The 144,179-nt window shown below is 44.1% G+C and overlaps 1 protein-coding gene across 1 annotated transcript; it reads left to right on the plus strand.

Annotated features, from left to right (window-relative positions):
* Positions 1-30,338: 30,338 nt before the first annotated feature.
* FAM174A (family with sequence similarity 174 member A) lies at positions 30,339-101,822 on the plus strand. The gene is made up of 3 exons (XM_069226009.1): positions 30,339-30,804; positions 87,255-87,389; positions 101,133-101,822. The coding sequence occupies exons 1-3, from the start codon at positions 30,506-30,508 to the stop codon at positions 101,134-101,136; spliced, it is 438 nt and encodes a 145-aa protein (XP_069082110.1). The 5' UTR covers positions 30,339-30,505; the 3' UTR covers positions 101,137-101,822.
* Positions 101,823-144,179: the final 42,357 nt, after the last annotated feature.

Raw genomic sequence — 144,179 nt, forward strand, 5'->3', positions numbered from 1 at the left:
TTTGCAGTGGCTTGGATAGCTTACAGTCCCCATTTCTGAACCATTTCTTTTCATGGTCCGTTGGTTGGTACCAACCGAACAGATGCCCAACTGTCGTAGATAATCGCAGCTTGCTGATCCATACTGAGAAGAGGTATAACAAAATGCTATAGTTCTTGTTATGTGTTTGTCTTTTGTTTCTAGGTACCAACTGCTATTTTGAATGAGCCATAATTAGATGTTTTCCAAATTTATGTTGACTAAAATGTTTTGAATGAAGCCCAAACATGCTATCCTATTTAGAAGGTTAGTAACCGAAACCCTGACATGTTAGCAGGTTTCTATTATTAAATAAGTGATGTCCCCCAGTTGCTGAACCTAGATATATGCTATTTCTATTTCACAGTTGTTCTTACTATTGATTTGTACGGTAACTCTTGAATGGGTAGTAATGTATGCACTAGTTAAATTGAGATTCTTTAGAAGGTTTGGTCAACCAGTGTTGTTTGTGTATGTGTACCATTTGGTTTTGTGTGTTTGAGACTAATTTACGTGACATTAGCATTGTTAAGATAGGGAAATAAGGGCCATATGTATGAAAACTGGGGTCTGCGAATCGCAAATAGCGATTTTTAAGAAATCGCTATTTCCGAGTCGCAATTGGCCATGTAACAAAATTGCGATTCGGAATTAGCGATTTCTTAAAAATCGCTATTTGTGGTTTGCGAGGCCCACTTACCGAATCGCAATTTGCATTCTCGCAATTTGCGTTTTTTTTGCGATTCGGTAAAAAATAGCAAAATGCGACAAAGTTCGAGAATGCACACCTGGAGGAGCCTGATGACATCACCAGCAGGAAATGAGTCATCCCAGGCAGTTTCAGGTGCCACACCCAAACCAGCATCCTGAGAGAGAGCAGCCTAGCCACATAGAGCAGCACTCAGCAGGAGCAGAAACACCTGAGCCAGAATGGAGACCCCAGGAACATCACAGGAGAAGCAGGAGATGAAGCGCAAGCTCAAGTTTAGTGAACAGGAGCTGGAGGTACTGACTGAAGAGGTAGTGAGGAGCCATGACCGCCTGTTTGGGAAATCTTCACTCCAGGTTCCTGAGAGCGAGAAAAGAAGGCTATGGCTGGACATCCAGGGAAAAATCTGCGCCATTGGAGTGGCACAGCGCTCCATAGAGGAGATTAAGAAAAGGTGGTACGACCTGCGCTCCCGGGCAAAGGAGAGGGTGGCAAGGAGACTTGCAGAGGCCAGGGGCACAGGTGGCGGACCACCAACCGAACCACCTTCCACACCACTGGAGGACCTGGTGGAATCCACACTCCTCCCTGAAGCTGTGACAGGGGTCACAGATATCGACACCTCCGGTCAACTGAGTACCAGCCAAGGTAAGTGCAATGTTGTGTATGAACCCAATATGTGTATGCACAAAAGCCCCTTAGGAATTAGCATGTAATGTGAAGTAGTGTGTGAAGTAGTCCAGTCCACATCTTAGAAGCAGCACAACAATGCACTATGGGAGTTGCGGTCCACAAACTAGTACAGACAGTAGCATTACAATGTAATGAAGCATAGTGACACCCAAGGTAACACAACACACACAACACCATGTAGAGCAGTACCTGTACCTTTATTGCCATTTTCAGACAGATAATGTAACATACAGAACTGACATGCTGCATATTGTTGTTGCAGGTGGGCCAGGCCCAGCAGCCACACACAGTCCATGTGTAGGGGAGACGGACACCCAGCAGCCCTCTGACACCAACACCTGTGGGTCCCTCCACATCTCCACTGTGCGCCGCAGGCCCAGGGCACTACCACTGCCAGACTTCAGTGGCGACTCGGATGTGCAGCAGGAGGGGCCAAGCACACCGTCTGCACCAGACAGGCGCAGCCAGATACTGGAGGACAGGGGTCAGGCAGCACAATGCAGGAGTGCCACAGTGTCCCAGCAGCAACCCCATGAGGCAGGTGAGGGTCCATCCTTGTTCGGGGGCCTTGAGGCTGCTACGTTGCAGCAACAGCGCCTGCAAAACAAGCGCATACTTAGTTTGGACTGGAACCTGAGAGTCCACAATAGACACATGATGGGCCTGCATCGGCAACTGGACACACTGAACAGCAACATCACACAGCTGCGTGAGGGACAGGTGCAGGCTTCTGAGGACACTAGTGATCTTACTAGTGCAGTGCATGACCTCTGTCAGGAGCTGCACCATGAAAGGGTTAGCCGGCGCAGACATGAACACCGATTCAGGACAATGTTTGCAAGCTACTGCAGGTCCTCCAACAGGATGGCGAACTCCACAGCACTCATCGCCCGTCGCGCTGTGGCGGCACAAGTGGAGGCTGCACACACCAGTAGGGACGTGATCCAGGGCCTTGTGCACATCACTAATGTGATTGAACTTGTCATGGGACAGAGATCTGCCACTCCCAGTGAGGTAGCCTTGGGGGACACTGAGGACAGTTCTAGCCTCAGTAGTGTGGCCGTACCTGCAGCAGACACCAGATGGCGCAGTGCCAGGCGCAGCACTGCCACTGAAGGTGACATTCAGGGTGCCAGTGAGTTAACTGGGCACCCGAGTGGTGTGCGTGTGAGGAGAAAGTGACTCTTGCCACATTAACACTGGTGTTGCCACTATGAAGTAACAGTGCGTGACTCAGTTCTTTTGTTAATTTTAGTTTTTTCCATCACCTGTTTACTTCATTTATCAGCATTCATTACCTGACGTAAGGTAATACATTTCTATCACTACAGTTGTCAATCGATTTTTGTCATTCATACTCACGTCTGAAATGGTTGTGTGTGATGTCGGCACGCCTTTGCCTTCCCTCTGCTGCACTGGTCCTGTCTGCTGGCTGTAGAGGTGGTATGGGATCGTCATCCTCATCTGATTCAGTGTCACTGATTTCTATAGGTATGCCCCTGGTTGTAGCTATATTGTGCAGGATTGCACAAGTAGCCACTATTCTACATGTGGTTTCTGGACTGTACTGTAGTGCCCCTCCACTTTTGTGGAGGCAACGGAAGTGACTCTTCAGAAGGCCAAATGTGCTCTCCACAACGTTGCGGGTTGCCCTGTGTGCTGCATTGTATCTCCGTTCTGCTGGTGTTGCGGGATTGAGGTAGGGCGTCATCATGTAGGTGAGCACTGCGTAGGCACTGTCTCCTGGAAGGGACAGAAGGTGTGATGAGTAACTCTGCCATCTGACATGGGTTTGTCATCTATGCGCCAGTGTACAGAGTGACATTACCTAGTAGATATCCTTCACCAAACTCCCCAGCTAGCAGTCTTGTGTGAATGCCGCTGTGACGAAAGTTGTATGAATCATGTGTGCTCCCTGGGTACCTGGCCACGAGACCAGTTATGATATCGGAGGCATTGCATATCACCTGTATATTCATGGAATGTTGGTGTTTACGGTTTCGGTACACATACTCTGTGACTGATGGTGGACATATTGCCACATGTGTGCCATCTATGGCACCTAGGACGTGGGGGAACTGTGCTATCTGATAAAACTCTATTTTTGTCTGCTGTATTTCCTGTGGGGTGTGGGGGAATCTGATGTACTGTTGGAGTTTGCTTAGCATGGCGTTGATAAATGCATTGAAAAATCTGGAGAGGGTGCTCTGTGACACCCCCCCAGCCGCTGCTATGACCCCTTGATAGCTCCCTGAGGCGAGTAGGTGTAAGGAGCATAATACCTGCACATGGGTGGGGATACTATGAGTCCTTAGTGTTCTGCGCTGCAGTATGGGTTGTAGCTCAGCTATCAGATCAAGTATCATAGCTGAGCTTAACCTATACCTCTCAAATATTTCCTCCTCTGTCAGGTCAAATAGTGTAATGCGCACTCTGAAAATGCACTCCTGTCTCCTCCTCCCTCTCCTCAAACCTGCCAGGATCCTCATCCTCCTCGCCATGACGTAGAGTGCAGCCATTGTGGAAAAGAGTCTGAGGCATTCTGGGCCTCTTTATATAGGTTGCACCTGGTTACCACCTGCTTTCACTTAGTGGTATTTTGCATGTGCAAAATGCCATTCTGTGAAAAATCGCTAATTGCGATTTTTTAATGCATCTATTTGCGATTTGGATTTTGCGAATTGCATTTTGCACCTCGCAATTTCCTACTGGAAATACCGAATCGCAAAATGCGACTCTCAAAACCAGGTCGCACCGCAAAAAATAGCAAATTTAGCAATTTCTTATTTTTGGTCTGCGAATGCCTTTCATGCATCGCAGACGACGTTTTTGCACTCGCAAACGGCTGATTTTTGCGATTCGCACCGTTTGCTAGTGCAAAAACTTTTCATACATCTGGCCCTAAATGCTCTAACTCTTACATAAAGGTGTGGTTATTCTTGGCCAAAGGGCTCATGGTGCATGAGATTACTGACTCCAAAGGTTATTAATAATGTTGATGAAGCATTGCATCCGTGATTTATGGTGGAAATTACTCTAAGCGCAGTCAAAAGGTCCATCGAATCTCTAACACATCCCCTTATACATTGAAGATAAGAAACCAAAACGGTCAGATGTGCTAACAACGGCAAACCTACTACTCTCTGTAATTTCTACTGTGATATTCTGACGCCACTTTGATGGCTAAGAATCATGGGCCCATCATGGCCACAGTGCAAATGGGGGAAGAAACTAGAAGGTAAATCATTTAATAAGTCACATTTGCCATGGTGCCCTTTGTCAACAAATATTATTTCTGTGGGTTGAAAATTAAATATGTACTACTCCACTGCTGAACTGTAGTCATGGCTGGCGCTAGACACGAGCAGTGTGGGCAGATGCCCAGGGCCCCTTACTCAGCCTGCTGACTTGGGGCCCTGCACTAGTGCGATACAGCCAGGCCACAGTATGAAAGGTGTCTCCTTGCAATTTGGAGTAGGCCTCCTTCCCTGGCAACTATGGTATAGGGAAACGATCCCCTAGGGAGCGGGGCCATCTAAATTGCAAAGAGACACATTCTGCAGGGACACATCCTGCAGGTTTGTCCTGAGATTAGGCATCCGCAACACACTCACATCCCTAACTCCCAACCAGTGGCACTGGGGGATGACTATTAACCTCCCTGGCAGTATTACATACTTGCCTATAGGCCTGATTCAGGCAGGAGACTCCAGGTTTTTTAAGCAAAAAATTGCTTTATTGTGGCTGTCTCCAGCCTGAAATTGACTCCACTTAAAAAGAACTCAGGTGGGGAAATACATTCTCCAGATTATTTCTTTTACTTAATCTCGCACTCTGCTCTTCTAAAATGCTGGCATGTATGGTATTAACCCTCTCTTGTGACTAGAAACCCTCGCACCTGTTGGTGCAGATATGCTATTTAGAAATTATTAATGAATGTGTATATTTTCTTGATTAATGAAAAGTTCATAGAGAAATTCATTGTAGAGAAAATAATGTGTACATTTGAAAATGTGTCCACGGGGTGTGGCAGCCACTTATGCAAAAGTTATAATAAAAGAACTAAAATCTGTATGAAATAATTAAAATATATAAAAAATAATGTAGTAATATGTCATATTGAGACGTATAACCTATGTTTGCATTAATTTGTAGAATTAACTTAGCTGAGGTTGTGACCTGGTCTTTCCAGGCCTCACAAAAGAAGCTGAATTTCTAACGCAATGCAGAGAAGGCAGTGCATGACCCGACCCTGAACCACCGATCTTAAAGTTGCCTAGCTAGAATTTTCTGCAATGTACCGACGGACAGGAGATGAAGTCAATTTGATACAGTTATGTGTAGAGTAGGCTAAATGTACTTTCCCAGGACTTGAACAATGAGAGCACTGACTGAAGAGGAACATGCAACATTTTCAATACCTGAAGAGCCGGATGATGAAGGCGTCGTACAGTGGACCAATCTGTGAAATGAGAAAGAAGAAATATTATAACTCATAGATTTGAAAAATGTATATTATAGGTTAGAGTCATATCTGCTGATTGACTGATCAATTGGGAATTAGGGGGATGGACTGAAAAGTTCTAATAAAAAGTTGTGACTAAAAACTAGAGATGTGAGGGGAGAATTGATGACGTCAGGAGACGTGGTTCGAGATTCTGTCATTGGGCTCATACCCTTGAGTGCCTGATGTGTTGCTGATCTATTGATGACCTGAAGACGAAGACTGACTTTGTTGCTGATCCATTCTGTGGTTAGGTAGCTATGATAATGTGACTGATTAACTTTGTGCCTTTTCTTCTAGGTACCAACTGCCCTGTTTTTATAGTTTTTCTTCTAGCTAGATGTTTTTCCAAATTCATATTTTCCTAAATTGTTTTGCATGAAGTCCCACATGCTGATGCTAATCTGAGTTAGGAAGGTTTCTTTACTGGGTAATGTTGACAGTGACAAATGATTGACAGACTGCTTGCTGAACTCTGCTATTAATGCCATTGTGTTAATCTTTATTGGCTTATGTTGTAGCATTCAAGCATAGGTTTTCTCAAGTTCTGATTAAATTATGTTATTGATGGTCATTAATGAACTAATTCTGTGTGGATTGAATAGAGTTTGACCTAACTTGATGACTTAGCATTGTAACCAATAGGGAAATAAAATTGATAAAACGCATAATTGAGTTGTGATTATTCATAAAATGTTGATAGATTGTCTCATGCTTAATGATTCTCTTAGTGGTTGATGATTGATTACATTGACAATTGATGTTCAATGATTACTACATAGCTAAGATACTCCATGCGATCCAAAAGGTTCATCGGCCTATACGCGTCCCCTTGTAAGTTTACTTACTAAGGACCAGGCGCGCTAGCAGTCTTTGGTAGCAGCTTGATGGTTAGTTTCCTTGGAGAAGTAATTATGTGGTGATTATTGGTTATGGTGGTAGTTTAAGTTAGGGTTAGTTGTTCATTTTTATGAGGCTTGAATTTTGTTTCTCTGAAATGGCAATTATAGCAGAGATGATGGCCCCTTAAACCCATAAATGACTTTCCCAGATCCTGTATCCCGCTAGGAGAGTTGGGTATGTTCTTGGCATTCTTGTGATAGTATGAAAGTGGTACGTTGCGCTTGCAAAGGCTTATGCAAAGCACAGGTGAATTGTGAAGTATGAGAGGTAAAGTAGGGAGTTTGCGTACTCCAGTTAAGGTTTAGTAGGAGTGTGCGTGCTCTGCAGTATGAGAGTAGGGAAGTCGTCGAACTTCATATGTGTGTGGCGCTTTGTGCTAAAAAAATGGCCCACGTGGTTGTTGGTGATGTACGGACCCTGCGTGGTCTAAGACTCCGTACTGTATTGACAAGTGTGGGAAACACCTGGTTTTATGTTGTAATCTGTCTGGTTTAGTAGGTTGATCGGGCGTGGTCAACAAGTTGGTATGTGAGTTAAGCGGGTAAGAGAATATTTTTCTACTGAGATTTGGCGAGTCCTATGTGCACCAGGACAGACCCATTAATCAGTTGAGAGTGAAATTTGCAGGTCGAATTTTGCTTCCAAATGTGGGAGACTGAGAAAGAGGAATAGCTGCATGAGCGATAGTGCCATCAGTGAAAATCCGTAAGGTCTCTGAAGCGACTTTGTACCTTCCTGTAGTAAACCAGCAGGTTTGTGTTGGTTATTGGTTTTTGGTTAAGTGCTCGCAATATTTGTGCATTAGGTTTGTGTGAAACGAAGTTTAGGAGGACAAGTCGCAAGACTTTGTCAGCCGCAGTATGTGAGTGTGATGTCAGAGTGTGCCGCGCTGGGATAGGTTGGTTAGTGAGAAGAGTCGCGAGCGGATTGGCAGCTGTCCTTAAGACGCAATTGGTTGAGCAAGCGGGTGAAGGGAATCTTGGGAGTAAAAATAATTTTCTTATTGAATCAAATACACAAAAGATAGCGAAAATGAAGTTATTCAAAGCGTTCAGAAGTGCCATGAAGGGTGATTCTTATATCAAGGCAACAGTGGAGGACCCGACCCCACCGGAAAGTTCTCCGGCATATATTGAAATGGAGGAGCGAGGTGTCGCGCCATGTCTTTGGTTGAAGCAGTGGTGCAAGTTGACAGAGAAACAGGGAGCTTTAAATTTAAGAATTTTGGATCAGTTGCGAATGACATTATATGAGATGAAGCCATTACCGAGACCAGCACAGTTCGAGGCTTTAGCGGTTTGGGAGCTTGTAGCCAGACAACAGCAAGAGATGAAGTTTCAGAGGAGAATAAGAAAGGTAGAAAAGTCTTTGGCAGAAGCAAGGTGGGATTGGGAACAGAAAAAGTGGAGAACTGAGATATTACAGGGTGTTACGTTGCTTTCTTCTATCACAGAGGAAGATGAGTCAGCAAAAAAAGATGCTGATAAGAGTGACAAGAGTGCAGGGACTAAGAAGAAGAAAAAGACCTATGTAGAAGAAGAAGATTCAGATGCTTAGGATCTTTTAACACAATTGTTGAGGGACCGACCTCCACCATATGGGGCACATGTAGGGGGTCCAAGTACTAGCTCTACCTCAACTGCTCCAGCTCAAGTGACAGGAACAGTGGGACCAGTGCAGACAAATAATGGACAAGTACAAGGGGTGGCAAAGTGTACTCCTAACGCAGTGACTACTTTGGTGGTCCAAGCGCAGATGCACCCACTGTTGATACAGAGAATGTATCCAGATGTACCAGTTCTTGAGACAACTTCGAACTTAGTGATGCCATCGGAGCAAGTGCTTCCGAGGCCAATGCTAGTTCAGACTGAGCCCACTCCAATGTTGTTGCCTCAGGCACAGTCACAGGGTTTGCCGAAGTGTACCCAAATGACAGGGACACAGTCAGATGTGACACCAGTGATGAATCCGAACATGGGAGTAATCCTTCCACAAAATGCAGATGTCAGAGCAGCACCAGATGCAATATTGCTACCGATTACTGTTGGTCCAGTGGTACCATTATTTGCACAAAAGAAACCAAATGCAGAAGAACAGGGTGAAATGTCACAGAGCCTCATGAGGAGGGGAGGGAGTGATCGTGTGCAGGTGGTATCGTCTATAGGTCAGACCTTTGATGGATCTAGACCTTTAATGGATCTTAGTCCACTTGTTGCACTTCTAGATGCAGTAAATGGCCTGAGTGTAAGTCAGAGTTTGAAGCTCTTGACACTGAAAACTCCAGGTGCTGTGGTACAACAGGTGCCAATGACGAATGCGAGTAACATCTCATTGCAGGGATTGACAGCACAGCAATTGAGTGAAATGGTTGGATAGTTTGAAAACTCCTCGAAATACATCTAAGGGTGAAGAGCAGATAAATCATGTAAGATTAGCTACAGAAATAATGGAGCTAGTTGAGGGAATGATGGGAGTGATCAGGTTAGAATCCTACACCGAAGAAGAGCTGAGGTATTTGTGCCCAAGAATTACAAGGGAAGTGAGTAAGATACATCAGAAATTAGCAGATTTGGTAGAAAAACATGACAGAAATTGAGAGAACAAAACATTTGAAACAAAGTTACAGGTTAGATTTTGAGGCAAAGGATTTTGAGCACATGAGGCCAGCAGGGATGAAAGCGCATCTAAAAGAGTTATTGCAGAGTACGCAGATTTGGGGAGCATTATAGAAGTGGGAAGGCAGATGGGCAAAGAAGAAGGATAAATGGAAACAAGAGTCACAAGAAGGGTCTGAGGGTGTTCAGAAAGAAAAGGATCCAGTAAAGATTTTACAGTTGAGGGAAATTACAGGAGAACAGTTTGTTCATGTTCCATGGCATAGGAGTGATATACTGTCATTCACAAATGATTACCCAAAACTGAGAGAGAAACCGGTTGAGTGGTACCAGCAGACAGATAGATTTGTGAAGCTTTCTAAATGTCTGTGGGAAGACTTGAATACCTTGTTGGAAATAGTGGTTCCAGCTGATTTGTGGGTTGAGTGCAAGAAAGCAGTGGATTTGCCGACGAGTGATCCGGAAAGGGATAGAGTTACAGGTGCACCATCACCTGAAGTGATGAAACATTATTATAAGATGATTGAGATCCTGAAGACGAGAATTTCTCCTAAAAATATCTATTGGCAGAGAATTGACAGGACAGTGCAAGAAACGAAAGAGTCGATACATACCTATTATGAGAGATTGCAGAAAGCATTCAAAGAGTACAGTGGCAATGAAGCAATTGAGCCGAAAGACATGTTGCACTTTGTGTTCAGGTTCGTCGAAGGACTGAGACCTGAAATAGGGCAGATGATTAAGAGTCATTTGATTTGCTGGCAAGCGAAGCCGATTGATGAGGTGTTGCAGTATGCAAAATACTGTAGTGACGAGATCGAGTTGAAGCAGAAGAAATTGAAGGAGAGAGCGATGGTGATGCAAATTAAGGCAGCTCAAACAGGAGTGCAAGGAGCATTAGTGCAACAAATGCCACAGCAGGGGGAAACTGTCATGTTTCAGCCTCAGATGAGAGGTAGGGGTCGTGGAGTCAATATGACTCGTGGTCTGGATGTGAGTACTGTAGTGCTCCAGAATGATATGCAGGGGATGAAAAAGATGTTACCGTGTCATTTGTGTGGAAACGTGGGACACTGGAAACTGCAGTGTCCGTTGATGGTGCAGGATGGTGTCGTTCAGCAAGGTGGTGATGTCAGCACGTTTCAAACTGTGAAGGTCCCTAGAATGAGAGGAATTAATCTGAATGTTCAGAATCAAGTGCAAAATTTCCAACCCATGCATCAGGTGCAAGTGCCGCGTGCACAACTGACACAGTTGCAACCATTGCAGCAGCAGGTTCCTTTGGTACCTAGACAGCAAATGCAGATACCTCAAGCCCCGATGGAACAGCAACAGATGATGCTTACTCAGCAGGTCACAGGTCAGAGGCAAGACAGAAGTAATGACACAGTGCCCCAATTCTCATTACATAGTGAGAATGAAATAAACGATGAATGGATGAGTATGAGTTCGGATGAAGAGCCATGTATGCTTGTAGCATCATTAGAGGTAGATCAAAGAGGTCCATTTGGGAAGGGAAAGGTGATGGGTCACAGGGTTTCATTCTTAGTGGACACAGGAGCTTCGCGCTCTACAGTAAGAAGTGCAGAAGTTCCAAACTTACCTCTTTTAGGCAGAACAGTTCAGGTTGTGGGGGTAGATAAACAGACAGTTGACAAATCCAATGAGATTGGCAGCTACCAGGTACTGCATAAGTTTGTAGTCTGTGACTCAAGTCCAGTATCCCTACTGGAAAGGGACTTACTGTGTAACACAAAATGTTCCATATTTGTTTGAATGCTGGAATAGAGGTTCAAACTAATAGTGATGATGAGGAAGAACAGACATCTGAGACAACAAATGACAATGTTAATGAGGAATACCCGTTGATTGAGTTGTTCCCGATGCTTACTGTGAAAGAATTGCATGCAGACTTGCAGGGAACAGTACAGAAAAATGTGTGGGACCTGACAGGTAAAGAAGTGGGTTTGATCAAGGGAGTGGAACCGATGAAGATCACTTTGAAGCCAAATGTAGTGTTTCCGCAGCTTCCACAGTATAACATGGCACAAGATGTTCTTATGAAAGTGGCGCAGATAATTGGAGATTTTCTAAAACAAGAAGTCTTGAAAGAAGTGTTGAGCAGCCCATGTAATTCACTAATAATGGGCTTAAAGAAGCTGTGTGGAAAAGTGCGCATTGTGCAGGATTTGCGAAAAGTGAACGACTTGGTGGTCAAGTGTTGCCCTGTGGTGCCAAATCCAGCAGTGATACTGTTTAGGATCCCATGAGATGCGGAGTGGTTCACAGTGGTTGATTTGTCACAAGCTTTCTTTTCTGTGCCTCTTCATGAGGATAGTCAGTTTCTTTTTAGTTTCAAATTCCTAGACAGAGTCTACAGCTGGTTCAGACTTCCACAAGGGTATATGGAGTCACCGTCTCTGTTCAATCAGATCCTGAAAAAGAGTCTGGAGTCATTGGAGTTACCGTACCAATCGACTCTGGTATAGTACACTGATGATTTGCTGATTGCATCCAGGACAAGAGATGAGTGTAAGTATGACTTGATTGCCCTGTTAAATCACTTGTGAAAGTTTGGACATAAGGTGTCACCTTTGAAATTGCTGTACTGTCAGAAGTCAGTGAAATACTTGGGACACCAGATTGAGAAAGGGTCAAGGAGAATCTCAAGGGAGAGGATTACTATGATACTGCAGAGAAGTCCTCCGACTTCACAGAGGGGTGTCAGAATGTTTCTAGGAATGGTAGGTTATTGTCGACAGTGGATTCCAAATTTTGCTGTGATTGCTAAACCGTTGCAGCAAATGACACATAAGGAGGTTACTGACTCCATTACATTAGATGAGGATCACATGAAAGCGTTCACTGAGTTGAGAGAGAGTTTGTGCCGAGCTCCAGCGTTGGGAATGCCTGATTATACAAAGCCATTTACATTGTTTTGTCATGAACATGATGCTTGTTCCTTGTCTGTTTTGACACAGGTCCATGGAGGTGCTTATTACCCAGTAGCCTATTTTTCAGCTACTTTGGACCCAGTTGCAGCAGCTTTGCCGGGTTGTCTGTGTGCTGTTGCCACAGCTGGTCAAAGCCTTTCACAATGTGAGGGAGTAGTGATGAGATACCCTCTGACGGTAATGGTACCACACTCTGTTGAGATTTTACTAACAAGGACGAAAACACAGTATTTGACTGGTGCAAGACTGACAAGGTATGAGACGAGCATATTGGGTGCTCCAAATGTAACATTGAAAAGATGTACAGTGCTGAACCCAGCAACATTACTTCCAAGTGATACTGTTGAAATTGAAAAAGAGGAAGACATTGAGCATGATTGTCTTGAGGTAACTGAACTGTGTACAAAACCAAGGCCTGATATGAGAGATGCACGATTAGAAGAAAACAATAAAATTGTTTTTGTTGATGGCTCATGTCTCAGAGATGGTACAGGGACATTGAGAGCAGGATATGCAGTGTGCACAATCACAGGTACATTAGAAGCTTCTTGGCTTCGAGGTGTGTATTCTGCACAAGTAGCAGAATTGGTAGCTCTAACCAGGGCATGCCATGTTTCTGCGAGACTGCGAGTCACAATGTATACTGACAGCCAATATGGATTTGGAATTGTTCATGCTTTTGGATGATTGTGGTCGCAAAGGGGTTTCCTGACCTCTACTGGTACACCAGTGAGAAATGGCGACAAGATAAAATAATTGTTGTACGCAATACAGTTACTTGAAGAAACTGCTGTGGTAAAATGCAGTGCACATCAAAAGGCACAGGATTACATCTTATTAGGAAATGGGTATGCAGATCAAGTTGCAAAGTTTTGTGCATTGAACTGTATATCATTTAAAGACAAATGGGAATTGATGACAGAAGATGACAACACATGTACAAGTTTTGCATTGAAAGTGATTGATACTCTGGAAGAGCTGAAAACATTGCAGAGTAATGTTGACAAGGAAGAGAAACAACTCTGGGTAAAATACAAATGTGTCCAAAGACCTGACGAAATTTGTGTTTCTGAGGAGGGTCAGATCGTTCTGCCCAATAGTTTATTGTCCCAGATGGCTAGGTACTACCACGAACAAGCACATATTGGAAGGGATGCCATGGTTAGATTGTTCAAAATTGACTGGTTTAACCCCAAATTCGGGCAGGCAGCAGAGGCAGTGTGTCAACGCTGTATAGTTTGTCAGCAACTAAACATGGGAAAGGGGACAGTGGTAAATCTGAGCCACACTGGAAGAGCAGGAGGTCCATTCAGCAGAATGCAACTAGATTTAATTGAAATGCCTGCGTGTGGAGGTCTGAAGTACGTGTTGGTGATTGTGTGTGTCTTTAGTCACTGGATTGAGGCATACCCTACAAGAAGAAATGACAGTCTCACAGTAGCAAAGCTGTTGCTTATGGAGTTAATACCACGTTTCGGGTTTCCGATCTCATTAGAATCAGATAGGGAAACTCACTTCAATAATGAGGTGATTAAACTCTTATGTGCAGCACTAAACATTGAGCAAAAGTTGCATTGTAGTTACCGCCCTTAAGCATCAGGACTGGTGGAACAAATGAATGGTACCCTGAAATCATGAATTGCAAAGATGTGTGCAGCTACAAATGTGAAATGGCCAGATGCATTGCCTTTGTTGTTGATGTCAATGAGAAACACACCTGACAGGAAGACAGGGCTGCCGCCCCATGAAATCCTCATAGGCAGAGCAATGAGATTACCAGCAGTTCCCGCCAATGCACTTGTCAATATTACGGATTATATGGTTTTGGACTTCTGCAAGGGTCTGGCTGATCTGGTTTGCTCTTTCTCTCAGCAGGTGCAGCTACTACCCTGCCACCCATCCACGATCCAGGCCACAATCTGTGAGACTGAGTTGTTGTCAAAAAGCACGTTCGCAAGACCTGTTTGGAACCGCATTGGAGGGGTCCTTACCAGGTGGTGATAACAACTACGACAGCTGTGAAGTGTGCAGGACTTCCAAACTGGATACACGCAAGTCATACAAAGAGAGGGGTAAGTCCACCAGATCATGAAGAGGCGTTGTTGAGAGCACGAACAACAGGGAAACAGGTTGCTGCACCTTAGTCAGAAAAAGAGCCAACAGAGCCTGAAATTGAACCGGAGCTTGTGGAAGATGGTTCTATCACCCCTGTGAGAGACAATAGTGAGGAATTACAGGAGTGTGTGCAGGAACCTATCTCGACGGATGCAGCAGGGGAGCCTAGCTTAGCAGAGATCCTCCCAGAAGCACATGGTGCTGAAAAGCAGACACAGCAAGTTCCAGACCAAGAGGGTGAAAGAGTTGAGAAGGATCAAAGTCAAGGTGATTCGACTCCTCCTGAGCCCGTTGCAGGTCCATCAAGAGAAAACACTAAAGAGAAAGAGAAGAGTCCAATCTTGAGAAGAATATTGACAGAAGGAATGAGAAAGGGAGATATTTGGCCTGAATCGCAGATTGGGAAAAAGAAGGATCTGGTCATAAATGAAACAATAGAAGAAGAAGTGGATACTACGAGACAGGAAGAATTAAGTAAAGGAGAATTAAGTGGTGACCGAAGGTTGAAAAGAAAGAGAATAGCAAGTCGACGTTACACAGGTCCTGAATGGGCGTATGCAACTACTAATGAATGGCAACATGAGTTTATGTCCTTTTGTTTTGATAGAGAAGTTCCGAGTCAGTATTTTGATGTAACCTGACAGTGACCAAGAAGCTAAATTGTTGAGCTAATCTGAGAAACTTAAGAAGGAGACTGTTTGAAAATAAAACCGAGAGAGACATTGATAACCTGAAATGACAAATTGAAAAACCGGACGTGACAAGCTGCTAATCGATTTTGACAAGGAAAAAGGGATTCCTGGATGTGAAATTGAACTGTGAGAAGAGAATTTTTCTTTATTTTTGATTTTTACTGCACTTTATTTAAGAGTTACTTTTGCTTTCTGATTCTTTACAAATCATGGCTGAGCTAAATATTCAAGATAGAAATATGAGGCGCAGTAGATATATGAGTATTGGATTGGCAATTGTGTGTGGGATAATGTTTATAATAACGATTGTGGGAATGTCTGTTCATGATATGAAAAGAGCTACTATTACTTCTGCTCCTGAAACTACTACACTAACAGCTCTAGAGAGGTTTAAGTTAGATGAGAAATACTTGGATGACTATACTAATGCTCAAGGTGAGCTTTCTTCTAACGTTTTCCATCGATTGTTGAGTGAGTATGTTGAAACAATGGATGTGAGAGATTGTCTTGTGTGTACGCAAATTCGTTCATCTGTAGAGGAAGGAGATACGTACCATAGTCTTCCATTAACATATGGAATAAGCTGTAGTTTGCTACTAACAAGATTTTATAACCAAGAGTACATACAGTATTTTTATTCTAACTACGATGTAGTGTTTTCATTTGTTCCTATTATTAGATATCTGAGTAGGATAGCTAAAGAACATGATATAGTACTAGTTAGAGGGTTCTTTGAGCCAACACTAACATTTGGGACTGCCTATGCTCATCGCAATAATCTTACATGCTTGCTTACACCTTAAGAGAAAAGCTTTATAGGGCATACTGATGATAGGAGACAGGCATTGAAGGAGAAATTAGAAAAAAGGTTAGAGAAAAGAACTTCCAAAAAAGACGGTGTTTACACTGCTATTAAAATTCAAGGGAAATTAGCATTAGATGCATTTCGCATAGGGAAGCTTTTTATATACAGGCCAAAATCACGCACTGACACTTTATTTGTGGGAACGAGTGAATGTAGGCATGTGTTTTTGTTTCAGAGTAAATGGACTTTTATGCTAAATGGTCAGGACCCTGCGATTCCTGGAATCTACTATATTTGTGGACTTAATGCTGATTACCGTCTTTCTAGAGGATGGTATGGAACATGTTATTTGGGGATAGTTTTCCCTAAAATTTGCCAGATAGATGACTTAAAGAATTTCCGAAATTGACTCAATTACATCATGAGTGACAGAGGAGGGAAATCTCTTCTGCAATTGCGGGAGATATCTTTGGTGCAGTGATTCCTTCAGTGGGAGTCATTTTAAGTTTGATCAAGATACCAAAGTTGTCTACTATTGTGGATAAGATGCTGAAAAATTTTACAGGAGCAATACTCCTGTTAGATACTGAGTTAGCCGCGGATAGAGCTATGATGTTTCAAAATAGGCTTGCTTCAGACATTCTTTTAGTGAAAGACGGAGGAGTCTGTAAGATGATTAATGCTAGGCATTGTTGGTCCTATATCCCAGATAATGATAAGGAGATAAGAGACTTAGGGCCAGATGTATCAAGCCTTTTTGTATTCGCAAACTGTGCGAATACCCGTTTGCGAATGCAAAAAGGCCGTTCAGAATGTATGAAAGGCATTCTGAGCGCAATTTAAAGGAATCGCTAAAATAGTGATTCCTTAAAATTGCGAGCCCGTTTAGAGAATCGCAATTTGCGATTCTCCAATAAGAAATCGCAAATAAGGAATCCTTATTTGCGATTTCTTAAGCACATATATGAAGCAATTCCTTAATGCGAATTGGGCATTAACAAATCGCTATTACCACCAAGTTGAACTTGGTGGTAACCATGTGCAAATTTAAAAAATGCATTAAAAATGCATTTTTAAAATTGACATTTAACGCACACATGCCCTTTTGGCATGTGTGCACCTTACATGTCTTCCAAAATTGTTTTGGGGTGCAGCAGAGGGGGCCTTGGGCCCCCAGCACCCTGGAGTTTGCATTTCCCAAATTGCGAATTCCAGTTAGGAATTCGCAATTTGGGAAATGCAAAAAATTTGCAAATATGGGCAACAGGCCCACAGGTGCGAAAGGGGGGTGTATCGCAATTTGCAATTCGGTAATAGCATTTGCGATTTTTAAATCGCTATTACCGAATCCCAAATATGATACATAGCATTTTGTGACTCAGAAATAGCGATTTCTTAAAAATCGCTATTTCCGAATCGCAAAAGGCTTTTTTGATACATCTGGCCCTTACTTACTAACTTGACTAATTCTAGTAAGGATTTGAAGGAATTGAAAGAACCAGGTGGTTGGGAAAAAGGTGGAAAGGGATTTGCTTCAGTGGGTAATTGGCTTAGTCAAATATGGAATGGGGTATTATTAAAAAATCATACAAGGAATATTTATTGTGATTGCTTGCATATTAGCATTATGGGGTACATGTAAATTATGTCAAAAGATAAAATTGAAAAGATCTAAAAATAATCAGAGGAGGGAAGAACGAAACAGGGAAAGAATTTATAGGGAAGATTTGAGAAGGAGGCAAAATACATCTGAGACAGAATTGTGAAATGTGGATAAAGAAAGGTGTGATGATATATTTAGTCATCAGAGGAGGAACTGTTGGGGCAGATATGCTAATTATAAATTATTAATGAATGTTTATATGTTTTAATTACTGAAACGTTCATAGAAAAATTAATCGTAGAGAAAATAATGTGCACATTTGAAAATGTGCCCACGGGGTGTGGCAGCCACTTATGCAAAAGTTATAATAAAAGAACTAAAAACTGTGTGAAATGATGAAAATATATTTAAAAAAATGTAGTAATATGTCATATTGAGATGTATAACCTATGTTTGCATAATTTGTAGAATTAACTTAGCTGAGGTTGTGGCCTAGTCTTTCCAGGCCTCACACAAGAAGCTGAATTTCTAGCACACTGGAGAGAAGGCAGTGTATGACCCAACCCTGACCCACCCGATGTTAAAGTCACCTAGCTAGAATTTTCTGCAATGTACTGACGGACAGAAGATGAAGTCAATTTGATACAATTATGTGTAGAGTAGGCTGAATGTACTTTCCCAGGACTTGAACAATGAGAGCACTGACTGAAGAGCAACATGCAACATTTTTGATACCTGAAGAGCCGGATGATGAAGACATCGTACAGTGGACCAATCCGTGAAATGAGAAAGAAGAAATATTAGAACTCATAGATTTGAAAAATGAATATTATAGGTTAGAGTCATATCTGCTGATTGGCTGACCAATTGGGAATTAGGGGGATGGACTGAAAAACTCTAATAAAAAGTCGTGACAATGGGCTAAAAACTAGAGATGTGATGGGAGAATTGATGACTTCAGGAGGCGCGGTTCGAGATTCTGTCATTGGGCTCATACTCTTGAGATCCTGATGCGTTGCTGATCCATTGATGACCTGAAGACGAAGACTGACTTTGTTGCTGAGCCATTCTGTGGATAGGTAGCTATGATAATGTCACTGATTAACTTCGTGCCTTTTCTTCTAGGTACCAACTGCCCTGTTTTTATAGTTTTTCTTCTAGCTAGATGTTTTTCCAAATTCATATTTTCCTAAATTCTATGTCAGGACCGGAGGCGAGTATTATGCATAACTTTCTGCACTTTTATTCAAACAGCAGATTCAAAGAAAACGTAATAAAAAGTCAAAAACATATAAAGACTACAAGTCCCATGAGTCCATAGTGTAGAGTGTGCAATAGTCCAATCACAGTACAGCACAATGTATAAATATGTATGACGTCCCTTCCTGTTCCTCTTTCTTTACTGCTCGTCAGTTAAGTAATACTTCATTAACGCTTTCCCTTAACTGTCGATATTAGTTTATTTATTCATTTCCCTTTATTGCATATTTCAGGTGCGTGGTAGGCTTCTGGCCCGAGTGCTCATTGTTTTTTCATTTTCGCAGCTCGACAGAGGCGTGCGCGCGCTCACTGCTGAGCTGTCAGGCACGTCAGCTGTTTTCCTGAGGCGGCTCTCATGGAGTGCCTCAGCTGACGATGACGCGTGTTTCAGGGCAGATGCTGACAGGAAATTCCTTAAATTCTTCACACGGCTGGTCAACAGTCTTTAAGCAATTAGCCCCATCTAGTGACAAGTTATATATATTTATTATATATATATTTATAAATTACATTTTGAGCACCAGCGAGGGGGCTGCCCTTTTTATTCTTTGGGTGAATATATATATACATTTTGAAAACAAATATTTTTTTCTCCTAACTTACAAAAAAAAAAAAAAAGAGGAGATAATTGTATTTTTTTCTTTAATACTCTTATTGAGTTTGGTGCTCTCACCCTTATAATGGACCAATCTACTGGTCACGAAAGCGCTCCCTTTCAGGATGCACAACAGGAATGGCCTTCCCAGCGTCTTCCCCCAGAGGTGAGTCAAGCGCTTTCTTTTGCTATTTCCAATGCGCTTGCACCTCTTAGGGAACAGGTTGATAAGCTTGCAAAGAGCATTCCAGGGTTTTTTTCTGACACAGTTTAACCTAACACGGGCCCTAGTGGGGTTAGATCAGGGGTAAAAAGGCCTCAAAGCGTGACGCGGGGCACCTGGAAGGTTTTGATAAACTTACCGAAACCTTCCATAAGAGTGCGCGCATGCTTAAAAATGTACCCTTCCGGGAGGAAGATAATTCCGGGGAAACCAGCGACTCCGTCGCGAAAAATCTAAACCCTTTTTTTGGTTTTCCCCTTGGAGGGGAGGGTGATTCCGATGCTGATTTATCCTCAGATGAGGATAAAGAACTGGGTAGACCTTGGCGTCCTAACCCTGTTTCCCCAGATTCCCCCGAAGAGGATTCAGATATGTTTAACCCTTCAGAAATTTACCATCCCAGGACTTCTGAATGGGTCCCTGACACTAAGGTTGCCGATTATGTGGCAGATAAAATGCGCCAACCACTAGAAAAAGAGGTTAGAGCTAAACTTAGGGCAGAATGTCCTAGACCGTCTTTACCCGGCAAGGTAGCTGTCACACCCAATATCGACCCTAAGCTGTGCACTTTTTTTAGTAAGTATATGAAAGATCCTAAGAAGGGTACAGACAGATTTTTGGAGAAACTGCCAAGACAAACTCCTAGATGTAGTGGGTCCGCTTACGCAGATTATCCAATTGGCGGAGCAAGCTAAACATTCCGGTACCCCACTCTCTGTAGAGATTATTGCCGGTTGGGCTCAGAGAGCGATTTGTATCCTAGGTAACGCCAACTGTGCTCTTGCGGCAGAACACAGGAGATCCCTGCTTATTAAAATTGATCCCAAACTTGGCGAGTTACCCACTTCGGAGGCAGGAGCTATTGCCCAGGGAAACCTCTTTGGGGAACCTTTTGTCAAGGAACTAGGCAAATTTGTAGCAACCTTTTCGGCTCTAGACAAAGCCCAAAGTTCTATCAATAAGATTTTCCCTACTAAGGTTTTTGCTGGGGCCGGACTAGGAAGGGGTTGCTCCTCTGGCTGCCTTTACCACCAAGGCCCTTCTAGAGGATACCCAAAGAGGAACAAAGGCTGGAATGATGGTCGTCAGGGAACATTCTACCCCTCTCGAGGTTCTGGCAAAGCCAAAGGCACTCGCATTAGAGGAGAAGCTAACACACCGGGAGGAGTTTCTGGTAAGCATTAGCCGTTCTTTCCCTCTAGAATTGGGGGGACGTCTTCTCAGATTTGCTCAAAATTGGAACACAATTACCAGGGATCCTTGGATCCTTCAAACGGTTCGGGGTTTTCAAGTAGAGTTCTACGGTACTCCAATTCAGCACTCGCGGCCCAGACCTTTAGTTTTCCCATCTCACGAGATGAACCTCATAGATCTGGAGGTACAAGATCTCCTACACAAAAAAGCTATTTGCAGATCAATCCTTCATCCAAAAGGGTTTTAAAGCAACATTTTTCTAGTGGAAAAGAAAGACAAGGATTTTCGTCCTGTAATAAACTTGAGAGATTTCAACGAATGACTAGTTTATCGGCACTTCAAAATGGAAGGCATTCAGCTATTGAGGGACATTCTACTTCCAAATGATTGGATGATCAGACTGAATCTCAAGGATGCTTACCTTTCAGTCCCCATTTTTTCCCCTCATTGGAGATTTCTTCAATTCTCATGGAAAGATCAGATATACGAATTCCAAACTCTCCCTTTTGGCCTATCCTCAGCCCCATGGTGTTTTACCAAACTTATGAGACCTGTTGTAGAATATCTTCGTACCAGGAAAATAAGGATGATAATTTACCTGGACGATATTCTTAAAATGGATCAATCCCTAACCCAGCTCAAATCCAATCTGAGCATGTCTATTGCTCTCCTCCACAATCTAGGATTTGTGATCAACGAATCCAAATCGGAGTCAATTCCAACCCAGAAAATAGTATTTCTAGGTTTCCTTATAGATTCTGTTGCAGCGTCTCTCAGCCTTCCATTATCCAAACTTTCCAAGATTTGGAAAGAACTCAACAAGGCCCTCAGAAGGGACAGAATTTCACTTCGTCAATTGGCCAGAATTGTGGGACTTCTATCGTCTTCAATCCAAGCCATCTTTTCAGGTCCTCTTCACTATCGTGCATTGCAGAGATTAAAAGCATCTCATCTCAGAAAAGGTCTCACTTATTCAGAAATGATTTCCTTATCTCCAGAGGCCAGAACGGAACTTCAATGGTGAATAGACCACATGGAAGCCTGGAATGGCACGGCGATTTTCGGCACAGCACCGACATGATTATAGAATCAGACGCCAGTCATCTGGGATGGGGAGCCAGATGTGGGACAGTCTCCATGGGAGGCAGATGGTCACAGCAGGAACTCTCTCTCCATATCAATTGTCTCGAACTCCTGCCAGGATCTTTTGCAATCCAGTCCCTCACAAAGGAGAAAGTGTGCTGTTCCATTCTTCTGAGGATGGACAACATATCCGCTGTCCAATATATAAATCGCCTGGGGGGCACTCGTTCGAAGGCCCTCTCCGAAATAGCGAAGGATTTCTGGCATTATTGCCTTCAAAAACAGATCTCAGCAGTGGCAGAGTATCTTCCAGGGACCAAGAACATAGTGGCAGATTGGAACTCCAGGAACTTCACGGACAACACCGATTGGAAATTAGATCCGCAGGTTTTTCTATCCCCCGATGGAAAGATGGGGTCCTTGCAATCTAGACCTTTTCGCATCCCGTCTCAATCACCAACTAAGGAGATATGTCAGCTGGAGACCGGATCCGGGAGCAATAGCAATAGATGCTTTTCTCCAAGATTGGTCAAAGAGCCTTCCTAATGCCTTTCCCCCCTTCATAATGATTCCCAGAGTGGCAGCTCAGGTAAGACGTCAAATGGCGTCCTTGGTTCTAGTGACTCCGATTTGGAAATCTCAGGCTTGGTTTCCGACTCTCATGGAACTGTCTTAGGATCTTCCAATCCGCTTACCATCATTCCCTTCAATCCTTCTCGATCTCCTCACCCATTGGTTCTCCAAGGCCATCTTTTTCTCATGGCATGGAGGATTTCCGGGGACGCTGGAAGAACAGACTCCTTTCTAAAGAAGCTAATAACTTCATCCAACAAGCCTGGTCCACTAGTACCAGCAAACAGACTGGCATGGAACAGATGGAATCGTTGGTGTGTGGCGAAACATATTGATCCCTTGGGGGCACAACTTACGTATATCCTAAATTTCTTGGCAGAACTCACCTACTCTGGCCTCGCATATCGTACCATTAACACCTTTAGGTCAGCCATATCAGCAGGACATGTTGCCATTAACAACAAACCAGTAGGTGAACATCCATGGGTTTGTAAACTTATGAAGGGCATTCGTCTTTCTAAACCGCCTGAACCCAGATATTCGGGTTTATGGGACGTGAACGTAATTTTAAATTTCATCTCCCATTGGCATGACAATCATCTTTTATCGCGTAAACAAATTTCGGTTTAGTTAGCGATCCTTCTCTGTCTTATTTCTTGTAAAAGGGTATCGGATTTTGGAGCCCTAGATCTCTCAGCTAGAACCTTTACCCCAGAGGGTGTAACTTTCACTATATCTAGAAGAACCAAAACCAAATCAGAGTGGTTTCTTATCCCGCCTTTCCCGATCATCAAAAATGATGTGTAGTAAATTGTATCAAAGCATATGAGGACATGACATTAGACGTCAGACCCGCAGGTGAGAATCAACTTTTTATTGCCTTACAAAAACCCTTTAAAGCAGTTTCCTCTCCTACCATTGCTAGATGGGTTAGATGGATCATGGCGGAGGCGGGTATTGACATACATAGATTCAGAGCTCATTCCACCAGAGGAGCAATGACTTCCAAAGCCATTCAGGTAGGTGGTAGACTTGAAGATATCATTAATGCAGCGGATTGGTCTTCCGAATCCACCTTCAAAATGTTTTACTTTAAACCTATTCTAGAACCCGCATCTCTGGTTGTCAGTAAGCTTTAAACATGCATAATCTTCGCCTACGGTCCTGACATAGAATGAAAAATGTCCTAGCTAACGAGAAGGAAAGTTTCAATTTTATTAAGGACACGGAGGCGAGGATTATCCCACCCAGGCATTTCATCTTCGTAGCCTTTCCCTCCCGGTTACTGTCGCTTTGTCTTACTACAAGTAAGTAACTGTTATTGCAATGCTATTCATGCTTTAAATTCTTAAATGGTTGCTCACAATTAAATCTGTACATGTCTTTCTCTTATGAATGCTTTATCTTGCCTACAGCATTGTGTTTTTTCTCTGATGACTCTTATCAATGTGACAAGGAATCGAATAACGTGTTTGTAATTATTTTTACTTACACAGGCAATACTCAAGGAATGGACTAATCTACTTTCATCTTTAACTTTCTCCAGTGAAGAAGAGGAACAGGAAGGGACGTCATACATATTTATATGTTGTGCTGTACTGTGATTGGACTATTGCACACTCTACACTATGGACTCATGGGACTTATAGTCTTGATGTGTTTTTGACTTTTTATTACGTTTTCTTTGAATCTACTGTTTGAATAAAAGTGAGGAAAGTTATGCATATTCCTCGCCTCCGTGGCCTTAATAGAATTGAAACTTTCCTTCTCGTTAGCTAGGACATTTTTCATTGTTTTGCATGAAGTCCCACATGCTGATGCTAATCTGAGTTAGGAAGGTTTCTTTACTGGGTGACGTTGACAGTGACAAATAATTGACGGACTGCTGGCTGAACTCTGCTATTAATGCCGTTGTGTTCATCTTTATTGACTTATGTTGTAGCATTCAAGCATAGGTTGGCACGCGGCGAGATTACACTGCGTGCCGAACCTATTTTGCGTGCTGCCGGCTGTTGCGTTCTCCCGTGCTCTCGAGCGCGAGGGAGAACGGTTGGAGGCTGCGGAGGCCGGAGGACGTGACAGCGGCGGTCTTTGCTCCGTATTTAATTAAACTCATTTAAAACTTCAAGACGCCTCTTACCGTTTATTACAACATCGAAGTTTGGCGACGAGGGAGCCATTTGACCGCCGCTAATGACCCACGCATTGTAGTCAAGAGAGGTCCCCGCCTTCTTCCTGCTGGAAGCCGAAGGTATCTTGGAGCCCTGCTGGGGGACGATCGAGTGACTGATTTGGCAGCAGACAACTGGAATGGGACTCTGCAGGTGCTGTGGTTGGCAATTTTAAGCGCCATCTTTGATGTAGTTGCTGTCAATACTACACTGGGCCACAGTAATAAGGATAACCGCGAAAATACGTTTACATTGGACATAATTGTCGTCAACGCTACACTGTGTCATTGTAGCAGGGACTACCTGGAAAAATACTGCTGTATTGCTTAAAAGTGCTACAGTTTTTTTTAATTGAAACAATATTCATCTGAACAGGTCCTGGTCAGTTCTGTGTTTTTTTGCTGCCCCTTGATTTGTGCTATGCAGTCTGTTAATCCTCCACCACCCTTTTTGGAAACTCCAGGGGCCCCTCCCATCCCTTGGAGACAATGGTTTGACGGTTTCGAGACGTACCTAGGAGCTATTGGAGCCTCTCGTTTTCGCCCTGAAAGGAAGAAGTGTCTTCTTTTACATTCTTTGGGATATGAAGATAGAGCGATTTTCAAACACTTACCGGACCTGCCGCAAACTGATGAGGAGCTTGATGAACATAATATGACCACCAAGAAGTTGTCCACAAGGTTTGATGTACTCCCGAGTTTGGTGGTTTTGCGGCACAAATTCTTCAAGCGTCAGCAGTCTCAAAGTGAGGATGTTGACACATACGTCAGTGCACTGAGACAATTGTCCTCGAAGTGTGAATTTAGAGATTTCCAAGACCAGTTAATAAGGGACCAGTTTATTGGTCACTGCTCAAATAAGAACATTCAACAGAAGCTACTTACTATGGGCAATCCAACCTTGGAAGATGTCATTAAAACAGCCAAAAGCGTTGAACTGGCGCAGATATCTCTAAAGGAACTCTCAATAAGTACTGGGGTGAAGGACTCTGATCAAATGCATGTGAATGTCGTTACTAAAATGGGTGCGGTAAAGAAAGGCGACTTGAAGAAACATGACAATCCATTCTTTGGGTCATCTAACATATGTTTTAGATGTGGGAACATGCCTCACTTTAAGGATGGCAAAAGTTGTCCAGCAAAGAATGCTGTATGTAGGAAGTGTAGTAAAGTAGGTCACTTTGCTAAAGTCTGTCAATCCATGTTTAATAAGCAAGCTAAGGTATCCACGGTGGTAGAGGAAGAAGGGGAGAATGAAGAGGATTCTTTTGTTAAGGCCTATCAGGATATGATTGTGGTGGTAACTGAAAAGGTATGTGGAGTCAAAGATCAAAACCAATGCGTAGATCCTCTTGTAGTTATTCGGGTTGGTGATAAGTGGCTTCGGTTATTAGTGGATTCTGGGGCACGTATTACTATGATCACATCGGATCTCTTCCACAACGTTTGGGGTGATAGGAAGTTATTGCCTCCCGACAGATCACCTGTGTCTTATGAGGGAAGGAAAATTGACCTGGAAGGCTACATAGAAAATAGTCTTGAGTTCAAGGATCGAAAGATCTTTGGTAAAATGTATGTGGCATATAAAGGTTTGAACATTTTAGGATGGTACCACCAAGGGCTGTTTGGTATGGTGTTGAAACCTGGTGCTAAAGAACAAGTCCTTGTTGTAGGGAACTCAGAGTCAAAGGCACCATTTGAAGAGGAGTTTTCTAGCATTTTTGCACAGGGTTTGGGAAAGATTGCTGGTTTCAAGCACAAATTTAAGGTAAAGGATAGGGCTATCCCAGTGAGACATAAGGTCAGGTCGGTGCCATTTAGTCTAAGAGATGATCTTAAAGCTGAATTGCACAAACTTCAAAATAATGGTGTAATTGAGCCTATTGAGTCCAGTCTGTGGCTTTCTCCATTGGTGGTTGCCCGAAAACGAAATGGGGACCTACGTTTATGTGTGGACCTGAGGAGTCTCAATAAGGAGATATGGGTAGACCCATATCCTTTACCTAAGATTAGCGACCTGCTCGAAGAGCTCAGAGGTTCTGTGTGGTTTTCCAAAATAGATCTTGCATCAGCATATCACCAGGTGGTGTTGGATGAGGATTTGCGTCATTACACAGCTTTCAATTCCCCGTTTGGCACTTTCCAGTTTTGCTGCCATTTGGGTTGGTCTCCGCTGCGTCAGCGTTTCAACGCATCATGCACAAAATGTTGGGGGAAGTACAGGGCATTCTGGTTTTCCAAGATGATGTCTTGATTCATACTAGGGATTTGGAAGGTCATCACAAGAAAATCAGATCTGTCTTTAAAAAATTTCAGTCCTATGGCGTCTGCGTAAGGAAAGAAAAATTTGAGTTTTACAAGAAAATTGTAAGGCATTTGTAGGCATGTGTGAATACTATTCTAGGTTCATTTCCAATTATGCTAGCAAAATGAAAATTTTGTCAAACTTGCTCAAGAACAAAGTACCATTCATATGGGACAGTGAGTGTCAAGCTACATTTGAAAGGGTTAAGCAGGAGTTGGTCGATGCTAGGCCATTGAGTCCGTATAACCCCAGCCAATTGTGCACCATCACTGTTGATGCTAGTAGGTATGGGTTGGGCGCGGTGCTGTCTCAAGGTATGGGGAAGGATGAGAAGGTTATTAGTTATGCCTCTAGAGTATTACGTGAGTCAGAACTCAATTACTCTGTGATTGAGAAAGAGCTGCTAGCATGCTATTGGGCTAGTGAGAAATTTAGAAGCTATATATGGGGGAGAAACTATGTTGTTCAAACTTATCATAAACCATTGGTGTACATTTTGAATGGAGACAAGATTAATTACACAACCCCTCGCATAGCGCGCCTCACCACGAAACTGTTACAGTATGATTTTCATGTCAGATACATTCCAGGAAAAGATAATTTCACAGCTGACTTTTTATCTCGTTTACCTATTGGTGATGAAAGTACTGTTGATGTGGAGGATGATGTGGAGGATTGTTTTATAGCGGCTGTGGATGCTGATGAATCTAAGGTGTGCACGGAAACGGTATGGAAGATGGCTGAAAGCAATGACGAGGTGCTATCCAGGGTTAAGCAGTATATAGTCAACGGCTGGCCTAAGGAAAGGAATCTGAATTCAGAGGTCCAACCGTATGCCAAGGTGGGTGATCAGTTATCAATTGAGGATGGCATTGTGTTAAGGAATGATAAGTGTGTACCCCTGTGCGAGGTTAGACCAAAATTGGTGGACCATGCGCATGATGGGCACCTTGGTGCCACCATGACGAAAAGACGGATCAGGGCACTCTATTGGTGGCCTTCTATGGATAAAGATGTGGAAAAGGCTGTTCATGGATGTGTTGTGTGCAATGGTGCCGAAAAAGGGTTGAAGATTGTGAAGCCACCATTACAACCTATACCTTTACCAGATAAGGCTTGGGTTAAAGTGGGAGTTGATATGGTTGGGCCCTTCAATTTTCTCCCTAGTCACATGCACTATGCCTTTGTACTGATGGATTACTTCAGTAAGTGGCCAGAAGTGTGGTTTTTCGCTAAGCCTTCGGCTAGTTCTGCCATACAGTTCCTCAAAGAAATCTTTTGGAGGGAAGGTTTTCCGGAGTACTTAATCTCGGATAATGGTGTACAGTTTGTGAGCAATGAGATGGAAACCTTTCTAAGAGAGTCTGGTGTGAAACATTTGAAGAGTTCTCTGTACCATCCTCAAACTAATGGTTTAGTCGAGAGAATGAACAGCGTGGTTGTGGAATGCATAAAGTGGGCTAAAGCGAGTAGATTGGATGTGGAAGAAGCTGTGAATTCGATGTTGTGGTTTTATCGTACCACACCACATTCAGTGAGGAAAATCTTTCCATTTGACTTTTGAAAGGTATGCGTAGTACGTCTAAACTTTTCCCGGCTTGGTTAGCCAAGATTGTGTCGAGTAAATTTCCTGATGCTGTGGACAAGGATAAGGTTAGGGGTGAAGTAAAGAAAAATCAGGACAGGGTGAAAGCTAGGTATGACCAGAAAAATTCTACAAAAGAGCACTCTTTTCAACCAGGTGATGCCGTGCGCATCAAGTTACAGACCTTCGTGAGGAAAGGGGAAGCCTGTTGGGGGAGTCCAGTTACAGTGAGGAGAGTGTGTGCTAATGGTTGAGGGTGGTCAATGGTGGAATGTGGGTAAAGCTGTGAAGGTGAGTGACAACAGAGACTGTGGAATGAGAAGGTGTAGTAGAGCGGTGTCAGAGGGCATGGTTCAGGAACGGTTGGCGTTAAACACTAAGTTGGGAGTGCCCCAAACACTTAGAAGATCTGTTCGAGTGAAACGGGTGCCGCTCAAATTTAGGGAATCTCATGGCTGTTAGCAGGAAATCTACTTGATGTTATCTTTATATTCGCCAGGATTGTTTAGTGGTTTAATGTTTTGTTATTTTTAAATGTTAGGTTATGTTTCTCTGGTGTGGAGGTTTTGTAAAAAAAAAAAAAAGGGGAGATATTATGTTGTGTTCTTTAAGGTTTGGCACGCGGCAAGATTACACTCCATGACGAACCTATTTCGGGTGCTGCCGGCTGTCGCATTCTCCCGTGCTCTCGAGCGCGAGGGAGAACGGTTGGAGGCTGCGGAGGCCGGAGGACGTAACAGCGTCGGTCTTTGCTCCGTATTTAATTAAACTTGTTTAAAACTTCAAGACGCCTCTTACCTTTTATTACAACACATTTTTCATTGTTTTGAATGAAGTCCCACATGCCGATGCTAATCTGAGTTAGGAAGGTTTCTTTACTGGGTGATGTTGACAGTGACAAATGATTGACGACTGCTTGCTGAACTCTGCTATTAATGCTGCTGTGTTAATCTTAATTGACTTATGTTGTAGCATTCAAGCATAGGTTTTCTCAAGTTCTGATTAAATTATGTTATTGATGGTCATTAATGAACTAATTCTGTGTGGATTGAATAGAGTTTGACCTAACTTGATGACTTAGCATTGTAACCAATAGGGAAATAAAATTGATAAAACGCATAATTGAGTTGTGAATATTCATAAAATGTTGATATATTGTCTCATGCTTAATGATTCTCTTAGTGGTTGATGATTGATTACATTGATAATTGATGTTCACTGATTACTACATGGCTAGGATACTCCATGCGATCCAAAAGGTTAATCGGCCTATACACGTCCCCTTGTAAGTTTACTTACTAAGGACCAGGCGCGCTAGCCCTTTATGGGCTGTTTGTTAACAGGTGCTGAGAGGGAAAGGCTACAGCCCAAGAGGGGTCTGCGTAAAGCAGCTTGAGGAGGTGAGGCATCTATTGAGATGCAAACAGCCCTGAATGTGTGTACAAATGTAATAGTCGCTTCGCACATTCCCTTTCTGCCCCGGGCCCCAAAAATCCTAGCACTAGCTCTATCTGTAGTGCAACGTGTGGAAAAAGTAAATGCATGTCTGCGTCAGCTACTGCACGATGTACGTTAATGTATCGGCTCTCTGGTGAAGTATTATAGCCTGAGACAGCGCAAACAACTCCCTTCAAATATGGCCGCCACAAAAATGTGTACCACTAATGCGACCATCTAGTCATGAGTCACAGTTTACAGAGGCGTCTCGTGGGCCGGCGCTAACTGTTACGTCACGGATCATGCTCGGCCGGGTGTAGCAACAACTGGAGGCGTCCATGGCAGCCACGGTGGTGCTGCGCGAAGTTCTGGAGTCCAGCGTGACCCTTTCTGCTCATTCTGAGCACACAAGACTCTGATTGCGTCCTTCCTGCCAGCTTCCCTGCCCGTTGTGCCCGAGCGCAGGAGGATGCGTCCCGGCCTCCCGTTCGAGGCCGTTCTGATCGTCTCACTGGCAGGGTTGCTGTGGGCCGCCCCTCCACAGGAGAACAACCCGCAGCTGGCCGCTTCTCCCGCGAGTAGCAGCGGGGACCGCGTGGCCAGCACCCCTTCCGCTGCCACTAAAAACAGCAGCGATCCCCGCACTGGCCTGAGCGCAGCCACAGAGAAGCTGCACCCAGAGCACCGGCCTATGACCCAGAGAGCGCTGTCAGTGCTGGTGGTAGTCAGTGCTGCTGTCATCATCTTTTTCGTGATCCGGACCATCCGGTATGTCTGTAATGTAATAATAATTTCAGAAAGTGGTACACCATTTACTCTCCATATGAACAGTTCACATAGGTGAGAGCCATTGCTTGTCAAATGTTATTGGACACAAGGAAAATTGGTAATTGACATAATGGCTTACCCCGAATTGTTTTCCTTAATTCATTATAAATATGGCATTCCAGCGACTAACGCCTCTAAGCAATGATGTGCGTTTTTTGATCAACTACAATTGCTTTCCTAGATTTTGCTAAAGCGTTGACTTCTATGCGGTAACACGGTTACTTTCCTGTTATAATGAGATAGTGGCCATCTCGCTCTTAACCATCTTGGTTGGTTGTTGTCTTTTTGGGGGGGCTTTTAGTGATAACCTCATTCATTGAAGATGCTGCCATTAGACTATTCAGGCTAACATACCATATAACATGACTTGTAGATATAAAGCCCAGAACTCAAAGCAGTATCTACGATACTTTGACCCACTAGATGCCAACTCTTAAATTATTTGATAAGCTGAGTTAAAGGCTTTTTGTCAAATTATAATGTATCTAAATGTCGTTTATTTTCAAGACATTCCCTATCCTTCGTACAGAAAGGGGGTAAGGGTGAATACTGTTGTCCCTCCTTTTGTCGTGAACTTGAGTGATCACCATTAGTGCCACCATTAAGTGGGAACTCGTGGAATCCCGTTCTGGCAGCTGCCATGGTCACATTATTTATTGGAAAATATATCTTCCGATTATTTTGTTGGTACTTTATTAATAGGTATTCATTACCCAAGATGTGTCTCAGGGTCGTCAAAGTGCCTAGAGTTGTAGTTCAGTGTTTGGCCGCTGCTATTGAGAGACAACGTTAGAGGATTAAATGAGCTGCTGCCATTGTCCTCCTGGTGTGGTGTAGCTTTAAGAGAATTCTGGGTGTCTGATAGTGTTAAATGTAGCTTGGCTTGGACTTGAGTGAAATACAACTTAAGTTGTTATTTCTGTGTGGATGTACAGGTTAACAGGTACTTATGCCATCACATTTCTAAGAGCGAAATATTGCTTTCAAACCAGCAAGGCTTTAACGTATGCCTGGTGCAGTGCTGAGGACAAGTAATAAGAACCTGAGGTGCTCCTGCTCAGCTGGAGTAGCATGCAGTTACTTGGCAGAACCGTGAAAGACTGTTGCACTCCCTGGTTGCTCCGTCTGTCAAGGACCAATTTAACTGAATCGCGAGCGGTCTGTGAATGAATACCAAATACGCAGATACTGCATCAGGGTTGCACACTGTCTGATCCTGTATGTCTGGAAATCATGGGAGCTATGGTACCCAAATGATTTGGTTGGGCCCAGGTCATCTCAGCTGCTCCTTCGAGAGTAAATCTAAAGCATGTTTCATGGGATGCTGTGACTTACGGTCCGGTCCATTGAAAAGTCTTAGAAATGAACTAGCCCTCGCATTCATTACCAAAGCACGAATAAAGCAGTCAGATTTTTAATGTGTACAGGGTCAACCACCACTACCCTTTTGAATTTGTTCTCCCATGAACCCTGAAAGCAGACAAGTCCAAAAAAAGTTGAAGAAATAGTTAACATACACAGTATGCAACAATATCACTCTGCTAGGCCAGACTGATTCCTGGTGTTTTGGAATACAGTGTTTGTAATGAAACAAATACTTTGTCAAGTTAATTTGTTTGGCAAATGTCTTTCTACACCTAGCCGTGATATTCAAACAGGTTGATCTGCAAGTAATTTTCTTAGTCTTTACTATCGGGGTTTAATCCTTCAGTGAATTTACTTTACCACCATATGACATCCGATGTCATTTGTCCCTGCTCTTTGGGTGCCTCATATGTTTTCTTTCTAACGTCTACAATTGCTTGTTTAACCCCTCCAACCCCCAAAATAAATTTTCAAATAGATTAAACAGAATTAAATAAATTGCATTGCAGAGGATGACAGTCAGTACATTCACCCCTGCAGTGAATTATTATAAATTCTTCTCCAAAAAATCACCACATCAGGCATACAGTAAATGTACTAGTCAAGCAAAACCTCAGATCTATCATTACCATGTTTACAAGTGAAAGTATAGATGAAATCCTTGCTGTCACAAAACAGGCCTTCCAAACATCATTCACATCAAAAACACACCTTATCATGATGATATCATACCATCAGCAGTACCTAAAGAAATCTTTGAAGCGTTTTCTCATCTGTGCTGCCACCACTTGTCATGAATCACTAACAACTACTCAGTCGCTCCTCTGCTGCAAACAAACAACTTCAAGCCGACCCACACATTCTTTCAAACTTTAGACCTATATCCAAACTTACATGGCTGAGTGAAGCTTCTGGAGAAATGCATCTCTGTTCAGCTTAATAAGAACATTCTTTTCTCCTGTCACCTTGCCCCCTATCAAAATATATTTGAAAGGGCTGCAGGACACAGAGAGCCACCCTTAAAATCTTGGGTGACATACAGTGCAAGATGGAAGATCGTCCAGCCTGATTTCTTGTCCTGTTGAGCCGCTCATTGGCTTTCAACTTTATTGAGCATCAGAGAATGCTGCAAAACGAAGCACCTGTGGGTTTCAGAGACACTTTTCAAGTCTTAAGTTACTAATTGAAAACAATGATCAGGTTGAATAGTCTGTCATCTAAGTTGGCAGATGTTCCCTGTGGAGTGCCACAAGGTTTGATTCTCCCTCTGTCGCTTTTCAACCTGTACCTGGAGTCCTTGAGAATCCTAATGGAGAATTCTGATGTGTAAATACATCAATCTGCGGATGGCACCCAGATTTACGTGAAGATCACCTCTACTGAAGATGTATGAACCATAAATTTGTATCTTTAAAGGATTTATCACTGGATGTCTGCCAAGTTCCTCAAATGAAACCCTAATAAAAGTGAGTACATCTTCATTCAACGTTCTAGAGATGCAACACTCACGAAACTCGCACCATCAATGGAGTTTACCCAACTCTTTCCATAAAAACGAAATCTTCATGTATTTGGTTAAGTCCTCACCGTTCCATCTAAATCTATGCTGAACAAGTTGCTGCCAGAGCCCCCCTCTTTGCCAGTATTCATTAGTATAAGGACAAACGTAATTTTTCATGTGATGTTTCAACCCAGTGATGGACAGTGCAGCTGTATCTTTGCAATGCCTCTTCCTCTGCTAACGGAGGTTTATGTCATTTCAAATTTGCCTTTGTTTTCCACCAGTGTAGTACAATACATGATTATTCACTTGTTTAAGGGCAAAAGTAGTTTTTCATGTGATGTTTCAACGCAGTGACTTTAGACTACTTGTTTAATCATTAGTCCTCTCCAAATTAGAATATGGAAATGCACTTATATATAGAGTCCCTGCTTCCATCCGAAATCCCATTCCACTGTGTGGCCAGACTCCTCTTGAAAGAGACCTTCACTTGCTTTCCATTGAAGCAAGAATCCAGTTCAAAATCACATGCATCACATAAAACTACGCTTCAGCTAAAAAAACTGACAGCTGTCTTCCATTAAAAGACCCAGTAGCCACAAAATCTTGAGAAGCTTTTATAACCTAATTTGTGAATCCAAATGCTATAACACATATACTTTATGCAAAGCAGCTTCTGCCATATCAAACTATTTACCTCTTAACATCACACTCTCCAAATCCCCTTTAATCTTCTGAAACAAAACTAACAGGCATTTGCAATGCAATAGGTCTCGCATTTAATTGAGTTGGAGCCATTGGCATTGTAAATGCATAACTGGACTTCTTTGCCACATTAATTGGTTAATCCTGCCGCATAGTTTGGTCCTTTTTGCCACATAATTCCAGTGGCCCTGCAAATAACTAAAGGGCTAGTAGGCTTACTGGAATATTTTTTTTAAACAAGGCCCTTAAAACAGAAATATTCTGAGATAATGTTAAGGAAGCTAACCATTTGTTTATTTGCACTAAACAATGTGAGTAACTTCAAAAACCCAGATAAAGTAAAAGAGAACCCAGAAATCCAACGTTCTGTGCAATAAGTGGAAGCATCCATAGTTTTCAAGATATTTTTTGTTGATGTAAAGATGACTTTAAGAATGAAAGCGCATTTCCGTTAGTGGGTTACGAGATTCTCGAGTAGATGGCACAGGGAGGTTAGAGGTTTAATCTCAAAAGTCTCAGATTGCTCATAGAAACCATGAATGATTCTCAGAAAAATATCAGGCTCCAGTGGGTTTAAAATGTTTCATTAAGTCAACCTAACGCTGAGGAAAAAAGTACGACTGCTTTATATATTATGTTGAACGTGTGTACTTATGGAAACGTCTGCACAGAACAGAGGCATACAGAGCACTCTTGTAAAAGTGGTTACAACACTAATAAACGTCACGTTGTTAACTCTCGCTGGCCGGGGTACGGTTGTAATTAAAATGCAGAAACCTACCAAAAATTAAATATTGTTTTAGTGATTGCAAGATCCACGCACATAACTGTAATGCATGCAGAAGAGATGGGGAAGAACCAGTGAGGTGAAAGAAATCTATTCCCCGGAGTAATTCCATGGGCGTCACACATTGCCAGCTGGGGTCCAAAAGCTCCCAGAGCTGGTCAGTCACAGTATCCGTAGCAGTAGGAATGGATTTGTCCTGTCAGCAGTGAGATGCCCGGGTTGCAGACTGGCATGCTTCCGGGCAAGCAACACTTGATTCTCTACAGTTGCAGGCGCTCAACTTTCCCAATAGGAGCTCAAAGTACAGTGGGACTGCACTCCTACTGTTGTGCAACATCCCTGGCTTGAGTCCAACCTGTAGCCGGTCAGCACGCTTTTGATCACCTCAAAGATCAGGAAGGAACTAATTCCGTATGATGCGGCTGCAAAGAGCTTCAGAAATAAGGTCACCGTTTTGTCCGCCATCCCCAAACCCTCATCCCTGTATGCTGAGGATTTTCCAGCGTCTCACCTTTAACAAGCTCATGCTGATATCTGCGAACTTCCGCCATGGCCTGAGGAATGTAATGAGAGTTGTGCATGCACAGAGCTTGCCCTGAGAGAGGAGAGGGAGGGTGCCATGCAGCTCAAGCTTGGCAGGCTGCAGCCGTTCAACTCCCAATTCTGTGTATCTGCCATATCTGAAAGGACAGCAGGATACTTAATAGTCGAATACACTAGGATGCAATACAATGTACACAGCTAAAGTTACATTTACCAATTTATTTATAAGGTTTCAGCTGTTTTCATGATTTCGAAAATGTGTTCAGTGTTTTTCTGAATTAGGAAATGTTAACAATATTACACAGTATATCGTGGCTGTATACAGAATATTACATTGTTACAAGAAATGGATGATTGTAGTGTTTTTAACGTGAGTTACTTTTAAAACGGTATTTTTTCTTGTAATTTTTAAATATCTCTTGTAGTCTACGGGATCGCTTGCTTTTTCGAAAGGCAGGTACGACTGGTTTCATATGCGGAGGGTAGATAAACAAGTATTCAGAATGCAATAGTCTCGTGTTTGCTCGAGTTAGAGCTCTTAGCATTGTAAAATACTGACTGGACTTTTCTTGCCACACAGACCAAAAATAACAAGAGGAAGAGAGCGAGCGCAAGCTGGCCCTGGAAAAGCCCCCCACTGCTCTTGGTTTATGTTTACAGAGGGAGCTGGTGGGGAGGAGGGGCTGATTATACACCCACAGTGAAACACAAACAGGCCAATACTGAAAGAAAAAGTCCCCTTCAGAAGAGATAAACAGGACATATCGTACTTACACAGTACTTTGTGCTGCTCCCAAAGTGAAAAAAGGCAGGACAAAGAGGCAGAACTGACCACTAGCAAGCAAGGATTTTTGAAGGACACTGCCACTAACAAATCAAAACGCTGGAACTCACTCTATTGTATACTTCAGTATACAGCAAGCCGAACGCTAATGCTCGACCTAAAAACATTCTTTAATATTTTTACAACTGAACTAAATCTGTTTGATGAACCACTTATGAGTTGGACAATTTCCTTTTACTCTCTTTTCCTCAGAGTATCTTTCTTGCTCTCTCTCTATGTCTCTTTCATCTTCCCCCTCCTCAAACTACCATAACTCTTCCTACCATAAATCTCTCTTCTTCAAACTTCTCTCTCCTAATTAACTACGCTGTCCCAATGACCTCCAGCTCATTTCTTGCTTCTTCTCTCCGGTGCTATTATACCTTTTGTCTTGCACACTCTACTTTCAAACTTCTTTTACTCCTCTACCTCTTGTTTTAATTTCTCAGTTGCACTCTGTGGTGTGGAATTTAATAAAATTACTACCTGTCCGTGGGACAGGTTGCTTCGTAAATCTACTTGTCCTGTAAAAAATCTTCTTGTCCCTTTGGTGCCATGTAGTGCAGCAGCGAATTATGGCCGCAATCTCATTATGTAAGAACTCTGATAACAGCTTCTTTGATTATGCCAGGCTAATACTATAGTAGGTTTTGAATACTTGCAATTTCAATCCCTATTATAGCAATTTCCTTATTTTGCCACCTTTCCACAGATCTACATACTGGGGCTGGAGGAAGCAGTAAGCAATAGTTCCAGGGCTGGAATGCCTTTGAGTCTGAAAACCTATTACCTTGCATGTTTTAAGGATTTTCATCACCTCTTCTCTAATCTTTTCCGATAGTGAGAAAGGTTGAAAATTTACTCCTGACAGTGGCCGAAGTAGAAGTTCCTTCAGGGTTGGGAAAAGTGGTTGGAGGGAAAGTGAACCTGTAAACGCTCAATAGATTTTCACATGAGGAAATCTACACATGCATATTTGCTCGTGCTAAAATACAGTTCACAAATATTTTCAAGGAATATTATCTCTTGTTCTACTTCTATAAGTTCCTGTGAATTAATTGAAGCCACTAATTCAAAGACCTCTACCATGGGTGTGCTTTGGTGACTTTCTTTAAGAACTGGGTCCCTAATTAGGTCTGGCGTTAACAAAGACATTTGGTTTTCAATAAACTTCTATTTCTCTCTCTCTGTCTATCAGTTGGCTTTACTGTAAGTGATCGTATTCTGCTCTTCCCAAAGGAGCATATTGGCCCACAAAAACTGTGAGTGATCGTATTCTGCTCTTCCACAAGGAGCATATTGGCACACAAAGTAGTTTTGTTTAGTGCCAGAAACTACTGTGGCAATCAGTGGCATAACAATAGTGTTGGGGGGAGGGGTGTTGGCCTGCAAAGAACATGGAGGGCATTCTCCAGACTCGCTAAGGGCAAGTGATGTACTGAGGGGGCCACTTGGAGTGGAGCTGCAGGGTATTTGTTACGCCACTCTTAGCAATGTGTGCTTTTTGAGACCCCAATTTTTGTCCCCTTTTTTCCAGTGTTTATTACAATGGTGAGGGCCTGGTAGCTCCTACAACAATACAGTGTTACAAAAGCTATGTCAAAACAAGACACATATTGACGAAATCAAAAGACTTACAAAAACTGTATGATCGGTTAGCTGTGCCAGTGCTTGCTTATTTTTATGCTTCCCATAATCTTGTTGAAAATGGTTACACTGATTTTCCATTAGGAATATTTTTTGAAAATACTAGCATGCATTAGCACATTTTACTAAATGACGATTTAAAGCAATAGCACCTAAAATTTCACAGTAGCAAAACATTTTATTTCATACTTGCATTTTTTCTGAATATGTTAAATTGAAAGCAAAGAATCATCACTCTTGCTTACATGCTCCTGCAAACATTTCCATCTAAACAGAGATCATTCTGGGAGCATTATTCTTGGCCTCATATTAAACCTTTCAAACGTGTGTACCCTTTTTTTCTTTTTTTTTTTTACTGTAGTCATTATTGTAGTGTGACCTTAAAATGTTTATGTACAGTGCTCACGCTAATAATGAAGACTTTTTTATTAATGAACCATCAATACAAGTTCGAACAGCATTGACATAAGGACACATATATTACCTCAACTGCAGGCAGTTCCGTAAACTGGTAGCCAAAGAGTTTGTGTTGCAGGGGGTTGGACCTACTTGTTCCAAGGACAAAATAAACATGAAAACTTGTTGACCTTGATGCCAAGCAATATGTCCTGGTGGGATAGGATTTCCACATCCCTGCACCCTGTTTCTTGTTTATAGCCATTTTGAAGCATTGTTCTGTTTCATAATGGGAGGCTTTCTTCACTTAGTTGAATGTACACCGTGTTGACAAACACTGGTTGAGTGTGCTTTGTTTGAATCTTAAAATAAATGTAATTAAAGTTAGTAGCATAATATAAATTTTATTAACATAGCATCTAAGCCTGCATTTCTGCATTTTCACCACAATGAGTAATGCTATTTTCCTAAGTCTTATTTCTTATTAGCTTGAGATATATTAAGAATTATACTTGCAGCTTCCATTTAACCCATAAAAGAACTGTTTTCAGTGGGATGTACATCTTGAGGTATCAAGTTAAAATATGATTCTGATATTCAGTACAACGGAGATTCTGGTCTTCTCACCAAACCAATTACACATGTCCGAAATTGTGTATGTAAATGCTGAAACAGGGAATTGAACATAGCCCACTTTTTAAGTGACACAGTGTTATGCTTGGCCTGTGGCCCATAGGCAACTGAGATATATTTGCAAAGGCTGCAATAATAAAAACATGGTCTTTTTATGTATACTAGCAGTCAAGTCTTGTTTTATTCCTCTACCCTGTTACCAGTGTAATATACATGAGAGTGAATAGCCTCACCTTTGCAACACAGGACACAAAGGGTATAGAGTTTTTTTTATATGTTGACAGAAGTATAGTGTTTTTACCTCACATTTGGCATACAGTTTATCTGCTACACATTATGCCTTCCACTCGTTGATGGGATCTAGGCTTCTGCCTGTATCTGCAGCTGGAAATCCTTTTCTACAGGACCAGAGATAAGTGGTTTGGTATAGACAAGAGCCACCTGTAAAGAGAGTTACCTTCTGTGACTCAAAGCCATGCTTTGTGATTTTTATTTTATTTTATTTATTTCAGCCTTTCTGTACATATAACATTTATGTGGCAGTCTCACCAGATTATTTATACATATTGTCTTTACAAAGTTACATGTTTTTAGTAGATTAGAGTACAGATGTCAAAGCAAGTAGGTTCTAAAATTAACTCATCCAAATATGGTATATCTACGGTGGTCATTATGAGTTTGGCGGTCCTGCCCCGCCACGCCGGCGGTGGCGGTCAGACCGCCAACAGCTTGGCGGGGCAGGACCACCAAATTATGATTGTAGTGGTGAACTGGCTGCTTCACAGCCAGTTCACAGCGTGTACCGCCTGGGCAGTGGGACTGCCTAGCCGAAGGTTGACCACCTTCGACCCGGCAGTCACCGCCCGCGGTATTATGAGTGTCCTTTCCGCCAGGGATTCCATGGTGGCAGCCCCGCCACAAAATCCCTGCCTGAAAGGATACTGGCGACAGGAATTACAATTCCTGTCACCACAACAGGACTCCCCAACCCCCCGATCCATGCACACACCATACTTGCATCCATCCACGTTCACTCATTCATACACACATGGCCACGACACACTCCCCGCATACTCATTCACACAAGCACACAGACACTTGCAGACACACAAACGTACACAACACCCCCTTCCCCTCTCCATTCACGCACACAACACTAAACATCTCCCCCCACCCCTACACACACACACACACACACACAACACCTCCCTTCCCTGTCAGGCGATCACCTTACCTGGTGGTTGCGGTGGTCGTCCAGGAGGGAACAGGGCCCATGGTGCTTGCTGCAGCGCCCTGCCAACACAACACCGCCACGCCGTTTACAGTGATGCAATATGGCAGGCGGTGTTGTGGTGACATGATGGGGCGGTGGAGCAACCTCCACTAGACCACTGACCTCCAGTATGGCTGCTGGCGGCTTTCTGCCCAAAGTGTGGCAAAGAGCAGTCAGCAGTCATAATATGGCGGTCTTCAGACTGCCAACACTGGCAGTCATATGTCGAGTGTGACTTAGGCGGTCTACGGAATGGACTGCCAAAATCAAAATGAGGGCCTATATGTGTGGGCCTAGATAATTAGTTGAAGGCTTAGCAGGCTTACTAGAGGTATTTAGTAATTGGATAGGAGAACTATAATTCTTCTCTTAAATGAGTAGTATGAAGGGGCCGTTTCTCGATCCTAGAGAAATTGTATTCCAGCTCATTGTTTCTGCCTCATTATATAGGTGTTTCTTTCAGAATTTTGGAATTTCAACCATCTGTCCTTGTTTGTTTCTGTTTTCCCCTAGAATATATTGTTCCGTGCTGAGTTTTAGAAAGACAATGATTAAGGCTGATTCATTGCCCAATCTGAGATAACTAATGATGAGACTGTTGGTCGCAGATTTCGTGCAGAGATCAGATATTTAAGGTTGCAAATGGTGCATGATTTTAAACAATTTTTTTGCCATGTTGCTAACATGATTAGTTATTTAGACTTTGCTGCAAGAATGAAAGCCATGTACTTGACTATGTTTAATTGGGGTATCAGGAGAACATTCCAATCTTACTTGCCAGGTAACACCATATCTAATTAAGGGAGTTACCATAAATTACCATTTAATTTTTTTAGAGTATATCGGGAAGAGCCTTAGGATTGACCATTGCAGAGGTTGCTGTAAGGTGAGGGAAAATTATAATGCAGGACTGTCCTTTGCTTCAAATCTTTACAGGATTGACAATAACTAGGTCACCATTTCCATGATACACCCTACTCCGATGCTTGATTGGTTGAGCATAGTAGCCATGGTTTCTTAATTTTTGTGTTTTAGATGTTTAGTGACCATGCTGTCCAATGTCTAGCCAAGGAACATTTGGTGAATTACAGGTTAGAACCTGTTGAGCTCTTTGGTGTCTGCTGATGGCATTCTTTGGTCAGGTTTTGAATTGTCCCGTTCTAAGCAGTTGAGAAACATTCCCTCTTCCAGGGAGCACTTTGGTACAGTAGGGATCAATGTGAGTTGACATGTTCTTGGTTATGGAGCTAATATGCTAGTATAAGTTCTTTGCTGTGAGACGATGGCTGTAGTTTAAAAAAATATATGTATTTTAATTAAGAAGTGTTTAAGGAGTCCCATTTGGTTCTATTTTTCCTACATCACTTTGAGTTAGAGGCATCATATTGCACCACTGGGATAATTTGTTTGAATCTTTTGCGTTTTACAAAGAGGAATTTGTGCAAATTGATCACGTTTAGATTCATACATATTAAGTTTGGTAAACTGAGTGGCTTACAGATTCTTTTAAATATGTTAAAGTTTGTATCTATATTTCTCTTAAACTAAACCTTTCTGGAAAAAGGAAGCCTTAGCATTTTTATATATTTTTTTTCTGGTTTTAGAAAGTTTAAATTGGGTATAGATTTGCTTTGTCTACAAACACTTTACATTTTTCTCACAGATTTCTACATTAAAGGCTTCAGTGGGACACTAGCTATGTTTTTGCCCAAGGCTTCATAATCGATGGAACGTAGGTTTCTGCAGTTCACAAGGCAATGTTTTGGTTGTCCTTTTGTTGTAGAGTGGAAGAAAGATATTGCCAAGAAGATATTAAGATGATCTGACAATTCGGCTAAGACGTGGTCCTTGATAATAATCAGTCCTTTCTCAGTGATGATCAAATCTAGTGTGTGGGGCCTTTGTTGTTGGTGTGTGCGTGGCATAATAAATTATGTGAGATATCTTTCCTTGCTTAAGGGACTTTGTAAGTGATTTTAAAATGAACAAAGTGTGTTTATTTAACACGAATAGATCAAAAATAATGTGATCTAGGTTTTAAATTGTAGAGGCCCAGCCATACCTCAAATTAACTTTCAGTTGTTGTGCAGTGTACATTTTATGATTTCACGTTTCTCTGTGCAGCTCAAATGAAAATGTTTCTTTCAGTGTTTTGCAAAATCCTCTTAATTGAAGCAGCTTTAAGGTCATGTCCCTCTTGCATCTCAAAACATATTCTTCATTGTGCTTCTTATATTCTTGGAGGAAGAAGCAGAGCGCAGATACATCTTTATAATGCCTCTTCCTCTGCTGACGGAGGTTTATGTCATTTTTAATTTGCTTTTGTTTTCCACCAGTGTAGTACAATACATCAGTGGTTCCCAAACTGTGGTCTGGGGACCCCTGGGGGTCAGAAAAGCCTCCTCGGGGGGTCCGCGACTCTTTGAAAATTAAATCATATCAACAGATTAGGTCCACAGCTTTCAGTAATGACTCATTGGGGGTTTCCGTATACCAATAATGATTCAGTGGGGTCCCCGGGATCCAGTAATGATAAAGTGGGGGGCCACAGAAGTCAAAAGGTTAGGAAACATTGCAATACATGATTATTCATTGGTATACGAGCAAAAGTAATTTTTCATGTGATGTTTTCTATTTTGCCATTGGATATTGTCAAATGTTTCACACTATGGTGACCGTGTGATTCCTCTGTTTGAAAACTTGGGAAAGTTTCTTTTAAGCTTTGCCTTGTATGTAAAAAGTAGAATCCACATTAGTCTGTTTAATAACTCAATACGAAAAATTTCAGGATTTCTCTTTCTGTGACAGTTTGCTCTTTAACTCATTATTTTCTTGTGCTAGACCGTATTTGGTTCTGATTGTTAATTACAATGAAGTATCTGTTACCATATGCTAATTTTCATTTTTTTTCATTTTTAATTTGAACTGACTATTTTCACCTTCTGTAATGATTTAACATTTTTAATAAACCTTCAAAGATTTGAATTTGAATCTTGTCTGGTGTAGGTGATTTAACTTGGTTTCTCTGTTCTGAGGTCATCATACTTTGAGTCCACACAAGGACTCCACACAAGCACCTCGATCGCAAAAATGAGAGCTTAAGAATAATAAGTTAGTGTCAACGCTTGGGAGACAAGAGTACCCAAAAACGCAAGAGGTTTTGAGGATGTTTGTGTCCCCACAGTAGATATTATAATATCCCAAAAGGATGTTTGATGTTGAAGAATAGACTATGTACTCAATGGATTCTTCCAGAAATTAAATATTTTGTACAGTGTGAAGTAGATACCACTGCAGAAGAAAGGAGTTTTGTTATTTTGTCTGATTTCATCTTCAAGACACTGATGCCCTCATTACAAGTGTGGTGGTCTGAAGACTACCACACTCGCGATAGCGGTCGAACCTCCACAGACAGGGCGGTCTGACCACCCTACTATGACCGTGGCATTTGGGTCACGGTCCGACCACCAGTTTGCTGCCTGTCGACGTCTTGGCGGTCGCAATCCGCCAGGGCAGCACTGCAAGCAGCGCTGCCCTGGGGATTACGAGTCCCCTTTCCGCCAGCCTTTGCAATGTCCTGCAAATGCTAGCAGAAAGGGGACATCAGAGGTCCCCGTGGACTGCCCTGTCACGCATTTTACTGTCCGAATTACAAGCAGTGAAATGTGAGACAGGTGCTCTAGCACCCGACGCACCACAACATTGCCACCAGCTTGATTACTAGCCGGCGTCAATGTTGTGGTGAGTTTTCTCCTGAGCCAGCGGGCGGAAACACTGTTTTTGCCCCCTGACACAGGGGAAAACTCCCGCTAGGGCAGCCAGCATACCGCCAGAACTGGCGGTATGCTGGCTGCAGTGGCTTCAGCGTCTTCAATAAACACCACCAGAGCCGTAATGAGGGCTTGAATGTTTTGGAAAGTGAGATTGCACACTACCTTGCATTTCAGTTATTCTCTAATGGTGCTTTCCCTTCCCTGTTTTGTTTTTCTGTCCATGCACATACTAGACTAACCCTGGGAAAGCTTGTGGTGAGCAGATATCATGGTGGAGTGTTTTTGGTTGTGACAGAAAGGTGCCTCAATACCGGGGGCAGCTGCAGGAAACCTGGCCTAGGAGCCCAACATGGAAAGCAAAGGACCTTGTAACTGCTTTCAGGGTGATGTTGGGCAGAAGGGGGCAGACAGACCGTACAGTTTCTGTGGAGGAATTCATTAATAAACTTGAAGATAGTTATGAAAATGGAGATAAGAAAAGGCAAGATCCGATGAAACATGAACATTGTCTGGCATCACCTGCTTCCAAGTTTTTATCTGCCCTTCTAGAAGAAATTTCACAAAGGTAGATTATGCTGCCCTCTACCATTTCTTAATAATATTACCTTGCAGGGGTAACCCTAATGCTCCACTTGCTTTTAAGGGCACTGAAATGTGCATCGGAGGAAGCTGGTACTCTCCTATGATTCTGGCATATTTAAGCGCACGCACTTGTGGGAAGCTTATATATGGAGTGTTTAGGCGGCTTTGAAATTTTGAGAAAGGCTGGTAGCTGAACTCCAACTTCGACCAGCATCTCCTGTAAATAGAAGCAGCTCGCAAAGTACCTGTCTACACTTCCCCGATTCAACCAGTCGCAAAAGCGCAGCCTGGTAGTGTCTCTTCTGCTATGAGGAAATGACATTGTGCTTGGTGAGCTTCTGAAATGTTGGATGATTTTGTTCTAATAACAGGCCTCTAAAAATCTACTCGACCACTAGCTATGTCGAGTAATATTTTATCAGGTCGAACTATTTTTAGGACCTACTCACCCCTTCTGGTGCTTTGACAAAGAACAGTTTTTTTTTTTTTTTTGTAAGGTGACCTGTCTGACCTGCTGTAAAAACTTTGAAATGAAAGGCAGTGTGGGTTTTTCAAAACACACATTTAAATAACTACTTCATCTGTGCAAACATTTAAAAAAAACATGTCAGTAGCTGTGAAAGACTGATCTGAGCTGATCGAGCTGCAGATGAAGATTGATGATGCAGAAAATAGGTCACGGCGCTCTAATGTAAGATTCGTGGGCGTACCCGAATACCCAATCGTTAGTCTCCCTAGTAAAGGATCTTATTCTTAAACAATATATTCTGAGGCTGAAGCACAAACGTGAGACTTAACAATCATACATGCTCATTGCGTGCCTGCTGTGAAGCCCCCCAATGCGAAATACCCTCGGACAATTGTTGCAAATTTCAGAGATTTCCGAATCAAGGAGCGTATCGGAGATAAAGTACATCCGACTCCTAAGAACTATTCTCTGATATGCCAATATTTGCTGCACGGCGTCAAAGAATTTTAATAAATGGCACACTTTTTCCAAAACCTCAGCATCCCAGCTGGCATCACCCATCAGTTGAAGCTGAAAGTGCTATATAAGGGGCAAACACATATTTTGCAGGCTGTGGACCAGCCCTGAGACTTTTTACAGTTTTTACAGCGAGAGGGGGAGGGCAGGGAGGAGTCAGTGAAATAAGAGTATGAAATGATTTAATCTCAGCTTGCTCGGCTGGCCTTGCTTAGTTTTGTAGTACAAGAACTGTCATCAGCAGTCCCAACAGTCTTTGGGCACCATGTCAAAGCGCCAGGATTTTGGGAAGGGAGAACGGAGGGGGATCAGTGAGAAGCGAGGGGTGCATGGAAGAAAGGAAGGGGGGGGGGAACTCTCCCAGGAACCCTACGTGGGGAGGGCTTCAGGGTTGGGAAGAGTTCAGGGGGGTGTAACAAGGGTGGGTGGAGGAGTAATTGAAATGATGATAATCAGAAAAATAAATACTATAGAAATTCAATCCACATTGCTATACCAAAAAAGATGCTGGGAGTCAAGGTGCACCTTTGGGGTGGAGTTGGTACAAGCAGGGATTTTGATGGGGAATGGGTGGAGGGAAGAAGCCAGCAGTATTACGTTCAGAGCATAAAAAAGCATAAAATGGCAGGTATTTGAGTAGCTTCATGTAATGCTAATGGCATCAATAGTGAGAGCAAATTTAGATCTATTCTATCTTGACTTAAATCATTGGATTCCTAGATAATTTTGCTACAAGAGACTCATTTGAAATCTGGAAGCTAAGCTGCCTAAGTAGTAATCACAGGCATATTTTGGGTCGGCAAACGCGGCGGTCAGGGTAGTCCCCGTTCTACTGACACAAAAGTTTGTCGATTAGGTGACGCATGTGATGCAGGATCCCAATGCTGGACGGATGTTGGTTAGTTTAAAGGCCCAGAATTTAGTAGCAGACATAGTAGGCTTTTTTGGTCCTTTTGAGGATGAGACAACTCCACTAGTGGAGGTTTATAATATCTTGGTCCCACATATGGGACTGGTTTTGAAAGGGAGGGGGGACTTTAATCTCATTCAGCAGATAAGTGATGACCGTTCCCCTCTGAATAAATGTCAGAAGAAGCCTAAATTAGCACTGACTAACCTGGTACAAGACTTTGCCCTGCTAGATCCTTGGAGAGTTGACCATCCCACAGCACGGGGTTTACATGCTTTTCTGAGTGATTTTAAGTCTGGTTTGCATATTGATTATTTCTTAATATCATATAATTGGAAGAGAGCAGGCTCATGTATACTCTTGAACCTGTTCTCCAATTATTCTGTTCCATTTGCAGACCTGCAAGTGACCAACTCCCCGAAGCAAAGGCTTCATTGGTCCCTAGACAGATCGCTTTTGACACAAGAGGCCTGGGTTGTTGCCATGCTTGCCACATTAACTGAGTCCTTTCAGAGGAAGGTAGGAACAACTGTGATTCAGTCAGTTTGGGGGAGGGCATGTAAATCCTTTATACGTGGTGAAGTTATCTCCTTAACAGCTCGAATACATAAAGCCAGGCGCAAGGAAATCTTTACCCTGCGACAAGAAATAGAACATGCCAGAATGGCCTATCTCAGTCTACATAGCTAATCTGTCGGCAGCGAATCGGCACCTGAACGATTTCTTTATCTCCAGGGAAGTAATAAATCAGGGATCCTGCTTTCAAAACATCTATGTAGAGAGTGAGCATGTAGGACGCTTTTTCGCCCAGCCAACAAAGAAGAAATTCAATAAGGGAGCTATTACAAGAGATTCTAGATGTGGAGTCGTACAGCATCATGTGAGACCCAGATCAGATAAGTACGGTGTTTTAGATCATTATTCAGAATTACATACCCTTAGTTGTAAACCTCCTCCTAGTGTGATTAAATCCTTCTTAATATCTATCAAACTCCCCTTTTTGGAGGTTGAACTGTGTAAAAGGATTGTAATGACAGAAATTAGGGAAGCAGTTAAACGTCTCAGAAATGCTAAAGCATGTGGGAGCAATGGCTTGCCATCGATCGGAATTTTATAAGAGATTTTCTACACAGTTAGTAGATTATTTTTTTTTTTTTTTTTTTAGCAGTAGTACTATTCAGTGAGTTTACTGAGTCAGTGATTTGTCAGTTTTCTAAAAAAAAAGACGAGCCTTCAGGACTGCCAGGCTTGGACCAACCTATAAGCCTCTTAAATCAGACTATAAACTCTTTACCAAAATTATAACTCTAAGGCTGGCTCTTACTGTATCATCAGTGGTGCATGGCGATCAAAATGGCTTTCTATCGGGAAGATCCATGTCAGACAATACAAACTACCCTGTGCAGGCAATGGACTACTACTCGACCAACAACATAGCAGCAGTAATAATTATGCTAGACGTCGAGAAGGTTTTTGACCGTGTTCAGGGGGAAGTCTTACTTGCGATCCTTTGGGTTTCCCTCATAATTTAAAGCAATGCTTTGTAACTTATACGCTAAGGCGGAGGCAAAGATCATGCTAAATTATAAGACCACTGCCATCATCTCTATTCTTAGAGGCACATGCAAGGGTTGTCCAATGGCATCTTTATTGTTTACTCTTTGTTAAGCCCTTGGCGGCAGCCCTGAGGCAAGATCAGGCGATTTGGCCACCACTGAACTTAAATTGTTAGCTGACAATGTTTACTTTAGTGCTTTTTGTAAAAATACAATAGTTTCCTGATATAGGAGGTTATAAAATTCAGTTGGGTCAAATCCAAGGTGCTCCTGTATTACTGCCTGCCTTCGATACTCCTGTGAAACATGCAACAGAACTTTCCTGTAACCCGCCCCATAAGGTATCTGGGGCTTTCGTCACACATGAGTTTTCTAGCTCTATTCTATGCTATTCTTAACAAAGCACATGCAGTGTTAACTGGGTGGCATGATCATTATCTATCATCGGGCGGGGGGATAGCAGTAATTAAAATTTCAATCCTTCAAACATTCATGTTCGTCTTTTCAAATGATCCTGGTGCGGTAATCGTTCTTCAATGAGGTTGATCAGATGTTGCGTCATTTCATGTGGCATGGGCAGAAGCCCCATTCTAAACTTGTCACAGTTCAACTGTCAGTTGAGGATGGCGGGTTTGCGCTTCCCATTATGCAGCACTAGGCAATTTCTGGCTTGAGGATGGTCTAACATATTCATTACAGCAGCGACTGAAACATCAATGTTGTTTTGACTTTCCTGTGGATCATTCAAAGTGTCACTTTTTCTATCAAAGAAAGGACTGATACGGACACTTCTTTTCCATCTCGAGCAGATGTATACAAATTTGTGGTTAATTATTGTCTACACCCATGTGTCTAAACAAATGCATGTACTTGCCTTCTCTGATCCTTTGAAAAACATTTATTAGTATCCAAAAATCCAGAACATTTAGGTTCTGATTCACAAAGGTAAACTCAGACTTTTGTGTAAATTTACAAAGGTATTTTACAAGTAGTATCTTCATGACAGCGGAGTCTCTGCAACTTAAAAGATAAGCAGTTGTTAAGATACTACTCATAAAATTGCTTTGTGAAAAGCAAACAATTGTAAACTTACAGAAAAGTGTAAGTTTACCTTTGTGAATTAGGCCCCTAGTTAATATTTTTTGTATACAGTACACCTTTCTTGACGTCACAGATTTAGTTGTTTAGTACAAAAAAAACCTTTGTATTATTGAGACCGATTTACCCAAGACTCCTTCTGCCTGTATATGATTGAAAGGTATTTGTTGCATATGTTGTTTTAAAAGTAAATGATTCTTTCAGGAACATATTTGATTTTATGTGGGTAGCTCTGACTAGTATCACTGCACAGTCCTACAGGGATACTAACCTTTCATAAAACAGGAGCACAGTTGGTTTTGTCAGCAACACCTGAAGCCCAGAGAGAGCTTTTTGTACGTAATGCAACTGCATCTCATATTTAATCTTTCATTGTATGTGGCAGTAATGTTGGCAAGCCTCTCTGTGGCATGATACATCCGTCAGTGCCTAGCCTTGATATAAAGTGTCAGGGATCCTCGCTGAAAGAAATGCATATCTGGCTAGGCCCGCTGTCCCAGTAAATTAATAATGTTATTGTAAGACTTTATTTGATTATCCAATGTGTCCCTTCCATTTTAGAGAGCATCTAAACATTATATGGCATTGGAAAAAATATTAAACCGTTTACCTCCACACAAGGAAAACAATCTGTACCTTTCCCATCTTCTTTTATCTGTTACAGTGCAAGGGAGTCGTTTCAATCTTCTTTTACAGTTACTTTCAGGCTATAGTACTGAGAGAAATACCATGCTGTAAACCAGTATATGGTAGATGAATCTGTATTATGTAATCTAGTACAGACTAAAGTAATAGGAGTAGCCCTACTTAATTTAATACAGGGCGAATATTCACTTTCTATGACCTAAACCAAAATAATCAATTATCAGGCTAATGTCTTGTAACTCTACCAAGGCTATAGTGACCAGAATAACTTTATCTAAAGCAGAGTGAAGTAATCATAGCAGTGTACATCTGTACTCTAAAGCAAGGTAAAGGAAACTTCATCTGTATTCTTAAGAAGGTTAAGTAATTAGGGTATTTTGTTTCTGATGCCTAATGAAAGTTAAAGCAGTTTAGTGTCCGTTTCTCTAATTGTTGCACAGCAAGCCTGTAATGCTCAGTAATTCAGAAAAGGGTAAATATAGTAGCGTCATTTAATGGAGGATGAGGTAATGAGCGTCATTATTTAATCTAATGCAGAGTGTAGTAATCTCAGTAAACTCTCCAAAAATGTCATGTAGAGTAAAGAGGTCCAGGAATTCTCCTGTAATCAACTTATTTCCTTCAGCTGAGAGTTTGTGTTGCTCACCGAGATGCAAAGTATGTAATCTTTGAAGCTAGGAAAAGTTCTTTGTTTATTTACTATTATTTGGGGCTGTTTACAAGTCTCTCACTTTTTATTTGCTGTTCTTCTCAGGCTATGTAGTAGGAGGATCCAGTTTGGCTCTTCTTTTCATGTTCTATATGTCTTAGGGCCACCTTATGAGTCTGGTGGTCTCAAGACAGCCATACTTGCGGTTGGGGTCGGACTGCCACGGCTGTGGCTGTCCAACAGCCATGTTACAAATCTGGCAGTCAGACCGCCAAAAGACTACTGTCTCTGCCAGTATCTTGAACCCAACGGGCTGATGGCGGTCTTGGTTGTGATCAGCCAGGGAGGCGCTGAAGTCAGCTCTGCCCTGCTGATTACAACCATGTTCTCCGACAGCCTTTTCATGGCGTTTCAACTGCCATGAAAAGGCTGGTGGGGAACAAGTGCAGTGGACCGTCAGAATGTGCACTCTGCTCAGCAGACCGTGCACATTCCAAGTGCACTAGGGAGGCCCCCTGTGCCATGGCATTGCCATCACATGTTTTCCACTAGGCTGACAGGCGGAAATGTTGGGCAGGTGGGAAGACCGCTAGCTCAGCGCCAGTCTTCTCACCAAGGGTGTGGCTGTAGGCTTTTAATCTTTCAATTTAGTGTGAATTGGCTGGGATTTTAGTTTCTTATTAATTACCTGTACTTTTGTGTTTACTGTGATTAGGTACTGTGTTTGTAGGGTGTAGTTACTGTGAAGCAGTCCGTAGCATTTATTTTAGCTTTGTGTCTATGCTGTTCTCTGAGATGTACTATGTTGTATATCAAATATATATTTTTTTTTTAATTGCTCTCGATTTTGTGGGAAGGGTATGTCTCGAACTCTGGGGTGTTGATCTTTAGTTATTTGGTGGTTTGGTTGTTTTGTAGTATACATAGTGTTTTTAATTAAAATAAAACTTGTTACTTTTTTGTAAGTCTGTCTGAACTTTTTGTAGTCTGGCATTAGTTGATGTACTTAAATATAAAAGCAAATTCCAGTATTCAGAGGATGGTCAGTCCAATCATATTCAGCGTGAAGTAATGAGCTACCTCTTATATTCTCCTGTAATCTAGTGAGGAGTGAAGTAATCAGAGGAGTGAAGGAACCAAGTACAATTAAATGTTGGTTTAAACCAATAGGATAGCAAGACCAGTGCTCCCCAGCTAGGCATGGTGATTAATGTTCTCGACCATTAGATGACTGCGTGTGGACATAACCCTGCAACTAAATCCAAAAGATCATATAGAAAGTGGTTGCAAAACCACTGGTAAGGCTAATTAATGTTTATAATCAGTCTGAGACAATGTATCTCACTTTCTAGATCATCAAAAAAACAAACCCCTATTAGTATGTATGCTTGAAAGTGAAAGATTCATGATCCAACAACCAAAATGTTTGCTTTCATATGGTTCAGAAATGTGTACTTTTCACAGTCCTGTTTACATTGTGATTTAACAACACAAAAGTACAGCAGCCTAAAAATATGATTAAAAAAATACTAATATTTAAACTACTGGTATTGATTTCAATTGCACTGTAACTTTAAGTACTTTTCTCACTTCTAAATTTGTGTCAAATTAATTAAAGAAAAGTAAAAAGGTATCACATATTTTTGTAAAGTCATTTGATTACACAACTTCATGGAGTTCTTGAATGTAAGTGAACTAGATTTCTTGAGATTTTACAGCGTTATCCTGAATTGGAAGTAATTATTTTCTGTGGATGGTAAGTTGAGTGGTATGGGTGGCAATAGTCCTATTACTGGAACACTGTATCTGTTCCTCCTACTGCAAACCCTCACCTACTGGTGTTCAGTGACAAATTGCACACAAACTAAGCCTTCCCAAAGACTGTCTGATACTTTCTGGTAAGTGTTGTACTGTCTTGGGTACTGACAGGACTGATTTTTAACTGCACCTGTATGCTGTGTGTCTGTTCCACTCCAGGTAACGTGAGATACTTGACACACAATAGTTGAATGGTCTTTGCTTTAAACAAGCCTAGCTATGGATATGGGACATCCTCACTGTAGGTTTATGCAGAATAAAACAGTCCTATGGAGTACTGTGAGAGTATTTCAGTGCTTGCTATGTTATTCAGAGAGTGCAAGTCACCTGCCACATTGGTGCTTATTCCTTACCTTCCAGGGCTGGCAGTTAATAGCTGCCAGCTACTTGTTACTGGAGCCAGTGATACATGATTGATTTGTATCTATGTAAACACTGTAGTAGTATAACACCCTCTGCCTCCTTGTTTCTAATGCTGCTAATATCTAGCCCCTGTGGGACAAAGGTCTGATATACCCTTGTTTTCTAAAGTCACTTCCACCATGTAAAAGAGGATATTGGCCCCAAAAACAAGGCGCATGAGAGACATCAGTGTTATACTTTGAAAAGTTATCTTTAAGCAAGACATACACCCACTAGCAAAACTCATGGATTTGACATTTGCCTACTTCTGATGTTCTCACTAAAGTCCTATAATGGTTCTGAAGGAGCAAGCGAGGAAATTCATGCTACCTCACAAGATGAACTTGATTGGAAGGCACTAAAGAATCAAGATGAATGAACTCCATCTATATTGATGGTGGGTTTGAGAAGAGGAGAGAAGATGGAAAGCTATAGTTAAAACTGTGGGGCAATGTCTGTTTTTTTCTTTGCGCTGTCATATGAAGATGTTGTGGGCTTGGTAGAACCACAAGCAAATATTCAAATGCATCACGAAAAGCTAAGGAAGCTGGCAGCTTCCAGAAATGTGTCCTAAGTGACTTGAATCTGCAGCAGCCCTCTGGACCTACACTTTTTTTGTGTCCTGTCGCACACGAAACTAAAGCCACATGCTGAAATACTAGAAAGGCAGCTACATTTTTTAGCTCTAAGCACAGCTATTGCAACTCGGCAAAGGAGCATATCCTCAAAACCTGTCTTCCCCACATTTTCATTGTTTTTGTAAGGTTATCCTTTTCTTGTTCTACTCTTCTTTGACAGCCCTCTTCTGGTGGCATTGTTAGGTCTTGGCTAGACAGCACATGTGGTGTCTCCTCAAGAATTGTTGTTTTCAATTATTGGGCTGACAGCCCACCCATAAGCTTACCATTGGTAAGCTTCAGCGTCCCTCTCATTTGTTTTATTGCCATTCATCATGGCACGCAGGTGTGAAGCCCTCCGCTTGTGTTTGAGGTAGAGCACAGTCCAAGTACTTGTCTCCTTTTACTGCTCCCACTTTTGGAGCAGCTTTTCTCTTTTGTCTTAAGCGCTCAATATGAGCACTTGTATTTTCAGACTGCCTCCCCTACCTGTGTTGCTTCTTTTCCCTTTTGCCCCTCTGCCCTTCGTCTGTTCCTTCTCTACTCCCAACCCCCCCACCCTCCTTTGTGTGGGCTTTTCATGATGCATCTGTTTTTTTGGTTTTCCACTTAGCGATGCATTCTCAGCTCCGATCCTGGACGCAGCTGCTCACTCTTCCATTCTAAGCTTGACAAAGGGTCTAGTGCAGATGTTTCAACAAAAGGAAACACCAAAGAGAAAATGTGTTTGCTTCAGACAAGTGTTCAGCATTAACCGTCCCACTCCAGGAATAAGTTGTCTACTCTTTTATGACTTTCAGACTTACATTTGACATATCAACAGTTGTGAATATTTCACATGTCTGCAGTGTACTGAACAGAGAAACATTGTCTTCCTCCTTCCTCAGCAGCTGATTTGCACACTCGTCCTTCATTGGAACATGTGGCATAATCACTTCCGTAAGACAGGCGCAATGTGCAAACCACACTTAAGGAGTCAAATAAGCATTGCACAATCGCCAAACCTAGAAACCCTAGAGGGGAAAGTCTGAAAAACAACTCCACAGCCTTTGCGCGTTTATTAACTATCCCAGTGGATTTTTTTAAGGTGAAAAAAGTGCAAGTTGAATCTTGCTTTTTACTTAGCTCAAAACTGTTATCTAAGGTATTTTGAGTTTTTTTCAAACCTAACATGCATGTCCGTGTTAAACAGAGACACTTCTATGGGAAACGGTGCCCTTTCTTCACCTCTAAAAATATAGGCCCTCATTACAACCTTGGCGGGCGGCCGCCGGCTACGGCTGCACTCCTGCGGGGTCTATTATGAGATCCCCACTGGGCCGGCGGGCGGAAACCTGGTGGGGATCTCGGCTGCAACACGGGAGCCGGCGGTGTTGTGGCTGTGTGACGGGTGCAGTTGCATAGCAGACAGTGAAAAGCTCCATGGGGCCGTGGCAGGGGGCCCCTTGACTCCCCTTTCTGCCAGCCTTTTCATGGCGGTTCTTACCACCATGAAAAGGCTGGCGGGAGGGGGACTCGTAATCCCCTGGGCAGCGCTGCCCTGGGGATTTAAACCGCAGGGACCAATGTGGCGGGAAGGCGCTGGTCCCGGCGGTGCGACCGCAGCACTTCCGCCACTGTCGTTATTCCCCTGGCTGGCGGTGCTTCCTGACCCCCATAGTTTCTTGGTATTGCTTTTAGCCATGTTGTCTCTCTTAGCAGACTCCTTTTTGGTAGCCCACCAGGCTTAAACCTTTGAAATGAAAAGAACAGCTGTTACGTGAAGGTGGAACAACTTGCTCTAGAATAATCCTTTTGTGAGGAAGGATTCTGATGCTTGGTTGGTTATGAGTATGTTATTTGGGGGGTAGAGTTGCAAGTAAGCTTTTTTTCTCCATTTTTCCCCTCCTTCTTGCATTGCTACAGAGTGAGCTACGCACTGCCACATATTACTTTCTCCTTTTTAGTTGCTGCACTCTTATTTTCTATAAACAGAGGCATCTCCAGGTTTTTTTCTCCCCAGTGGGTGCACAGATAAAACTGATGAGGCCACCTACAACCAAACATTGTGAACAATTTACACACACACACACACGCTCTCTCTCTCTTTCTCTTTCTCTTTCTCTCTCTCTCTCTCTCTCTCTCTCTCTCTCTCTCTCTCTCTCTCTCTCTCTCTCTCTCTCAATAGCCTGTGACATCAGTTCCTCGTGGGGTTGCTAAACAACCATTTGGCAACAGTAGCGAAAACAGTGAAAGGATGACCATAGCCATAGAACAAGCATGTGTTTTTAACGTTTAATTCATCAGCAGAAAAGTAGTGTGGACAATCAGGAAATCTAGAAATGTGTGTTTAATGCAAGATGGGCAATGGACCATACAAAACATTCTTCATCAGTGTGTGTATAGAGTAAATAATGAATAAACAACAGAATTGCGAAAAGCAATCAGAAAAAGTCCAGTTGGGCGTAGCGTTGATGGCATTTCAACTGATAGTGGTCATCATCAGGACAAAGATATATTGAGCATAAGTGGGCGCCTGTAAACATGATGAGAAAAGGGATTTGTTTGTTCAGATGTAAATTTACTTAAATGATATCGAATATATAATTCAGGATATGGTCATGTCTAATAAGACAATTACTAATGCAAATTGTCAAAGATCCAAAGAGTCTGAAAAAATATGATACTGACAAATAATGAATCCGTTCGGCGAACAAAAGGAATATGGGAATTGCTTCCAGAAATTAAAGCAAAACCCAGTGCATGCTGCAGACAGCTCTGAAGTTCGCTACAGAATAGTTTCTGAAAGATTCAAAACAATCCTCAAAAGATTATACTAACTTTACATGGTCCCTAGTTTGATCTGATTTGTGTGTGTGTATGTGTGTGTATATATATATATATATATATATATATATATATATAATATGGGTGTGGAATTTTATAAAATATCTACTTGCCCATGGGACAGCTTGATACGTAAATCTACTTGTTCTGTGAAAAATTCCACTTGTCCCTTTAGTGACATGTAGTGCGGTGATAAATTATGGCAGCAGTCTCATTATAGAAGAGCTCTGATAATAGCCTCTCTGACTATGCCAGGGCTCATACTGCAGTAGGGTTTCAAGTCTAGTAATTCCTGCGTTTTGCTGCCGTTCCACAGATCTAGATACTGGGTCAGAAGTTAGCGGTAAGCAATAATTCCAGGGTTGGAATGTGCTTTGGAGTCTTAGCAAACCTACTAACTTGCATATGTTTGGGGTTTTAACCAACTCTTTTCTAATCTTTTCCCATACTGAGAAATGTTGGACATTTACTCCTCACAAGGGCAGAAATAAAAATTCTTCCACGCATGGAGTTGGGGGGGGGGGGGGTGTAGTGTTTGAAAGGAAAGTGAACTTGTAACGTCTCAACAGATTTTCTCATGTATGAAAATCTACACATGCATATTTGCTTGTGCTAAAAAGCATTTCGTAGATATTTTCTAGGAGTATGATTTCCTGGCATGCTTCTATAAATTATTATGAATTCATTAAAGCTATAAATCTGCAGTAATGCAAGAGCAGATACTAGGATGCACATTGTGACTTTATTTAGAAATTGTGCCCCTAACTAGGTCTTCAGTTAACCAACCTTTTGTTTTTATTATTATCATCTCTCTTTGTCTCTCTATCATGTAAAAAAAAAAAAAAAATAATAATATATATACACACACGCACACACATATATATATTGGCTGTTTTGTTCAGTAATGCTATAATTTCTATAGAAATTAGGCCCTAACTATAACTACCTATTGATGAAAATTTGGGTAGGTCATCATATTACTTTTTTGCCTACCTGTGGAATTGAATTTATATTCACTTGAGCTCTGAAAAAGCACATATGCTATATGTTGACTGAAACATGTTGGCGAGGACTTTTACATTTAAGAAAGATAAACATGCTTATCGTACATGGTTTCTTGTCATGTATTTTCAATTAATCATAAAGATATCTGCAATTACTGAAGCATTTATTTTGCAAAGTTTCTGTTAGTTCCTGGGTGGGCCATCTCCAGTAACAAGCAGAGCACTCTCAGCCACTGGTGGACATTGAGGTGAGCAGCCTAGCCTCACGCCCCTCTAACAGTTCTATTTCTATGTATGCCAGTAAAAAAAGTGTTTTCTCTCTCTCTCTCCCCCCCTCTCCTGACTCTGCATCTCTCTCCTTCTGTCCCTCTCCCCCTCTCGCTTCCTCTCCTTCTCGTACACTCGGCCAATTTCCAACACTGAAATATCCTCTACCCACTCACCTGCCTTTGGATGTTCCCCTGCACAATAGCTAGGACTGCCACCTTTATTGGTGCAGATTCTTTATTTAAGTAAGGGTTATGAACTAGAAGGGTAACCATTAATGCTTGGGTACACTGTGAATCAGAGACTTACATTCACTCACACCTACACTATCCATTGAATGTCCTAGTTCTCTCACATAAATTAATGCAATGGTTTGGCTTGTAAATTAGGGGAGGTACAGTATGGTCTTGAAAAAATATTCAGCGATTACATAAAAAGAATCATACATCCATGTTTTCTCCCAAGCCAAACTGCATGTAGATTAACAGTTAATTTACATACTTCATGTAGGTTTTTTCATGTTTGTGTGAGAAAATGTGATCATCTGCTTCCCACCTATACTACAAATGAGCAAGGTTGTGCTGCACTCTAGCTGTATATCCAGTCAGTCATGGATGTACGTACGGCTAAAGGCATGTGGGAAGGAGGTAGCAGAGGATGCCTGAGTGAGGGCAGCATGGACTGTTTGCACATCAAGAGAAAAAGTGGCACAATTCTAGAGGTGGATTTGAAACCCTGGGTATCTGCAGAATCCATCTGTGGGCTACTCCATGTAGTGCATCAACCACGGCTTCTCTTTAGACTGGGGAGATGGGTGACTACAACAGCCTCCGCAGGCTTACTCCAGCAGCCTTAATCTTGCAGAGTGTGAGAACGGTATATTATCTAATGTGATGTTGTTTATTTATTTGCTTTTCTTCCAAAATCCATCCATTAAAACATGGGAATTTTGGACAGAGCCCGTTGCTTTCTGGAATGTTTTCTGCAGTAAATTGGTTCACTGTTTTACTGAGGCAGTCAGGACCTATTTTCCTTCTATCTGCAAATAAGACACTGTAGGTTTACAGTTGCAGTACAATTACTATGAAACTGAGGAATGATGACAGAAAAGGCCGAATTGAAGTGTCTTCCTTAGCAGTTTGCTCTCCGTTGGAGATGCCATGACGAATTCCCTTGAAGCGAAATCTGACCAGTATCATTGTATTAAGATGCCTCTGATTGCATGATTGGCTCTCTTTTTTTGGTTATGGTTATAAGCATTCATCTGTCTAGTATGTATGGAAATAAGACTCATAATAGGTTGGTTTGAGAATATCTTAGAAGACTGGTAAGAGCCCAGACTTTCTTTATATTCTTGTGACTGCTTGAAATTTTACTCCTAGTTTAACACAAGGACTGCCTCAAGCTTCCCCTCCCTTTTATTCACAAGGCTACATACACCTCAGTGACTAACTAGAGTGGGTTTAGGAGACTGCTTAGTCTGCTGTGGGATTTAAACTGTGTTTGGAAAGTGTATGCACCACTTGTTTCTGCCTGGAAAAAGCCATATATTTGAGTGGACGACAAGCAGTATTTCAGTGCTTACTGATCTGTCCCTTACCTGGAGAGTAGACGCTGCTCGTTTGGAAGTGTGGATTCTGTCTGTCTGTCTTAATACAAGGAGATTCTGAATAGTGGAGCACTTCCCTCCTCCCTTCCACAGGTGCTTGGGCTTAAGTTAACTTCGCCCTTATATAAGTATCTATTGGCTGTTACACATGTTGTTGTGATTGGTTGCTGGGGTTAGTATTTCTATTGGTTTAAGGGACATGTTTTGTGTTCAGATCGGTTCCAGGGCCAGGGTTCTTATTGGTCTAAAGTTTCTAGGGTTCCTGGTGTGATTGGCTGTCAGGTCTAGGGTTGTGATTGGTTAATAAGGCCAGGTTTCCCATTGGCTTTAGGGTTTATGGTTAGGAATCTGATTGGTTAGGGTTCGGGCTAGGGTCCCATTGGCTAATAGGGCTATCTAAGCTTAGGGTTCTGGGCGTCGAGGCTAAGGACAGGGAGGACAAGGGAAGTTGCCTGTTTGGGACTGGTCAGGTCTAGGGCCAGAGATGCTGCCCAATATTCAATTTTTCAACAACTTCCTCCAACGTCCAAACACAATATCAGCAAAGGCATCCAACTCGTGCACCACAAACAACCTCATACAGATTTCAATATCTCAACAATAACCACAAAACCCCACATACCACACCTATACACATATCCACCACATCTACAACACTGACACCTTAACTCTCAGACCAAACACAGTTCTGTCCATTACCACTAACACATCCACACAACACAGTCACATTCTACATAACGTTCACCCATCCATCCACCCATCCAGACACAAACTCCCTGTTCATACAAAACACAACTACTATCCTCTAGTTGCTCCTACCAGCCCCTTTTTATATCATGACAACACCTATACTCGGCCTTCCTTCACAACATCCACCAACACCCTCCTCATCTTTTTACCAACTTCACAAAATAATACAATCCTTACACTCCACTCCACCACACATATTAGCTCTTCCAGCTGTCAAATCTAACACAAACACTCTTAACTCTTGTACATACCCTCCTACACACCTTAGACACTCTTCTCAAAAACACATCACCACCCCCTGTACTGTTCAAACACCACTCACCAGCAGTAGCTCACATGCAAATCCTTCACAGTAATCTACAACATCAATATCTCTTCTCACTACTCCACAAAAACTAAAGAAACCACATACATCACAACATCAAAATAACACAAACTTTCATAATACTTTCCGTCACATCCACTCCCAACCTCATGACTACACAAATAATACAAATCCTGACCAAGATTTACTCTAGAATTCTCACTCTTCACAAACCTTTACCACATACAACCCAACACAGCAACATTCATTCACCAGCCTCCCATCCACTGCACAACTTAGATACCTTGGATTATGATCCACATGCTTCTCCACCACCCCTAACCCATATTCCTTCCACCCTAAACAGACGCAAAAAAAATAAACATGCCACTCTTAACTTTGCATCCCCCTGTCTATTACACAATAAGGCTACTCTACAAAAAGAACTAAACTCATCATGTCACTCTCAGCCACCAAGCCCACCACCAGCATACACAGACCCAATAAAATGCCTCCTCAGCCTGCTGGACGAGGAACACAATATAGAAGAACAACACAGTATAGAAAAACAACACTTTTGTGACCCTCATACAGTTATCACAACTAATAACACACCTGCTGCAAGCTCAGAATATACTGCTCACCCTTCTCCAAAACAAAATGACACACCACCAAAACACATTTTCTAAACTGCCTGCTCATAAATGCTCAATCACTCTAAAAAAAACAAGCACCACATCTACGACCTGCTCGCTGACACAACCTAACTTACTATTCATAACAGAATCATACCTCCGCCTAACAATTCAACATTCCCAGACACATTTCTAGACACAGTTTCAAACCTTATAGTGTTGTACTCCAACCTCTGCATTCTTGGGTACCTAAACATTTGGTTTGACAAACCCAATATGCCACATTCAAAAACTATTACCACTGGCCTAGTCATATTGAACCTACATCAGATTGTACACAATCCCACACACATCACTGGACTCATCCTAGATGTCATTTTTGCCAACCCAGAACTAGTCACTATTCAAAGCATCACACCAGTCACATGGTCAGACCACCATTTGGTAACTTTCTAACATAAAACACCACAAACCATTACACCCAAGACCACCTTACATACATGCATACATATATACATACATCAATCGCCTGTGGAACAAACTCAATTTTAGAAGCACAACTAACAGCAAACACAGATCTAGGCACAATAAAATTTGTTCCAAAACTTTGAGTTGCTACATGAAGCTTTCAATATCCATATACCACTCAAAAAAACTAAACAGGACAAAAGAAGACCAACACCTTGGAAAAATACAGAACTGAGAAAGATAAAACAACAAATCAGAAGGCTGCAATGAACCTGGCTCAAAATAACATTCAAGACAAACTTCACCTACACAAACGTAACAGAATGTTCGATGGCATGTGGAGCTGCAGATACACATGCTGTGCATTATCCTGCCATCTAGTGTTGGGCTCGGAGTGTTACAAGTTGTTTTTCTTCGAAGAAGTCTTTTCGAGTCATGAGACCGAGGGACTCCTCCCTTTCGGCTCCATTGCGCATGGGCGTCGACTCCATCTTAGATTGTTTTCTTTCCGCCATCGGGTTCGGACGTGTCCCTCTTCGCTCCGTATTTTGAATCGGGAAAGTTAGCTTAGTATAGAAAAATTTGACGGTATTGTTTGCGCTCGGTACCGTTTTAGTGTTAGGACATCGACACCGATTGTAGGAGTGCTCCGGCTGCCCTTCGGGGCTTCCACTCTTCAGCGGGGCCTGGTCGGCCCGACCGCGTCCATCGTCGAAACTCATGGACCAGACCCCCTTCCGCTTCTGCCCGAATTGCCACGCTAAGTATCCTTACACAGACCAACACTTGGTCTGTAATCTGTGTCTATCACCGGAACACAGGGAGGATACTTGCGAGGCCTGTCAGGCATTTCGATCGAAGAAGACCCTACGTGATCGAAGAGCCAGAAGACTTCAGATGGCGTCGACACCGGCCGAACTGATCGACATCGAGGAAGAGGAGAGAATCTCCATTCAAGGATCGGACTCGGATGACTCCGACAGGGAGCAGCCAAAGACACAACAAAAAACTGTGAGTAAACTTGCCCCGGCCAAGCTCCACTCCAAGATTATAAAGGCCCAGGGGATGCCACCGCCAACAAGCCATGGCTTTACCCGTAAACATGGTGACCATTCATCGGCACCGAAAAAGGCCTCCCAACAGCCGAAGACATCCGACTCTGGTCGAGATACCGGCTCCGAACCATCTTGGCACCGAGAAGACGACACGCACCAACTAAAAAAGGTTTCCTCAGAGCTGAAAAAGTCAGGTCCGAAACCTTCGGTGCTGAAAAAGTCAGCCTCGGAGCCGAAAACAGGCTCCTACACAGAGGAGCACAGACTTTCCAGCCAAATGCAAGGGCACAGATTTGAGCAGGAATTAAGTATGGGAGAGCCAGACCATACTCAAAGGAGGCTGCACATCCAGAAAGAGACTGGTAAAATTCAAACTCTTCCTCAAATAAAAAGAAAGCTAGCATTCCAGGAGTCGGAAATGCAGCCAAAGGCAAAGGTGGCTAGAGACAAAACACCACCACCAAGGTTTTCGCCACAGCCTTCTCCATTGCACTCACCACAGCTGTCCCCGGTAACAACACCCCCAATGCAGTCACCAACACACACGGGGATGACACAGGATGACCCGGATGCACCGATCTCCGACAATAGTCCAGATTGTTACCCGGCAAGGCCATCACCACCAGAGGACAGCACTGCATATATGCAGGTGTTATCAAGAGCAGCTACTTTCCACAATGTAGCTATGCATGCGGAGCCGATAGAAGATGACTTTTTTTTCAACACCTTGGCATCCACTCACAGCTCTTATCAAAGTTTGCCAATGCTACCAGGCATGCTCAAGCACGCCAAACAGGTGTTCCAGGACCCAGTGAAAGGCAGAGCTATCACGCCTAGGGTGGAAAAGAAATATAAACCTCCCCCAAAGGACCCTGTGTTTATAACCCAGCAACTGACACCAGATTCGGTAGTGGTGGGAGCAGCCAGAAAGAGGGCAAACTCCCAATCATCAGGAGACGCACCACCGCCCAACAAGGAAAGTCAGAAGTTCGATGCTGCGGGGAAACGAGTGGCGGCACAGGCAGCCAATCAATGGCGGATTGCCAATTCACAGGCTCTACTGGCTCGCTACGACAGGGCACACTGGGACGAGATGCAACATATAATTCAGCACTTGCCCAAGGAACACCAAAAACGTGCCAAACAGGTTGTTGAGGAAGGACAAGCGATTTCCAACAACCTGATAAGGTCTGCTCTGGACTCGGCAGACACAGCAGCACGGACAGTAAACACCGCGGCAATCATTCACAGGCATGCATGGTTACGGAGCTCGGTTTTCAAACCGGAAATCCAGCAGGCTGTGCTAAAATTCCGTTAAACCAAGACCAATTGAAAAGCTCAAAAAAGGACACATACACGGCTAAAGCCATGGGCGCGCTCTACTCCCCACAAAGCAGGGCGACTTTTAGAAGACCACAGTTTAGAGGGGGGTTTCGTTCCCAAACCACAGAGCCTTCCACCCCACAAGCCAGACCCACCTATCAGGGGCAGTACCAGAGAGGAGGGTTTCGAGGGTCATTCAGGGGCGGACAATTCCCCAAAACAAGGGGGAAATTCCAAAGCCCTAAAACACCCCAAGCTAAACAGTGACTTCAATGTCACAAACCCCCAACACTCAACGCTAGTGGGGGGGAGACTTACAGCATACTACCAAAACTGGATAAACATAACTACGGACGCATGGGTCCTAGCCATTATCCAACAATGTTATTGCATAGAATTCATAAATTTCCAACCAGATGTGCCCCCAAGAGCACACAATATGTCCAAACAACACTTAGACCTGTTACAGCTAGAAGTTCAAGCATTGTTACAAAAACAAGCAATAGAACTAGTGCCCAAACATCAAAAAGGTACAGGTGTCTACTCCCTGTACTTCCTAATTCCAAAGAAAGACAAAACGTTGAGACCCATATTAGACCTCAGAACTCTGAATCTCTACATCAAATCATATCACTTCCACATGGTAACACTTCAAGACGTGATTCCCTTACTCAAAAAACAGGACTACATGTTAACGTTAGATCTAAAGGATGCATATTTCCATATACCCATACATCCTTCTCACAGGAAATACTTAAGGTTTGTAATACAGGGCGTGCATTACCAATTCAAGGTGTTAACATTCGGGATAACAACAGCCCCAAGGGTATTCACAAAATGCCTTGCAGTAGTAGCCGCTCATATAAGGAGACAGCACATGCACGTATTCCCATACTTAGACGACTGGTTAATAAAAACCAGCACTCAACAACAGTGTCTGCTTCACACACAATACGTTATAGAAACTCTACACAAACTAGGGTTCTCTATAAATTACCAAAAATCACATCTACAACCATCCCAAATACAACAATGCTTGGGAGCAACACTCGACACACAAAAGGCGATTGCCACTCCAAGTCCACAAAGAGTACAAGCCTTCCAGAATATAATATCAAACATGCAACCAAACCAACACTACCAAGTGAGTTTTGTAATGAAACTTCTAGGCATGATGTCTTCATGCATAGTCGTTGTCCCAAACGCAAGACTACACATGCGGCCCTTACAACAGTGCCTAGCAACACAATGGACACAATCACAGGGTCAACTCTAAGATCTAGTGTTGATAGACCGCCAGACACACTTCTCGCTTCAATGGTGGAACCCTATAAATTTAAAACAAGGGTGGCCATTCCATTCCATTCCCAGTGCCTCAATATGTGATCACAACAGATGCTTCCATGATTGGGTGGGGAGCACACCTCAACCAGCACAGTATACAGGGACAATGGAACGTTCAGCAAAAACAACTGCATATAAATCATTTAGAACTGTTGGCAGTGTTTCTAGCATTGAAAGCATTTCAACCACTGATAGCCCACAAACACATTCTTGTCAAAACAGACAACATGACAATGTATTACCTAAACAAGCAAGGAGGGACACACTCGTCACAACTGTGTCTCTTAGCACAAAAGATTTGGCATTGGGCAATTCACAATCACATTCGCCTAATAGCACAATACATCCCAGGGGTTCAAAACCAGTTAGCCGACAATCTCAGTCGAGATCATCAACAGACACACGAATGGGAGATTCATCCCCAGATCCTACAAGATTACTTTCTACGCTGGGGAACACCAAAAATCGACCTATTCGCAACAAAAGAAAACGCAAAATGCCAAAACTTTGCGTCCAGGTACCCACACCCTCTGTCCAAGGGAAATGCGTTATGGATGAGTTGGTCAGGGATATTTGCTTATGCTTTTCCCCCTCTCCCACTCATTCCTTACCTGGTAAACAAACTGAGTCAAAACAGACTCAAACTAATACTCATAGCACCAACTTGGGCTCGCCAACCGTGGTATACAACACTGCTGGACCTATCAGTAGTACCTCACGTCAAATTACCAAACAGGCCAGATCTGTTAACTCAACACAAACAACAGATCAGACACCCGAATCCAGCATCGCTCAATATAGCAATCTGGCTCCTGAAGTCTTCGAATTTGGACACTTAGACCTTACACAAGAATGTATGGAGGTCATTAAACAAGCTAGGAAACCTACTACAAGACATTGTTATGCAAACAAATGGAAAATATTTGTTTACTACTGCCACAATAATAAGATTCAACCACTACATGCTTCCGCAAAAGACATTGTAAGTTACTTATTACACTTACAAAAATCTAACCTAGCATTCTCTTCTATTAAAATACATCTCACAGCAATATCTGCCTACCTGCAGATTAAACATTCAACATCGCTGTTTCGAATCCCAGTCATCAAAGCATTTATGGAAGGATTAAAAAGAATCATACCCCCGAGAACACCACCAGTCCCTTCGTGGAACCTCAATATTGTATTAACACGACTCATGGGACCACCATTTGAACCCATGCACTCTTGTGAAATGCAGTACTTAACTTGGAAGGTAGCCTTCCTGATAGCTATCACTTCTCTTAGAAGAGTAAGCGAAATACAAGCATTTACTATACAAGAACCCTTTATACAAATACATAAACATAAAGTGGTTCTCCGAACAAATCCAAAATTCTTACCAAAAGTTATATCACCATTCCACCTAAACCAAACAGTGGAACTCCCAGTCTTTTTTCCACAACCAGACTCCGTAGCAGAAAGAGCCTTACATACGTTACATCAAAAGAGCACTAATGTATTACATTGACAGAACAAAACAGTTTCGCAAAACAAAACAATTATTTGTAGCCTTCCAAAAACCTCATGCAGGGAATCCTATATCCAAGCAAGGCATTGCTAGATGGATAGTGAAATGTATTCAAACCTGCTATATTAAAGCAAAAAGGGATCTACCTATTACACCAAAGGCGCATTCCACTAGGAAAAAAGGCGCCACAATGGCTTTTTTAGGGAATATACCTATGACAGAAATTTGTAAGGCAGCCACATGGTCTACGCCTCATACATTCACAAAACGTTACTGTGTAGATGTGTTAACAGCACAACAAGCCACAGTAGGACAGGCTGTATTACGAACATTATTTCAAACAACTTCAACTCCTACAGGCTAAGCCACCGCTTTTGGGGAGATTACTGCTTACTAGTCTATGCACAGCATGTGTATCTGCAGCTACACATGCCATCGAACGGAAAATGTCACTTACCCAGTGTACATCTGTTCGTGGCATGAGACGCTGCAGATTCACATGTGCCCTCCCGCCTCCCCGGGAGCCTGGAGCCGTTATAAGTTGAATGAAACTTGTAAATTTGTAAATATATACTATTCTTATACACATTATGTACATACATAATTACTCCATTGCATGGGCACCTTTACTATATACACAACTCCTACCTCACCCTCTGCGGGGAAAACAATCTAAGATGGAGTCGACGCCCATGCGCAATGGAGCCGAAAAGGAGGAGTCCCTCGGTCTCGTGACTCGAAAAGACTTCTTCGAAGAAAAACAACTTGTAACACTCCGAGCCCAACACTAGATGGCAGGATAATGCACAGCATGTGAATCTGCAGCGTATCATGCCACAAACAGATGTACACAGGGTAAGTGACATTTTCCATACAAATCATCAGTCAAAAAAGCTATTAAAAAAGTTCTCCTCAGACAAAATTCAAAAAGTTAAATCTGCTAATAAAGAATTTAATAAATTTCTCAACAAATTTTGAAAACCTAAATACATGGAAGGAACTCATCCCATTACTCAAGAATTCACAAACTGGCAAGTCCTTACACAACTAATGCAGACACAATGGACGCCTTTTTCAAACAAAGGAAAACCACTGGCACCAACCCGTTTCCTAAAATCCCCTCCAAGAGTAAGCCAACCTAGCATCTGCACTCCTTCAAACTAATATCACATAATGAATTTATGGATTTGGTCAAAGTAAGCAGGCCTTTCAGCAGCCCTTCCAACCCTTGTCAACACACGTCTTCAAGAACATTTTTATCTATTTCGGCTGCCACCCCTGTAAGCAAAATCATCAATTCTTTAACTATGGGAACCTTTCCTGAAGACCTTAAAAGGGCATACATATGCCTGTTATTAAAGAAAACAAACCTGGACCCACAGAACCCCAACAACTACAGACGATTACAAATGGACTTTTCCAGGGCAAACTGATAGAAAGAGCAGCATTAACCCAGATGTCACGGTTCACTGAAGATAACACCATACTTTCAGACTACCAAACTGGATTCCACCCGGTAAGAGGCACTGAATCTGCACTTATCGCAATCTGGGATGATCTTAAAAACACAGTCCACCGCAATGGAGTTGCTGCACTACTTCTCTTGGACCTTAAGCTGCCTTTGACACTGTTCACAATGACAACCTATTTCAAAGACCCCTGCTCTCGATTTGATCGCATCCTACCTTCAAAACAGAACAAATGACATCTATTCTCCCCCTTTCTTGTCCATACCCTACATCACAAAAGCAGGGGTCCCTCAAGGATCAATCTTCTCACCTATGCTTTTCAACATCTACATGATGGCATTACCAGAATTGATCAATGAATTTCAACTCACATACTACAGTTATACAGAAGCAAAAAGAACAGATGGACGGAAAGCTGAACAATGCAAACATACACCCCCAGTCGCAACGATCTGGGTTTAATCCATTATTCTTTCGCTCACCACTCCAACCCAGTTTGGACCCAGCCATATGCAGATCAGTCTTGACCCTGTTCCCCATGAGAACAGTCCAGCCCGAACTGCCAAGCCAGGTGCTCCCTGGACCAGAAACCAGCATTCTGGGACCGGTTTCATGGTGTCACCCTTCATCAGCTAGGCTAGCTTGGATCCAGTGACATTGTGAGCCCAGGACCCATGCCTGGCATACCCGGCGCACTTAAGGCGACAAAAGCAAAAAGAACAGCTGATGGACAGAAAGCTGAACAATGCAAACATTCACCATCAGTTGCAAAGATCTGGGTTTAATCCACTGTTTTTTTGCCCACCGCACAATGCCCATGGGGAGCAAGGTCAAGACTGATTTGTATATGGCTGGTTCCAAACCGGGGTGGTGTGGTGAGCAAAAAAACTATGGATTAAACCCTGATATTTGTGACTGGGGGTGAATGTTTCCATTGTTAGGCATTCCGTCCATCATCTGTCCTTTGTTCAACTATGCAGAAGATAAATACTCCTTAAATTGAAATGCCCCAAAGACATTGCAAACTCACAAATCTTCAGTTGCCTCAGAGTCGTTGATCAATGGATGACTTGGAGCCATCTCAAACGGAATACTTCCAAAATGGAAATACTCACATGTGGCGATTGGAAAAATTACGTCCCACTCTGCGCCTGGCCTGACAATCTGGTTTCCACCTCCTCAAGTATCTAAGGAAGTTAAAAACCTCAGAATTACCATGGACTCCAAGTTAACAATGAATGCCCAAGTGAACAATTTAGCATGATCAAGCTTCATCACCCTGAAAACTCTGCAACGCATCTGTCCCCCAACTCAAATTTCCATACAAGGTACAGGCTACTATCTCCCTTGTACTATCTAAACGAGATTATGTCAATGGCCTCTACCATGGATCATCTCTATCTACTATGAAAAAACTACAACGCATTCAGAAGTTGGCTGCCAGACTACTACTACATGTAAAGCCACAAGCTCATATCTCAGCTGCCTGGAAGGCACTACATTGGTCACTGGTTGCCAGAAGATCCATCTTCAAGCTGCTTTGTATCGCCCACAAAGCAATACATGGAACAGGACTGCTTTTCCTCAGATATAAAATCACCAAATCCATTCAACAAAGAAACCTCTGCTCGAGATTGGCACCCTGCCTTAAAACACCACCATAAATCAAAAAGACTATAGGTGGTACATCCTTCTCTGTTCAAGCAGCCGAACTATGGAATTCGTTACTCCTGAATATAAGATCCACGTATAACTATTTTGTATTAAGAAGTCTTTTCAAGAGTTGGCTCAGTGGTTCCCAGGCTTTTGACTTATTTGGACCCTCAATTCATCATTAAGGGAACCCAGGGCCCCCCTTCTCCCCCAAGTCATTACTGGAAGCTGAGGACCTAATCTATTAATGTTATTTAATTTTCTAAGCAGTTGCGGACCCCCTGAGGAGGTTTCGCGGACCCCCAGGTTTCCCCGGAGCACAGGTTGGGAACCACTGAGTTGGCTGTTTCTTCATAACCACCATATCCAAACAGCAATGGACTCCATATACCTGTGTTGGTAAACATTTATAATCTGATTGTGTGTATATCTAGATATTTCTATTTCTTTAAGAGGTATGTAGATAACATCATACTTGTATTTCTTTAAGAAATCTCAAAATATTATATTCATTATTATATTCCTTACACATATATTCCCTTACTATGTATTTACGCATCTTTTTATTACTTTAGTCCTACTGGTCAAGAGGAAAAAAATATATATGTTTAAAAAAAATATATATATCTCTCTTGTAAGCTTTACTCTGTCTCCCCATCATCCTTTACCTCTATCAATCTATCCTCCATCCCCACTCTGACTCATCCCAATCCCATTCTACTACTATGATTGTGAAAATAACTCTGCCTAAGCTCTTCCCTCCTCTACTGCTCCAGGCTCACCTGAACCTCAGTTTACTACTATGATCTCTCAAACAACCCTACTATATTCTCCTTCACTTATCTCACATTTGACTCATCCAAACCCCCTTCTACTACTGTGATCTCCCTAACCCCTTTCTACAGACTCTTCCCTCCTCCATCTCTCCTTTACTCATCCCTAGCCTCATCCTAATACTTTAAGCTCCCAATTAACACTTCTGATTTCTTCCCTCCTCTATATCCTGCCATTATTCTATTAAAACCTCCTAACAAACCCACATAGCCTCTCCTCAAATCAACCCATACTAATATTAATATGGTACTCCGATTTCCCTATACTAATCCACCACTAATCCTTTTGGGTTCCGGAGTATCATGCTATTCACCAAAAAGCGCTTTGACGCCTCATCAGGGGTAGTATGTGCTATATAAATACAATTATTATATATTTATATATATATATTACATTTCCTAGTGGCAGTCTCCAATAGGTATAGTTAGGACCTAGTTTCTATAGAAAAAGCGTTTTTGTTTTGCCAATACCTTTTGAGATATATATATATATATATATATATATATATATATATATATATATATATATATATATATATATATAGTTGTAGAGTTCGGACTTGGCGCCTCTTGACAAATCTTAATGCAATTTTCAAAACTAATAGTTTTGTCGGTTCAGCAAAACGTTTCTGAGTGATTCGTCAAGCGGGGGCCGAGAAAAAGTGTTGGGTGGGGTCCCAAAACAATTTTTCACCATTTTACATCAGTGGGATTTTTCACATTTTTGGACATGACTACAGCCCGAACTGCTGAACGGAATTACACATTAAATTTGGCAGAAAGCTAGCTCTTAGTCCAGAAAGCACGCTTTTTGTAATTTGATGTAAATCCGTTCAGTAGTTTTGTAGAAGTTAGAGTTGAAAAGATATATAGGACACATATCCCCCACAGATCCAACTGTCCCCATGCTGATATCGAAGTGGCTGCTAACACTTCAACCAGGGAGTGTTGGCAGCCATCTTGGGTCTTGGTTTCAGTCAAATCTAAGGGAAAAAAACAAAAGGGCCAGGTCAGGGACACACTGACCCCTTAGCTCTGGTGCTGAGGTCCCAGTGGGACCCCGTCAGGACTAAAAAAGCATTTTTAAACACAATAATAAGATCGGAAAAATCTGCGGATCCAGAGGTTTTTCCGACGTTTAAGAAAAAAAGAAAAAAAAACGTGCAGTTTCCCACCCTTTTCTTTTACTGAAGCCCCCGGGTGGTCCAGGTCCCAGAGGCATGCCAGAGATTAAGAGATGGGTGCACGGGGCCCACCTCCTGGCCTTGCTGAAGCTGTCGGGGCTGCACGGCTGTCCCTGGGACCACTACCATGACCTCCTCGGGCCAACTTTGCATAAAAAGGGAGGGTGTCTCCCCCACCTCCTCCCAAGGACGTGGGAGTCACCAGGGCTAAAGACATTTTGAGTGTGGTGCGGCATGTGGCCCCCGCAGCCCCAGGGACTGCCACCTCCCTGGGTCTTGGATCAAGTATAAAGCGGTATCCAACATAAAATAGCCCCCACCCCCACAGCTTTGGGAACCACCACCTCCCTGGGGCTATTTTATGTTGGATGGGGGCCAGGTGGCCCCCTCAAGGAACCATAGATAACGCTGGTGACCCCCATTCCCAGGGCCGGCTTCTGCTGTGTCTTGTGGTGCCCACCCCCGGGACATAGCTGTTCGCTCTGACTTGGCAGGACCTTTGACAGCTCCCAGACTCCTCCAGTAACTACCCTACATTTTTCTGACAGCAAGGTATGGTTATTACTGCATTTGTATTCCTTGTTAATTTATTTCATGGCTATAAACTCATCTTTTCATTACAATAAGGTTCTTCCCCTTGAAGGAAAAACTACATTATGAGGAAAATGATATATGTGGATATTCATTAGATGAACATATGAGAAACATGAACGCAGCATTAACCTACTTAGCTGGAGGCAGAGGTTAAATAAACTGGGAGTTTGAAGAGTAAGACGTGCACCACATTTAATAGAAAAAAAAATTACAGTCATGTCCAAAAATCATAATTTGATGAAACTGTAATTACAGACGGCAACACCCTGCAGATCGGGGACTCAGTGGACTGATATATTGCCTCCCGGGATATATGCATCTACTCTGGGCTCACATGTTCGAGGTCTGTTCAGCCTTTCATCCTCATGAGGTCGATAACATGAGAACCCCTGAGTTTGGAAACAATAACTACCCATCATTTGTCAACCACCTCTAGACACCCTCTTGGAATTAATGTGTTCTCAGCAAATGTATCTGTTTTGGTATGTTATGTCACATTGTATCATATGTTTTACATGTAAACCTGCTGTAACCCATGGCTGGGCAGTAACAATAATGTCATATTAAATTAGCAATTATTCTAGCAGGTTTACATCTTCAAAATGCTGCTAATAACCAGTTACTATGACAGTTGGCCACAATGGTTTCACTGTGTAGTGAAAGGTACTCACACCACTATGATTATTTGACATTGGAACATATATTTTGGCCCTTCCCTGACTCTCAGTTGCCGGGTTCACTGAAGGCCGATAATCTGGTATTGACCACGTGCCCATTCACATGCCCTGACACAGACTTCAGTATACTCACTCACTGGATGATCTGGGTAAACCTTCTGGAAAACAATCTAAGCTACAGAGACCCGATTATCTAAGTACAGGAGAAGCGTCTCACCAGTTTAATTAGTGGCAACAGGGCCCATTTTCTTCCCTGGATGAGGTCCCATGACACACTGGCTATTCTACTGTAGCCCCCCACCATTTGTCCTCTGATTCCCTTTTGTCTTGCATTTTAGGTTGAGCGTAAGTGTACGACCTCTTGTATACTTTTAAGTATACTTCTTCTGTGGGCTTCCAGCTATTTCATTCGTTAGTTTCAGTGTAATTTGAAAATCCTTGTTTGCTAGTGGTCAGTCATGCCTCTTTGGTCCGCCTTCTTCTGTGTGAGAGCAGGGGCCAAATACTGTATAATTACGCGTTGTCATGTTTACCTGGTCTGTGGGGGACTTTTAAAAAACGTTTTCCTTCTCCTGTCCAGGGAAGCTTCCCTTTTTATTTGCAGAGCATTCTTCCTCTGAGCCAAGCTGTAAACAATGCTATAAATCAATCTGTTATCATGGTCACATTTGGTCTTTGTGGCCACCCTGCAGCTCCATCAGTGCACTGCAGTTCACACACTCCAAGCCCGTGCCAGTGGCAGGAACCCCACGCACACTGTCTGCTAGAGCACCTCAGTTCTTGCAGTCAGTGCACTGTGCTGCTCCAGTACTGTGACCTCGGGTGCAGCTCCATCAGTGCACCGCAGTTCACACACTCCAAGCCCTCAGCTGTGCCAGTGCCAGAAACCCCACACATGCTGTCTGCCAGAGCACCTCAGTTCGTCAGTACACTCTGCTGCTGTAGTAATGGGACCTCGGGCGCATCTCCAAAAGTGCACCGCAGTTCACACACTCCAAGCACTCTGCTGTGCCAGGGCCAGGAACCCCACACACACCGTCTGCCAGAGCACCTCAGTTCTTACAGTCAGTACAGACTGCTGTTTCAGTACTGGAACCTCGTGCACAGCTCCATCAGTGCACCTCAGTTCTATCCCGGCAAGGTCACTTCCTTTCCTATACTGGGTCCCCGCTCACATTAAGTTCCATCACAATAGCTCAATTCTAATAGTCAGTCCCACCGTCAAGCCAATACTGGACCCAAAAGAGCAAAGCAAAGCACAGCTCAGCCAGTGCACCTCAAGTCTAACATCCAACACCACTGTTGATGGGAACCACCACAGCTCCCCCAGAATCAATCAATTCTAACATTCAAAGAACATTTCTTTTCTGATCTAAGGCTCACACATGCTCTTCAGGACTCCTCACTTCTGTTGTTCTGAGGCAATGCCACTCCCATACTGGGCTCTACTCGCAGCTTCACCAGGGCACCTCGAGTTTAACACTCTGCAACACTGGCACGCCAGTACTAGGTTCCACCCGTAGCTCAACTAACATACCTCACTTCTGACCTTGTGTGCCCCTTACTATTGCAGTACTGCAGCCCACATACAACTGTCAATGCACCTCAGCCCTAACCTGCAGCACCCCATTATTTTAATATCCGGAATTACACAGCGCTCCGTTTCTCATTACTCACCCACTGCCTTTCTGTTATTCCAGCTCTGGGCCAGTACACAGCTCTGTCTATGCCCCCAATCCTGATGTGAAGCTTCTGAATATTGCTGGATTGGGGTTCACATTCAACTCTGCTAATACACCTCCTGCTGTCTGCAGTGCCTCTTGCTGTTCCTCACACTGACTTCTGTTTGAGGTCGTGGGAGGGGGCAATTAAATCTATTCTTAGCTACTATTTTTATTTGGGAGGGTCTGTTTCAACTATCTCACTCTGTTCTTTCCTTTACTCTGTTTACTCTGAGTTTTCTTTCTCCCCCACTGTTCTTCTCTTTTCAGTTCATAAAGTCCATGTTAAAAGTTTTGATCTTTCTTTCAGCTGTTTGTTTCTACTCTCCCTTTTTAAAACAAATGTCCCTCTTCCTCTTGCTCCCTCCTCTTTCAAACTTGCAAAAACGTGGTAATTTCCTTCCTTGTTTCATTCCTCTCTTTTTTTTTTTCATCAGGCGTTCATTTTTTCACTTTTTTCCTCTTTACTTCATTCTTTTTTTATTTGCTTTTTCCTTTGACTATGTATGCTTCCTTTCCTTTTTTTTTTTTTTAAATATTTTTTTTTAGATCTTTCGTCCTTCCTTTCTCTGGTGTTTTTATTTTCTTTATCTGTCAATTCACCTTTCACTATAAATCCCTCTTTTTCCCGTCTGTATGTGGAAGCCACAAGTTCCTTGTTGGACCGAAGTATCTGTGGGAAATGTGTCAGTACATACATGCCCTGGTTCTTTTGCTGCTTGTTTCTCTCACAGTCTCTCTTTTTATCTCTAATATTCATTTTTCTCTTTCTTTTCACACTTCTTTCGTTATTTTTTTCCTCTTTATCTTTCATCTGCTATACTCCTTCCCTATTTTATTTTGCCTCTAATGTTTGCTCTATTTCTTCCCTTAGATATGTTTTCATTTTCTCGTTCTTTCTTTTTCTTTCTTTTATTTCTTTGTGACCCCTTCTCTTTCTTCCTTTTGTCTGTTGTATTTGTTTCGCTTCTCTTTTTCTTCCCCATCCACTTTCTCTCCTGAGGCCTAGTTTTAGGAGGCTGGCCTGGCTTATAGTGGGTACCTTGTGGTACTTACACCCTGTGCCAGATCCAGTTATCCCTTATTAGTAGAATAGAGGTGTTTCTAGCAGCTTAGGCTGATAGAAGGTAGCTATGGCAAAGCAGCTTAGGCTGAACTAGGAGACATGCAAAGCTCCTACTATACCACTTATATCACATAGCACCATATCATAAGAAAACACAATACTCAGAGTTACTAAAAATAAAGGTACTTTATTTTTATGACAATATGCCAAAAGTATCTCGGAGAGTACCCTCACTTAGAAGGTAAGTAATATACACATGTTATATGTACACAAACACAAAATAGGTAAGTAACAGTAAAGAAAAGTAGTGCAACCAATGTAGAATCACAATAGGATGCAATAGGTGAACACAGGTCTAGGGGCAACACAAACCATATACTCCAAAAGTAGAATGCAAATCACGAATGGACCCCAGATCTATGGGAGCTTGTAGAGGGTCTCTGGGACTGTAAGAAAACAGTCAGGGTGCCCAAGATACCCCACCCCAAGACCCTGAAAAGTAGGAGTAAAGTTACCCTACTACCCCGGAAAGACACACTAGTCGTGATAGGGGGATTCTGCAAAGACCACAAGCACCAGCAAAACATTGATGACGGATTCCTGGACGTGAGGACCTACAAGGCAAGGCGTGCTGGATGTTGCAGAAGTGTTTCCACACAGAAAGACCGCAAACAAGCCTTGCTAGCTGCAAGGGTCGCGGTAGAGGTTTTTGGGTGCTGCTGGGGACCAGGAAGGACCAGGATGTCGCCCCTTGGAGGAGGAGACAGAGGGGACGCTCAACAAGACAGAGAGCCCCCGCAGAAGCAGGCAACATCCGCAGAAGTACCGGAGCAGGCACTTAGAAGATTGTTGTAACCGGAGTCACAAAAGGAGGGTCCCACGACGTCTGAGTCCAACTCAGAGGGTTGAGCACTGCAGGACGGAGTGCTGGGGACCCAGGCTAGGCTGTGCACAAAGGAATCCTTGGAGAAGTGCACAGAAGCCGGAGCAGCTGCAAATCACTCAGTACACAGCTTTGCAGTCTAGCGTGGGGAGGCAAGGACTTACTTTCACCAAACTTGGACTGAAGGATCTCTGGACTGTGTGGGTCACTTGGATCTAGCTCCTGTGTTCCAGGGACCACGCTCGTCAGGATGAGAGGGGACGCAGAGGACCGGTGATGCAGTCTTTTGGTGCCTGCATTAGCAGGGGGAAGATTCTATCGACCCACGGGAGATTTCTTATTGGCTTCCAGTGCAGGGTGAAGGCAGACAGCCCCCAGAGCATGCACCACCAGGAAACAGTTGAGAAAACCGGCAGGATGAGGCACTACAATGTTGCTGGTAGTCGTCTTGCTACTTTGTTGCAGTTTTGCAGGCGTCCTGGAGCAGTCAGCAGTCGATCCTTGGCATAAGTCGAAGAGGGAAGTGCAGAGTAACTCTGGTGACCTCTTGCATTCGTTATCTGACGAATACCCCAGAGGAGAGACCCTAAATAGCCAGAAAAGGAGGTTTGGCCACCAAGAAAGGTAAGAGCCTATCAGAAGGAGTCTCTGACGTCACCTGCTGGCACTGGCCACTCATAGCAGTCCAGTGTCCACCTCTAAATCCAAGATGGCAGAGGTCTGGGACACACTGGAGGAGCTCTGGGCACCTCCCCTGGGAGGTGCAGGTCAGGGGAGTGGTCACTCCCCTTTCCTTTGTCCAGTTTCGCGCCAGAGCAGGGCTGGGGGATCCCTGAACCGGTGTAGACTGGCTTATGCAGAGATGGGCACCATCTGTGCCCATCAAAGCATTTCCAGAGGCTGGGGGAAGCTACTCCTCCCCAACCCTCACACCTATTTCCAAAGGGAGAGGGAGTTACACCCTCTCTCAGAGGAAATCCTTTGTTCTGTCTTCCTGGGACAGGGCTGCCTGGATCCCAGGAGGCCAGAAACCTATCAGAGGTGTTGGCAGCAGCAGCAGCTGCAGTGGAGACCCCGGAAAGGCAGTTTGGCAGTACCCCAGTACTATGCTAGAGACCCGGGGGATCATGGAATTGTCCCCCCAATGCCAGAATGGCATTGGGGGGTCAATTCCATGATCTTAGACATGTTACATGGCCATTTTCGGAGTTACCATTGTGACGCTATACATAGGTAGTAACCTATATATTGCACGCGTGTAATGGTGTCCCCGCACTCAGAAAGTCCGGGGAATTTGCCCGGAACGATGTGGGGGCACCTTGGCTAGTGCCAGGGTGCCCACACACTAAGTAACTTTGCACCCAACCTTCACCAGGTGAAGGTTAGACATATAGGTGACTTATAAGTTACTTATGTGCAGTGGTAAATGGCTGTGAAATAACGTGGACGTTATTTCACTCAGGCTGCACTGGCAGGCCTGTGTAAGAATTGTCAGAGCTCCCTATGGGTGGCAAAAGAAATGTTGCAGCCCATAGGGATCTCCTGGGTACCTCAGTACCATATACTAGGGAATTATATGGGTGTTACCAGTATGCCAATGTGAATTGGTAAATTTAGTCACTAGCCTGTTAGTGACAAATTTGGAAAGCAGAGAGAGCATAACCACTGAGGTTCTGGTTAGCAGAGCCTCAGTGAGACAGTTAGGCATCACACAGGGAACACATACAGGGCACATAGACTAAAACAACATATATACAGTGAAATATGGGGGTAACATGCCAGGCAAGATGGTACTTTCCTACACAACCCTACCCAAACGAAGGACAATAAGACTAGCCATGACCTGATGAGTCTTCATTGTCTAAGTGGAAATATCTGGAGAGTCCATCTGCATTGGAGTGGGTACTCCCAGGTCTATGTTCCACTGTATAGTCCATTCCCTGTAGAGATATGGACCACCTCAACAATTTAGGGTTTTCACCTTTCATTTGTTTTAGCTAAAGTAGAGGTTTGTGGTCTGTCTGAACAATAAAGTGAGTGCCAAACAGGTATGGCCTCAACTTTTTCAGTGCCCAGACTACAGCAAAGGCCTCCCTCTCAATGGCAGACCAACGCTTTTCTCTAGGGGTCAACCTTCTGCTGATAAAAGCAACTGGTTGATCCTGGCCCTCAGAATTCAGATGTGACAAGACTGCCCCTACCCCTAATTCAGATGCATCAGTTTGAACAATGAATTTCTTGGAGTAACATGGGCTTTTTAGGGCAGGTGCAGAGCACATGGCCTGTTTGAGCTCCTCAAAAGCTTTCTGACTGCTAGCTGTCCACAATACCTTTTTAGGCATCTTCTTACTAGTGAGATCATTAAGTGGGGCTGCTATGGAGCCATAGTTTTTAATGAATCTCCTGTAATACCCAGTGAGGCCTAGGAAGGCTCTCACCTGGGTCTGAGTTGTAGGGGGAACCCAATCCATGATTGTCTGGATTTTCCCCTGAAGTGAAGCAATCTGTTCTCCACCTACCAGGTGTCCCAGATAAACCACCTTTCCCTGCCCTATCTGGCACTTTGAGGCCTTGATAGTGAGGCCTGCCTTTTGCAGGGCCTCCAAAACTTTCCAAAGGTGGACCAGGTGCTCATCACAGGTGGAGCTAAAGACAGCTGTATCATCTAGATATGCTGCACTAAAAGCCTCCAACACTTGCAGGACTGTGTTCACCAACCTCTGAAAAATGGCAGGTGCATTTTTCAAACCAAAGGGCATCACTGTAAATTGGTTGTAAATCTCCTATAGTTGAAAATGCAGGATGTAGTGCCTAGCACAATTGAAAAGAGTTCAGAAAATTGTCCAAGGAGATTTATACAGTTGTCTTTCTGTTCTGCAGTCAGACAATCTGCCAAAACTACTCCCTCCACTAAAGCATCATTTTTAGTGGTGGAAAAGAGATCAGGGAGAGGGTCACTCTCTTCTTCCTGTCCCTCATCTGTTGCCATGAGCAGGGTGAGATCAGCCCTGTCATAGTAGGGTTTTAGGCAGTTGACATGAATCACCCTAAGGGGACTCCTGGCAGTGCCCAGGTCTACCAGATAGGTAACCTCACCCTTCTTTTCAACAATGAGATGGGGTCCACTCCATTTGTCCTGGAGTGCTCTTGGGGCCACAGGCTCCAATACCCACACCTTCTGTCCTGGTTGGTACTGGATCAGAACAGCCTTCTGGTCATGCCATTGCTTCTGGAGCTCTTGGCTGGCCTGAAGGTTTTTACTGGCCTTTTTCATGTACTCGGCCATTCTGGAACTTAGGCCAAGTACATAGTCCAGTATGTCCTGTTTGGGAGCTTTTAAAGGTTGTTCCCAACCCTTCTTCACAAGTGTTAGTGGACCTCTTACAGGGTGTCCAAAGAGGAGTTCAAAGGGGCTGAAGCCCACTCCTTTCTGGGGTACATCCCTGTAAGCAAAAGGGAGGCAAGGTAAAAGGACATCCCATCTCCTCCTGAGTTTTTCAGGGAGTCCCAATATCATACCTTTGAGAGTTTTATTAAACCTCTCTACCAGTCCATTAGTCTGTGGATGATAAGGAGTGGTGAATTTGTAGGTTTCACCACATTCCTTCCACATTGCTTTCAAGTATGCAGACATAAAGTTGCTTCTCCTGTCTGATAGAACCTCTTTAGGGAAACCCACCCTGGAAAAGATTCCCAGGAGGATCTTTGCCACTGCAGGAGCTGTAGTGGTCCTTGGAGGAATTGCTTCAGGATATCTTGTGGCATGGTCCACAACCACCAAGATAAACCTATTGCCTGAAGCAGTAGGAGGGTCAAGGGGGCCAACTATGTCAACCCCTACCCTTTCAAAGGGGACCCCAACCACTGGTAGTGGAATAAGGAGAGCCTTTGGTGTGCCACCAGTCTTGCCACTGGCTTGGCAGGTCACACAAGACTTGCAAAAATATTTTGTGTCCTCTGACATCCTAGGCCAGTGAAACAAGGGGACAAGCCTTTCCCATGTTTTGATCTGGCCCAAATGCCCAGCCAAAGGAATGTCATGTGCAATAGTTAGGAGGAACTCTCTGTACTGCAGGGGAATGACCAATCTCCTGGCTGCTCCAGGTTTTGGGTCCCTTGCCTCTGTGTACTAGTGGTTGTCCTCCCAGTAAACTCTATGTGAGTCACTGACATCCCCATTTTGCTGCTTGACAGCTTGCTGCCTGAGACCCTCTAATGTGGGACAGGTTTGCTGTGCCACACTCAGCTCTTCCCTGGCAGGCCCCCTCCACCCAAAAGCTCAGCAGTGTCTGCTGCCAGCTCATCTGGTGAAGGTTCTGCACAGGGAGGAAATTCTTCTTCCTCAGAAGGAGAATCATCTGTAGAGGGAGGGATAGTGGGTAGGGATTTACCCTTGCTACCCCTAGCTTTAGGGAACACTTGGTCCATTGTTCCAGGATCCAAGTTACCCTGTCCTTTTTTTGTTTTTTGGCCTGAGCCCTTGTCAAAGCAAAAATATGCCCAGGAATGCCCAGCATTGCTGCATGAGCCTCCAACACCACTTCTGCCCAAGCTGATGTCTCTAAATCGTTCCCTAGTAGACAGTCTACAGGTAAATCTGAGTTAACCACAACTTTCTTTGGACCAGTAATGACCCCCCCCCCCCCTCCAGTTGAGATTTACAACAGCCATGGGGTGGCTAAGAGTGTTGTTATGAGTGTCTGTCACTTGGTACTACTGACCAAGTAGGTGTTGTTCAGGGTGCACCAGTTTCTCTATCACCATGGTAACACTGGCACCTGTGTCCATGTGGGCCTGAACCTCAACACCATTTATTAGGGGAAGTTGCTTGTACTTATCCATATTAAGGGGACAAGCAACCAAGGTGGCCAAATCAATGGCACCTTCAGTGACTAACACAGCCTCTGTGGTCTCCCTAACAAAACCAACCCCAACTACATTACCAATAATGAGCCCAGCTACTCCCTTGGATTGGCTATTTGTAGGTTTGCTCCCACCACCACTGCTATTACTAGGGGCACTAGAATTTGCAGTAGGGGTTGTGGTAGTGGGAGGTTCGGTGTTTTTCTTTGGACAACTGGCATCAGTTGTCCAATGGCCTTTGATTTTACACAAATAACACCAAGGCTTTTTAGGTTGATTATTGGAAGAGGATTTGGACCCACCACCCCCACCAGAGGATTTTTGTGGGCCTGATGAAGACTCAGTTTTACTTTTGTCCCCACCCTTGTCAGAAGACTTACCATCCTCCTTCTTGCCATCCTTGTCACCCCCTGTATGAACTTTTCTGTTCACTCTTGTTCTGACCCATTTGTCTGCCTTCTTTCCCATTTCTTGGGGAGAGGTCAGATCTGAGTCCACTAGATATTGGTGTAACAAGTCAGACACACAGTTATTCGGAATATGCTCTCTCAGAATAAGATTATACAGGCTTTCATAGTCAGAAACTCTACTTCCATGTAACCACCCCTCCAAGGCCTTCACTGAACAGTCTACAAAGTCTGTCCAGTCTTGTGAGGACTCTTTTCTGGTGTCTCTGAACTTAATCCTGTATTGTTCAGTGGTTAAGCCAAATCCATCCAAGAGTGCATCCTTCAAAACTGCAAAATTGTTAGCATCACTTTCTCTAACAGTAAGGAGCCTATCCCTACCCTTTCCAGTGAAAGATAGCCACAATATAGCAGTCCACTGCCTTTGAGGGACCCCCTGTACCATACAGGCCCTCTCAAGTGCAGCAAACCACTTGTTGATGTCATCCCCCTCCTTGTAAGGGGGGGGACTATCTTGTGCAGATTCCTGGAATCATGCTCTCTAACAGGATTACTATCAGGAATACTGCTGCTGCCACCATGGGGTCCAAACCCCAATCTCTGTCTCTCCTTCTCCAGGTCTAGGGATTCCCTATCTAAGGCCAGCTGTTTCTGTTTAAGCTTCAGTCTGGTCTCTTCAACCCTCAACTTCTTGAGTTCCCTTTCTAACAAGTTTTCCTCAGGGTGGGTGGGTTGGGAATGCTTGGACACAGAAGATAAATTGGAAACAACAGAGGGGGATCTGTCCCTAACTGACTGAACTCTGGCAACTTGGCCTCTAGGAATAAAGACTTCCCTACTGTGATGGGAACCTCCATTACTACTGACATTACTGGGTGTCCTGTTAGAGGGCAGATCCTGATCAGAACCCTCCCTACCTCCCTCAAGGAGATCCCCTGAGTCAGATTGGGAACCTTCTATTAACCTCTCATTTGATGTGCCTGCTTGGACTCATCATTTAAAATAAGCATGTTAAATAGAAATTATTTGGTAGGGTTCTTTCCTATCACTAAACCTCTTTCTAAGCAGAGACTCCTTAGGCTCTTGTAATTCAAATTGTCATAAGTAGTATTGACCATTTTAAGAGTAGAGTCTTCTACAGACATGATAGTAAAAGGTTTAGAAATAGTGAGAAGGAAGAAAAAGTTTCAGAACTTTTTAAAGAACAGAGAGACATTTTTTTTCTAACTTAGAAACTTTTAGAAGTTTTAGAATACTTTTCAGCACTTTTTACAAAGTGTGAGAGAAGAAAAGCAAAACTTTTTGGTTAGGTGTACATACATTGAACTGTTTTGTATATTATTCTCTTATGAAAAGTACACAATGACAAAGTGGTAAGTAGTTACAAGTACTTATCCCACCGCTGCACAACCAATGTAGGAGGCTGGCCTGGCTTGTAGTGGGTACCAGAGGTACGTACACCTTGTGCCAGGTCCAGTTATCCCTTATTAGTGTAGAAAAGGTGTTTCTAGCAGCTTAGGCTGATAGAAGGTAGCTATGGCAAAGCAGCTTAGGCTGAACTAGGAGACATGTAAAGCCCCTACTATACCACTGGTGTCATATGCACAATATCATAAGAAAACACAATACACAGAGTTACTAAAAATAAAGGTACTTTATTTGTATGACAATATGCCAAAAGTATCTCAGTGAGTACCCGCAGTATGAGGATAAGTTATATACACAAGATATATGTACACAAACCAACATTAGGTAAGTAATAGCAAGAAAAGTAATGCAAACAGTGTAGAATTACAGTAGATTGCAATAGGAGCACATAGGTATAGGGGCAACACAAACCATATACTCCAAAAGTGAAATGCGAACCACGAATGGACCCCAAACCTATGTGAGCTTGTAGAGGGTCGCTGGGACTGTAAGAAAACAGTGAGGGTTAGAAAAATAGCCCACCCCAAGACCCTGAAAGGTAGGTATAAAGTGCACCTACTACCCCCCGAGAGCACAGAAGTCGTGATAGGGTGATTCTGCAGGAAGAACAAACACCAGCAATGCAACAACAGTGGATTTCCGGACACGAGTACCTTTAAGACAAGGGGACCAAGTCCAATAGTCGCGACAGTGTCGAGTGGGCAGGAGCCCAGGAAATGCCAGCTGAGGGTGCAAGGGAGCTGCCACCGGATGGAAGAAGCTTGGAGTTCTGCAAGAAAGAAGAGAGCTAGGGACTTCTCCTTTGGAAGACTGATGTCCCACACCGCGATGAAGCTTGTAGAGGTGTTCCCACGAGAGAGACTGCAAACAAGCCTTGCTAGCTGCAAGGGTCGCGGTAGAAGGTTTTGGGTGCTGCTGTGGCCCAGGAGGGACCAGGATGTTGCCACTTGGAGGAGGAGACGGAGGGGGCGTGAAGGTTAGACATATAGGTGACTTATAAGTTACTTAAGTGCAGTGGTAAATGGCTGTGAAATAACGTGGACGTTATTTCACTCAGGCTGCACTGGCAGACCTGTGTAAGAATTGTCAGAGCTCCCTATGGGTGGCAAAAGAAATGCTGCAGCCCATAGGGATCTCCTGGGACCCCAATACCCTGGGTACCTCAGTACCATATACTAGGGAATTATATGGGTGTACCAGTATGCCAATGTGAATTGGTAAATTTAGTCACTAGCCTGTTAGTGACAAATTTGGAAAGCAGAGAGAGCATAACCACTGAGGTTCTGGTTAGCAGAGTCTCAGTGAGACAGTTAAGCATCATACAGGGCACATACTTATGAGCACTGGGGCCCTGTCTGGCAGGGTCCCAGTGACACATAGACTAAAACAACATATATACAGTGAAATATGGGGGTAACATGCCAGGCAAGATGGTACTTTCCTACACTGCCTTCCTGGGCTGGGGCTGCCCAGACCACAGGAGGGCAGAATCCTGTCTGAGGGGTTGGCAGCAGCTGCAGTGGAAACCCCGGAAAGGCAGTTTGGCAGTACCCGGGTTCTGTGCTAGAGACCCAGGGGATCATGGAATTGTCCCCCCCAACACCAGAATGGTATTGGGGTGATAATTCCATGATCTTAGAAATGTTACAAGGCCATGTTCGGAGTTACCATTGTGACCCTATACATAGGTAGTGACCTATGTATAGTGCACGTGTGTAATGGTGTCCCCGCACTCACAAAGTCTGGGGAATTTGCCCTGAGCGATGTGGGGGCACCTTGGCTAGTGCCAGGGTGCCCACACACTAAGTAACTTGGCACCCAACCTTCACCAAGTGAGGGTTAGACATATAGGTGACTTATAAGTTACTTATGTGCAGTGAAAAATGGCTGTGAAATATCGTAGACGTTATTTCACTCAGGCTGCAGTGGCATGCCTGTGTATGAATTGTCTGAGCTCCCTATGGGTGGCAAAAGAAATGCTGCAGCCCATAGGGATCTCCTGGAACCCCAATACCCTGGGTACCTCAGTACCATATACAAGGGAATTATATGGGTGTACCAGTGTGCCAATAAGAATTGGTAAATTTAGTCACTAGCCTGCAGTGACAAATTTAGAAAGCAGAGAGAGCATAAACACTGAACTTCTGGTTAGCAGAGCCTCAGTGATACAGTTAGGCACCACACAGGGAACACATACAGGGCACATACTATGAGCACTGGGGTACTGCCTAGCACTGGGGTCCTGCCTACCAGGATCCCAGTGACACAAGGGCTAAAACAAACATACATACAGTGAAAATGGGGGTAACATGCCAGGCAAGATGGCACTTTCCTACACTAGCTAACAGTGGAGCAACAGGTGCAGTGGCACCAGGGCCCGGAGACGTAGGGACCTCACTCAACTCTAATTGCTGCTATATTTTCGTACTGAAACTGCAGGGAACCATTTTCCTTTCTTACTCCAGGGCCCATGACACTGTTACTACGCCACTTGTCTAATTCATCTTTACTGCTGACTCCCGCTTTCCTTTCACTCTCCAATCTGTCCCAAATTATATTTTTGTTGCGGTTTTTGAGCATTATACTTTAATGCCAAAAGTTTATTTCCAATAGAGGTTTATATGGTAATTGTATATGTTTTACGATAGAGGAAGAAGGTAAATGGAAGTGCTTTAGATAAATGTTGGGCCACTGGAATTATATGGTAGGAAAAGATGAAATTAAGAGGTATGGTTGACTAATTTATGTGGCAAGATAAGTCCAGTTATTTATAATGTCAACAGCTCTAATTAAAACAGAAAATGCGGGACCTATTGCAGTGCAAATGCTTGTTCGTCTTTTCTGTACTACTCTCCACCCATTGTGAGAGCCAACCTTGAAAATCCTCTCCTTCTGATCAATATTCGCTATCAATTTTTGTTACTGCCAGTTCCTCGTCCCAAAATGACTTGCCCTTTCTAATGATGATTGTGTATAAATATGGGTCTTACCTTTCTTAAGGATCTTACGAGTTACATTGGGAGGGACGGGTTGTACCCTCAGATTTATATTTAGAATTACACGCGTGCCAGTAAGCAATACTGTGCGGGTGTAACGTGTAGGACTCAAGTGTGCCCTTTCCTCAGATCGAAGTTTGTCCTGTCTCTACGCTCTCCTTGCACCTCCTATTATATTAATGAGTTGTATAATTACATTTATATTGCATACCATTCTTTCTAGATACCTGAGGAATCCACTGTTTTCAAAACATAATACTTTACTGTTTTCTTCTCAAAGTACTTTTAACAATAGTTCATAATGTCGTGCAATTAATGGATGTGTGTTGTCTGTGTTAACTGGTATTTCTCAGACCCTTGACTGGTTGTGGCATGTTTGATATCGGTAGTTAAATAAAGCTATTTCAATATCAGTAACGTAGCATAGTTATTTTCAGTTGTATTGCAAGCAGCTTAATATTTTTAGCATGCTACAGATGCCAATTTGGTATCCTTCTGACTACACACGGCTGGGTTAGAGGTCATGGAACTGTGTTTAGTGGTTAAATACTGTCACCAATGTGCGTGAGGTAGCTTCAGCAATATGTGTGCCCTATAATCCTTATATTTTTTCTGTCCGATATTCTCACTAGAAGGGACCGACCATTCGCTTTCAACAACCATCCTGTACGATCTTTTATGTCTCTTTTTTAAGTTTTTGTTTTTTTTGTTTGTTTTTGTTTTTTATATTTAAAAAAAATGCGTATTTGAATTATGATGTTGATGTATAAATAGAATATTGTCAATATTCTATCTTCAAAAACTTTTTTTCAGGACAAGGAAGAGAGCCAAAAAGACGAAGCGGTATGGTGTTTTGAATACCAATATTGATAACATGGAATTAACACCTTTAGAACAAGATGATGACGATGATGATACCACATTGTTTGATGCCAATCATCCACGAAGGTATGTTGAATTAATGTTTGATACCAGGTGGCTCATGTTTGGGTTGTTTTCTTCTGTCCGCAAAAGTGGACACTCCAAATACAGACAGTTAACATTGTGTTTGTGGCATCCTTGTACCACTATCCGGTATTCTTCTGAGCATATTTTTTTTTTTAAAGTGGAACATGGCAGTTATAACTGCAGTCTCAAACTGTTTGATGTATCTTGCTCCAAAGTTACACAGTGTACCTCCGAAGCAAGACTGGTGTGCCTATCCTTTAACTGTAGCCAGCTCTGTCACATTCTTTGCGACCCAGGTGCACTACTCTTTTTTTTTTTTTTTTTTTATTATTTTTTTTTTTAATCAAACACCTTTTGTGTTGACATTTTCCTTACATCTAAAACTACCCATGCTGTCTTGCATGTAGCTGCCTCAACCTTTTTACTGCCACTATCCCTAAGTATTTTGAATATACTACACACCCCTTATTTAAATTTTACACGTGTGGACAAAAACTCTTGTCAGAGGTCTAATCATCATTTATAACCTGCCTCACTTTTAGGCCATGTCCAGTAGACTTAGAAGGAAAGAGGAAATTCCTGCAAGTGACCATGGTGTTAGCTTACAATCACCAAAGCCCTAGTTTGTTGTAAATTATCCAAGTGGTGGATACAGTGCGGTGGTTCACTAGGTTCTCCGCCGTTACTCACTCTACCTATATTTTTGGGTTTACTATAGTTGCACTAGTGAATTCACTTGGGGTAAGCATTAATTCCTTCAATATTAGGTCCCTAGTTTACTATCTAGCAGAAAATATTTCTCTGTTGAACACAGTTGCACCAGAAGCAAGTACGATGACTGACATAGTTGAGTCGATCAGTCTTTAGTTGGTTCAGTGTGAAGACTAGACAAGTTCTGGACATTCACTGGGGATTCAGGTACCATGTTGTATCCTGTCCATGTGTCTTGTAATAGAACACTATACAACTTGTTCTGGGTCCTAGCACCACCAAAAAATGTTCCCAAACACGTGGGTTTGTGATTAAGTATAGTTGTTATCTTAAGAGCCAAGATACTTAGGGGCTAATAACCGTTCATATAAAGAGTAATTACTTGCGTCAAGAATTAAGTTAAAAAGGAATATATTCAATAGTGTTTTGTAAAGAAATTCACTAATATTCTTATTCTATGCAGCAAAAGTTCGTGGGGGGATGCAGGTACTGCTCTTAAGTGGAAATATTTTCGGCCTTTTAGGTTTTATCGATAGAGAGAAACACTTTGTATCTAGTACAATCTTCAGTGGTCATATACTATCACCAGCCTAAGCAAACAGTGTAACAGAAGAACAATTTAAAAATCAATTTATGTGTTCCTTTATCTAAACCCGTAGATAATCACCCTTCCATCATTGTCATGAGAAAACTAGTAATCTCAAAAGAAAACATTTGAGAATAGGAAAACTGGTATGTGTTTTTCTCCCCTCTGAGTTATACTCCTCTCAGTTATGTTTTTCTCCCCTCATTGGCTGAGTGTGAGGAGTCAAGCAGTTCTGTCAGAGAATCTTTCATCTGCAGGTGGTATAGCAGATGCCTCAAAGCGCAAAATCAGTATGCACTTAGGGCCAGATGTAGCAAAACGCCAATTTGCGACTTGCAAATTGCGAGTCCCTGCAACTCGCAATTTGCAACTCGCAAATTGGTATGCAGAACGGTGTCTCAGACACCGTCTGCGAGTCGCTATGGGGTCGCAATGACCCACCTCATTAATATTAATGAGGTGGGTTGCAAATTGCGGCCCCATAGCGAGTCTAGGCACTCGCAAACATGGAGGCCTGCTGTAGTCAGCAGACCTCCATGTTCGTGACTGCTTTTAAATAAAGCAGTTTTTTTTTTGTTTTTTTTTAAGTGTAGCCCGTTTTCCTTAAAGGAAAACGAGCTGCACTTAAAAAAAAAAACCCGAAACCTTTAGTTTCGGTATTTTTTCAGGGCAGGGAGGACCACTCCCTGCCCTGAAAAAATATTTGTGGGTCCATTCACAAAGTGGAAGGGGTCCCATGGGGACTCCTTCCAATTTGCGAGTGGGTTACCATCCACTTCAAGTGGATGGTAACTGCGACTCCATTTGCGACCGCATATGCGGTCGCAAATGGAATTGCATTCCACTCCGAATCGCAAATAGGAAGGGAACACCCCTTCCTATTTGCGATTGTGACATGCATATTGCGAGTCGGTCCCGACTCGCAATATGCATTTCTGAATAGCAAAGAGGCTTTTTCGCCTCGCAAACGGCGATTTTCGCAGTTTGCGAGGCGCAAACCCTTTGCTACATCTGGCCCCTAGTTTGTTATTTTCTCATGACCAGAATTGATAATGTGCTGTTCTGTAAAATAGTACCAAGACTTTTAAAAAAATCAGGCAGATAAGCTGTCTGTAGTAGCTCTGTCACCCAGGTTGTACTTTGTGCTACACATGATGTATGTAGCTGGCTGCAAATAATGACTGCATGTCCTGTTCCATTAACAATGAAGCTTTACTGGCTAACTTGTCTAGGTTTTTATCCGAGAGCTTCTTAGTTTAGTTTTTGGCCAGTAAAGCAGAATGGTTGTGTTTTTCAGGTGATGGGAGTAACGCAGATCTTTAACATTTAATCTGTTTATTCAGTTACTACATAACACAATCCCCTTAAAGAACAGGATGGGTTGCAAACTCAATGAAATAGGACCCACTTTTAAAGTGTGTAAACCTCAAACTAGTTTACTTTTCGTAATATAATGAACCAGGATTCGTCTTTGAAACCCTTAAATTAAATTACGCAATAATGTAAAACCTCTGCAGGCAAGAAAGGAGGCGTGTCTGCTGCGGATATCAATGTCACACTACAGCACTTCATGACTGTTTTGCTGCTTTACCAGGATCGAGGAAAGTGTCTTAATAAATATTCGAAATGCGATGCAGTGCTTTCTTAATGGTTAAATAGTTTAAAGAAAATGCATAAAGAAATTAAGAGTACAGGTGTTTTGATGTTTATACATCCTATATATAATATATACAATCTTTATATATAATACATACAATCTTTATATATAATACACTCTGGCTTTCATCGGAGAGTTTGTTAGCCATTTTTTTTATTGTTGGAAGAATGCAGTCATTGAAAGAGAACACTTAATACTTCTTTACGACATTCCATGAAGCAGGCTCATTATTTTTCCATTAAAAAATGTGACTTAATTGTTGCATGCAGATAGATATCTTGGTATTATTTTAGTGTATGTATTGTGCATACAAATAAACTGCATTGACATTTTAAACTGTTTAACCAGCAGCCAAAATACAAATCTAAATACTCCTTTAATAATTATAATGGATTTCAAATCTTGGGGACAAGGAAAAATGTCTTGCTATATTTCACTTCTGCACCAAACCAAATGTGTACTCCTCACATTGTACTCCATGTAAACAATCTTCTGCATGCTATCTGTTTCCAGTTCTCATATTTTGTGTATCAGCCACCTACTGGGCTGGACCAGAAATGCCTATGGAGAGGAGAGACAGTAGTTGTTTCTGACCTTGGAGGTCTCTGTTGTTGCACAGTGAGATTTAATACATTCTTTCTCCACTACGTTATTGCACCAAAAAGTCAAACAAGTATCCCTCCCCATGTGCCAGTCAGATTACGTCTCAGTTTCTTGGGTAGTAGGGCTTCACCTCTCATGTGGGCACCCTCAGGTGCTATCAGAGGATTTACCTGTTCCTTCGAGCCTGACTCCTGATTGGAGCAAAAAAGGCTGGTGAGAAGAAGGCAGCCAAGCAAGTGTGCAACAGCCATCAAAACAAGAAAAAGCTAACGTTTACTACCTTTTATGATGCTTAGTGTCTTTCTCTGTCTCCCCCAAAGATCAAGCAGCACAGAAACAAGTGAAGTTACCAAAAGGAACAAATCCACTTCCAAGCATGCCCTTGAGTTTAGCCACCACCAGCATTCTTTCGAGAGATCACTACTACTCTATACTTGCCAAACCCTCGAGCATGTAGCCATTGAGACTGGCACTGTTACACCCCAGTTGAAGAATGAGGACATATGTGCTCTATTTGCTGCATTGATTCTCCCAATAAATCCTTTACTAGTAGTAGACTGCCATGTCCTCGAGCAGTCAGCTTGGGAGAGCTGAAAGAAGTCGTACTACAAAGCAACTGTCTCGACTTTCTTTGATTATAAAGATCAAGCTCCTGAAAACATCAGTCAATAAATTGGTAGATTTGTATAGCGCTTCTTGTCACTTGTAAAATTATCCAGGTGCTGGCGAAATCCAGTTGATTAGCTGAGTAGCCAGGTCTTCAGGTACTTTCAGTTCTGGAAGAGATGGGGAGGTCTGGAGAGGAAAGGGTAGTTCATTCATGTCTTTGCTGCTAGGGTATGAGAAGGAGTGACCTCCGCATCTGCTACCTCTGATGCAGGGGGTGAGGGTTAGAAAAAGCTGAGCAGAGGGACTAGTGGAAGTTCAGGTGGTGGTTCACGTAGGCAGGTCGGCAGTTGTGAAGAGCCTTATATTTGTGGATCAGGTGCTTGAACTGGCATTGTTTTGGTACAGGAAACCTGTGAAGTTCCCTGAAGTAGGCAGTGATGTGGGTTTGTCTAGGAAGATCCAGGACGAGTCTGGCTGCAGTGATCTGTATGGTCTGTAGTCAGAGTAGATGAGTTGTGATCCCTGTGTAGAGAGCGTTGCAGTAGTCCAGCCAACTGGAGATGAGGGACTGGGTGATGGTGCATCTTGAGCTTTGGAGTAGCCATTTGAATATCTTACAAAGCATGCAGAGGTTGAAAAAGTAGGAGGAGGAGATGGAGTTGACCTGAATCATCATGGTTTGTTGTCCAGAATGATGCCTAGATTCCTCATGTGGTCAGCAGAGATAGGAGTAGGTCTGAGTTCTGAAGGCCACCATGATGCATCCCATGAGGAGCTTTTGTTTCTGAAGGTCAGAACCTCTGTCTTGTTTGTGTTGAGCTTCAGGCAGTTGTCTGTCATGCAGTTGTGGAAACTGGTCTTGGTGTTGTCTCCGAGAGAGGAAGGGGATTGGTTGTGTGTCATTGGAGTAGGATATGATGTTCAGTCCATGGGTTTTGATGATGCTGGCTAGAGGTGGCATATTTGTTGAAGTGGGTGGGGCTGAGCGAGGGTCCTTGGAGTACTCCACAGATGATTTTCTTGTGTTCAGAGGTGAAGGGTGGGAGGCTGACTTTTTGCATTGTTCTGGTGTGGAAAGAGGGAATCTATTGGAGAACGGCTCCTTGAATGCCTATGTTGTGCAGACTTGTGATGAGTGTGTGGTGGGTGACCATATCGAAGGCTGGTGACCGGTCTAGGAGGATCAGAGCCACAATCTAACCTTGGTCAAGTAGGGCTAGGGCTCGAAAGTTATTGGTTGTCACAACGAGGTCTGTCTCCCTTTTGTGTTTGCTGCGGAATCTGCATTGGGAAGAATCTAGTAGGAGGTTCTGTTCCAGATGTGAGGAGAGTTGTTGGTTGATGGGTTTTTCTAATACTTTGGCCGGGAGCAGGGAGATTGGTCGGTTGTTGTTGAGTTTGCTAAGATCTCCCAATGGTTTCTTTAGTAGGGTTGACTTTTGCATGTTTCCAGTCCTCAAGGAAGGTGACTGTAGCAATTGAGGTGTTGAACAGGGTGGTGAGCACAAGACTGATTCTTGCTTCACCTAGGTCGAAGATGTGATGAGAGCATGGCTCAGTTGGGGCACCTGATTGGACAAGTTTATGATGGAGGCGGTGTTCTGTGGGGAGAACTGGCTCCATTTGGTTAGTTGAATGTCTGTGGTTGTAGCAGAGTTGTTGTGCTGCCTCAAGAAGTTGATTACCTTGAGGCTGGTGTTTGAAGTTTCTGTGGATGTTGACTATCTTGTTGTGGAATAAGTTTGTAAGATTGTTGCTGAGTTCCTGTGAGGGGGTAATGTATGTTGCAACTGACGTTCTAGAGAATTCTTTGACAATGGTGACATGTTCTTTGCTCTTATTGGAGCTTGATTCCATGCGTGAGACTAAGGGCTTTTTGTTTGATTGACACAACCCTCTTTGGTAAGGGTTCAGGGCTGTCTTGAAACGGTCTTAACCGTTGAGTCCTTGCTGGTGAGCCATATCCTTTCTAGTCATTCACAGTATCATTTAACGGTTCTGAGGTCTTCAGTGTACCAGCTAGCCTTCTTGGTGGACCTTCTGTGGGTATTGTTGCCGATGAGAGCGACGCTCTCGGCGCAGGTGGTGATCCATTTGTTGACGTTTCTGATGATCTGATCTAGGTTGTTGGAGGAGATCATGTGGATGGTGTTGAAAGGGTTGTTTGTGTGTTCTTTAAGACTTTTCCCCAGCTGTGGGGGGGATAGAAACATTGGGCAGGTGGGACAGAGGTTTGTGAGCTGGAGATGTTGAAATGGGTGATGGAGTGGTTGATCCAGGTGAGTTCCGTAGTGTGGCTGTACTTGCTGTGGTAGCTGAAGGAAAAGGTAGAGTCTATTGTGTGGCCTGCGGTGTGCTTGGGGTCTTGGACTTGTTAGGTAAGTCTGAAGTTGATCATGCTGCCAAGGAGGTTGGTAGTGTTAATGTCATTGTGGTCGTTATAATAGAAGTTGAGGTCAAAGAGGATAACATCATTTTTGGAGTCTGTCACGAAGAGGGAAGTCCAGTTGCAATAAGCTGGTCGCGGTCCTGAAGGATGATAGGTGAAGGTACTCCTGTTGGCTGTTTTGCTATCCGTTTGGAGTCAGAAGTTGGGGTGTTCTATGGCCTAGGGTGATGTTGTCATTAGTGGTGGTGCATTGGATGGATTCCTTGTGTATGATGGTGAGCCCTCCACCAGGATTGTTGATGCGAGCACAGTGGGTGGTCTTGTATACTTCGTCTGTTCTTTTTGCATTTTGTCGCTGCAAGTGGGAAAGGTATGCCCAGACGTATTAAGCTGTGAAAAAACTGTTCCAACCCAGTCTCTGAAGCATCAGTTTGAACTATGAACTTCTTAGAGTAGTTTGGGCTTTTTAGAACAGGTGCAGAGCACATGGCATGTTTGAGTTCCTCAAAAGCTTTTTGGCAACTGGCTGTCCATCATATCTTCTTACGCGTTTTCTTGGGGGTGAGGCCGTTTAGAGGGGCAACAATGGAGCTATAGTTCTTAATGAACCTCCTGTAATAGCGAGTGAGACCTAGAAAGGGTCTGATCTGGGTTTTTATTGTTGGCAGAGTCCAATGCAAAATGGTTTGGATCTTCCCCTTTAGTGGCTTGATCTGTTCTCCACCTACTAGCTGTCCCAGAGAAACCACTTTCCCCTGCCCCATCTGGCACTTTGAAGCCTTGATAGTATTGCCAGCCTTTGGCAGATCCTCCAAAACTTTCCACAGGTGGAACAGGTGGCCATCCCAGATAGAGCTAAATACAGCTATATCATCTAGATATGTTGCACTGAAGGCTTCCAGACCTTGGAGGACTGTATTCACCAACCTCTGAAAAGTGGCAGGTGCATTTTTCAAACCAAAGGGATAACAGTAAATTGATAATTCCCTCCAGTGGTTCGGAATGCAGTCTTTGGTTTTGCATCCTGTGACAATTTGATCTGCCAATACCCTGCAGTCAAGTCAAAGGTGCTTAAATACTTGGCAGATGCCAGTGTTTCTATTAGCTTGTCTGCCCTGGTTATAGGGTGAGCATCAGTGTTAGTGACTGTGCTGTGTCCTCTATAATCTACACAGGCCCTCATCTCTTTTTTCTGATTTTGTGAGTAGGGTTTTGGTACCAGCACCACTGGGCTAGCCCAGGAGCGGTCAGATGCTCAATCACCTCTAGGTCAATCATCGTCTGCACTTCTGCTTTGATGCAACCCTTACATGATCAGGTTGCCTGTAGATCTTACTCTTGACAGGCAGGCTGTCTCCTTTATCAATTGTGTTTTCACAACATGTTGTTTCTCCAGGTTTAAGGGAAAACAGTTCAGAAAAGTGCTCTAGGAAATTTCTTCTGTCTTCTTTTTGAGACTGAGTAAGTCAATCTGCGAAGACTACCTACCTCAACTGAACCATCAGCTGCAGAATTAGAAAAGAGGTCAGGGAGATGGTCACTCTCTTCTTCCTGTCCCTCATCAGTGGCCATGAGTAGGGTTAAGTCAGCCCTGTCATAACAGGGCTTTAGGCGGTTCATATGAAGTACTCTGAGAGGACTTTTTTGGAGTGCCAAGGTAAACTAAGTAAGTGACCTCACCCTTTTTCTCCACTATGATGTGTGGTCCACTCCACTTGTCTTGGACTGCCCCTAGTGCCACAGGATCCAAGTCCCACACTTTCTGCCCTGGTTGGTACACTGTCAGGACAGCCTTCTGGTCATGCTTTTGCAATTCTTGGCTTTCCTGAAGGTTCTTCGTGGCCTTCTTCATGTACTCAGCCATTCTGGATTTGAGAGCAAGTACATAGTCCACTATATCTTGTTTAGGGGGCTTCAGGTGTTGCTCCCAACCCTCCTTTACAAGAGCTAATGGACCCCTAACAGGGTGACCAAAGAGGAGTTCAAAGGGGCTGTAGCCCACTCCTTTCTGGGGTACCTCCCTGTAGCAAAGAGGAGGCATGGTAACAGGACATCCCATCTCCTCCCGAGTTTTTCAGAGAGGCCCATTATCATGCCTTTGAGTGTTTTGTTAAAACGCTCAACCAACCATTTGTCAGGGGATGGTAAGGTGTAGTGAATTTATTTTATACCACACTCTTTCCACATTGCTTTCAAGTATGTAGACATGAAGTTGCGACCCCTGTCTGATACAACCTCTTTTGGGAAACCCACCCTGGAAATGATTCCCAGCAGGGCTTTGGCCACTGCAGGAGGTTTAGTGGTTCTAAGAGGTATGGCTTTTAGATACCTGGTGGCATGGTCCACCACCACCAGAATAAATGTTACCAAAAGCTGTGGGAGGGTCAAGAGGGCCAACAATATCAACCCCTACCCTTTCAAATGGTACCCCAACCACACACAATACACAAAATATATACACTATTATGCAGAAATAGCTGTAAAAACAGTTAGAGAACAGTACAAATAGTGAAAATCACAATAGTTAGAAATGGGCCTGGGGAACACAAACCATATATTAAGAAAGCGGAATAAGAATGTTGGTTTGCCACCTAGGCAAGTGTAGTGTGTAGTGGGGCGCTGGGAGTATTAGAAAACATCAAAGGTAAGTAGTAGAACCCACCCCAGAGCCCAAGAAAGCAGGAGTAAATCACAGTAACTTTCCTAGAACACACAAGAACATGAGAAAGAAGATAATGCAAGAACCCAAAGAGACTGCAAGACACCAACAGTGGATTCCTGGACCTGAAGACCTGTGGAAGAGAGGGGACCAAGTCCAAGAAGCACAAAAGAGTCCAGGGAGAACAGGAGCCCCTGCTAACTCAGATGAAGGTGCAAAAGAAGAATCACTGGTGAAAAACAACAGTCAGTACTGCACCCAAGAAGACATATGCGGGTTCCTGGTTGGTGCAGATGATAAATTTGGGTCACTGGATTCCGCCAACAAGCCTTGGCACATGCAAAGCTCGCTGTTAGCAGAAAATGGAGCTGCCCGGGACCATAAGGGACCTGGTGGACGCTGCCCAGGAGGGAGAGTCAAAGGAGGCTCTCAGCAACTCGGAGAGCCCTCAGAAGACCAGGTAGCGCGCAAAGGAGTCCCAGAACACTGGGAGAAAGAAGGTGTAAAAGGAGGCCCATGTAGCCCTACAGCAAAGGGTCCCACGCCGCTGAAGAACCATGCAGGAAGCTGTGCGTTGCAGGATAGAGTGCTGGGGGCTGGCACTGCACAAAGAACTTCGTGGAAGGATGTCAACAAGCCTTAGCAGCTGCAAAACATGCAGTGCACGGGGTACTGTTTTGCGTGAAGATGCAATCTCTTACCTCCGCCAAAGTTAGACAGTAGGACGTCAGGACTGTCAAGGCCACTTCAGTCTACCACCGTGAGGCAGGATCCACGCAGCTCATTAGGAAAGGGGACCCACGCCGCCGGTCGTCGTTGCAGTGAGGTGCCTGCTGAAGCAGGGGAGTGACTCCTTCACTCCAAGGGAGATTGCTTCATTCTTCTGGTGTAGGCTGAAGACAGGCTGTCCTCTGATGATGCACAACCGGGAAACAGTTGCAATTGTTAGCAGGATTTGAAGATACAATGTTGCAGAAGTCGTCTTTGCTTCTTTGTTGCAGTTTGTAGAGTTCCTGGAGGGTCCAGATACAGTTTCTTCCGTGCGAAGGTGAAGTAAAGGGTTCAGAGGATTCCTGCTGGAGTCTTGCAATCCAAATCTGCAGAACCACCCAAGAGAGAGACACTAAATAGCTCTGAAAGCGAGATTGGTCAACTACACAGGTAAGCACCTATCGGCGGGGGGGGGGCTCTGACGTCACCTGCTGGCACTGGAATTCAAGATGGCAAAACCCAGGGACCCTCTGGAGGAGCTCTGAGCATCACCCATGGGGTGGTGATGGACAGGGGAGTAGTCACTCCCCTTTCTTTTGCCCAGTTTCGTGCCAGAGAAGGGACTGGGGGTCCTTGAACCGGTGTAGACTGGTTTATTCAAGGAGGGCACCAAATGTGCTCTTCAATGCATGTCCAGCGGCTTGGGGGGCTACCCCTCCCAAGCCTGGAACACCTGTTTCCGAAGGGAGAGGGTGTAACACCCCTCTCCCAAATGATATCTGGGCTTGAACTGCTCAAGCAACAGGAGGGCAGAAATGTGCTCTGAGAGGTAGCAGCAGCTGGGACTGCCTGGAAAACCTCAGAAGGCTGGTATGACAATACTGGGGGTCCTCTAAGGAGCCCCCTGAGTGCATGGAATCATACAACTAATGCTTCAAAAGCATTGGGGTATGATTCCAACTTGTTTGATATCAAACATGCGTATGTTCGGAGTTATCATTATGTAGCTGGACATAGGTAGTGACCTATGTCCAGTACAAGTGTAAAATGGCGTCCCCGCACTCACGAAGTCTGGGTAAATGGTCTTGGAGGTCGTGGGGTCACCTCTGCTAGTGCACGGGTGCCCTCACACACAGGTACTTTGTACTCTGCCCTCAGGGCTGGAGGGCCTGCAATAGTGGTGACTTAAAAGTGACCTGGTGCAGTGTAAATGGCAGTGAAAGGGTGTATGCACCTTTTCACACAGGCTGCAATGGCAGTCCGGTAGGGGCTCCCTATGGGTGGCAAAAGAAATGCTGCAGCCCATAGGAATCCCCTGGAACCTCAATGCCCTGGGTGCCTAGGTACCATATACTAGGGACTTATAAGGTGGCACCAGTGTGCCAGTTGTGGGTGAAATACTGTGTTAACAGTAACCAACAACCAATTTTTAAAGGGGAGAGCATAGCTACTGGGATCCTGATTAGCAGGATCCCAGTAGACACAGTGAAGCACACTGACATCAGGCAGAAAATTGGGGTAACTATGCCAAGAAAGATGGTAGTTTCCTACACATAGTCAACCTTGTGATTCCTTTGAATGTTCCAAAATCTTCCTTGCTTCCCTCTAAGAGGACTCACTTAATACTGACAGTCCTAGACCCGAATCTTGCAGATGCCTTCCCTCCTGGCAAGAGGCTGGTGACTAGACTGGCGAAGACATCCTGGATAACCAGACTCTTTCAGGCTAATGGTTGTGAGTCTTTGGGACTTCACTTTTTGGGCACAGGTGTGATTCCCATTGTCATGATCAACTTCCATTCTTCGCAGCTCCACCAAACACAGCACTAGCATAATTTGCTGCTTAGCTAGTTCAAACCTTTTCAAGTCCCTACAACCTTCATGCGTGCCCCAGCCACAGTCTGTCTTCCACAGTGGTGACAGTGCACAGTCACAACTCCACCACCTCTTCTGAGTGCGAAAGCAAAAGATCAGTCAGTCTTTTAAACTCTGCTTTTGGCAGTGGAGATGGAGTGCCCTTTTGTTCAGATATTTTGGTTGCCTGCCATAATGCATAAGTCACCAATTGCAAGCAGACAACCTTGAGAAAGTATGTTCACTCTGCACATGAGTGCAACATTCCCAGTTATGTGCGCTAGTATTTTGCTATGTGGAAGTTCTGCCAGCTGCCAGGATATAAAGATTTTCTGCTAATAGGCACGGTGGGCAAACAGTAGTGTTTAGGAACCTAGGGCCAGATGTACCAAAGGATTTTACCCATTCTGTGTCTATGGGAAAAAGCTTTCGTACATATGGCTCCTAGTGCTCAAATTAAGTAATGTTAGGGTTAGGTGCAGCACTTTCCTCCACCTCCAAGGGCAAGAGTTTCTTCCTCTGGCGGCTGTGTTCTTTCTAGGTAAATAGAAGAGGTTCAAGAACCATACTGGCATTCAAGTCTGGATTACCAAGCTGACCATGCATCTTAGACATCCAATGTTTTTTCTGAAGAACTGTCAAGATCATAGGAATCATAGGAATCAGAGGAGAGGCATATGTGAACGGTTCTTCACATTTCCCTAGAGGTCCGTGATGCTTGCCCTGCTTGCCCTGATTGTACATACTGTCGTTCATGGATGGATTTCCAGAGGTTCAAGGATGGGGTGAACTCTGTTGTTAGGCCATGTTAACGTAGATCTATTTGCTTATTTTGCTCAGTGGGTGATGATGTGATTTTTCTTTCTAGACATCAACCTGAATTGATTGTGTGGGTGCCCCATTAAATTTTACTTAGTGGCCATTGGGGCCTATTGAAACAGGCCATGAGAATCATTCTATGCTAGTGAGATTGTCCCATGAATTGTGACAAGCCTGGTGCTTTTGTACCTCAGTCAGGCACCCCACAATCTCTTGGGACCGCAACAAAGATTGATGCACTAACCCATTTTAACCTATTGATATGTAACTCTACTCCTGTAAGATATAATTCTTAGTGGTCAGAAATGACTCAGAACTGTACACTATTGCTTTCGAACAAGGTGGTTCCGACTCCTCAACCTAATGTTGTTTCTGATGTGCTAACATAATTCCATTTCAACTAGGATCTTTTTCTTCCTGCTCTGTCTTAACCCACATGCCTCCTAAAGCCACTATTGACAGAAAGGTCACTTCTATATCCCCCACTGCTATACCGTGCATGGGGCGTATCTCACCAGGTGTCCAGACATGCTGCACCAGAGCTTTGGAAGCCTAAATGGCATTCTCTGTGCATTTAGCGGTTCAATAGATGTCCTGACTACATTTACCTGGGATATTTGACCTGCATTTTGCTGGAAACACCAACTTGAGCATTTTTCTTGGAGTGATGCACAGTCACGATATGGCTTCGTTGGCGAATGTTGTATTTACCTGCCTTTTTCTTGGTATGTAATTACCCACACTTTGAGAACAGGAACGAGCCATTACGTAACAGTAAAATAGTTTTCCTTCGGTACCTTAAGGCCTTTATTCCATAGGCTCTTTCCAACCCCGAGTACCCTCCCACTCAGCCGTTGCTAATAAAAACACAGCTGTTTTAACAGTCTTGTATCCTGCAAGTAGGTTGATAACAGCTGCAAGTTGATAATGGAAAGAGGTTTCCGATGTGAAGTTCAGGTAATTCAGCTTGCATTATTATACTTCTTGCATGCTTTAGAAAAATGTCAGACGTCGAGTTGTGCAGGGTTGGATGTGTATGGTAAGTGTTTAATGGGGAGTTGATACAGTGTTTCCTTGGGTAGGATATGACTAATTCCAGATACTTAACATTATGTTATTTAAAAATCAATATCTCCTTTTTTTCAGTTAAATTAGTGCCTTTTGATGTGAAAACTGTGCCACTGGACATCATGAAGTGAAGAAGACTGTGCTTGCGGACTGTGAAGTTAACTGGACTGTGAAGTTAACTGGAATTAATATATCAGTTGGACAGGGACATCTATATTTAATTGCCATGGGAACTGTATTTCTTAATCGTTTCATAGCAATATCCAGTAAAATAATTTTAAGCCAATAACGTGCTTTGACGTAAATACAAAATTATAGTGGTTACGCTCACGGTGCCTCCAGACACAGCCTTCGCTGTTCACTTAAAGAAACCTCACACTTTATTTATAACCTTTAGAAGACAGATGCCCGGAAATGAAACCCCACATAGGACTCATTGAACATTTTTATTTGATTAGTGTACTGGATATTTGTCGTTTATTGCAGAATACAATTAACACTATTTCTACAGTGTCTGGTTGCAGTAGTTCTGTGTTATAAAAATACATTTGTTCCAGTGTTGTGTGGAACACTGGGGAAAAAAGCTTACTTTCGTTATACTGCGATGCCACTCAGATGCTGTTGGTTTGCCAAGAGTGTTATTTTGTGTCTCATGTTATTTTAAACTTATTGATTTACATCTGTTTATGTACATAAAAAGTGCTTCTTATTGAATTTTTTTTCAATGTGGATTATAACTAAAATAAAAATAAAATGTTTACACAGTGATTAGTTGTATTATATGTTGTATTAGTGTTCATATTGATTATTGTAAGTACGTTTACCCCTGGTTTGAGAATAGCGGGATCCGAAGAGCTGCGTATCATAGGTCTTTTGCCTCTCCACCAACTAATACTTTTATGTACGCTTTTTGGGCAAATAGATGTATTCTTGCACCTGCACCTGATATCCTACAGTAAACCATGATTCTGTGCTAAGGATCATTTGTGGAACACTCCAAAGTAATAAATCTTTTATTAAGACTCCATATGAATTTGATGAGCAGGCAGACATTGGCCATGTTATACTGTTAACACTTGCGCAATACATTTTCGTTCCTTGTGAACATGTTGGCCAAGCATGATATGCTTTCGTAAAACGGTAATCCAAACCGAAAGGGCATATTGGGTGTAATTCAGCGCCCAGTTTGTTTTCAGGAATAGGTTCCTGTCCTGTCTAAGGACTTACTATCTTGCGTCCACCTCTTTATAGCTTTGTCGGTTTTCTATGCAGGGGTCTTAGTTTGGCTATATATATATTAGATGTTGCAAGATAGCAAGTCTACCAAGTGTTATTTACGATCCTTTGCTGCTCTTTAGAGCTGCGAAGCACCTTTTTTATTCCCTTAAATTTGAGATACCCATGATTCATGCCGCTACCCCGCAGTCTTGCTGCTATCATCTCCCCTCTTGCTTTCAGCCAGATTTTTTTGCCCGATGATAGTGTAAAGACGCTGGCAGAGCTCTCGTCCTTCGCTAGCAGTCTTTTTTAATTTCCCCTATAGACAGGTGGTCTCTGTTCTTAGCAGTCTCCCATTATATGACATCTATTGCTCTGCAGTGTTTGCTGGGAAACTTTTACAACCGGAGAATGTGAACGACTGAGTTTCTGATATAAAGAGTTTCGTCTAGACAGCCCCCCTCCCCCCTTCACCCCCACCAAAGGTCTTGAATAAATGGTTGAAAGGTGCTCAGATTGAGATCAATGCAGAGAGCTGGTCTAAATACTTTGAGTACTGTTTTACATTGTTGCGCGGGGGGCGCTAATTTTCATAGGATGATGTTTTTTTTCTAATGTCTGGAAGCTCTATTATACTTCAGAAAAGCTAAATCGAATGTTTGGTGCAGCCACAAGAATGTGTCCTAAATGCAAAGGTATGAGATTAGGGACATGTGTATGACCTGTAAATCCATTTCCGGGTTTTGGCTGCAGATTTTTTAATATTTCTCTAGCTGGTTTGAGGTCAAACCTGCATCCAGTTCTATTCTGTTCAGCCTCACTCATCCTTCACAGGCTGAGGAACAGGGCGCCAACTGTATTTAAATTTCCATTCTGGTACCTCAGTTTATTATTACGAGCCACTGGAAGTCTCCTCAGACACCTACATTTGAGGAATGGGTAAAGAAAATGAGGAAAAACAGTAGAAGAGAACAATTGTATTCTGCTTGCCTGATTAAGTTAGATCATTATAAAATAATTTAGGGGCCTTTTCTTGGAGGAAGAGGCTCAAGACGAAGGGGTTAGAAAACGGAAACAGATTTGTTTAGACTTTCTAGCATTTTTTTTGGATATTTTGGATTTCATTTGCACTTCATCCTGTGGTTGGCAGCTGAAGTGGTAGTCACAACAATTTGTATTGTTACCCTGTTTTTACTTACCTGTTAAAGGTAATAAAAGAACCCATCTCATTACTGCACAGGCACATGTTTTTTCCTGACATTGTCCATTATTAATCTTTGGTCTTTTGGCAGCATTAGGTATTATGCTATAGACTTGGGCTGGCACTGTCACTTTGTTTGCATTATCATTTTATATTACTCGTTAATTTGGGGAATGCTCATTCTTCTTGATAGTTTTAGGTATTACGCTATAAACTTAGGTCGGCTATGTCACTTTATCTGCATTGTCACTTTATATTACTTGTCAATTGGGGGAGTGCCCATTCTTTGGGCTTAGTCTGCATTTATGGATGGCCCTTGGATTGTTGTAAAACGTAGCACAGGTTGTATTGTCACTTTACTGGGTCAGACATTTTTAAATGGGAGGGCCCCGCTTGGTACAGGTCATCTTATGAATTGTTGGCCAGAGGTTGAATATTGTTGAAATTGCTATTACCCTTTCATTTTATGGGTTAACAAATGGTTTGTCATATTGTGTATTCATATTACAATTTATTAACCTTCGGTCGGATGCTGAAATTGACAAAAATGTTATTGCACTCTTACTTTATTGGTTGATTTGTGGTTTGTTGCACTGTGTATATCAAATTGGTTTCTATTATATCTATGGTATTTATGGCATGATAATGCGGAGATGGCGGCGAATGCAGAGAGAATTGGTCTGTACTGCATCCCAAGTGATAATTAAAAAAAACTCCAGTCGAAATTTAAATCAGGCCCTTAATCTTTGTTTGACCACTAAGTTTGTCTAAAAAAAAATCAGTTACATAGCTGATGTTTTTGTTGAGCAATTTCCAAGCCAAAAGCAAATCTAACATATTTGATTGCCAAGATTAATTATCATATTATCTTATTAAGAGGATCTACTTCCTTACCAAGCACATATACATTACCAAGCAATGGGCACACATACCAGCCAGTGAAATGCACAAGCAATTTGTAACATGCACTTATGCATCATCTACCAAAAAAGAAATCACAGGTCATTAAAACTGACCTATCACCAGTTTCTGAAAATACACTTCCACAAACCCGAACCATACTCCGGTTTGTGTTGGATACATTTGTAAGATCATATCTCAGACTACTGTAAGCCTCAGTGATGCCATGCTGCTGTCAGATTATGTGCTTTTAGGTGACAGTAAACAATTGCAAATTAAATTTACTGGTGGTATGGCTATTCAGTATACAATAAAAACAGAATGCAACATAAAAGATAAATTCTTTGACGTACAAACTTACATAAAACTTTAAAAAAATATCCTAAATCATCTTCTTGAAGCCCAGTGTATCCTGCTTCTCAAACGCTGATCTGATTGACAAAGGGTGGAAAGGTAATGCCTAATGCCATCCGTGATTGCTAATAGCCTGGGATGCTTGCTTAATGACCAATGTCTGAGATAGGTTTAGGCATTCGATTCATCTTCTTTTGTTTTCCTCAATGCAATGGGTATGCTTAGCCGTGGGTCCCATCCTCACTGTGCCACAGGTCCCAAGCCACAGGACTGACCAGCCCAAGAAACCTGAAACTGTGCAGGAATGGTTTAGAAAAATTCAAGCATTCCACACATTGCTTTTGCTTTTTATTTTATTTTCCTCAGTGCATCTCCGAGATCGCTCTCCTGGTCTGGGCTCATTTTTGCAGCTTGGAAAGGCAGCAATCACGACCACGAACAGAAGAAAGTGCTGTCTTTTCCATAGTCATTAGACTTGCAGATCAGGTTTTGGAATTGCACCTTCCTTCTGTGGAAGTTTAAACTAATTTGCTCACAGAAGTGTTAGAGCCTGGACGGGCTTCCTTTTGAGATAATTCAGTGCAACCTAGGCTTAACCTTGTTCCTCGTCCAACGGTGAACAGGCAGGTAGCCGGACGCCATAGAGGGGCTCCTAGCTATCCTGATTTTTTTGATTCAGCACCCCCACTCCAGAGAATCTGGTGGACCAGTATTCCACTGTGAAGATGAACCCCAATCCCCAATTGTTTTCATAGGCCAGCCTACCCTTAAGGTCAGTCAATGCCATTTGTGTGCTTGGACGATCTGCACAAGCTCTGTAAGGCCTAATCAGCGAGATCTTACTGACCGTTCCTGACGAAGTTGTCTCCCTCGCTCAAACCATTCAGCATGGCGAGATACATAATTCTGTCTGGCCTGACTCGATTGAATACTTGGGCCAGGTAGTCGGCACTATTGTTATGCTGTGTCACCACACTTGGATGAGATCTGCTGGCTTTTATGGAGACTTCCAAGCATCCTTTATGGATATGCTTTTTTGATGGACCTCACCTGTTTGAGGAGAAGGCAGATTCTGTCCTGAAATAATTCATAGAGAGCCATGCTGCGGGACATTTTTAGAAAATTTCAACCGCAGCCAGAAAGCAAACATTCCAGTCCTTTCAGAATTTGGGGTCAGACAGACAACATTCAGGTCACCAAGCGCAGCAATCTTCTTAGTGTTCTATGCTGCATCTTTCTCAAAGCTGCTTTAGTTTTCTCTGAGGGGCTCAAGGCTACACTCTGGGATGCCGAAACAAACATTTTCTCCAGGGGTGGGTGGCAAGCTATAACATCCAACAGCTAGGCCCTTCAAATAGTCCAATGAGGTTATATCCTTTCAATCCTTTTAGACCCGCTGCATCTTCCATCTACATTGGGGTCGCTTTAAAAAATGCATCCGTCCATCCTGTTTCAAGAGGTGCAGGCCATATGATGCACCTCTTTTTCGCCACTGATGAGAACGTGCAGTGTCAAAATGTTTGCTCTCTGATATTCCCAAGAACACTCTATCAGAGAGATGCATTGTGGCCAAAGTTCTGAAGAAGTTCAGGATCTTCCGGGCCCAAGTCATTTGAGTGGCTTCAGATTGAGCCAAGAGAGTGTGTTAGCCGGAAATTCTGAGCATGAGCATCTGTCCACTGATCATACTTGTGCTTCATATCTTCTGTCACAGCAACAGGGCATGATTCCACACCTTGGCATGTGCAATCTACACCTCTATGCATTAAAATTGAGCAGCAGCAGTTGACTGCATTTGATCTACCTCCTGAGGTCATGGATGTTATCCTTTCTATGCACTGCCATTCTCCAAGGCTCATTTAGACCGACAGTGGGACATATTTGCGGTCTGGTGTGGTGTACACAACACAGACCCATTACAACCCAAACTGTTGTTTTTTTTTTGTTTTTTTTTGTTTGGGCCCAGCATGAACTTGCAATGGGCACCATAAAAGGTTATTTTTCTGTCCTTTCAGCCTTTTTCCATTTGCCAGACCAGCCATACTTTTTATAAGTCACCTGTTTCCATAATGCTTAGGAAAGGATTGACAGACCATTCCTCCAAATCCTTTGTTGATGCCACAGTGGGATCTCAGTTTGGTCTTGACTTCCCTCATGTGTACTCCCCTGAAGCCAAAACAAAGCTGCTCATCTCCTTCATCACAATGATCTCACTCATAATGCAAGTGATGTTCAGGCTTTCTTGGTGCAGTCGCATCCATCACGGTTTTTCTGGACAAACTGGTGTTAAGGGCCAGGGTGGCCTTTTTACCTAGGGCATAAAAAAAATAAAGGGATGGAAGGAATGCTTGAAATAATCTCAGCCACTGGTGTTAGCTTAACGCTGCATCCTAATCCATTGTTTTCATCAATCATGCCACCTCAGTTTGGACTCATCCATATGCAAATCAGCCTTGACCTTGCTCCTTATGGGAGCACTCCAGCCCAAACTGCCAGGCCAGGTCCTAACTGAACCAGAATAAAAGCAACCCTGGGGCAGTTTTGCCCCTATTATGGGCTCATCAGGCAGGTATAGCCTTACTCTAGTTGTACAGTGAGCATGGGACCCCCTGTCTGGGCATACCCGTCACACTTAGGGCATCAAAAAACAAAGAGATGAATGGAATGCTTGGTCAGCCACTGGTGATAGTGTGGGGGTGTATCCCAATCCATTGTTTTTCACCCACCATGCTACCTCAGTTTGGACCCGGCCACATGAAAATCAGCCTTATCTCCGCTCCTCATGGGAACAGTCCAGCCCACACTGCCAGGCCAGGTCCTCGCTGAATCGAAATACAAGCAACCTAGGACTGGTTTTGCCCTGTCAGTGGAACCAAGCTGTACCCAACTGATGAGCCCATAACTAGGGAGGAACCGGTCCTGGTTTGCTTGTGTGCCGGTTCAGGGAGGACCTGGCTTGGAACTTTGGGCTTGACTGCACTCGTCTGATTATAGCAAGGTCAAGATGGATCTGCATATAGCTGGGTCAAAACTGAGGTGGCATGGTGTGTTTAAAAAAAAAAAAAAAAAAATAAAATAAAATTGATTGGGATGCGGCACAGCGTCATTACTAGTGGCTGAGGTTCATTTAAGCATTCTATTAATCACCTTTTTTTATACTTAAGTCCTTTTTTTGGTCGAGCGTAAACGTATGGCCTCTTATATACTTTACTTCTGTGGGCTTATAGCAACTTAATTGTTCATTTCAGTGTCATTTAAAAATCCTTGCTTGCTAGAGGTCAGTCATGCCTCTTTGTCCCTCCATTTTAGGGTCGAGCCTGCGTCGCATGCGCTTGCGCATGCGTATCGCTTGCGAGACGCTTTAGTAGTTAGAAAAGGGCTCTGAGTTCGCCCATGTCATCTCAGTGTCTTTCATTGGTTCGTGGGCTTGCCTTTTAAAGTCTGCTTGCTCTCATTAGTGGAAGGCAGGCATACGTCATGCCTTTTCCGGTGGTTAGCCCTCCTCGAGCGCAGCGACCAAGTACTGAAAACATGCGAGGCTCCATGTTTTCCGTCCGGTTTGTGGACTACTTTTAATCTTTTTTTGCAGCGCGATCTCGCTTGTTTTTGATCAGCTGTTCCAGGAATTGCGCTCTCCTCCCGCGCTGATGAGATGGTGTTTTTTTTTTCTCTTAAAAGGGCATTGGCAGAGCGTGAAGACGGGTAGCCGGGCCCCCCGCGCCTGCGAATGGGTAGATTCGGATTATACACGTACAACTATACATCTGTGTATAATAAATAATGTATGTAGGCAGAAAAGATTGTATGAATCATCACACATATATAATTAATATTTGTGTCCATAATAATAGTTTTAAATAGCGCTAAATACCATATGCAGCAGATTCTGAGCGCTGTAAATAACAGATATTATTAATGTTCTCAATTTACACACCTCAAAAGGGTGGACAGATGACTTTGCCCTGGCATTGATCAAAACAAGATTTCTAGAATACCACATTTGTTGCCGCCGAATGAGACCCCCCCCCACCCCCAAAAAAAGAGATTTTTTATACCAGTGGGAAGGGACCTTCAATTTCACAGTCCCTCTGTAGTGCTGTCTTCGTCATGTCCCTGACGAGGAGCTTTAAAAGTTCCCAGGTCCTAGTTCACCCAGTCCAGATTTTTACTTTTTTCACGTGATCTGTGGTCCGGTTTCATCAAATTGTACATTCTGGACTGCAAGTCCCAGAATGCAAAACGAAAGCCTGGTCAGGGCGAGCTTCTCCTTTTAAGGGCCTTCACAACTTGAGTGCTCTGTACAGATATGCAGTTAAGAGAATACTTAAAATCTACAAATGTAGGCATACTTTTGCGTAATTTTATAAAAAAACAAATAAAAAAACACTCACACATTGTCACGTTAATATACAAATAGCATTTGCATGACAAAACAGTAAATTGATTTCTTTATTTTGCTAACTAAATAATTAATTGCAAGCTTTCCAGGCGGAAGCTGTGTTTATAAAGCTTTGCTAAGAGGGAAATGACAAACTGACTTCTTAGAAACCTAAAGATGTAAGAAAGAAAAGCGTCCTTCTGCTGCAGAACTAGGGCTGTTCTTGGAAATTGCGAGTCATGAATTCCATCGCATAACCTATGTTCATTCTTATTTGCAGTCCATACATGTTCGTCTGAAGATTCCTCTTCTGACAGTTTTGAAACCTAACCCCTATTTTTTTTTTTTTTGGGGGGGGGGGGGGTAAAAATCAGTGACAAACAATTAGTGGACCAGAAGACAGGTAACAAAAATATCTTACTTTTCAAAACGTTATGTTTGGTATAGATCCCTCTTCTAAAACCTATTAGCTCCCAGAAGATCAGTGCTCAATTTGAGCCGGTGGGCCCATTGGCACTTATTATTCCTCGTCGGCCATTTCCCAAAAGCATGAGAGTGAAAACGCAGAAAGAGAGAAAACAGGAGACTTCAAGATGGCGGTAGAGGGGCAGGGAGGGTCAGGTAGTGGATTAAAGAGGCATGAGGTGGGTTCCAGCAACACTGGTATTCGGCACGCCAGTGTCACCCGCAGGCTTCTGAGCAGAGCTTTGGACCATGCACCTTTTACGTCTACAAATTAAGCACTGCAGAAAATAGCCAACCAATCAGAATGCTTCCTTTGCTGGCTATATGTAACATTCACATTTTGTAGCCGTCCAATTCCTAATACTCTTTATGTGTACAAAAATATAACCATTGACACGCTGTGTGAAGTTGAACTTGTACAAAAGTGTGCAGATTGGTACAAAACCATGAATTTGCTCTCTCGAGGCTGGTGCAGAGCCTTGCCAACGTTGCCACAGTTCCCTTCACGTCTCATGCAGTCAATCATGTAATTGAAATGAAAGCGAAAGCAGGAGTCCAATATCGCACTGTGTGTTTTTATTTATTTGGGTGTTTTGTAAAGTGCTGGTTGTCATTGGACCACAATTTTGAAGTGCTTCAAGATTCAGAAAGAAAACACCAGCAAAACACGAAATAAACACAGAGGGCCAAAATCACTCCCAAACTTTCTATCATTAATATTCATTAGGCAGGTCGTGACTCCGTGCCTCCCTCTGATTGGCTAACTTCACAGGGATGGTGTCCTGCAAGTGAAAGCAAACCACCATCCATGTGAAACTATTTAAAAATTGATTATTTTTTTAAAGCATTCTGAGTTTCCTAAATGAAACGGGGCTGCATCAATGAAAGTTTTTTTTTTTCTTTTGAAAAATGTCAGTGAGAACCCACTGCCTGCTCCACCTGAAGCTGCCACGGGATTGCCAAAGAGCAAGTGGTCCAAGGGGGAACCCCTTCTACTTTATAAATCAGTTATCACACCACCTTGGGAGTCTGTAACTTATCAATGGATTGAGACCATAATTATGGTCGCAAACCATGGGTGCGTCAATGTAAAGCCCTCAACCTGACAAGGACATTTGACCTGTTGAAGATTAAATAACAGTCTCAAAAGAGGACATTTCTGCTTTGTACCTTTAGACAAGTCAAACAGATCTGAAATAATATCTCAGGTGCATATCCTAGGCATGTGTCCTCACTATCATGAAATCAACAACAAATCACCATGGCAAGTCCTGGTTCATATTGTAAAGTTTTTCTCCTGTGTAAGTGCTCAATAAAGCTTCCATTTATGTGGCACGAAAAGTCTAGTTAGGGAATTTACAACGCTAATAGCTCTAACTCGAGCAAATGCGAGACCCATTGCATTGCAAATGCTTGATCTCTTTGGGAGCCGGGACTAACTGCTGTATAATTACGCTTTGTCGTGTTTCCTTTCTTTGGGGGACTTTTTTTTTTTTTCTTGGTTTCCTGCCCGTGTTCGGGGAAGCTTCCCTTTTCATTTGCCGAGCTTTCTAGCTCTCAGCTAACGTAACCATGTTGTTCCTGCTTACATTTCACATGTTTTCCTTAATCTAGCATTCTCTATGAGTGTGAGCTTTTTCCAGGATGTTGCTACTATTTTTTTTCTAGCCAGCATATTACTCTTGTCTCATCTCCCTCATAACCTGAATGCACAGCGTAAAACTTTTCACTAAACAGGCGCTGCGTTTCTTTTTTCAATACGGTGCATGAAAGTCATAGGGGATGTGTGGAATTCAAGATTGCAGGGCGCAGTACCTTATGTTGCAAAAAGAGGTCCCAAGGGACAGCCTGTCATACTGCACCCTTTCCCTGCGTGTCGTGCACATTAGAAGAGTAAATGTTGCACGTTTTTTTGCCGCCAGCATATTATAAGTGTTCAAGCTTTAACATAACTATGTTCTTCCTGATTACATTTCACATGCTTTACTTAATCTAGTTTATTTTGGTTTATGCTGTCCAAAGCGATTCCTCTGTAATTAACACTCTCCATCAACAGATATCTCAAATGTAGCATAGTACCAAAGCTGCTCCCTTTGGAACTGGGGATCAAGGTTCGAGTATCGGCGTCATTTAACCATCCTGTGATTATGGGTGATTCACTTCATCTCCCCATGCCCCCAAAAAATGTATCTGTACTTATGTAATATAATTGGTGCTCCTCTAAAGCGCTTCAATGCCTGCTGGTCGAATTGGTGCATATAAAACTGCAAAATAACACCAGTGATTTTGGAGAAGATTTTAAGTCATAAGCCATCCAGCACCAAGAATTCACATAGATGCCAAGCTTGAAGTTGCTTTAAAATGTATACTCTGTCATCCTTCGTGGCATGGAAAAGTTATTTTTAGTCGGGTATGGTGCGGTGTCTGTCGGCTTTCACCAGGAAGCTTTACACACAGGCAAAAACACATCCACACTCTCTCCCTATCTCAGTTTGGAAAGACTTGAAAAATGTTAGTCATTCCACAAAGTAATGTGCTGTATCCCACTTACTACACCTACAAATCTGCATTCCTCTCTTTCTGCTACCCCTTAAGCCCCTCTTGTGCGCCCTTCTTACCATATAAGAAAGCATGGGATAAGTGTGTTTACACAAATTAGCGCTTGTTATTTTGATTAAAAGCCACCCCAAAAGTTCCAACTTTTTAGTAACAGCAGCGAGAAGATGTTGGCCATCATGACTCAATTTTTCCCCATATAAAGCTCCAGTCCTCAGCAAATGCTTTTCAGGAGAAGAACCATCCTAATAAGATATACTCTCCCAGCTACTGGAACTGCAGCCTAATCCCCTTCCCTACTTGTTCAACCACATTTTTCATACTTTTGCCCTAGTTCTCCCCTGGGGGGGAAACCCTGGGCCAGCCAATTTTGGAGGCCCTTGTTCGTAACAGATTTTAATTTATGATCCAGTTCCAGCTCTTTCTCGCCCTCCTTGTCCCAGCCACTGACAATACACATGCACACCGGTCCAAATTATTGATGTTTTTACATCTAATATTCAGGGATAGTGATGTGTGTTTTCAATACACAGCAGCAGCAGCAGCTCACTAATATTACTGCAAATAACCTCTGACACACCCACCCATTTCTCATATGTGAGGTCCTGTTTTGGTCTTAAACAACCTTTTTTTATGGATGCTGCATGAAACAAACCCAGTATTTCTCTGAAATTGTCAGTAACAGTCCCTCACACATCACCTACATTAAAAATAAGTTACAAGAAAACGGTGCTAAAAACAATCTAAGGAATGTTTAAGGTCATATGGGCAAGACTGCAGTAAATGGAATTGCTTTAGTTATATGCAGGGCCACTGGAATTGTGTGGCAGAGAGGACCAAATTATGTGGCAAGAAAAGTCCAGTTAAGCATTTACCACGCTAATAGTTCTATGTCAAGCAAATGTTAGACCTATTGCATTGCACATGCTTGTTAATATGAGCAATCCATCACCTTCCAAAGATTATTTTCTCTGCCTCACCCCAAAAAGAGAGACTCGAGTAGCTGGGATCAAAAAGAGCCTTGAGGTGCTGCATCGATCACACCAAATATGATCATGGACGATCAGCTTTTTGTGGGGTTTTCTGCAAAGAAAGGTAAGGCTGTACAGAAAAGGGCTCTTTCAAGGTGGATAGTCCTTTGCATTCAATTCTTTCAGGCACTGGCCATTAAGCATCCTCTGAAAGGATTGAGGACTCATTCCACTAGGACAAAAACTGCCACCCTTGCATGGGCATGTGGAGTGCCTGTCCTTGAAATCTGTCAGGCCGCAACATGGACGTCGGTGAAAACGTTCATGAAGAACTACTGCCTTGACAGCCACGTCTGACTAGAATGGCATTTTGCCCGTTTAGTACTGCAGGGCTTTTGGTCTGAACCCAATCCACAGACCCACTACCTTGGAAGGTACATTTTTAGTATCTATTCTAATGGTGAGGTAACTGCAATTAGGAATATCGATCAGAAGATCAAGTTACTTACCTTCAGTTGCTCTATTTCTAATGGATACGATATCTAACCACAGATTCCTCACTGGCTTCCCACCTCCCTATTCTGTTGAGTAGTCTGTATTTACCACCTTAAAATGTTTTAGTGATATGAACACTGGTATCAACAGTTGTTTTGTTACATCAGCGTGCAGGGGTGACACTTTCATAGTGGAACAAAGCGAACACAGAACAACATGACACCAGCTAGCAGCTTGTGGAAGCACTGCTGAGAATTTCTGGTTCCAGACTAGCCTACGCGGTTACAATTCCCACTATTTGGCACTGAGTGCCAACCTTACTAGTTAACATCTTTGAAAGACCTGGCCCCTTTCTGAAATTAGTGTTCTTCTGTCCCTTCTTGTCTGTTTTTTAGCCTCTACTTGTGCCCCTTTGAATCGCCTACAGTTCTTTCCCATATTTAAGTCCGGCAAACAAAAGCAAGCTAGATCCTGAGCATGTTAGTAATAATAATAAGAGGAAAAAACAACACAATTACTTAGCCCAGGAGTGACAGAATCTACTTTACCCAACTGCCCAGTTGGTTTCCTAACTGCTTCCAAAACTCTGGCCTGCTCTTCCTGCAAAACCTGAAATGTAAAATATAAAGTCGGGTATGTTCCGGGTGTCATCGGGGATAAAAATGAAACAGTGCATTTTGATTATCTTACATACCTTACCTTCCTTAGCTACGATCAAATCTAAAACCCGCGATTATCTTTCTCTGTAATGTTAGAAAAGATGGTAGCGGTTTCATTAGCCCACCTCTCATTCAGCTGTGCTTGCTCTCTCAATTTTACTACATATGCTATACGCCGGAATGCCCAATGGCCCCCTGAGTGCTTTACAGATGTCCTCATTCATTCGTATACATTTTTGAGAGATCAGAGCTAAGAAAATATGAAGTGTCCTTCTCTGATCATATAAAATGAATGTTCTTTGTTTGTTTTGTATGATATATGTGTGACTTCACTAATGCTGCATAACAGGAACCATTCCATCTAACTGGTAGTGTAAAGCTGTTTTACCACAAATATGGTACATATCTGTTTAAAATTTTGCTTTGTCATGATCCATAAAATTCTCAGGCATATTAAAAACGTATGTGCGGTTACTCTCACCAACTCCTATAGTTCCTTTGCAGGCTACACAAAGTATCCCTGCCCCACCACAAATTCAAGGCAGATGTGTTAGTAGCAAAGCGTTCTCCCACGATACTAGTTCATTATAAAATCGTAACACCTGTTCCTGTAAATATGGTAGTGTCCAATGTTGTTTTAATACTCTAAAAAAAGACCTCTTTCAGTTTGAGACCACATATATTGTACATCTTTAGGTATTGCACACCTAACTTCCTTTGTTTCTCATTCAACCTTTAAAATTTCTGATCTTGGACAAAAGGTTCTTGGTACCTATAAGTGAGGAAGGAGAGGTAAATAACAAATGCTTACAGAAAAGAAAGAGTTCTCTGTGCATAGGTAAATCCCTTGGCTAGAGAGGCAGGAATGTGAGTGCAGACCCAGGGGTTTGATACATTCATAGCTGAGTACGGAGTCTTACCCAGCTACACAGTGTTTTGCTGTACTCATTTTGACAATATGTGCACGTTTTTCTTATAATTTCATTCTAATATAGAGACTACCATTGCTGCCTGGATCCTACCATACTTTACTTGATGAATCATTTGCATCAGCAACACCAATATCACCGAACCATTACAGACAGCAAACATCATCCCCATGGTAATCCATACTATATTTTGCCCCTGACCCCTACCATTCCCTCCATTGTCTTTTCCTCCTATTGTATTTTATGCTGATTTCTCGTGGCTCAAGTGTTTATCACGCCTGTCGATTATTGCAGCAGTTTTTTTATTTGGAAATTTCGGTTCTTTACCACACCCCTTTTGGTGCTCTCACCTTTTCTGTGCAATGGATGCACAGCAGTGTTCCTATTCAAGAGGACCTGATACTATCCTTTCCATCGCGGCTGCACACAATTTCTTCAGGTTGAGCATTACATCGTCTAAGCAGAATTTCAACTGAATGAGAAACATAAAATATCATAGGTTCTCCCAACACAATACTATCAGACTGTTTTACTACCACTACTGCAGCTACAGTGTTGGTCACCCTAGGAGTGATGGTGCCATGGGGTGTAACCAAGCTGAGAATTACACAACTAGCCATTGTTGGTCACCATGGTGCTGCATTAGTACAGTCAATGAGCGCCCTTCTCCCTCCAAGGAGTACAGGAAGAATTCTTCAGCATAATGTGGCCTCTTAAGTTGACGATGGGTGTTAGAAATGGGGTCTTTGGTTGGCAGTCAGGTTACCCTCTGTCCAAGCAAAGACCCTCACTCTTGTCAGGGCAAAAGAGAATCACCCTCCACTAACCCCTGCTTGCCCCTTTGGTAGCTTGGCATGAGCAATAGGCTTAACTTCAGAGTGCTAGGTGTAAAGTATTTGTACCAACACACACAGTAACTTAATGAAAACACTACAAATGAAACAACACAGGTTTAGAAAGCTAGAGAATATTTATCTGAACAAAACAAGACCAAAACGACAAATATCCACAATACACAAGTCAAGTTATCAGTTAAAAAGCAAAAAAGAGTTTTAAACACACACTAACACTGTTAGCGTGAAAATGTACCTTGGGTGCATCAAAAATAACCCCACATGGGCGAGTGCGCGTCAAAAAGGGCTTGCAATGCATCTATTTCAATCACGAGCGTGACCTTGTGTCGTTTCTCCTTTAGTCTGGTCGAGGGGCGGCGTTTCTTCTCTCCGCAGGAGAGCGGTGCGTTGAACCGGTAAGCACTCTCTTGTTCGGGCCGGCCTTGCGTTGTTTTTACACGCCCAGCGGTGTTTGTGTTGGAAATCCAGCCGCACGATGATCCGAAAACCACGCAGCGAGGGTTGCGATCTCATCAACCTTTGTCAGCGATGCTGCGTGTCGTTTCTCCAGCTCCCTGCATAGATTCTTCGGTCGCGTTACAGGCGAGCGTCTATTTTCAGCCGCGAAGCCGGCGGCACGTCGATTTCCAGCCGCAGATCGGAGTCGCGTTGATCTTTTCCCCGCACAGCGTTCTGTTCATGGATTTCTTCCTCTTAGGCTGCCAGCTTCTCCTTTCAGGGTCCCAGGAACTGGATGGGCACCACTTGGCAGATTAGGAGTCTCTCCAGAGACTCCAGGTGCTGGCAGAGAGAAGCCTTTGCTGTCCCTGAGACTTCAAACAACAGGAGGCAAGCTCTAAATCAAGCCCTTGGAGATCTTCACAAGATGGGAGGCACACAAAGTCCATTCTTTGGGCCTCATTACAACCCTGGCGGTGGGTGTTAAAGCGGCAGTAATACCGCCAACAGGCCGGCGGTAACAAAAATGGGATCACGACCACAGAGGAAACCACCATCATAGACAGCCACTTTAACACTCTGACCGCCACGGCGGTAGCAACCAACACCGCAGCAGTCACCGCCAATAGACAGGCGGAAGACAATGTACCGCCCACCCCATTACAACCCGCCAATCTGCCAGCTTTTCCGGGGCGGTACTAACGGTATCAAAAACACGGCGGAAGCAGTGTTTGGAAGGGAAACCACTCACCTCTCAAAACTCTACATAGAACCAGGACACCATGGAGCCCGAGTTACAGGTCCTCCCCATGCTGGTGTACCTCCTCATACACCAGGAATATCAAAGGTGGCGGCAATGACCATGGTGAGTACTGCACCTAGCACACAGGGGATGTGGACGGGGGAAAGAGAGTGACACACACACGCAACACCCCCACCCTCACCCACAACACCATACACACAAACACATGCAACAACATTACATTTACACCCCGTACCCTCTGGAAGAACGCAAGGACAAAAGAAATTGAGTTAAATAGTGATATTTTAGAAATAGTCAGATATACGTAACGATTACAAAAAAAGTATTCACAAAAATATACAATATGTACATAAGGTCATACATTGTCCTTTGTAAATGTCCGTAGCCCACTGGGCCAAAATCATGGGCCAAGCCCACACTTGACTCCTGCCTCAATATGGAGAGAACACTGCAGGGGCATCAGGTCGAAAACACACAGGCACCTCAGAGGGATATGGAAGGGGGGCACCTCAGCCGGAAGATGGAATAACACCACTGCTCCTTGAGAGGGCTCCATGCCCACTGCGTGGTCCTGGGGAGTGTAAAGCCACAGTCTCTTAAGTGGATGCCTGTCTTCACAGGTTCTGGAGGGGGCATTGTGCCCAGTCTGCTTCATCCTGCCAAGGATTGGGTGAGTCGATGTCTTTCCCCACAGGTTCTGGAGGGGGCATAGTGCCCAGTCTGCTTCATCCTGCCAAGGATTGGGTGAGTGGATGTCTTTCTCCACAGGTTCTGGAGGGGGCATAGTGCCCAGTCTGCTTCATCTTGCCAAGGATTGGGTGATTGGATGCCTTTCTCCAGTGGGTCTAGAGGGGGCTTGGTACCCAGTGATGCTGCACATTGGGTGTGGCAGTTCACATTCCCTCACCTGGGTGTCTGAGGCAGGAGATTTGCAAGGGACAGGTAGCAGGAAAGTCCGTGGAGGCAGGGCCAGACTCCATCCTGCGGCGACTAAGGCTGCAAACTGGTGGTTGTAGCAGTGCTGGTGGGGGTGCTGCCAGTGGTGGTGGGAGGCTCCAGCCCGTCTCCTGCAGCCCCGGACGGACGCACACTGGGGTTGCTGCTGCTGTTAGTAGTCCTACAGTCAGCGGTGCAGGTGGCGGTGCTCGCTGCGGGGATGCTGCTGGTGCTGGCCGTGGTGCCGGTGCTGCCAGTGGTGGAGCGAGGCACCAGCCCTTCTCCTGCAGGCTCTGACTGCTGGCCATTGGGGATGCTGCTGCTGACAGTAGTGATGGCAGCGGGGGTGCAGGTGGCGGTGCTTGCGGTGGGGATGCTGGTGGGTGCTGCCTGTGGTGCAGGTGGCGGGGCTGTTGGTTCTGATGGTGGCCACCATGCCCCTACCTGCCGGCTCAGACACCTGAGGTGCCTTGCCTTGGCTTTTCTGCCCCTTCTTCACTTTGGCAGCTGCTGTTGGGAGCTTGGCCCTGGCAGCTGCAGTTTTAGAGGAGGCCTTGCTGGGTGGTTCGTCCTCCTTGCCCTTGGTGCATGCTGTTCCCTTTTTCACCTTGGCAGGTAGCGGTATGGTATGGTCCTTTGCAGGGTTCGCTGGCACACTGGCTGGCCTGACAGGTACCCCCTTGAAGCCCCTGGGAGTTGCAGGTAAAACTGGACGCGAACTTGGTGGCTGAGGTGCTGGCCTGGGTTCTGGACACCCTTGCCGGAGGGGAAGGACGGGGGGTGAGGGCTAGGGAAGAGGTCAATGTTTGCCAGGAAAATATTTGTATACACACTGGGATGGGAGCTAGAGAGGGTTTGGGAGTGGAGTAAGAGGGAGTGGTTGTAGGAGTTGTCTTTCTGCTGAGTTTGGGTGAAGGTGCATGGGCTGGATGCTGTTGTGAGGTGGATGGCTGTTGGGTGGGTGGGTGGGTGCTTGCGTTTGTGTACTTTGGGAGGAGGGGTCACAGACACACTGGGAGAGAGGACACTGGGATGTGTGCATGGTTGTGGGGGTGGTGACTGCCAGTGAGGGGTGTGTAGTGATGGGCGTGCTGGTGATGGAGGTAGTGGATGAGGATGTAGTGCATGCAGGTGTGAGTGGAGACGATACTGGGAGGGAGGTGGACGAAGAGGAGGAGGGGAACAGTGGAGGCCGTGGATGTTGGTGTGTCTGCATGGGGATGGTGCTTGTGTGAGTGCCTGTGAGATGAAGTGTGGTGCTTATGTTTGCCTGAACCACATTTGTGTGTTGATTTGGGTGAATGCTGGTCTGAAGGTGTGCTTGGGTAAGGCTGGGGTTGAGGGGATTGGGTCTGGGTAGCGGAAGTTGGAGGGGGTAGGTTAGACACAGGGACAAGGGCTGCCATCAGTGCTGAGGCCAGAGCCTGAAATGCTCTCTGTTGGACCGGCCCGCCAGAGTGAATGCCCTCCAGGTATGTATTTGTTTGTTGCAAATGCCTCTCAACACCCTGGATGGCATTCAGTATGGTTGACTGCCCAACAGTGAGGGATCTCAGGAGCTCAATAGCCTCCTCACTGAGGGCAGCAGGGCTTACTGGTGCAGGGCCTGAGGAGCCTGGGGCAAAGGAGATGCCCACCCTACTGGGTGAGCGGGTATGGGAAACATGCTGAGGTGTTGCTGGGAGGGTGGTGCTGGTAGGGGGGGTGGCGGCTGTACCTGTTGTTGGGGTGGGCACAGAGGTGTCCGACACTGCCAGGGAGCTTCCATCGGAGGAGTCGCCGCTGTCTGTGGTCTTCCGTCCTGTACCCGTCGTGGTGCTCCTCTCGCCCTCCCTCCCACTGGTGCCCTCACCCTCGGTGGATTCTGCCTCATGGGCCATGTGGGATGCAGCTCACTCCGTCGCCGGTGCCTCTGCTCCTCCGCCAGATGATGCTAATGCACACAAGGACAGGGTGACAAAACAAAAAAGGGGGGAGACAGAGGATACACTTGGTCAATGCCAGCAACAGCACTACCGTTGGCGCACACAGCACACGGGGAGCAGCCCTATGCACTAGGCCATGCCCAACCATTTACTAAGACAGTCACCAGCCCATGGGATTCAATGCCTAACGCCATTAGCTGCACACCTGAAACCCACAGGACCCTGCCCAGGACTAGATGGCCGCCAACACTATTGGGGTAGGAGTGATACGGAGCCTGCCCAACAAGGGACCTACCCTGTCATGTTCGCCCTGGCCTAGGGGCACCCACAGCCCTCATTCCCCCACCCAGGTACCGCCTAACGCACGCAAGTCATGTTTCAGATTCTGTACTCACCCCCTTAAGGCTGCTGTGATGCCCTCAGGTGCCTATCCAACTCCAGATAGGCTGCCGCCAGGATGTGGAAAATCAGGGGGGTCATGGTGTGACAGGCACTCCTTCCTCGTTGGGAGGCCAGCCCCAGCTGGGCCTCTGCCGTCTTATTTGCCCAGCAGCGCAGGTCTTCCCACCTCTTGCAGCAGTGGGTGCTCCGCCTGTCAAAGACCCCCACTGTCCGCACCTCCTTGGTGATGGCACGCCAAATACCCTTTTTTGGTGGGCGCTGACCTGCAGGGAAAAGACAGCAGAAAAGGGAATTATTGACCCGTTCGGACCATCATAATCAGTGCCCACCAGATCCCACACATCCCCAGACGCACATACATTGACCACCTTACATGCTGCACTCTGGCCAGGACCCCTCTGCCCCCCCTACATGTGGCTTACACACACAGCACTCCATACATTCATGGCACACGCATCATGCTTACAGTGTATTCACCTGTTTGTCTGGAGAACCATAGAGTAACGTGTACTCGGGTAGGACCCCATCCACCAGTTTCTCCAACTCCTCTGCAGTGAAGGCAGGGGCTCTTTCCCCAGACACATGAGCTGTTGTCCCTTCCAGACACAGGTCACAGCAGCACTTGCAATGTAGGTCCTCTCCTGTTGAAGGCCAGGTAGCAAGTGAGTGATTAGATAGAATATGGCGGTGACGTCCGCGGCGGTGCGTACCGTCACCGCCGGCGTACATCGCCATTGGCTCCTGGAACCCATAGGGCCCAATGATAACCAATGCGAATTTGCGCAGCGGTCATCGTCCGCCTACCGCGACGGCACACAACGCCAGTGCAATTACCTCTTTTCCACTTGTCCCTCCTCTTGCAGCCGCCATTTCAGGGGGGTACAGGGCATGGCACTTAACTGCGTCACAGCAGACATTGGCACATCAACGCACTCTAGAATTCACATACTGTTTCTGTTAAGTCAACAATTCATCATTAGTGCAATAGAAGTGTGAATATGACTCTCTACTCACCGTTCTCTTCCATAGGCTTCAACAGCTGAGGCAGATTATGAGATGGTGGCATCCTCCGGTGTAGACCCCTGGTGGACCTAGCAACAATGGAGGACAGACACATTATCATTACCTACAGACTTGATCGTGCCACAATCCAAGAACTGTGTGCCCAATTGGAGCCAGACCTGATGTCTGCTATCCGCCAATCCACAGGTATCTCCCATCTAGTGCAGGTCCTGTCAGTGCTCCATTTCCTGGCAAGTGGTTCCTTCCAAACAGTGGCCATGGCATCAGGGATGTCTCAGCCAATGTTCTCCAACGTGTTGACCAGAGTGTTGTCTGCTCTGCTGAAACACATGCGCAGCTACATCATGTTCCCCCAGGTGGAGGATTTGGCCACAGTGAACGACCCCCCCCCCCCCTGGAGAAATGAACAAGTTTACAGGAATCGAAAAAGCTATCACTCAATGAATGTGCAGATGGTGTGTTTGGCAGACCAGTACATCTCCCATGTGAATGCCAAATTTCCTGGCTCTGTGCATGACGCCTATATCTTGAATAGCAGCATCCCATATGTGATGGGCCAACTCCAGAGGCACCGGGTGTGGCTAATAGGGGAGCCAAATGTCCCCACACAGTATGAGTAGGTGTCTGGGTATGGGGTTGTCCCTAAGGGTTTGTGTGTGTCTAACAGTTGTCCCTCGATATTTGCAAGTGACTCTGGTTACCCCAACCTCTCATGGCTACTGACCCCTGTGAGGAATGCCAGGACAAGGGCAGAGGAACGTGACAATGAGGCACATGGGCGTACAAGGAGGATTATAGAAAGAACCTATGGCCTCCTGAAGGCCAGGTTCCGGTGCCTACATCTCACAGGTGGATCCCTGTACTACTCACCCAAGAAGGTGTGCCAGATCATCGTGGCATGTTGCACAACCTGGCCTTGAGACGCAAGGTGCCTTTTCTGCAGGAGGATGAACCTGGAGATGGTCTTGTGGCAGCAGTGGAGCCTGTGGACAGTGAGGAAGAGGAGGCAGAGGAAGAAGATGTTGACAACAGAACCAATATTATTCGGCAGTACTTCCAGTGACACAGAGGTAATTCACCGTAACTTTACTTAACATTTCAGTTATCTGTTGGACATTGTACAAGGAAGCCTGTTTCCCTATGTCTATGGCCACTGACTGTACCCTTTGGCATCTCCATTTTCAGATCTCTGTGCCCCACTCTGGCTCCTGCTATGTGTACTGCTGCCCACCATAGGTCATCCTAAAGTATATTTCACTGTACTTTTGATTTGCAATGCTTTGATGATGTTGTACTAATACATATTTGAATCATTCAACAGACTCCAGATTGGTATTTGTTCCAAGGGTGTTTATTTAGGTGCTCATAAGTAGAGGGGGTGGTGCGAGGGGCTGGGCTGATGGTGGAAGGAAGTTCAGGGTAGAGTCCAGTCTCTTGGTATCACAGGTGCATTGTCCAATGGGGCATAGGAAGGGGAGTAATGGCAGTGCAAGGTGGACAGGGTGACAGTGTGGGACAGAAGGGTGCCAATCAGGAGAGTCTTATTTCCTGGTGGGGGTCTTGGCAATTTTCTCTGTCTTCTGCCTGGATTGCGGGGTGGTTCTCCTTCTGCAGGGGGTGGGGTGCTGGTGGCTTGTTGTTCCAGTGGCGGGGCCTCCTGTCCACTAGCGCCGGCGGAGGTGGAAGGCTGTTCCTTAGTTTGGCTAGTGTCAGGCGCCCATTGTTGTGCCACAGCCTCCCTCATGGTCTTGCCATGTCTGCCAGCACCCCTCCAATGGTGACCAGGATGGTGTATATTTTTGTTAGGTCATCCCTGCTCCCCTGGTACTGTCCCTCCTGCAGCCGCTGGGTCTCCTGCAGCTTGGTCAGTATCTGGCCCATCGTCTCCTGGGAATGGTGCTATGCTCCCAGGATGTTGGAGAGTGCCTTGTGGAGAGTGGGTTCCCTGGGCCTGTCCTTCCCCTGTCGCACAGCAGTCCTCCCAGCTTCCCTGTTGTCCTGTGCCTCTGTCCCCTGAACCGTGTGCCCGCTGCCACTGACCCCAGGTCCGTGGTCGTCCTGGGTTTGTGGGGTTTCCTGGGGTCCCTGTAGGGGTGGACACACTGCTGAATGACGTGTCCTGGGGACAGTGGCATGGGCCCGCTGGGTGGGTGCTGTGGCATGGGCCAGCTGCGTGGCTGCTGTGCTGGTGTTTCCTGAGGGGGGAGGCTCTGTGGTGGGTTGGGACTGTGCCTGGGTACCCGACTGTCCAGAGGTCCCGGATTGACCAGGTTGGTCATCGAGATCCAGGCGTGCAGAGCTGCTGTCGTCACTGAGGGCCTCTTAGTGGGGGGACTGGATGTAGCTGGCACCTCCTCTCCGGTGACGTTGACTGTGGGTCCTGTGGGGATGCAAATGCAGTGTTAGTGTATCTGCATGGGCCATATTGTGCATTGGTGTGTTTCCCTCTATGATTGTGATTTCCCTGTCAGCTTGGCCTTGTGTGAGTGGTGATTTACTGGGCATGCTGTGGTGATGGGTGTCCATGCAGGTCTGTGATGGGGTCCATGAATTGGTGTTGCATGCAGGGCTTGGTATTGGGATGGGAGGTTATGATGGTGGGGTATATGTGAGGTGATGGAGTGATGGGAGTGAGGGTAAGGGTGGGATTATGTGATGGCATGCAGGTAGGGTGGGGGATATAATAGTAAAGATATGACTTACCAGAGTCCAGTCCTCCAGCTACTCCTACGAGGCCCTCAGGATGCATTATCGCCAAGACTTGCTTCTCCCATGTTGTTAGTTGTGGGGGAGGAGGTGGTGGTCCACTGCCAATCCTCTGTACGGCTACCTGGTGTCTTGCAACCACGGAACGCACCTTCCCCCATAGGTCGTTCCAACTCTTCCTGATGTCATCCCTTGTTCTGGGGTGCTGTCCCACGGCGTGGACCCTGTCCATTATTCTCCGCCATAGCCTCATCTTCCTAGCTATGGATGTCTGCTGCACTTGTGATCCGAAAAGCTGTGGCTCTACCCGGATGATTTCTTCCACCATGACCCTTAGCTCCTCCTCTGTGAACCTGGGGTGTCTTTGGGGTGCCATGGATGTGGTGTGTGTGAAATATGTGAGGATGTGTGGGGTGATGTGGTGTATGCTGTGATGTGCCCGGATGGTGTATGGGTGATGATGTTCTGTGCTTCTGATTGAGTGGGTGCTCCTGCCTTGTCTCTCTCTGTGTGCTATCGTTTTTTTTGCTGTAAAGGGTTGTGGGTAATGTGGGTGTGTGTTTTATAGTGGTGTGGGTGTGGTGTGTGTATGTGTGTCAGGTGTGTGTAGTTTGAATTGTCCAATGTGGTGGTGTTTTGTAAATGTGTGTATATTTTGAGCGCGGCGGTGTGTACCGCCAAAGGTTTACCTCGTTTGAAAGACCGCCATGGTGATTTGTGGGTCGTGATACTGTGGGCGTGTTCCTGTTGGCGTAACGGTGTGGGTTTTAGTACCACCAGTTTATCACTGACCTTTGGTCTGGCGGACTTGTGTGGGTGTCTGTATTGTGGAGGATTTCTCAGTGTGGGTCATAATACCAATAGCGGAATACCGCAGCAGTCACGGTATGTTGGTGGCCGTCAGCACGGCGGTAGCCGACATTTACCGCCAGACTTGTAATGAGGGCCTTTGTCAGAAGCAGCAACTGCAGGATAGCTCCACAAAGCACAGTCACAGGCAGGGCAGCTCTTCTTCCTCAGCTCTTCAGCTCTTCTCCAGGTAGAGGTTCTTCTTGGTCTCCAGAAGTGTTCTAAAGTCTGTAGTTTTGTGTGCCCTTCTTATACCCAATTTCTCCTTTGAAGTAAGCCTACTTCAAAGCAAAGTCTCTCTTGAATGTGAAATCCTGCCTTGCCCAGACCAGGCCCCAGACACTCACCAGGGGGTTGGAAACTGCATTGTGTGAGAGCGGGCACAGCCCTTTCAGGTGTGAGTGACCACTCCTCCCCTCCCTCCTAGCACAGATGGCTCATCAGGAAATACAGACTACACCCCAGCTCCCTTTGTATCACTGTCTAGTGTGAGGTGCTACCAGCCCAACTGTCAAACTGACCCAGACAGGGAATCAACAAATAGGCAGAGTCACAGAAATGGTGTAAGCAAGAAAATGCTCACTTTCTAAAAGTGGCATTTTCAAACACACAAACTTAAAATCAACTATACTAAAAGATGTATTTTTAAATTGTGAGCTCAGAGACCCCAAACTCCACATGTCCATCCACTCTCGAAGGGAATCTACACTTTAATCAGATTTAAAGGTAGCCCCCATGTTAACCTATGAGAGGGACAGGCCTTGCAACAGTGAAAAATGTATTTAGCAATATTTCACTGTCAGGACATATAAAACACATTACTCTATGTCCTACCTTAACCATACACTGCACCCTGCCCTTGGGGCTACCTAGGACCTACCTTAGGGGTGTCTTACATGTAAGAAAAGGGAAGGTTTAGGCCTGGCAACTGCACACACAGACACTGCAGTGGCAGGTCTGAGACATGATTACAGAGCTACTTAGGTGGGTGGCACAACCAGTGCTGCAGGCCCACTAGTAGCATTTGATGTACAGGCCCTGGGCACCTCTAGTGCACTGTACTAGAGACTTACTAATAAATAACATATGCCAAACATGGATAAACCAATTACATACACATTTTGTAAAGAAGCACTTGCACTTTAGCACTGGTTAGCAGTGGTAAAGTCCCCAGAGTAACAAACAGCAAAGTCATAGTCCAGCACACATCAACAACCTGGGAAACAGAGGCAAAAAGTAAAGGGAGACCACGCCAAGGATGAAAAGTCCAACAATGGGCAATTCCAAAAATGGCATTCTTCTGCCCAGAGCAAACGATCTGGAACATCTTTCTTGGTTAAACAATGGTGTTGAGCTATAAAGGAAAAGTTTGAGATCTACTCTCTGTACTATACTTAACCAAAGAAACCTTTCACCTCTCTCTCTCTTTGCATGCAGGTGGAGCCATTTGTACCACAGCGACCATCCTTTCCTGAGACACTTTCCTTGTACGTATCTCCAGTTCATGTCTCAAAAAGAGGACCTTGGATTCACAGTTCTGAAATTATGCAATGGGGACTTTATGCCAAATGATTAATCAAAGCAGTAGTGTCCCATTTGCATGCCTCCCTTTTCAGCGAGGTAACCCACAAATCATCAATCTACTGGGCTAATGTAGATCCAAGTGAGACGCGGTTCTAAATCCTTATGGAGGACTTGAAAGAAAATGGATGGGGTCTTTGTGTACCCCTGCTAGGTTCACAGCAAAGCATCATGTTTTTTAAATCTGAAAGCTGTGTAGTGATATGGAGAAGAACATGAGACACAAATCAGTAACTATTAACCATTCTGACAAGGCAAGGACCTGAGACACAATTACAGCAGGGTTTGAAACAACTGGGAAACTAAGGATCACTGTGACAACCCCTTCGCTGCCAGGCCTTTTCCCCTTCCTGTGCCAAGCCTTTTTTTGGCTATTTGGGGCAATTCGCACTTAGGCCCTCATACTTTTTTGTCCACATAAGCTACCCACGCCAAATTTGCATGCTTTTTTTCCCAACATCCTATGAATTCTATAGGTACTCAAAGTTTGAGTGTTCCCCTGGAGGAGACCAAGAAATTAGCCAAAATACAGCTATTTTTTTTTTCTTCTTTAAAATGGGAAATAAAGGCTGCAGAAGAAAGCATGTGGTTTTACTCCCGGAAATGACATCAACAAAGGGTTTGCGGTGCCAGCTTTCAGAAACAGGCAAACTTGAATCAGTCAACTACATTTTCCAAACACAGTTTTGGCATGTTACTGGGATATACCCCATTTTTACTATTTTTTGTGCTTTTAACCTCCTTCCAGCTAGTGACAGAAATTTGTGTGAAACCATTGCTGGATGTTGGAAAGCTAATCATTTCAGAAAAGTAGACAAAATTCTGAATTCAGCAAGGGGTCACTTGTGTAGATCCTTCAAGGTTTACCTACAGAAAGTAACAGCTAAAAAAAAAATAAGTATTGAAATGGAAGTGAAAAAATGCCATTTCTGTCCACGTTTTCTTCTATAATTTTTTCCAGCTACGGCAGATTTTCGAAAGCAATATACAGTTACATCTGCTGGACTCTGGTTGCAGGGATATACAAGGCTTGTAGCTTTCATCAAGAACCCTAGGTACCCAGAGCCAATAAAGCAGCTGCACCTTGGAATGGGTTTTCATTGTATACTGCGTATACAGCAATTTATTTGGTGAAATATAAAGTATGAAAAATAGGTATCAAGGAAACCTTTGTATTTCCAAAATGGGCGCAAGATAAGGTGTTGAGAAGCAGTGGTTATTTGCGTATCTCTGAATTCTGGGGTTCCCGTACTAGCATGTGAATTACAGGGCATTTCTTAAATAGACGTCTTTTTTACACACTGTCTTACATTTGCAAGGAAAAAATGTAGAGACAGGCAGGGGCTGTAACACTTGTTCTTCTATAATGTGTTCCCTGAAGTCTCCCGATAAAGATGGTAACTCACTTGCGTGGGTAGGCCTAATGCCCACGACAGAAAACACAACATGGACACATCACATTTACCCAAAGAAAACTGACCTGTTTTTTGCAAAGTGCCTAGCTTTGGATTTTGGCCTCTAGCTAAGCCGTCACCTAGGGAAACCTAGCCTAGAAAACTAAACACCTAGGGGAATCCGGGATGGGGTGATTTGTGGGGCTCTAACCAGGTTCTATTACCCAGAATCCTTTGCAAACCTCAAAATTTGGCAAAACAACACTTTTTCCTCACATTTCAGTGATGGAAAGCTCTGGAATCTGATGGGAGCCACAAACATCCTTCTACCCAGTATTCCCCCAGGTCTCCTGATAAAAATGGTACCTCACTTGTGTGGGTAGACCCAGTGCCTGCGTTAGGAAATGCCCCAAAATACAACGTGGATACATCAGAATGATCTATCACAAAACTACCTGTTTTTGCAAGGGGGGCAGGGGGCACCTGCATTTTTGGTTCCTGATGCGGCGGCCATCTAGGAAAACCTACCAAACCCAGACATTTTTAAAAAGCTAGACACCCAGAGAAGTCCAGGGAGGTGTGGCTTGCGTAGATCCCCCAACATTTTCGCACATACTAATGGGGACCTTTGTTAAACAGTCATCTACTAAGTTCCCACACAATTTTCTCACTAACTCCAAATGTAAATTATAAACATATCCTGTACTACTTTCAAACAGCATATACATTTTAATTCCATACCGTGCCCTCTTGCTAGAAATGTAGTGCCTAAAAACCAAACGACCCTTGAACAGGACCAAAGACTCGTCCACAGCTATTTCTTTCCCTGGAACATAGACCTCTGAAAACCGATCTACAAAATGATCAAGGACGGGTCTAATCTTAAAAAGATGTCCAGAATCAGGGTGACCTTGTGGCAAGGCTAAAGCATTATCAACAAAATGCAGCATCCGAAGAAGAAGCTTATACCGGTTACGACGCATGACTCATGGTTGCAGAACATAGAGCAGTTGCCAACAAGGGACTAGTAGACCAATATGAAGACGGTGATGGCTTCCTTATCAGCCCCATCAAAACAGTTAAACCCAAGAACTTGGAATCCACCAGCTGGCTCTAGAGTGTGGCTTACGTCTGGCAGTGTTGTCCCTCAAATACTGCTCTGCATACAAATTAGTCTGCTCAACAATCTCTTCCAAAAATACATTGTCCATAAACAACTGAAAGAAATTGACGGGCAAGATGTTTTCTGTATTCACTCTACACCCTAGTAAAGGCAGGCACTATGGCTGCTCCATTTTTGGGGCGACCCAGAGGTCATGTCTTCCAAAGGGAAGCCTTTCAGCCGCTGGCTGCTGCACTATTGGCACATAAGCTGCGGGGAGCCGGGCTGCATTGTCCTGGTGATGCAGAGATTCTTTCCTTGCTAAACAGGCTGTGCTTCGTCTCCGGCAGGCTGTGCGGAATTTTTCACCACACAAGGAGTTATTTGCAGAGATGAGGTCTTTTTGGCTCTGAGACTTCAGAAAACAGGAGGCAAGCTCAATCCATGCCCTTGGAGAACATTTCTCAGCAGACCCAGAGGCCAGCAAGGCAGCAGGGCAACAGCAAGGCAGCAGTCCTCTACAGCACAGCAGTCCAGGTGAGTCCTTTGGGCAGCCAGGCAACTTCTCGTGGCAGGTTGCATGCTCTGGTTCAGAGTTTCTTCCCAGGAAGTGTCTGAGTTGGTAGGATCAGGGACCCAATTTAAATACCCAAAAGTGCCTTTGAAGTGGGGGAGACTTCAAAGAGTGGCTTAGAAGTGCACAATGTCCCTTTCCAGTTCAGCCCTATCTGCCAGGGTCCCAGTAGGGGGTTTAGTAGTGCATTGTGTGAGGGCAGGCCACTGGCCTTTGAAATGTAAGTGTCAGGCCCTCCACACTTCCAGCCCAGGATGACCCATTCTAAATGCAGATGAATGCAGGTGTGACTGACTTTGTGGTTGTCTAGGTGAAATGCACAAGGGAGCTGTCAACCAGCACAGACCAGACGTTGATTGGAGCCAGGCTGTAGTGCAGAGAAATGCTCACTTTCTAAAAGTGGCATTTCTAAAATAGTAATATAAAATCCAACCTCACCAATAAGCAGGATTTTCTCTTATCGTTCTGGCCATACTAAATATGACATGGTTACCCCTTTCAGGTCAGAATCTATCACTCAAAAGTAGTGGAAAACTAATTTAGGAGCTTTCCACTACTAGGACATATAAAACACATGTGTACATGTCCTACCTTTTACCTACATAGCACCCCGCCCTATGGGTTACCTAGGGCCTACCTTAGGGGTGACTTGTATGTAGAAAAAAGGGAGTTTAAGGCTTGGCTAGTACTTTTAAATGCCAAGTCGAAGTGGCAGTAAAACTGCACACACTGGCCTTGCAATGGCAGGCCTGAGACATGGTTAAAGGACTACATATGTGGGTCGCACAACCAGTGCTGCAGGCCAACTAGTAGCATTCAATCTGCAGGCCCTGGGCACATGTAGTGCACTTTACTAGGGACTTAGCAGTAGATCAAATATGACAATTGTGTATGAACCAATGTTACCATGATTTAAGGGAGAGGGCACATGCACTTTAGCAATGGTTAGCAGTGGTAAAGTGCACATTCCTAACACCAGAAAAAACAGTTTCAAAAAGTGGAGGGAGGCAGGCAAAAGGTTGAGGGTGACCACCCCAAGGCTGTCAGGTCTAACAATCCTGCATTTAGTCCACCACTTACCAAATTTCATTCATGCCTGGCAACAATAGTCATTTGGAGTAAATAGTGTTTTCCTACCAAAAACATGCAACTACGCAAACTGCTGGTCACCCACTGCCACAGACGGAAGGAGTCACAGCAAAGGAAGCAAAAGCTTTGATCTAGAACAAAAAGGAGAAATAAAATATAATCACAAATGCAAATACTTTGCCAGTCGACCACCACCCCACCACCAAACCTTTAGAAAGTTCCCCTGGTGTCTTGTGGTTTCTGCCCCCTTTGGGGGCAGATGGGCCTAAAAATAATAGGCAAATCTGCCCCCAAGGGGGGCGGAGATGGGCAGCAGTCATGTGCCCCCTTTTGGAGGGGAGGGGGTGTGACCTATACCCAAGGGACCACCCCAGACACACAAAAAAACAAATAAACTTATTATCTTGTGTCTATGTGGCTTGTGCCCCCCTTGGGGGCCGATTGACCTAAAAGGAGGCAGAAACGGCGACAGATATATAGGTCCCCAAAGAGGAGCGACCCTTGCACAAGGGGCCGCCCCCCCCCAAAAAAAAATGAAACAAAAACAATCCCTAGTGCCTTAGTGCCTTCTGCCCCCCTTGGGAGCAGATGGGTCTTAAAAATATATGCAGATCTGCCCCCAAAGGGGGCAGAAATGGCCTAGAGTGCTGTGCCCTTTTTGGAGGGCTACCCTTACCCAAGGGGCCGTCCCTCCACACAAAAAACAAAAGTAAACAATCCCTGGTGTCATTGTGGTTTCTGGCCCCCTTGGGGGCAGATCGGCCTAAAAGTAATAGGCTGGCTTAAAACATATTGCCCCGCCAAAGGGGAGCAAACCTTCACCAAGAGACTGCTCCCCCATACTGAAATTGACAAAAAACTAAAATCCCTGGTGCTTTAGTGGCTTCTGGGGGCAGATGGGCCTACACAAATAGGCTGATCTGCCCCCAAGTCCTACAGTGCTGTGCCCCCTCTGGGGGGTGCCCCCTACCCAAGAGGCCACCACCCACACAACAAAAAAAAAATGTAAATAATCCCTGGTGTCATCGTGGTTTCTGCCCCCCTTGGGTGGCAGATCGGCCTAAAAATAATAGGCCGATGACAGACATGGCGCCAAACATTATGCCCCTTAGGAGAGTGACCCTTGCCCAAGGGGGGCCGCTCCCCGCAACATGAAATTGAATAAATACATAATCCCTCGTATCCAGTCGGCATTCCTGCTGCCCGATCGCAAGATGTGTCTTTCAGGAATACTGAAAGAGACATCGAGGGAAAGGGAAACCCTTTCCTTTTCTCTCTATGCCTCTTTTACAGGAACCCCCCTCCCCCCGGCTGGAGGAATAATTAACTTATTTTCCCTGATGTCATTAGATTGGGGTAAGGGGTCAGGGGTGGAAGGGGAAGAGGGCCAGTACAAGGACGTAATGGTTACATGCGTGGCGCCTGAGGGCTGTGCCATAGGACGTAACCATTACGTCCTTGGAGGGGAAGGGTTTAATAGCTCTTAAATCTTGGACTATCCTTTAATAAATTCCATCAACCTTTCGCATTGGGGAAAAGAGGTTGTTACATGGCTTGACTCTACTAAGCTTCCTTTCTCGTTCCCTCCAATACCTTGCACACCTGTCCCTGCTCTGACTTGCCCTGATGATCCAGCTTCTTCAGTGCCTCCGCTCTGCAGGTTAAAGTGGATTATTTTACTCAATAAATGTACTTCCACAAATATTGTAAACGTTTCATTTCAAACAACTAGTTTTCAGAAAATTACAATTTCAAATCCTTTTTGGTGAGATGATGCCATTCTTTCAACCACGCACAAGTATGCATGCCAATCTTTATCAACATTTTGCATGCTGATGTTTCTTTGGTAGGGATGACTGGGACTTGTTGAACTTGTCTTCACTCCTAGCCGTTACTTCCAGTGGGAGAACCTACCACTTGTTCACCTTGAGGGAAACTAACCCTTCTTAAACATTTTGTCATTCACAACCTGGCACAGTTAATGTTTCGTCCCTGCCTGTGAGGTTTCTCAGATCAAAGCAAGGTTCTCAATTACACCTGCCTATAACCCCTAATCATCTTTCACACCTCATCCTCTGACCCTTGCTGCTCTGAAAGAAGAGGCTACCCATGTACAACTTAACAATGCAGCCAAGTAGGGTCAACATGCAGAATTCGGAATGTCCCTCCTTGTGTTGTGTCTGCCAAGATCACTGTGACTTGGCTGATGTGGATCCTCTGATCTGACGATAAGTGGCAGCAGTATGCCCACATTTCTCCACCAAACTGTCAACTCAAAGTTAGGGTTGTTCTTTGAGAGTGATGTTATTTCAGCTGAATGACACACTCCAAACTGATGCTCAAGCAGGTTTGGAGCACAGATAGATCTACTCTCCCTTAGCAATAGAAATGTACCAAGCAGTTTGGTTCTCAAACAAATATAGTTGTTCATTCATTAAACAACTCCTTCTTGGTACAATCCATAACATTAGCAAAACAATGTATTGTGCCCGCTTTAAATGCAAACTTGATAGTCATTTGCAAAAGCTTGAACAATGACATCATATCTTACTCCATAGTCTTTCCATGCTGCCAGCAGTGGGGTTCTGCAAAATACCATTTTTATTATTAGCCTCTAAAGCATATGTGTGTATTAGTAAGGCAGAAATGCGATCACATCAATAATACAAGATGGATTTGGTTTAATCATACTATTCTTGGCTACGCCTTCACAAGACTGCCAACCTCAATAATGAGGTTTTTATTTTACAGATTTTAACCAAACTTTAATGTCCCTTTAACACTTCTTGAAACAATGCCCTAAAGTCACATTACATTCGCAGTAACCCACCAATAGATTTGTAAAAGTGGCGGCAGCACACAAGCCAACACCTACTCTGCATTTCTGGGGAAAATGTTTGCCATCAAGCAAAAAAAAATAATTAAAACAAATTCCATAATTTCTAGAAAGCACTGTTTTATGTAAATAAAATACAATTAACTTTAAATACTCTAGCTTTCTAATCATGTGATTACTCTATGCAGGTGTGGATACTCTATGCAGATGTATAATGACGCAATGTACTATGTCACTAGAGAATATTCCTCCTTCCAGGGGAGGCATACAACTTGTTCAGATCATCAGTGAAATCAAGGACATAAAAAGGGTGGCTTTCAAAATTTGTAAACAAAATGTATTTTCACAATTGTCTATCTGTTTCATTAAACGCTCAATGTTGGTCACATTAGGTCTCCCCGCTTGTTCAGTAGATGGCAATTATCTTGTATTTGCTACAGAGAAAAGTATGCTTTTCTCATCTTTCCCTCTAGTTGCACATATACCTCAGCTGTGCCCCCTTATCTTGAATGGCAGTTCCATTTTTTGGCCTTTCTCCTGGTAAGGCATATTATCCCTCCTCCTCTAGGCTATTTTTCTCTTTTTATCTCTTCAACTTAATCAGGGAATAGATCCATCCTGATAATTGTGCACATTTGAACCTTGACATCCATTAATAAATCACCCCAAGTCATATACCCTGCATCCCTAATAGCAATGCTAATGGTCTCTCTTTTGGACTTCAAATTACCTGGCTATTTCTAAATTAGCTGAAAGCTGCTGTAGTATTCAGTACTGGTTTCATTAAACGCTCAATGTTGGTCACATTAGGTCTCCCCGGTTGTTCAGTAGATGGCAATTATCTTGTATTTGCTACAGAGAAAAGTATGCTTTTCTCATCTTTCCCTCTAGTTGCACATATACCTCAGCTGTGCCCCCTTATCTTGAATGGCAGTTCCATTTTTTGGCCTTTCTCCTGGTAAGGCATATTATCCCTCCTCCTCTAGGCTATTTTTCTCTTTTTATCTCTTCAACTTAATCAGGGAATAGATCCATCCTGATAATTGTGCACATTTGAACCTTGACATCCATTAATAAATCACCCCAAGTCATATACCCTGCATCCCTAATAGCAATGCTAATGGTCTCTCTTTTGGACTTCAAATTACCTGGCTATTTCTAAATTAGCTGAAAGCTGCTGTAGTATTCAGTACTGGTTCTGAGTCTTTATTTCATATCAAATATAAGCACCTGTGTAAATGTCTTCAAGCGAACAACTTTATAGAATATTTGAGGAGTGAGAATTGGAACAGGAAACATGGTTCAACATGTTCAGGCAATGGATCTATATCTTTAGTGGCAGCACACCCTGTGCTTTCCTAATGTTTTCTAACTCACTAGGCCAGCTTCAGATGTATAAGTCCATTAAGACCAACCCCCTCCCTTTACCTGGTTCTCTGCAAAGGTGTTACAGAATAAACAGACACCTTTAGAGGCTAACACAGAACAACTGGTAGTGCCTTGTATCTTACAAATCTCTCTTATTGAAGTACAGCAGCATAGATCCTAACAAGAAGTTGAATTTTGGAAATATGAACCTGCTGAGCAGATTTACTCAGCCTGTTGTAGCTACAGGCAGGGGGACGTGCCCAGAAAAGTTATTCGATTTCCCTAGACACATTTTTTTTTCATGTTTGTAGAGGGTAAGGAATTCAAGTCTCCCATAACCAGGATGCCCATGTATCTCATTGTGCGTCACTTTATTGACAGAAATAAGGCAAACAGTCTCACTCATATGAGCTAGACCCTGGGTTGTGTTGCACATGTGTATTGCTAGATCATCAACAAAGGGACAGGCATGGTTTCAAATTTCAATCTTATTTTTTAGCTATTGCATGCATACATCAAAAAGTGATGATGTAAGGGTTCATCCCTGCCTTGACCGTTGTTGGCACAGGAATATCCCCTGCATGGTGTAGAGTTGCTTTTTCTTGCTCTGAGCGCCCAACTGTGAGTATCTAGTTTCTAGCTTTGAGAGCAGTAGTCGCAGTGTACTATGGTTTCTGAATCAGTAGTTCTGACCTGGTCTTTTTTTATTTGTGGCACAGAATTAGAGGCCTGCCTGATCACTGTGAAATAATTAACCAAAATAAGTCCAGAAGTTCAAGTCCAACAGTGTTTAACGCATAACAGCAGCCAGAAAAGCAAAAATGCGGCCGGACAAGGCCTCAAAATGGCAGCAGCACCACACTGACAGAGTGCATGGCGGACTGCACAGGGTTCCCCAAGGGAGACTGCGGCCAAAGCTATTGGGCTCTCTGTGAGTGGCTCAGGGACTGCAGACAGGCTCAATCAACAGATGCTGCTGCCCACCGATCACTTCTCTCTGGCGGCGGACTCATAGTGAAAGCAAGCAGGCCGGCCAAGCTAGTAATTACCGAGGCCCAAAGGAGAGGCTGCTGCCTGTTCTGTTGAGGTCTCCGTGAGTGGCCTGGAAGCTGCAGCTGGGGACATACTCGCTGAGTGCAGATGGTGAGCAGCGTGGTTTGATTCCAGTGCTGGCCACTTAAACTACGAGCAAGGTTCTACATGGACAGGAAGGGCCATGTTACCCCGCATCTGGACAGTGATGAGAGCTGCCCAAACATCACAGTGATCCTGGTGCTAAGTGGACTCCCTTTGCACACAAGTCTCCTCCTGGCATCCATAGAAGTGGGGGATGGTGAACTAAGTGGGGACAGTGAGCTGCAGACACATCCCCCAGTGCCCCTGGACATGCAGAGACCACAGTCACAACAGCAGGCTGCATTGGCTTAGGGTTAATTTGCTTGGCCGCACTGCGCTGCTGGGATGGGACAGACAGATGCTGAGCCTGCCCTGACCGGAACGTTGCACTGACTGTGTGGAGCCATCCTGCCCACCAGTGATATGAATGTGGCAATTGTGGTGCTCCCGCACCCAGACTCTATGAGGAGCCTTCTTTGCTAGGGCCCAATGGGGTGACCAGGCTGGGTATCCCTTGTTGGTCTTCTCAGCGCTGTTGAGATGTGGTTCTGGGCTCAGAGATGTCCCCTCCGATCCCCTATCAGCAGACTCCACCCCACACTGGTCATGGCGACAGCTAGGCTGGGGAAAGAGAGGTTACTCAAAGAGGTGCTTACCTGGCTTGCTGGAGGCCCGACAGAAGAGAGTGCTCAGTCCCAAAAAACTGGCCCAGTGGAGGACAGGGATGAGGGGAAAAACCTGGTGACACGATCCTTCATGGAGTCGCTTTTCGCATCCTTACAAGAGGACCTTCAAGCATCAAAAGGGGAGCTAGCTCAAGGCCTGAAAGATATTCACCAAGATCTGACAGAAGTGGGGAATAGAGCCCTTGAGGATCATGAATCTGGTCAAGACGAGGAACTTGAGAAGCTACAACAGGAAGTGCTACGTCGATCAGCAGATCACATTGCACCTAACACCTAAGATCTCAAAAATCGATCTTGGAGGAACAATATCTGCATCAGTGGAGCATCAGATAAGGTGAAAGGCACAGATATTGGGGCCTATGTGAGGACGCTCTTCCTCCAGATCCTTGATGCACCAACAGACACAGAGAGACAACTAGACAGAGTTCACAGAGCGGCGCTGCTTAGAATGAAGGGCACCAGTCCACCTGACATCCTCGCCTGAGTCCACGATTTCCAAATCAAAGAGACTGTTATGAGAAGCAAGAGATCCTCACCCCATACAGTTCCGTGGCCACAAGTTGGTGCAGTTTAAGGATCACTCTGCACTTACTCTTCAGAGATGCAATGATTTCCAGCCTGTTAACAACCTTCCTTAGAAGCCAAGGGGTTTCCTACATTTGGGGTCATCAGTTCCATTTCATCTTCCAATGGGATGGAAAACTTCACCAGACTAAATCCTTGACAAAGGTCTGCCACCCTCTGAACATCACCGAGAAGGAGGGAGAGAGCTTGCAGAGCAGCCTGCACAGATGTAAGGAACAGAGATGTACTTGATGGCACAAGTCCTGACTTCCCCCAAAGGCCTTTGCCAAAGACCAAGGAACCATAGCACCGGAGAGACAAGTGTGTTGGACACTTTTTCTGGTGACCCAGAGAAGCCGGACTTTACCTGAGACCCACCTAGACCTGACGTTAAACTGAAGTTAACTCACCCTCCCTGCTGGTGATGGGTACGCTGCTTGCCACCTGTGGTGGGGGAGGTGGGCAACCTCACCTTGCAGCGCTGGAGGTGGCTCTGATAGACCCCCTACCTGAGGATACTCTCTGGACTTTCCGGGCTTACGCCAGTGACATGGTAGTTTTTCTGATTATTGTTTTCTTAATTCATGGTTGGGGTTTATGTTGGGATGGTATTCGCTTCCTTTTCATCATGCTTCTACACATAAGGTTCGTACTCGTGCCCTATTCTTCCCTCATACATAAGGCCCCAGAGTGGAGAGGTGACTGCCTCTACCTCTGGCCCTATTGGGCTGCATTAGCCCACCCTCATCTTCCCACACGATGATCTGAATATAGTCACCTTAAATGTGAAGGGACTCAACAGCCTAGTCAATTGCAAGGCTAAATTATCATACCTGGAAAGGGCCGGAGCCAATATTTGGCTCTTACAGGAAATACACTTGATACCTGGGGACTGGTATAGAATGAAATCCTGACATTTCCTATGACAATACTTTTCCTCTATTGCCACCAAAATAAAGGGGCAATTATTAGCCTACCAGATACAGACAGGAGATTTAACCTTTACATTGTCCTCCTTATATGCCCCCAATGACAACCTGGAAAGCTTTCTCAAACGAGCTGTAGCTGGGGTGTTGGCCTCCCCTGATCGGCCGGTGTTGATTGAGGGGGACCACAACCTCGTGTTTAGTAATGATATCCACAGGTCTGGGCAGTGGTATGGCCAAACTGGGGCACTGTCACCAGAAGCAGCAAACTGGCTGCGGGGCATGCGTCTGTGCGATCTATGGAGGGTCAGACTCCCACACACTAAAGACTAAACCTTCTATTGCCAGGCACATAAAACGTTGCTTTTTGCATTTTGGGCTATTTCGTATTGCCGGCACTAGGCCTACCCACACAAGTTGAGGTACTGATTTCATCAGAAGACATAGGAGAATGCTCGGTGGAAGAAAGTTTGTGGCTCTGTGCAGGTTCCAGAAATGTGAGGAAAATGTGGTTTTAGTCAAATGTTGAGGTTTGCAAGGGATTCTTGATAAAGCAACCTGGTAAGAGCTGCACAAGTCCCCCCTCTGGATTTCCCTAGGTGTCTAGTTTTCAAAAATGTATAGGTTTGCTTGGTTTCCCTAGGTGCCCGCTGAGGTTGGGCCCAAAAACCACAGCTACCCCCTTCAACAGAACACAGGTCAGTTTTGTATGGAAAAAATGTATCCATGTTGCATTTTGGGCCGTTTCCTGTTGCGGGCTCCAGGCTTACCCACAGAAGTGATTTACCATTTATATCGGGAGACGTAAGGGAACACAGAATAGTAAAACAAGTCTCATCACCAATTGTATTTCTTTGCATTTGCTCCTTCCAAATCAAAGACAATGTGTAAGAAAAAAGTACATTTGAGAAATACCCTCGAATTCACATGCTGGTATGGGTACCCACAAATTCAGAGATGTGCAAATAAGCCCTGCTTCTAAACTCTATATCTTGTGCCTATTTCGGAAATATATTGGTTTACTTGATATCTACTTTTCACTATTTATATTTTACCATAGGAATTGCTGTATACCTAGTACAGAATGAAAAACCATTGCAAGGTCCAGCTCAGTTATTGGCTCTGTTTACTTCAGGTTCTTGGTGAACCTACAAACTCTTTATATCCCTGCAACCAGAAGGGTCCAGCGAACACAACAGTATATTGCTTTCCAACATCTGCCATAGTTAGAAACATTTACAGATTAAAACGTATACACAATTGGCTGTTTTTTTCAACTCAATTTAATTTTATTTTCATTTAAACTGTTACTTTCTATAGGAAAACCTTAAATGATTTACACAAATGGCCTCTTGCTGAAGTCAAAATTTTGTCTACTCTTCGGAAATGTATAGCTTTCTGTGATCCACCATTGGTTTCCCAGCCATTTTTGCCACTAACTGGAATGAAGTTGAAAGCACAAAAAATAGGAAAAAATGACTATGTCCCAACAATTTGTTTTTCTGATTCAAGTCCGCCTGTTCCTGAAAGATGGTGATTTTTGCACTACAAACCCTTTGTTAATGCCATTCTGCAGCACCTTTTTCCCATTTTTCCCCCAAAACTCAAAATGTAGCTAAATGTTGCCCATTTTCTTGGTCCCCTTCAGGGGAATCTAGAAACCCTGGGTACCTTTAGAAATCCCAGGATGTTGGAAAAAGGGACACAAATTTGGTGTGGAGACCTTTTGTGTACAAAACGTTACGAGGGCCTAAGAGTGAACTACCCCAAATAGCCAAAAAAGGCTTAGCATGGGAGGACGGGGGAGCTAGCAGCGTTGAGATTAATAGTTTGATAACAAGTGTCTTATGACTTTGCCTTCCATGGCTTCAGGAACGCAAACATTATTTGTCCTTGTCTTGTTTTCCAGTGCGTCCAGGTTATCATGTGTAGCTTTATCCTTGTCCAAGAGTCCCAGAATGGGCTGTATGATTTTAGCTATACTCTGCTGAGAGGTCTCCTCTTGCTCCTCAGTTGCCTTAGCTCTGCATGCTAAATTTTTGAGTTTTTTTTTATCAGTACTGGCACTGGTAGCCTGCTTTCCCTCTAAAGAGATTTATTATCTGTTCCATCATGTTTCCAGACAAAGCTCCTCTGATGGTCTTGTTATTTGACGGAAATGTTGCCTCACCTGCGGCCTGAGGCCCACTCAGCTGTTCTAACTCACACAGTTTATTTGTTGTGAGGATTGAGGGTCAGACCCATTCCTGAGGTACAGGTCTTTTGGAGATAGGTAGCTCCCATCCTCCCATCATGGGTGTTGGCTCACTCCAAGATTTTGGAGTTGTCAGTTGTAGTTCTTTTACTCTAGCACCCCTGACTTCAGAGGGCTTCAATGTCTCCACCCTCGTGCCTCCACACTTACTTCTAGTCCCTGTGCCACCTAGCATGTTTATTGCCACCCCTTCCAAAAGAAATAAATGTATATCCCCTCATACATAAGTGTTTCTTCTTGGCTTGATAACCATCTATGTATGCAATCTTTGGCGGAGCAGAAGCGATTGAATCATAGTAGAGCATTACCATTTTCTTCTGTTGCTCTGGTCCACACAATATTCCTCTATAGTTAGGGGCTCATGCCCCTCTTGGTGCTTCTTCAGCCTCAGCCTACTTGGTGCTTTGTCACTTCATTCAGCGCCAGCCCCAGACATCTGAGCTGACAATCTAATTTATTAGCTGGTTTGCTATTGGTGCCCTGCACTTTGCGGCTGGTGCCATGGACATTTTATAGGCAGCCGAGAGGTTTGAGTGGGTAGAGTGGTTTGTCCATCGTCTTTTTTACTGCAGTGGGAGTGCACCTGAAGGTCCCTCAACATCGGGGAGGGGGCATCCAGGTATGGGACTCAAAGGCTAAGCCAGGGGAGGTGATAAGCGAAAGATACTTAGGCCCTCATTATGACATTGGTGGTAAATCCCACTTACCGCCACGCTGACGGCCGCCAACTAACTGCCGCTGCGGCGGATATCCGCTCACCATATTATGACACACACACACACACTAATCCTACAGAATTCAGCCACACATACAAATCCACCATCCCAAAGGTCAGTGATAAACTGGTGTTATCAAAACCCACACTGTTGGGCATTGTTCTGTTGGCCTATCACATTATGACCCAGGAATCACCACGCCGGACATTCAACAGTTGTAAACCGTTGGCGGTACATACAATTCAAACAACACACAGCTGACACCCATACACACACCACAGCCACACACCCACACCACTATGAAACACACCCACATTACCCACAACCCTTTACAACTACAAACCATTACCACCAGAGACACCAAAACCACTTACATAACTAGAGCCATACACTACTCACACCTATACACCACTCACGCACTCCACATCATACACCCCAAAACATTACCCAACACACCCTCACCAACACACCTGACATAACACCCATGGCACCACAAAGACACCTCTGTTTCAAAGAGGAGGAGCTAAGGGTCATGGTGCAGAAAATCATCAGAGTAGAGCCACAGCTATTTGGAGCACAGGTGCAGCAAATATTAATAACCAGGAACCCCAGAACTAGGGATGACATCAGGAAGAGGTGGAACGACCTACGGGGAAGGTATGTTCCATAGCAGCAAGACACCAGTTCGCTGTCCAGAGGACTGGGGGTGGACCCCCGCCTCCTCCCCCACAACTCACAGCATGGGAGGGGCAAGTCTTGGTAATACTGCATCCTGAGGGCCTGGCCGTAGTCAGAGGAGGACTGGACTGTGGTAAGTCAACTCTATACTATTATCACCCCCCTACCTGCATGCTAAAACATACCCTCTCCCTCACTCCCATCACTCCACTACATCCCACACACCCCACCATCACATCTCACTCATCCCAATGCCAAGCCCTGCATGGACACCCCTCACAGCCTTGCATGGAAACTCCTCACTAAAGCATGCATACTATAGAGAACTAACAATCCCACCATACACTTACATACACAAGTGAAAGCTGGCAGTGAAAATCCAAACATAGAGGGGAAGCCACGGCTGTACAATATGTCTGACACATAAACCATAACATTTTATTTACATCCCCAAAGGTACCCCAGCCAATGTCAGCAGAGAGGAGGTGCCGGCACTATCCCGTCCCCCAACTGAAGAGGCCCACAGTGATGACAGCAACTGTGGTCTTCAGGATCTGGACGACCTACCTGGCCCATCAGAGACCACTGGACAGCCGGTTACCCAGGCCCAGTCACACACCACCAGTCACACACCACCACAGAGCCTCCCCCATCTGGAAACACCACCACAGCACCCACCCAGCTTACCCACACCTCTGTCCCCGGACATGTCAATCAGCAGTGTGTCCACCTCTACAGGGACCCTAGGCCACACCTCGCACACAAGACAATCAGGGACCTGGTGTCAGTGGCAGTGGGCACACGGTTCAGGAGACATAGGCACAGGCCACCAGAGACACAGGGAGTACTGCTGTGCACCAGGGGGAGGACTGGAACAGGGAACTGACTCTCTAGGAGGCACTCGCCAAGATCCTGGGAACATATCAACATTCCCAGGACACGATGGGCCAGATCCTGGACAACGTGCACGAGAACAGGCGGCTGCAGGAGGGGCAGTACCGGGGGGGGGGGTCAGGGAGGACTTGCAGGCCATCAACAACACCCTGATCTCCATAGCAGGGGTGCTGGCAGATGTGGCCAACATTATGAGGGAGGCAGTCTCACACCAGCAGGCCCCTGCCGCTAGCCAGACATCTGAACAGCCTACCACCTCTGCTGCCACTAGTGGCCAGGAGGCTCTGCCACAGGACTCACAAGCCACCAACACCCCTTCAGAAGGTGAGCCACCCTGCAAACGTTCCCTGCGATCCAGACAGATGCAAGAGACACTTGCCAATACCCCCGCCAGGAAATGAGACTCTCCTGATTGTCACCCTTGTGTCCCACTCAGTCACCCTGTCCACCTTGAACTGCCATTGCTCCCCTTCCTTTGTCCCCTTGGACAATGCACCTGTGCTACAAACAGACTGGAACAATACCCTGGACTTTCCTCCATCATCAGCCTATCCCATTGCACTTTCCCCCTATATGTTAGCACTTCAATAAACACCCTTTGAAAAAAATCAATTTGGAGTGTGTCATGTATATCAAATACCTATTAATTGAAACAGGTACAAACATTGCAAATGAACTGTACATAGAATGAGCATAGATTAATGACCTGTAGCTGGCTGTAGTGATCACACCAGGAGTATATGTCAGGTCACCAACATCTGCAAAATGAATTGCCAGAGGGAACAGTAAGTGGGCATAGAAGTGGGATGCATCAGCATGCCATTGCCACACAGATTACAACCAAAGTCATTGAAATGTAAAGTTATACTGTCCTACCTGTGTGTCATTGGAAGTATGGTCGAGTAACTGATGTTCTGTTGTCCTCATCCTCATCCTCTGCCTCCTCATCCTCACTGTCCACAGGGTCTACTGCTGCCAAATGGGCATCTCCAGTCTCCTCCTCCTGCAGAAAAGAGACATGTCGTCCGAGGGCCAGGCTGTGCAACATGCAGCATGCTACTACTATCTGGCACACCTTCTTGGGTGTGTAGCACAGGAATCCAGATGGAAGCACCGAAACCTGGCCTTCAGGAGGCCAAAGGTCCTTTCAATGATCCTTCTGGTTCACCCATGTGCCTCATTAAAACGGTCTTCTTCCCTTGTCCTGGCATTCCTCACAGAGGTCCGCAGCCATGATAGGTTTGGGTAACCAGAGTCACCTGCAAATATTGAGGGACAACATTTAGCCACACACTATCCTATATGGCCCACACCATATCCATACA

Source organism: Pleurodeles waltl, chromosome 1_1 (genome assembly GCF_031143425.1).
Source record: "Pleurodeles waltl isolate 20211129_DDA chromosome 1_1, aPleWal1.hap1.20221129, whole genome shotgun sequence".
Taxonomy (NCBI): domain Eukaryota; kingdom Metazoa; phylum Chordata; class Amphibia; order Caudata; family Salamandridae; genus Pleurodeles; species Pleurodeles waltl.

Bases quoted from the DNA above. Each gene is read 5' to 3' on its own strand.
- FAM174A (XM_069226009.1), top strand. From the start codon at position 30,506: ATGCGTCCCGGCCTCCCGTTCGAGGCCGTTCTGATCGTCTCACTGGCA. The intron at 30,805-87,254 runs GTATGTCTGTAA...ACTTTTTTTCAG, and splicing joins TTCGTGATCCGGACCATCCG to GACAAGGAAGAGAGCCAAAA.